Genomic DNA, 144179 nt, shown 5'->3' with positions numbered 1-144179 from the left:
GAAAGAAGGGTATCATTTTCTTGCGGGGTAGGTTGCCTTGATCCATGCTAGGATTGACGAAGAAATTCCCTGTACCAACGAGAAACAAGGGGGTTGGACGAAGAAGCAAGGACATACGGCGAAATGAAACAAGTTCGTTTAGAACTTACCCAATGAAGGGCTGCACCTCGACAAGATTGGTCAACACATATAGCATGATACTGCACCACTCTTCATTTTTCAATTGCTTAGTGGTCGATGCACTTGCGCTTCCGAGTTGCCCTTGGAAAAGGCTGAGGTTCAATTCATTTTCGCCAGCATTGTAACGAGGGGGTGGATTATAAATGCTAGGAAGGTTCTCAGTGTAGTATTTCTCTGTGAAGTTCGACACCTCCTCCAGAATGTATGCCTCTACAATGGAAGCCTCAATTTTGGCTTTATTTCTACATTTTTTGCGAAGAGTCTTCAGACATCTCTCGATTGGATAGCACCAATGGTCCTGCACGGGCCCCCCATCCATGCCTCATACGGGAGGTGCACAATCAAATGCTGCATCGGCAAGAAGAAGCCAGGTGGAAAGATCTTCTCCAACTTACAGAGCAACATGAGTGCCGCTTTTTCCAAGTCATCAATGACGGTCCGAGAGAGCTCCTTGGCACAAAGCTAGCGGAATAAGTAGCTCAACTCTACCAGCACTTGCCAGACATGCCCCAGGACATAGCCTCGAACCATCGCCGGAAGAAGCTGCTCAATCCATATGTGGTAGTCATGACTCTTCATCCCGTTGACTCGTAGAGTGCCTAAGTTCACTCCCCTCTTTAGATTCGCTGCATACACATCAGGGAACATTAGTGTTTGGATCCATTCAAGTCCTTCCCTCCTTTGGTCCTTTTTCAAGACAAAATCGGCCTTAGGCCTTCTCCAGGTCTTGCCACGACTAGGAGGCTGCATCTCTTGATTTGGTCTATCGCACAACGTTGCTAGGTCCACTCTAGCCTTAGGGTTGTCCTTAGACTTTTCAGTGTCCATGAGTGTTGCCCAAAGTGCCTCGGCAACATTCTTTTTAGTGTGCATTACATCAATGTTATGTGGCAGAAGAAGGTCATCGAAATATGGGAGCCTCGTCATGCTCGAGATATGAGTCCACATATGTTGCTCACCATATCCCACAAAAACCACCTTCTTCATTGGGCATGAGAGCATCTATCTGAGCATGAACCTCGGCATCAGTCATCATCTACGGTGCAGGGTTTGTCACTTTGACACCTTTCGTAAAGTTCTTGATGTCTTGTCTGAATGGATGGTCAAGAGGTAGGAATTGATGATGTCTGTCGAACGATGAATACTTGCCACCCTTCTGCAACCAAATGAACCTCACACCTTCCTTGCATATTGGGCATGGGAACTTCCTGTGAACACACCAGGCGTAGAATATCCCATACGCTAGGAAGTCATGCAGGGATTAGTGGTACCAAACGTGCATTTTGAAGGTTGTCTTTGTAGCTCGATCGTATGTCCATACCCCTTCATCCCAAGCACGGACCAATTCATCAAACACAGGCTCCATGAACACACCCATATTACTCCATGGGTGTCCAGGAATTATCAATGACAAGAATACGTTATGTCGTTGAAAGGAGACACCGAGGGGGAGATTAAGGGGGATAACGAAGACGGGCCAACATGTGTATGGGGCAGCCATCATTCCATAAGGATTGAACCCATCTGTTGCCAACGTGACACGTACATTACGAGCCTCATCTGCTTTGTCACGATATTTGTCATTAAAGCGGATCCAAGCTTCACCATCGGATGGATGTACCATCTTGTCAGGATTGTACCATTTGCCATTTTTGTGCCATGTCATCTGTTTCGCGGATTCCTCGGTCGTGTATAGCCATTGGATCCTCGGTAGGAACGAAAGGTACTGTAGGATTTTCACGGGGATCGTAAGTTGCCTCTTCTGGCCATCATCAGAGTCTACCTCTAGGTACCTAGAGGATTTACGCTTTGGACAGAACTTTGCATGCTCGTGTTCTTTCCTAAATAGGACGCACCCCTTCGGACAAGCTTGTATCTGCTCATACGGCATCTTAAGTGCACGAAGGAGTTTCTATGACTCGTACATGCTCTTTGGCAGAATGTGGCCCTCCGGAAGCAGGGTGCCAATCACGGCCAACATCTTATCGAAGCCTTCTCGACTCAAGTTTAACTCGGACTTGAACCCCATTAAGCGTCCAATGGCATCTAGTTGAGACACCGTTGACCGATCGTGAAGGGGTTTCTATGCCGAGCCCATCATATCATAGAACGCCTGTGCGGCTGCCTCCATCTCCTCCTTCTCACATCCCTCATCAAACTGTCCTTGGTGAAAGTCATCTAACATGTCTGCTACCCCAGCATCAGCATCAAAAGCCTCCACCCGTGGTCTCACCACCTCCTCTCTCATACAATGGGCTTCACCATGGTGGACCCATCGGGTGTAGTCCGGTGTAAATCCATTCTTCACAAGATGTTTACCCATTTCCACCTTGTTTACCCTTCTCCTATTTCCACATTTGCTGCTGGGACACAAAACTAGGCAATGTCCTTTAGCAGCCTTGGCAAATGCACTATTCAAGAAAGCATTGGTCTTGTTCATCCATTCATTGGTGTAATCACTCTGACTTCTCTGGCCCGTGTACATCCACTGATGGTCATCCATCCGCTAACATATATATCACTGAGCAAAGTAACCATCAATTATGTCTACATGGTGTTCCTGCTATCTAATAGGTGAGGATAGGTCCTAATCCGACCCGCGGATGCGTAGATGAGGTTAGTCTCCATGCTCTACTCCTATCCGAGACAGAATTTCGGCAGCACCTCCCCGCTATTCTCCAGATACACGTCCTGCCAAAGAAGAGTGCGTATCCGGAGAACAACAGGGAGGTGATGCCGAAACTCTATCTCGGATAGGAACAGACCATGAAAACTAACCCATCTACGCATTCACGGGCTGTCCAAAAATTGTGGACAATCCAAAACAGATACGGTCATAGATATGCAAAGATCTTCATACCTCCAACCGTATCTCTTTCGAACGGGAGACGCCTAACTGGGTTACGCGATCTACGACCATGATACGGAAAGAGGGGTTATACCTAGGGTGGCGGTGGAGTCAGGCTAGCAGGGCCATGGCGGGTCGGTGCAGTGGTGAGGCGATGCAGTGCAGGCAGACCCACAGCGGTGAGGAAGATGATCGGGGTCACTGAGATTCTCCGGCTCGGCTATGACGGCTCTTCTCTGCAAAAAAAAGAACAAAATACTATCTCAGTTCAAAATTTCGGCAGAACCTCCCCTGCACGGTGAGGTATCCAAAATCTGCAAAAAACATACGGCACGATGGCCGACAACCACATATACATATGCATTCAATTCAACATATCATTGCCAAGTCACATTCATCCACCACCACCGCCGCCGCCGCCGCCACTCTACTCTTCTACTACTACAACCACCACCACCGCCACTCTACTCTTCTACTACTACAACCACCACCACCGCCACTCTACTCTTCTACTACTACAACCACAACCACCACCACCACCACCTATTACTACTACTACCACCACAACCACCTACTGTACTACTACTACCACCACCTACTACTACTCTACCGAACTCTACTTCTACTAAAACATACTACCACTGCTACTCTACTACTCACCTATGGTGTCGGGGGCTGGGAGGGCGTCGGGGCATCGAGGTCGACCGAGGCATGCGGGGGATGAGGAGAGGATGGCCGCGGTGGTCGGGGCCGCGCTGAGGACGGCCGGTGTCGCGCCGAGAGGGCCAGGGCGGTGCTGCCATGGGCCAGAGCGTGGGCCGCAGGGTTGGAGCGGTGGGCGTGGGGCAGCGGGCACCGATGGGCCGCGGTGTCTGGGGTGGCCGGCGTAGTCGCGCCAGTGTGGGCGGGCCAGCGGGAGAAGGCGGTGGGGGCACGCCGGCGGGGGTGTGCCGCCGTGAGCGGGCGGCGGAGTGGCGGGGGCGCGTCGGCGGGGTGGGGCGGACGGGGCGGGCGAAGGCGGTGGGGGCACGCCGACAGGGGCGTGCCGCCGTGCGCGGGCGGGGCGTGCGCGTGGCGGGGCGGGACGGCGCGGGGCACATGTGGAGATGTCCTGGTTTGTAAGCATCGTACGTGATAACATGCACCAAACCTTCTCAAATTTTTATCACATCCTCCACATATGATATCATGACATCTCAACAAGTTTCATGATTTTCGTTCTTCGTTTGCATTTTATAGAATTAAAAAACAATTCGTCCGCAAGTTTATGGTCATGTTTCGCGAACAAGATGTTCGAAATTTTGGGTCCGTTCCTGGATACGGCCTCACACTACACTGAATACCATGAATGTCATTTTTTGAATCATTAAATTCCATTATTCGATACACGTGCAGTTCAAATTTGCATTTTCCGAAAAAATCAATTAATTGAAATAAATTAAAATAAATATAACAAAAAGGCATAAAAATGTACCAAATTTTAACATGGAGTCTCATGTACTGTAGGAGGACTCGAGAAAAATTTTGGAATTCAAAAGTGGGAAAAAATAGTTTGTCGTTATTCTTTGCCGAGTGTCAGGGTCTGGCACTCAGCAAAGAAGTGGTTTGCCGAGTGCCTACCCACTGGCACTCGGCAAACCTAGACGGCAGGCGGCGGCCGTTACCTGACGCCGCTTTTTGCCGAGCGTCAGGGTTTGCCGAGTGCCTGACACTCGGCAAAAAGGGCCTTTGCCGAGTGTCTGGCTTTGCCGAGTGCCTGACACTCGGCAAAGCCTTCTTTGCCGAGTGTATATCGTTGCCGAGTGCGCACTCGGCAAAATAGCTCTTTGCCGAGTGCCCGACTTTTAGCCCTCGGCAAAGAAAGTTACACTTGGCAAAGGATCTGTTTCTCGTAGTGAACCATGATGAGTATGATGCTACAACAAAGTCCGTTGATAAAGGCTTTGTGTAATGTCCTGAAAAATTTTTAAAACAAAATTAATAAGTTGACCGAACGGACTAATGAGACGAGCAAATTTTGACTATTTGAACCTGGAGTCATATGGGCGATCGGACACCGTGGTTGTGCAGATCTCGTCGAAACGAATTCATTTGAGTACTAACATGTTTCGTTTGGAGGTTGGATGAATTTAGGAGGAACCATTAAATTTAGACCATTGGATCTGATTTAGGGTTTGGTTTCCTGACCGGTTAATAGGAAAAGGCCCCATTATGCCACCGGCTCTTCCTGACGCTGCTTTGTTCATAGCCGCATTCTCCTGTTCGCGCCGCCGCCTCTCGCCTGAGCTCTTCCTTTGTTCGGACAGCTCCTGTCCCTCTGTCTCGTTCAAGCTGCCAACGTTTGAGGAGGTCCCCTTGTCATGTCGTCTTCCCTCGCTGGAATTAAGGTTTCTGTTGTGGCAGCTGTCTTAAGAAGGACGTAGAGGCAGCAGTTACGTACGTGTACAAGTCAATTTGTAACTGGTAGATCAATTTGGAGTACGCTCTAATTAGGCAGATTGAATCGGCGAATTTCTGGGAATAATCTGTAAATTATCTCAACAGGTGAGTTAAACAAAAGTCACAGCTCTCATTTTTATCTTCCCAACGGTGCTGATTTCATTCAAATCCGATAAGTTATGCCCAAAATAGTGCTTCTTTCTAGCTAGACATATTCTCTGTGCATAAATCTTTTATCTATTTTAGAGGTATTTAGAGTCAGAATTGGTGCTGGATTTCTAAACCAAATTATAGGAAATTTTCTGTAGATATCCGAGATGTATTTATTTGCTGCATTTGGATAATAGAATTGAGAGTTATGGTCTAAACAGCAAGGAACTCAAATTTTACTGTATCTTCTAAAAATATGAGAATTGACATATTAGGGTTCGACTGAGAGGTTTAATTGAGCTTTTTATAAAATAGCTTCGTGATCGATGTGGATTAGTTCCTATGGTAGTTTGCTCCTCGGGTTTGGGAAGCGCCGTTGCCGAGGGTGGCACGCATGCCGGATTCTCGCCAAACTTAAGGCAAGTGCGTGACGAACCTATGTATGGGCTTATGCCTCTTGTTTGAGTTTTCAATTGATTCAATTGTTTCGTGTGCTATATGATTCAAGTTCCAAGTGTTCTTTTAAATTCAATTCCTGTTTCGGTGGATCCGGATGTGCAATTTGGTTTTTATATTTAAGTTCAAGTTTCATGATTTCTTTTACATTCAATTCTAGTGCTGGTTTATCCGGAGGTGCAATTTGGTTCTTGTGTTCAGGTTCCTGTGAGTAAGTGCTGGCCCCACTTGCTTGGCGTTACCGGTAAATGCTAAGGATTCAAGTTCGTCCGTTTCAGATGGAAACTACTATTTCGAGGATTCAAGTGTTGTCTGTTTCAGATGGAAACTACTGTTCATGGATGTTATGATTTTTCATTCACGGACAACGTTGACTTTCTTCTTTCGGTTCTAATTGTACTTGCCGAGTGTTTTTACTCACCCTTGTGTTTATTTGGTTTTTAGGTACCAAATGACAGCATCATGCACCTTCATGATACAAGCACCTAGTTTACATATGCTTTGCTTAACTAGAGGTTACTTAATGGTTGGTTTGGATGAGACCATGTTTGCTATTGGGATGGAACCTTTGATACTATTGTTGGTGATTATATCGCCTTTGTAATGTGATTTACGTGTTTTTTATGACCAGAATACTTGGGAAACTCTGCCAAAATTTTAAATGATTTGCAGACATAATAAAATTTAGATGTTGTTTGGTAGCCTCCGGTGGTGTTCCTATCCGGGGCGTTACACTTTGATTCACATGAGCAAGTCATAACTTCACATACTCATCATGTTTATAAAGTGGAACAAATATGATGTGCCTAAGGCTTTGTCATGTGTAAAGATGAAGTTGTCACGTATGTCATTCCTCATGTATCTAGAGAACTCCTATAGAAAAGGACACTTTTTTATAGTACGTAGTGGACACTATCTTGCCAACACATACCATATAATCCAACAAAACTTATAACTAAGCGTCGAAGTTGACTAGGTGCCATGTCATCTCTAGCTCATCCGTTTTTTGGCGAAATCCGAGATCTGAACAGATATACATGAGCTCTCACTTGTATAAATAGGACCCAAATCAATAGCTAATCCACCAACCATATCATTGATAGCAATAAAAAACTTGCCAAGTGAAACACACTACCAACATCTTAGCAACAATGGCTGCCAAGATATTTGCCCTCCTTGCACTCCTTGCACTTTCGGTCAGCACTACAACTGCGTTCATCATTCCACAGTCCTCACCAGTTACTGCTGTGGGCTATGAACACCCAGTTCTGCGGGCATATAGGCTACAACAGGTGCTCGCGGCGAGCATCTTACAACAACCAATTGCCCAATTGATACAACAATCCTCGGCTCACCTACTAGTACAGACCATGAACTTGACAAGGCCAAGGGCATTAAATCAACTGGACCCTATCAGTAACAATTTTGAAGTACATAACAACAAAGTATGAAACTCGTCGCCAAAAAAAATTATGATGAACGTGAAGTTTAATTACCCACGAATATGTTAGAGCAAATTTTAAAGAGGGACACCAAACTTGCGTCAAATTGGCTGCTCAAAACGGTAGCTCACTTTTCTGCTAGGTAGCATTACCAAAGATGGGATCTTTGTTGATGGGCACCGCACCGACTATAATATGATTTAGAGTGCGGCTATCAAAACCCAAAAGTAACGTCCCCGGATTGAAGTACTAAACGTCCACCGCTACTGTTCTGTAGGGAGAGAACCCACCTGGCACCTAGCCTAGTCCAATGGATTGTAGTTTGCATCTACGTGTAGAATGTGAAAAAGTTCATGTTCTAAAATCTTAAAACTAAACAAATCCAGAAGTTTATTACTGACACGACGGTTTACTAGGGGTAGCTCATAACACTAGAACCAATGTAACCTTAACTCACATGTTATATAAAACTAGAACAGATATATTATCATATCTATTTGAGCACCCATAAAGCAAATTATTATAGAATCATGAAATACATTCCTTTGTAAATGAACAAGGAATAGTAAATGAAGCCATGAAGATTTTGTTGGTCTCGCTCTGATTATGTGTCAACAGAAGTTATTATTTTTAAATGTTTTTAGCCATATTGGATTTCCTTAGCCTAAAATTAATGTCCACTCCTAGAGATTAAGGTTATTATCCGAATGTTCCCGATATTCTTTTGGACAAGGTTCAGGTCGTGTGTAAGGAAATCTGAAATATCTTTGATTTGAATCCACGAAATTAATATATGTCTACCTATGTGCTCACTATTCTAGTGAAAATGAATATGATGGAGCGTGTTGTCATGGAACTTCAAGCCTGGATGTTGTAGTTTTTCGCCTAAAAAATCAACGCAAGCCCCATCTTAGTCTTCTTTATCTTGAGTTTTTGCAGCACAGCTGAGCAAGGTTTATGTTAATGATCATGTTTTTTTCTTGAATGGATCTATGCCTTTGAGCCCAAACGACTTTTGTTTCGAACAGCTAGGAGGTTGGCCATGATCCTCTTCATCTGTATATTGAAGGGCAGATTCATATCATAGATGGTGGAAGGAACAAAAGTGGCATCAAACTTATCATTCTCCTTACTATATGGAAATAATTTAAGCATGAGTTTAGTGAAAATTAGATGTACTTCTATTTGAATCAAGAGGTAGAGTTCAACATATAGCCCCTCCGCTCCAGTTTATTACTTGCTCTAGCTTTTCCCTAAGGTAATCTTACCTAACTTTGACATATTTCTTAGAAAAATTACCAAAAATCTTGAACATCAAGTTTGTTTCATTGAATTCTTCATTGCGTATGCCTTGATAGTGCATTTTTGTTGTCAAAATTTATTTAAAACTTTTTCAAAGTTAGACAAGCTTGCCTTTACACAAAATAATGTGAATTGTAATCTAGAACAAAGGGAGTGTGTGGCAGTGGCCAAGATGGTAATAAGCATGCCAATTTTTTATATTCTACTAGATATATGCCCGTGCATTGCATGGAGGCCATGAATTTTTGCCTACACAGCTATTAAATATTATTATTAGGAACCCTAAATTATTTCTAAATCTGAGGCTTTTTTCACTTCTCTAATTAATCCTTATCCCCAACACATGAATCCTCTATAAGACGTTAGACAACAGCATCGCCAGGCAGAGTAGTGGTCGTAGCATATAGACACACTGCAAAATCATAGTGCACGCAAAAAATATTCTCTAATTATAATTCCCTGGGAAACCAAGCGTGCTTGTTTAGCTGACATATTCATCTTCATGCATGTATAACTTTGTTCTAAAATCAACTTTTGGTAATGAAAGAGCTGAGCAGAGCACGGCACCACTGGGCTGGTCTTCACCGCTGCGCGCACGCGTGTGTGAATGTGGTCTGTAAGGACATGCGCAATGCGCCTGGCCGGACTCTCGACGTCTTGGTCGCAGGAGCTCCCATCGGAATGGCACCCTGCTGGAGGTCACCAGAGCTACCAGTGGCATGTCACCTGGCGGCAGTGCAAAGGATGGCCCGTCTCGACCGGCGTTCGGCGCGGTGCTTGTGGCCCTGTTCAGCGCTGCTGCGAGCGACACCATGAGCCTCGCCAAGCACAACAAACCGCCCATAGCCACTGCTGTAGGAAATGGAGTCATGTAGGAACGGAGAGAAGAGTCGAGCGGGGCGAGTATTTGCGCTGATGATACACCTAGGTATCTTTTAGGTGTAGAGATGCATGTGCATGCATTTCAGACATACGGGGACTTCAATTAGCCACGATCTGCAGCATTTGTTCACTCGCTGCTTGATAACTTCTCACATAACTATTGTGTATATTTCAACCATGAGTACAATGCTACAACAAATTCCGTTGATAAAGGCTTTGAGTCACATGAGCAAGTCATAACTTCACATACTCATCATGTCTATAAAGTGGAACAAATATGATGTGGCTAAGGCTTTGTCATGTGTAAAGATGAAGTTATCACGTATGTCATTCCTCATGTATCTAGAGAACTCCTATAGAAAAAACACTTTTTTATAGCACGTAGTGGACACTATCTTGCCAACACATACCATATAATCCAACAAAACTGATAACTAAGCGTCGAAGTTGACTAGGTGCTATGTCATCTCTAGCTCATCCGTTTTTGGCGAAATCCGAGATTTGAACAGATATACATGAGCTCTCACTTGTATAAATAGGCCCCAAATCAATAGCTAATCCACCACCCATATCATTGATAGCAATAAAAAACTTGCAATGTGAAACGCACTAGCACCATCTTAGAAACAATGGCTGCCAAGATATTTGCCCTCCTTGCACTCCTTGCTCTTTCGGTCAGCGCTACAACTGCGTTCATCATTCCACAGTGCTCACCAGTTACTGCTGTGGGCTATGAACACCCAGTTCTGCGGGCCTATAGGCTACAATAGGTGCTCGTGGCGAGCATCTTACAACAACCAATTGCCCAATTGCAACAGCAATCCTTGGCTCACCTACTAGTACAGACAATCGTAGCGCAACTGCAACAGCAGCAGTTCCTGCCAGCGCTTAGTCAACTAGCTGTGGCAAACCCTGCCGCCTACTTGCAGCTGCAACAGCTGCTTCCTACAAACTCACTGGCTGTGGCGAATGCCATTGAATACCTGCAACAACAACAATTACAACAGTTCCTGCCAGCGCTCAGGCAACTTGCCGTGGCGAACCCTGCCGTCTACTTGCAACAGCAACAGCTGCTTCCGTTCAACCAACTAGCTGTGTCGAACCCCGCTGCATACCTACAACAGCAGCAGCCGTTTCTGAATACCCAGTCGGCTGTTGCAACCGCCGCTGCCTACCACCAGCAACAACAGCAGCTCCCAGTTAACCCATTGGCACTGGCTAACCCGTTGGCTGCCGCCTTCCTGCAGCACCAACAATTGCTGCCATTCAACCAGATGTCTTTTATTAACCCTGCCTTGTCGTGGCAGCAACGCAACGTTGGAGGTGCCATCTTCTAGAATACAAATGAGTTGTACTTGATAACAATGTTCTTGTGTCGGCGTGTGCAACTTCCCAGAAATAATCAATACATTGATTGACATTTATCCGAGTCTATTCCATAATTTTTTTCTCTGTATAATCAATTGAAAAATATCAAATCATAACTACAGCCACGTGCTTGATTAATACGTAGAGAATACCACATTACATCATCAATATCAAGATGTGCCAGCCTGACCTCCTGAATGTTCTCATTTGGCTGTGTGCTTGGGTGTTTGTGAAATAGATGCGACTATACGTGCGTGTAGTTGAGTACTTGCATCTATGGTATGTTGTTTTAATAAAGTCATGGGCACATATGCTTTGACCATTGTCTTTCAAGTCTGGTGCACGTATACAAAGGAAAACATAATAGAAGTTCATGAGTAAACGTATATGTGCATGAAAAGTTGGTATGCAAACACTACTACAGGAATCAATTTGCGCAGCGTGGCCAAAATGGGCTCTGTGGCTGGCACCTCTTTTGCCCACCATGGTTAACCGGTGGCCGGCCAGCGAGGCCAGCCACCGAGGCCACCGAGCCACCTTACTTGCCCGCCGTAGGAAATCATTATTTACCGCGGCGGACGGTATGAATCGCCCGCCGCGGTTAATACGATTTACCATGGCAGGCTCTTTAAACTGCCCGCCGTAGTAAAAGAGTTGATTTACTGAGGCGGGCGCTTTATCTTGCCCGCTGCGGTAAAGCCTGTACAAATACATAGCACCACCCCTTCATCTTCTCCATGGGTCTTCCTCTCTCAAACTCATGGGGGGAGGCTTTGCCCTAAAATTTGAGGAAACTTTTGATTTGAGTTGAAGGGCTTGGATTTGAGGGAGGAGGACATCATAAGAGGTTCATAAAGGCTCTCCTTCTCTCCTTCCATCCTCTCTCTCTATTTCCATCACCTAGAGTTCTCTCTAGATCTAGATCAAGATCTAGATCAATTTTAATGGAAAAAATGATGTCATGTATTTCTTTAACTTTAGATTCATCATAGATGCTTGCTTCATCTTTCACATCGTCATTTCCTCTCTTTTTATGATTTTGGACGTAAAAATCATCAATTCTCCTAATTCTTCTTTATTTAATGTTGATTGTGACGGATAATGTTCGCAGGTATGATGGATAGGTCAGAATGGATGTACCGGATCGATAGAGTGAATGATCCGCGGTACCTCTTTGAATTAAGGAAGTTTATTGCTGCTGGTACAGCTCACCGTGAGAGACTAAAGCGGATGACAACCATATGTCCATGTTCTCGTTGCAAGAACCTGAAAGCCCACTGAGACAGCGAGGTGCAAACTCATTTGATCATGTATGGTTTCGTCGAGGGCTACACAGTCTGGACATTTCACGGCGAAAGAGTTGGTGCGAGTGGTGGTGCATCTGGAGTGAGCTCTTCGACGCCAACGACGACAGCACCATCGGTGAATAAAGATCCTTTAGGAGCACCCGGCTCCTCATCATCTTTAGTAGTAGCTGTGCCAGCCGACAGTGACAACAGTTGTCATGATTACATCACGGTGGATGATCTAATGCAAGACATGGCCGACGAAGCCGACGACGGTGGGGATGGTCAGGATACTGTGAGCCAACCCGAGGATGTGTAGCTTGTAGAATATCTAGTCAAACACTTCGATGAAGACGACGTTGTGTTGGGTTGCCCAAAGTGGTTGGAGAATTTCAGAGAGTTGAAGCAGGCGGCAGTTGATCCTCTCTATAAGGACGGCGGCGATTGTCCGAAGGAGTGCACGGTGCTCCGTTTTAACCTCCATATGTGGATGTTGAAGGCTCGTCGTGGTTGGTATGACACTAGCTTCAATGAGTTGTTAAGCTACCTTGCCACCACGTACCCAACGGCTAACAAGGTGCCCGCCAATACTTATCGGGCCAAGAAGCTGATCCGGCCAGTGGCGATGAAGCTTAGAAAGTTTGATGCATGCCCTAACCACTTCATCCTGTATCAGGGCAATGAGTATGAGAATTTGATGAGTTTTTCACACTATGGCTTTAGTCGGTACAAGAAAAATGCTGGTTGTCGCGTGGATGCAGAAGACGAGGGAGGCTTGCGGGGTGGTCGGAAGAAGAACAAGAAGGGGGCAAAGAAGAGCAGTGCGGCCAAACAGATCTCAGTCAGTAGGACGATGAAGAAGAGGGTTACACACACAGGAAAAATCCAACACTGTCGGTGTGGTACGTACCCGTGACCGATCGCCTGTGTGCAATATTCGGGAACCCGGACGATGCCAAGCTCATGTCCTGGCATGCATCAGCTGACCACCTAAAAGACGATGGCAAGCTATGGAACCCATCCGATGGCAAGCAGTGGAAGGATTTCGACGAGGCCTACCCGGAGTTTGCCAAGGAGCCCAGGCATGTTAGGTTCACGCTGAGTACCGACGGGATGAACCCGTTCGGTGAGCTTAGCAGCTCGCACAACACTTGGCCTGTCGTGCTCACCATGTACAACCTACCTCCCCATCTATGTCAGAAGCGTAGGTACCTTATGTTGACCATGCTTATCTCTGGACCGAAGCAGCCCGACAATGATATAGATGTGTTCCTGGAGCCGTTCATGGAGGAAATGAAGATACTATTTGATGTTGGGGTCCAGATGGTGGATGCATCCCGTAAGGAGAAGTTCACACTAAAAGCAATCATCTTTGTCACCATCACCGATTACCCCGGTCTCTTCTCACTGTTGGGGCAGATCAAAGGGAAGACCGCCTGCATAATTTGCATCAACGGGACCTGCTACACTTACCTTAAGGGATCCAATAAGATGGTGTACACGAGGCACAGATGGTTCCTCGCCAAAAATCACAGGTATAGAAGAAGTATTATGAACAAATACTTTGACAATCAGGACGAGCTGCAGCGTGATCAACCGACGTAGACTAGTTGGGGGACAAAGGTGTATGAGATGGTCAAGGACATGGATCAGGTGGAGTTTGGAAAGAAGAAGAAGCCGCCTGAAGAGGGGACCAAGCAGACAATGAAGTGAAAGTGGGACCAGACGGAGGAAGTCCCCGCCGCCATTCCTTTCAAGAAGAAGTCAATTTTCTTCAAGTACTTGTCGTATTGGAAAACACTGAATACACCCCATGCCATCGACTGCATGCACCTGGAGAAAAATGTCTTCGAAAGCACGATCGGTGTCCTGCTGGACATCAAGGGCAAGACAAAGGATGGTATCAAGTCACGGATGGATCTTGTCAATCTGGGCATCAGGCCAGACCTTCACCCGGGACCGCCTCAGCAGAACGGTAAAGTCGATATCCCAGGTGCGGCCTGCAACCTAACGCAAGATGAGAGGACGGCTTTTCTTAAGTTGCTTAGGGGTATCAAGGTGCCGACTGGTTTCTCTTCCAACATCAAGAGCCTGGTCTCCATGAAAGACCTCATAATGACCGGCTACAACTCACACGACTGCCACGTCATGATGACGGTGTTCCTACCAATTGCGATTAGGGCTATCTATCTAGAGTACATGAAGATGGTCATCACACGGATGCCATACTTCTTTAACCGCATCACCCAGAAGGTCATTGATAAGGATGAGCTGCCTGCCCTGAAGGAGTTCATCGCGGAGACCCTTTTCCAGCTCGAGATGTGTTTTCCACCATCTTACTTTGATATTATGCCACACCTAATGATGCATATGGTCGATCAGATCCATCAACTGGGCCCTATGTACCTACACCAGATGTGGACGTACGAGCGGTTCATGTCCACCCTCAACAGATACGTCCATAACCGCGCTTACCCAGAGGGCTCTATGATCGAGGCATACACAACGAAGGAGGCCGTGAACTGGTGTATGAGGTACATAAGAGATGGGAGGGTGATTGGGCTGCTTGTCCATCACCATGAAGGCAAAACCTCAGGGATGGGGTGCACAGGCCGAAAAGTACGCACCGATGTGGCAAACCAAACGGTGCAAGAAGCTCATTATAGCATCCTTCATCAGTTAGTGAGCATGGAGAAATACATTGAAAAGCACCTAGAAGAGATCCGCGCCGCTAATGACGGACAGCGCACGAAGGCATGGGTCTAGAACCATCACAAGAGCAATTTCATAGAGTGGCTCAAAGAGCTACACATACCCCTTGAAGGATGCCCTGATGAAGATACAGAGACCGTTAAGACGCTTGTGTTAGGCCCATCCAGCCAAATCACCACGTGGCAAGGGTATGACATCTAGGGCTACAGGTTCCACACGAAAGACAAGGACAAGAAGAGCTCAGCACAGAACTGCGGTGTTCGATACGAGGGCGAAGAAGAGTCCACGGGCTAGAGGAGGCAATACTATGGGCAAGTCGAAGAAATATGGGAACTTGACTACGGCCAAAACCTACGCATAACCGTCTTTCGTTGCCAGTGGGTCAAACCGAATGCGGTTGCAGTGGACAGTTATGGGCTAACCACCGTGGACCTCAAAAGTATCGGCTACAAAGATGACCCATGGGTACTAGCAACCAATGTCGCGCAAGTGGCCTACTATATATATGCAGAGGACCCAAAAAGGCATGTGGTTGTGTCCGGAAAGCAGCGGATTGTGGGAGCTGATGGGGTGTAGAGTCCCGAACAATACAACAACTACGCAGAGCTGGAGCTTTTTACCGATCATCCAAAGAAGATCAAGGCCGTTGAGAACCGATTCAACAAGTCCAGGATGATGTCGTGGGCCCACCCCGACGGTGAGAAGAGGACGATGAAAGCACCTGCACCAAAATGATATATGTATCCCAGAGACATATATGTAATAATATAGCTCGATCTATTGAAGACAAGTTTTGTAACTTATTATTAATATCATGGAACCATACTACTCTACTAGTACTACTGAATCTACTACTACTACTATACAATACTACTCTACTAGTACTACTCAACCTACTACTACTATCTATTGTACTAATACTACTCTCTACTACTCACATGTACTCTACTACTACACAGCACTACTCTACTACTACTACTACACAGCAAATGCAAAATGCAAAAATAAGTTTTAGATTGATAATAAATATCAGTGTTAGATTGCAAATGCAAAAATATTAACCGTGGCGGGCACGTAACAGCCCCCGCCGTGGTTAATAGATTAATCGCGGCGGGCAGTCTAAGGTGCCCGCTGTAGTAAACATTTACTGCGGTGGGCGTCTTATATTGCCCGTCGCGGTTAATCCGTGGCTATATATGTGCCCGTGCCCATGCCTAAAGTTTCTAAGTCTTTCGCGCCTATCCTCCTCCCCCCGTGCCCGTGCCCGCCGCCGAGCTCCTCCGCGGTGACCCCTGCCGCCATCCTCCTCCCCCGTGCCGGTGCCCCACCCCTGTCCTCCTCTCCCCAGAACCCTTGCTCCAGCCGCCGAGCTCCTCCGCGCTGGGCCCCATCCCCGAAACCCTAGCGCCAGCCATCGAGCTCCTCCGTGGCCACCGCACGCGCCCCCCGCCCCCGTCCTCCTCCCCGGTCACCGTCCACACGCCGGGCCCCGTCCTCGGATCCCGGAGCCATAGCTCCAGCCGCCGACACCGAGGGCCGCCGCCCTCGCCCCCACTAACCTTGGTCGACCACACCGACGCCAAGGGCCACCGCCTCCGTCCGCGCGCCGGAACCCTAGCACCGTGCTCGCTCCTTTCTTCCCCGGCTAAGCATAAGAACCGCATCAAAATCAGACGCAACTTTCTGGTAAGTATTTGAAAGGTTTAATTGTGCTTTCCGTTCATATGTGTTCTAATGCCTGTGTTGTAATGCTTGCGTATCGATCATGCAGTGTGCCAAACAACCGGTAGGATCACAAACCTGTGGCTTCTACGCCTGTGAGTTCCTGAGGGTGTGCAAGCAGTACAGCAGCAGTTGGAAGGTGCTCAAGAATGGATTGAACTGGTCGAGAGATGTGCAGAGCACCCAACACAGCTTCAAGCAGATAAAGGCGGACATATGTAAGTTTGTCTTAGACAAATGCGTGCTTGAAGGGGGCACGTTCTTCAATGAGAACAACCCGCTAGCGATTTTACCGGAGTACGAGAGGCTGAGGAAATGGCCCACGATGATGCGTCCGTAGGATTACACCTTAGCGCATGTATAACGACTTTAATATGTAAATGTAATGAATTAACGATGACAAGAACGACTAAGTGAATGTATATATATGTATATTATCTCATGTGTAATGCCTGCATACTTTTTAAGTTTAATCTGTGAAATCTGGATGTGATTTGAATTTGAATTTATATGCCTGCTGTATTTTTTTTAATTCAGGAAATAATTTACCGAGGCGGGCAAATAATAAAGCCCGCCACGGCTAATGAACATAACCGCGGCGGGCCACAAAAGTTGTCCACCGTGGTAAAATAATTTACCGTAGCGGGCGATGTAACGTGCCCGCCGTGATAAAAGTATATTTACTGCAGCGGGCACGTTACACCGCTCGCCGCGGTAAATCGGTTAACCGCAGCGGGCAAAGCTGCCCGCCACGGTTAAGCCACGATTTACCGTGGCCTCTAGGCCACGGCGGACGGCTTTGCCCGCCGCGGGAAACCAAAAACGCCCGCCTCCAGTAAAGTTTGTGTAGTAGTGAAAGTCACACCTCTTAATTATTTTTTCTAGTAAATATTTGGTGCGTGTGTTTTTATCTTGGAGAAAAATTGTGCAAGGCACCATAATATTGTAGAAAAATAAGGAAATAATTGGAGCCCATGAACTTGACAAGGCCAAGGGCATTAAATCAACTGGACCCTATCAGTAACAATTTTGAAGTACATAACAACAAAGTACAAAACTCGTTGCCAAAAAAAATTATGATGAATGTGAAGTTTAATTACCCACGAATATGTTAGAGCAAATTTTAAAGAGGGGCACCAAACTTGTGTCAAATTGGCTGCTCAAAACGGTAGCTCACTTTTCTGCTAGGTAGCATTACCAAAGATGGGATCTTTGTTGATGGGCACCGCACCAACTATAATATGATTTTGAGTGGGGCTATCAAAACCCAAAAGTAACGTCCCCAGATTAAAGTACTAAACGTCCACGGCCTTCCTACTGTTCTGTAGAGAGAGAACCCACCTGGAGTGCCATTCTGACACCCAGCCTAGTCCAATGGATTGTAGTTTTCATCTATGTCTAGAATGTGAAAAAGTTCATGTTCTAAAATCTTAAAACTAAACAAATCCAGAAGTTTATTACTGACACGACGGTTTACTAGGGGTAGCTCATAGCACTAGAACCAATGTAACCTTAACTCACATGTTATACAAAACTAGAGCAGATATATTATCATATCTATTTGAGCACCCATAAAGAAAATTATTATAGAATCATGAAATACATTCCTTTGTAAATGAATAAGGAATAGTAAATGAAGCCATGAAGATTTTGTTGGTCTCGCTCTGATTATGTGTCAACATAAGTTATTATTTTTAAATGTTTTTAGCCATATTGGATTTCCTTAGCCTAAAATTAGTGTCAGTCCTAGAGATTAAGGTTATTATCCGAATGTTCCTGAGATTCTTTTGGACAAGATTCAGGTCGTGTTTCAGAAAATCCAAACTATCTTTGATTCGAATCCACGAAATTAATATATGTGTACCTATGTGCTCACTATTCTAGTGAAAACGAATATGATGGAGTGTGTTGTCATGGAACTTCAAGCCTGGATGTTGTAGTTTTTCGCCAAAAAAATCAACGCAAGCCCCATCTTAGTCTTCTTTATCTTGAGTTTTTGCAGCACAGCTGAGCAAGGTTTATGTTAATGATCATGTTGTTTTTTTTCTTGAATGGATCTATGCCTTTGAGCCCAAACGACTTTTGTTTCGAACAGCTAGGAGGTTGGCCATGATCCTCTTCATCTGTGTATTGAAGGGCAGATTCATATCATAGATGGTGGAAGGAACAAAAGTGGCATCAAACTTATCATTCTCCTTTATATGCCTGTGTATTGCATGGAGGCCATGAATTTTTGCCTACACAGATATTAAATATATTTATTCGGAACCCTAAATTATTTCTAAATCTGAGGCTTTTTTCACTTCTCTAATTAACCCTCATCCCCAACACATGAATCCTCTATAAGACGTTAGACAACAGCATCGCTAGGCAGAGTAGTGGTCATAGCATATAGACACACTGCAAAATCATAGTGCACGCAAAAAATATTCTCTAATTATAATTCCTGGGAAACCAAGCGTGCTTGTTTAGCTGACATATTCATCTTCATGCATGTATACCTTTGATGTAAAATCAACTTTTGGTAATGAAAGAGCAGAGCAGAGCACGGGCACCACTGGGCCGGTCTTCACCGCTGCGCGCACGCGTGTGCGAATGTGGTCTGTAAGGACCTGCGCAATGCGCCTGGCTGGACTCTCGACGTCTTGGTCACAGGAGCTCCCATCGGAATGGCACCCTGCGGGAGGTCACCAGAGCTACCAGTGGCATTTCACCTGGCGGCGGTGCAAAGGATGGCCCGTCTCGACCGGTGTTCGGCGCGGTGCTTGTGGCCCTGTTCAGTGCTGCTGCGAGCGACACCGTGAGCCTCGCCAAGCACAACAAACTGCCCATGGCCACTGCTGTAATAAATGGAGTCATGTAGGAATGGAGAGAAGAGTCGAGCGGGACGAGTATTTGCGCTGACGATACACCTAGGTATCTTTTAGGTGTAGAGATGCATGTGCATGCATTTTAGACATACGGGGACTTCAATTAGCCACGATCTGCAGCATTTGTTCACTCGCTGCTTGATAACTTCTCACATAACTATTGTGTATATTTCAACCATGAGAACAATGCTACAACAAATTCCGTTGATAAAGGCTTTGAGTCACATGAGCAAGTCATAACTTCACATACTCATCATGTCTATAAAGTGGAACAAATATGATGTGGCGAAGGCTTTGTCATGTGTAAAGATGAAGTTATCACGTATGTCATTCCTCAAGTATCTAGAGAACTCCTATAGAAAAAAACACTTTTTTATAGCACGTAGTGGAAACTATCTTGCCAACACATACCATATAATCCAACAAAACTGATAACTAAGCGTCGAAGTTGACTAGGTGCCATGTCATCTCTAGCTCATCCGTTTTTTTGGCGAAATCCGAGATCTGAACAGATATACATGAGCTCTCACTTCTATAAATAGGCCCCAAATCAAAAGCTAATCCACCACCCATATCATTGATAGCAATCAAAAACTTGCCAAGTGAAACGCACTAGCAACATCTTAGAAACAATGGCTGCCAAGATATTTGCCCTCTTTGCACTCCTTGCTCTTTCGGTCAGCGCTACAACTGCGTTCATCATTCCACAGTGCTCACCAGTTACTGCTGCGGGCTATGAACACCCAGTTCTGCGGGGCCTATAGGCTACAACAGGTGCTCACAGCGAGAATCTTACAACAACCAATTGCCCAATTGCAACAGCAATCCTCGGCTCACCTACTAGTACAGACCATCGTAGCGCAACTGCAACAGCAGCAGTTCCTGCCAGCGCTTAGTCAAGTAGATGTGGCAAACCCTGCCGCCTACTTGCAGCTGCAACAGCTGCTTCCTACAAACCCACTGGCTGCGGCGAATGCCATTGAATACCTGCAACAACAACAGTTACAAAAGTTCCTACCAGCGCTCAGGCAACTAGCCATGGCGAACCCTGCCGCCTACTTGCAGCAGCAACAACTGCTTGCATTCAACCAACTAGCCGTGGCGGACACCGCTGCATACCTGCAACAGCAGCAGCCGCTTCCGATTACCCAGTCGGCTGTTGCAACAGCCGCTTCCTACCACCAGCAACAGCAGCAGCTCCCTGTTAACCCATTGGCACTGGCTAACCCATTGGCTGCCGCCTTCCTGCAGCAGCAACAATTGCTGCCATGCAACCAGATGTCTTTGATTAACCCTGCCTTGTCGTGGCAGCAACCCAACGTTGGAGGTGCCATCTTCTAGAATACAAATGAGTTGTACTTGATAACAATGTTCTTGTGTCGGCGTGTGCAACTTCCCAGAAATAATCAATACATTGATTGAGATTTATCTGAGTCTATTCCTTAATTTTTTCTCTGTATAATTAATTGAAAAATATCAAATCATAACTACAGCCACGTGCTTGATTAATACGTAGAGAATACAACATTACATCGTCAATATCAAGATTTGCCAGCCTGACCTCCTGAATGTTCTCATTTGGCTGTGTGCGTGGGTGTTTGTGAAATAGATGCGACTGTACGTGCGTGTAGTTGAGTACTTGCATCTATGGTATGTTGTTTTAAGAAAGTCATGGGCACATATGCTTTGACCATTGTCTTTCAAATCAGGTGCACGTATACAAAGGAAAACATAATAGAAGTTCATGAGTAAACGTATATGTGCATGAAAAGTTGGTATGCAAAGTCACACCTCTTAATTATTTTTTCTAGTAAATATTTGGTGCGTGTGTTTTTATCTTGGAGCAAAATTGTGCAAGACACCATAATATTGTAGAAAAATAAGGAAATAATTGGAGCCCATGAACTTGACAAGGCCAAGGGCATTAAATCAACTGGACCCTATCAGTAACAATTTTGAAGTACATAACAACAAAGTATAAAACTCGTCGCCAAAAAAAATTATGATGAACGTGAAGTTTAATTACCCACGAATATGTTAGAGCAAATTTTAAAGAGGGACACCAAACTTGCGTCAAATTGGCTGCTCAAAACGGTAGCTCACTTTTCTCCTAGGTAGCATTACCAAAGATGGGATCTTTGTTGATGGGCACCGCACCAACTATAATATGATTTAGAGTGGGGCTATCAAAACCCAAAAGTAACATCCCCAGATTAAAGTACTAAACGTCCACCGCCATCCTACTGTTCTGTAGAGAGAGAACCCACCTGGAGTGCCATTCTGACACCCAGCCTAGTCCGATGGATTGTAGTTTTCATCTATGTGTAGAATGTGAAAAAGTTCATGTTCTAAAATCTTAAAACTAAACAAATCCAGCAGTTTATTACTGACACGGCGGTTTTACTGGGGTAGCTCATAGCACTAGAGCCAATGTAACCTAACTCACATGTTATATAAAACTAGAACATATATATTATCTATCTATTTGAGCACCCATAAAGAAAATTATTATAGAATCATGAAATACATTCCTTTGTAAATGAACAAGGAATAGTAAATGAAGCCATTAAGATTTTGTTGGTCTCGCTCTGATTATGTGTCAACATAAGTTATTATTTTTAAATGTTTTTAGCCATATTGGATTTGCTTAGCCTAAAATTAATGTCAGTCCTAGAGATTAAGGTTATTATCCAAATGTTCCCGACATTCTTTTGGACAAGATTCAGGTCGTGTGTAAGGAAATCCGAAATATATTTGATTCGAATCCACGAAATTAATATATGTGTACCTATGTGCTCACTATTCTAGTGAAAACGAATATGATGGAGTGTGTTGTCATGGAACTTCAAGCCTGGATGTTGTAGTTTTTTTGCCTAAAAATCAACGCAAGCCCCATCTTAGTCTTCTTTATCTTGAGTTTTTGCAGCACAGCTGAGCAAGGTTTATGTTAATGATTATGTTGTTTTTTTCTTGAATGGATCTATGCCTTTGAGCCCAAACGACTTTTGTTTTGAACAGCTAGGCGGTTGGCCATGATCCTCTTCATCTGTATATTGAAGGGCAGATTCATATCATAGATGGTGGAAGGAACAAAAGTGGCATCAAACTTATCATTCTCCTTACTATATGGAAAAAATTTAAGCATGAGTTTAGTGAAAATTAGATGTACTTCTATTTGAATCAAGAGGTAGAGTTCAACATATAGCCCCTCCGCTCCAGTTTATTAGCTCCTACAGTCATACGGTGACATCTTTGAGGAGCCCCGTGGTTTACCACCACCACGCCGCCACGACCACAGGATCCATCACCTGCCGAACTCTCCACCGGTGGCGGTGCACCTGTATCGGTACCCATAGCTCCTCAAAGACGAAATCGAATGGCAGTGCGAGGACATGCTCGACAAAGGGATCATTCGGGAGTCGACTTCACCATTTTCCTCCCCGGTGCTCCTGGTCCGCAAGCAGGATGATAGTTTGTGCTTCTGCGTCAACTACCGCGCTCTCAACGACGCCACCGAGGACAAGTTCCCGATCCCAGTGGTGGATGAACTCCTGGAGGAGCTAAGGGGTGCCCGCTTCTTCACCAAGATTGATTTGCGCAGCGGGTACCATCAGGTGCGCATGCACCCGGATGACATCGCCAAGACCGCCTTCCGGACGCACCAGGGGCACTTTGAGTTCCTCGTCTTGCCCTTCGGCCTCACCAACGCGCCAATGACTTTTCAGGCGCTCATGAATGATGTGCTGAAGCCATTCATCCGCCGCTTTGTTTTGGTTTTTTTTATGATATCTTAGTCTACAGCCCCTCATGGGCTGAACATTTACAGCATGTCAAAGCGGTGTTGCAGCTCATGCGCGATCATCGTCTCTTCGCCAAACGATCCAAGTGCTACTTCAATGAACTGTCCGTGGCCTACCTCGGCCACATCATCTCCGCCGAGGGAGTCACCATGGATGCTGAGAAGGTCGCAGCAGTGGAAGCTTGGCCACGCCCGCGTACTACACGTGCCCTGCGAGGGTTCCTCGGCCTCACTGGGTATTACTGGAAATTCATCGCTGGGTACGATGGCGTGGCAGCACCTCTCACTGCCCTCCTCAAGCGGGAGGCATTCACTTGGTCGGCCGATGCGGAAGCTACCTTCGTCGCTCTCAAGGCGGCGCTAGTCACCGTGCCTTTGCTTCAGCTGCCGGACTTCACCAAGCATTTTGTCGTCGACTGCTATGCGTCCGGCGCTGGGTTTGGCACTGTGCTGCACCAAGGCGACGGCGCCATCGCCTTCTTCAGCCGACCGGTCGCTCCTCACCATGCCAAGCTCCCAGCATATGAACGTGAGCTGATTGGGCTGGTCAAGGCTGTCTGTCATTGGCGACCTTATCTCTAGGGTCGTGCGTTCACCATCCGAATCGACCACTGGAGTCTCAAGTTCCTCCTCGACCAGCGCCTGACGAACATCCCGCAGCACACGTGGGTCTCCAAGCTGTTCGGCTACTACCTCACAGTTGAGTACCGCGCTGGCAAGTTCAACACCGTCGCCGACGCGCTGTCTCGCCGTGATGCGGAGGCTGCAGTCTTGGCCCTGTCCTGAGCCCCTCTTCACCGACTATGACACCCTACGTGCTGAGCTACACGAGGATGCAATGGCTCAGGAGCTGTACCGTTAGCTTGCTTGCGGGCACGGCTCCTGCAGGGTGGCAGCTTGTTGACGGCCTGCTGCTCTACAACAGCCGTGTCTTCATCCTGGAGGGCTCCAGCTTGTGGCCACAGTTGCTCCGTGATGCTCATGAGGGTGCCCAGAAGACTCTTCACCGACTATGAGCTTCGTTCTACAACACCCGCCTCCACCGCCTTGTCAGGGAACTTTGTACGTGGCTAGCGCTGTCTGCCAGCGGAACAAGACGGAACATCTCCACCTGGTCAGGCCTTCTTCAGCCCTTGCCTGTGCCGACCCATGTCTGGAGTGACATCGCCATGGATTTTGTGGAGGGATTTCCAGCGAGTCGGCGGGAAGTTAGTCATCTTGACCGTCATCGACCACTTCTCCAATATGGCTCATTTTGTGGCCTTGAGCCACCCCTACTCCGCACAGTCCATGGCCTAGGCGTTCTTCGATAACATCGTCCGGCTCCATGGCTTTCCGTGTTCGATTATCAGTGATCGTGACACGGTCTTCACCAGCCACTTCTAGGAAGAATTGTTCAAGCTGGCTGGGGTGAAGCTCCTGCGCAGCTTGGCCTTCCATCCTCAGACGGACGGTCAATCTGAGGTAACTAACCGCATCATTGTCATGTATCTGCGGTGCCTCGCTGGTGATCGGCCCTGTTGTGGCTGCAGTGGCTTCCTTGGGTAGAATTTTGCTTCAACACTTCATACCAATCTGCCCTTCGGACTACACCGTTTGAGGTCGTCTATGGCAGACCACCTCCGGCGCTGATGTCTTACACGCCGGGTGTGGTCCGTGTGGCTGCTGTTGATCGCCAGCTCCACGACCGTGATATCTTCCTGGCGAGCGTCTCATCTTGGCTCAGGACACCATGAGGGAGCACCAGAACCAGAAAACGTCACCATGTGGAGTTTGCTATTGGTGAATGGGTGCTGCTACGCTTGCAGCAGCGCACAACGGTGGGCATCACGGCTGCCTCCCCCTCCAAGCTTGGGCCACGCTACTTTGGCCCTTATCAAGTCATCGAGCGGCTTGGCATGGTCGCTTATCGTCTGTAGCTCCCTCCAAAGGTGCGCATACATGATGTCTTTCACGTCGCCTTGCTGAAGAAGTATGAAGGTGATCCGCCTGCTTCAATCATGATGTTACCGGCCATTCTTCGTGGTTGTGTGGTGCCTACTCCTTCTCAGGTGGTTCGAGCTCGTCTGAACCGAGGTCGCTGGGAGCTGTTGGTGCAGTGGGCAGGATGTTCCCCTGCTGATGCCACTTGGGAGCCGATCCCTGATTTCAAGGAGCGCTACCCGGCGTTTCAGCTCGCGGACGAGCTGTTTGTTGGGGAGGAGGGAAATGTTGTGGACTCCTTCATAGGTCGCCACTATAGGCGCAGGATGAGGAGGGCCACGGCCAGCAGTGGCTAAGGCACCATATTTAGGAAATAAGAAATAATTAGGGAATAACTAGGGAGGATTTTTAGGATCTCAACTAGAGTTTGTTAGACAGTGCACCTGGACTATAAATGTTGCACTTAGGAATGTAATCAAAGGGGTATCGAAGGAAATAGAACCTCCCTGGAGCGGGTGGGTTCTTCCTTCGACGGTGTCCACAGGCGTTTCAGCCGTGGCCGCCGCCGACGAACCCTCCGCTCAATTGCCCTGGTATCCCTTGCGTTCCAACTCTCAATCCCACACTACTAGAGAACAGACTTTAGAACGATGTCCCAATTTGGCATTAGCCTCGGCATTTTTTGCCCCCGGGACTAGAGAGGCTTTAGTCCCGGTTAGGTGTCTCCAACCGAGACAAAAGGTCCCTGCCCAACGGCTAAACCGGGACTAAAAGTCCTCCAACCTTTAGTCCCGGTTGGTAATACCAACCCAGACTAAAGGTAGACTCTTTAGTCCCGGTTGGTAACACCAACCCGGACTAAAGGACCCTTTAGTCCCGGTTGGTAACAACGAAAGGTCCCTGGATGGGTTAGTTCAAAAGGAAAGCATTCCATCTATTGTTAGGATGTGTTGTATAGGTGGGGTGGTAAGCTACACGCGAGGCAGTGCATGAGGTCTTGGGTTCGAATCTCACGAGGGCGTAGCAGGTGAGAGACATTATTTTTTTTAAAGCTAGGAGGATCTTTAGTCTCGGTTGTGGCTAACTGGAACTAAAGAACAACACCTTTAGCCCCGAATTGCTAGTCCCGGTTGGGAAAACCGGGAGTAAAGCTAGTTCCCAACCGGGACTACATCTCATTTCTGTAGTAGTGCCAGCTGCTCCTCCATTCTCCCCTACGCACTCCTCGACGGCAACGCCGTAACAGATGGGCGCTGCATAGTGATACAAGAGTGAAAGGTACGTCAGATACTACAGTTGTACCTAGATGAGAAGCGAAAAAAAAAGAGTGAAAGGTACGTAGACAACATGTACAGGTGCGGGCCGAGTGGTTTCGTCAGGTCCATCTCCAGCTCCTGCCGCGCCTCTACCCACTCCTCGTCGACGCTTTCCTGCCATTCTTTGGGATCCGAGAAGAGCATGTCCTCGTGGATCATGACGCAGCCATTGTTGTCGATCACGTCGCGGACCCAGGCCCGGAACTCGTCGAACTCGTCGTACGCGATCTGCAGGGAGTGGATGACGCTGCAGAAGGTGTCCTTGGCCTCGGCGAGCTCCTCCTTCGTGTAGTCCTCCAGCGTAGGCACGCGGTAGTCCTCCTTGTCCTGCGACAGCACCCACCGGAGGAACTCCACCGGCATCTCCGCCATCTTTACCATCGTCACGGCGCCTCCGTTGTCTGTAGTCGCACCGGCCATCGTGTCAGCAGCCTCGCACTACTGGCTGCCTCTCCGGCCGCGAGATGCCCAATTGCCGATGCTTCTTGCTTTTGCCACGGGAGAACGTGTACTCAATCTAGCTATGTGGCTGCTGAAACCTAGCTTCCTCTCTTGCGGTTGTAAATCCCGCGGCGTGCATCGTCTGATTATATACTACTGCTACAAGGGAAGGATTTGCATACTCCGAGTCGATCCTCTGATCCGGTTAGAATCCACGGACTCTGCTCTTCCTTTTCGGAATCGGTCGCTAGGCTGGAGCAGCGAGGCGGACACCTCGTTGCTCAAGGATTGGACACGGGACGGGACGGTAGGTAACGTGCTACGTTTTATACTCTCTGTTACATCAGAAACCACTACCAATTTGTAACGGCAATGCTCCTGTCAGGACGAACCGACGTCCGTCTAGACGGACGGACATGCTTTCCGTGCGCCCCCGCGCCATGCTGCCTCGCACTCCCCCCCCCCCCCCAAAAAAAAACTCACGCCTCGCACGGTCACAGGGACCCGCCTTGCACCGCGTGTGATCCCGGGCCTTGCGCCGCGCGCCCCTGCACCTCCCCGACTCGTGCGCGTGCGCCCCTGCACCTCACTCCTCACACGGTCGCTTCAGACCCGCCTCGCGCCGTGTGCGCCACGCGCCTCGTGCCGCACACGCCGCCCGTGCCTCACGCCGTCCGCGCCCACGCCTCACGCCCCCACTCATGCCTCGCACCACTCGCTGCCCGCGCCTCATGCTGCGCTCCCATGTGCTGTGTCAACTAGCCTCCATTGGACGGCAGCAAGTAGATGAGCACACATTGCAGCCGTATGTTTTATGCGTTTCAGATGTATGTTACATTGGTTTCATCTAGATGTTGCAAAAGTAGATCTGGTGTTGCATATGTTGCAATGGATATACACGTATTTTGCAAGTATTTGTTTCAAATGTTTCAGCTATTTCAAACATATGTTGCAAGTGTTTTATCTGGATATTGCATATATTGTAGTGGCTATACATGTATGTTGCAAGTGTATGTTCCAAATGTGTCACCTATCTCACACCTATGTTGCAAGTGTTTCATCTGAATATTGTATATGTTGCATATGTTTTAGACATCTATTGCAAGTGTCTATTCAAAATGTTTCATCTGTTTCAGATGTATGTTGCAAATATGTTTATATGGATGTTATAGTTGCAGACGTATGTTGCAGAAATGCTTTTATGTTGCAACATTAGCAGGCGTAGCAACACGGATTACAAAACATGATAACTTTTAATAACTCATTAAGTATTTATAAATATAATTATTTGCTAAAGTACATCAAAACGGAAAACAATGCCTTTCGTTGTTTTTGAGATGGTACACCTTTTGAAATCATTAAAGGTTGTTTTTGAGACTGGTACACCTCTAGAAATCATTAATTTTTGGTGTTTTCAGCTACCACTAAAGATTCTTTCAGTTATCAAAGGAGGTTGCAAACACCCTTCTAAAAATTAAATTTATAAAGGCGGCCCACAATGTGCTCCCCCACTAAAATTAGGTGCAACATAAAAACATCATAACTTTTCCAAATCAAGCTAGATGAAGAAAAAGCTTCTATCAAAGTTGTAGAGCTTGAAGAGATCTATAACTTTTTAATTGATAACTTTTTGTCCTAAAATTATGTTTAAATTTCTCAAAATTTGAAATTTATGTTTTTTTTTTACTTTTCAAATGACCTCAAATGGGAGAGTCGCCCTAAACTAATAATGTATTTCAAGACGATATCTAAAACTTTTAGTTTATTTTTTTTATATAAAAAGATTGCCTACTAGACTTTATCACAGGTTAGTTTGAGGTGTAGTGGGAGTGTAACTTATCATTTAGGACCCGCGGGTTACTTGTTGGGCACTCTCGAGGCTAAAGAAAGATTTTAGCTTTTTTACCTAATTTGTGAATTCAAGGAAATGGTTTCTACAGACAGATTAGCTTGTTTACTACCTCTTAAAATCCAGGTATAGTACTGGTAAGTTTTGATCCGCATCTAGAAATTAATTTCTATGTGCAACTGGATACCCACCTCTAGATTTTTTAGAGACACTTGATTTGACGCCGCTAGAACTGGTCTACAAAATGATTTTGACTGCCTTAGTAGTGTATTGGTGACCTGTGTAGCTCTCTATCCATGAAGCATATGTGCGAAGAGCCCGATGATGACTTGTGGTGACGCCTCACTTTCTGCATGCGGCGACGACGACCTGATTGTGGTGCTTGAGCGGCGTGCCGGTCACTGCTACAAAAAGGACTTGTAGGAACGTCTCCTTTTTTCAAGGGCAAATGGTTCCTAAACGAGCCACCGCTGCAAATAGATTTGTAGGGGTGGCTGGTGTTATCAGCTGCCCCTACAAATGACCATATTTGTAGGGGTGGCTCTACATTCCAGCCACTCCTACAAATCTGGTTTGTAGGGGCGGCCATACAAATAGATGTAGAATATTAAAAATTAAGTACTAAAATTTGAATTTTTTCAAACGGTCTCGGATGGAGAAATGACCAAAATAAAAGCTGTAGATCTCGAAAAGTTATTGAACTTTGCTGTTTATAACTTTTCCATTGGAAATCATTTACTGTTTGAAAATACTTTTAGAAATTTAATTTTTTAAATTGTCGAAGAACTCTGATTTCTCTTTTTAATCTCTGGCTAAAACTTATAACTAGTTTTTCTCCCTCATACTAACTTCAAATTTGATTATTTTTTCCTATTTTTTTTAAATCATGCTCTATCAATTTGTTGTGTTCTTCCATCTATTATTTTGGTCATCTTTTTATGTGACTGTATTTTATCAATTTGAAATTTGAATTTCAAAAATGACAACTTCAAACGTCTTTTTAAAATATTAAATGATTTTAGCTGAAAAAATTATGAACATAAAAGTTGTAGAACTGATCAAGATCTATCACTTTTATTTTGATCATTTGTTCATCCCACAAAGTTTTAGTAACATTGTTCACAAATCTTATATCTCTCTCCTATAGTTTCATAAACTACAAGAGGGGCATGTAAGATTTGTAATAATGTTAATAACACTATGTCCGATGAACAAATGACCAAAATTAAAGTTGTAGATCTCGAGAAGTTATAGAACTTTATAGTTGACAACTTTTTTATTTGAATTCATTTTCTCAACGAAAACTACGTTTCGATTTCTCAAATTTGAAATCGACCATCTGTAGCAATGGTTTGGTAGGGGCGGCTGGCTAAACCGTTGCTACAAATGGTCTTGAGCAGCCCCTAAAAATCCTGGGTGGCACAGTGGGTGGGCATGTGGTGCCTATACACGAGCATGGTGAGCACGAAGGCGGCGAAGGAGAGTGAGATGAAGGCGGTGGCGATGCCGAAGCCGAGGCCCTAGCTAACGTTGTCCTGGATCCACACGATGAGAAGGCCTGAGACGATGGGGCCGAAGTCGACGCAGAGGTAGAGCCAACTGAAGAAAGATGCCTTGCTCTCCCGGTCCGCCGAGTTGTCATGGTCGAACTGCTCCGCTGCCGAATGGCAGCAGAGAATGTCCGCCGAGAATGACAGCAGAGAATGGCAGCTGAAGAATGACCACAGAGGTAGTGCCGAATGGCCATGTCTAATCCATGATGATGGATGAGTAATACGTACAAGGAGGTAGACGGCGAGAGAGATGAAGATGGGGTTTTAGTTGCCCAAGAAGGAGTCGGCGATGATGGCACCGAAGATGGCCGTGAGGTAGCTGGCGCCGTACCACGTGGTGAGGAGGCACTGGCCAGGTTGCTGCCATGGAGGACGGTCTCCACTGTACACCACCATGTTCGTCGATATGCCATTGAACGCTGTGCTCTTGATAGTGCAATTTTGTTGTCAAGATTTATTTAAAACTTTTTCAAAGTTAGACAAGCCTGATTTTAGACAAAAATAAAGTGAATTGTAATTGTAATCCAGAACAAAGGGAGTGTGTGGCAGTGGCCAAAATAGTAATAAGCATTCCAGTTTTGTATATTCTATACGTGTGCATGCATTTTATACATACTGCGACTTCAATTAGTCACGGTCTAGCAGCATTTGTTCATTCGCTGCGTGATAGCTTCTCACATAACTACTATATATACTTCAGCCACTACTAGATTCAGGTTCTTTGCCGAGTGCCTGAGGCACTCGACAAAGAACACACGGTAAAAAAATTGATTGGCAAAGATCTCTTTGTCGAGTGTCTTTTATCGGGAACTCGGCAAAGGCTTTGCCGAGAGCCCCGGGGGCACTCGGCAAAGAAAAGCGACCGTCATGGCGCCGGCACCGTTGACGGTCGCTTTGCCGAGTGCCAACCCTACAGGCACTCGGCAAAGATTTTTTACTTTTTTTAAAAAAAAAATTATTTGCCGAGTGCCCTTTATCCGGCCCTTGGCAAAGATGTTTTATTTTTTTTCTAAAAATTCTTTGTTGAATGCCCCCTGGCCGACGCTTGGCAATGTTTGAATTTTTTTTAAAAAAAATTATTTGCCGAGTGCCCTCTAGCCGGCACTCGGTAAAGTTTGAATTTTTTTTTGAAAAAAAATTCTTTGCCAAGTACCATGGTCATGACACTCGGCAAAGCTGAAAAAATAATTTTCCGAGCGCCCATTTTTCTAGCTTTGCTGAGTGCTGTGACCATAGCACTCGGCAACGGGGCCCTTTGCCGAGTGCAACACTCTGCAAAGTGACCCAAAATGGTAATTTTTAATTTTTTTTACATTCCATCATGACAAATAAATTCATACAAACATATATCACATATATATCTCATCCATCACATATATATGTCATTCATCACATATATCTCATCCATCACATATATATCTCATCCATCCACACATCCATCCGCACATATCACATCCATCACAATATATATCACATATATAATAATAAGTGCTCAAGTCCATCCAAATAAATCCACAAGTCCATCACAAGTCCATCAAAGTCCACAAGTGCATCACAAGTATATCACAAGTCCATCACCAAGTGAACAACAAATGGAAAAAATACAACGTGCACTCATCTCGGCCACTGCAACTGTGGTGAAGGCGAAGCTCCATCATTCGGAGGTGCATGAGGTGGATTATTCGAACCACCATCAGATGGAGACTGCACAAAGGAGAAAAGATTGCATATGAGACAAGATTATTTGGATAGCTAATCTAGGAAGGTAGAGGCCATACAAGCAAAGCACAAGCGAAAGTAAAAAAACTTTCATACTCACAGGAGTAGCTGCAGCTGCAGGACGCGGAGGCGGAGGTGGAAGCAATAGCCCAGCTGGCATAGAGAAGCCCACACATTGCCCAAGCCCTTGTAGGAACTCCGTAATGTCCGTCAGCCTCTACGCCTAGGCCTGCCACTCGGCCTCTAGCTAGGCCGCCATCCTCTGCTGCCCGGCCTCCAGCTCCTGACGTTGCCTCATTTCTTGTTCCAGCCGGGCCTACAATATTTCACTCCAATGTTTCAATAATGCAAAACTAATTAAGGTGTGTAAAGTTCAATGTATGACGAGTAAAACAGGAATAACCTCGAGTGTGTCGACCCGGTGGTGTGCAGCGGTCGGCCGTGTGCGAATGGCCAGGCTCTCGCTCATGCTCCGTGCTCGGATCTGGGAGAGAGAGGCAGTAGAGGCCGTGTCGATGACGCCATCGCCAAGCCAGAACGGCCCATGCTTCTTGCCTTGCCCTGCCCTCATGACGACATCTCCATCGAAGTCCTGGGTGTTCAGATCGTGGTCTGGCCCATGGAGTGACCTCGCCACCTCAGTGTACTCACTGATGCGGGAGTGGACGCTCGGGTTCGTGTATGCCTTGGGCGGGTCCTCCAGGTTGAAGGAGACGTCAGATGTCGCCTTGCCCTTGTGGGCCATACACCATGCCTGGAAGACCGAGCCAGCCTGGCCACTATGTGATGCCGACTGTGAGAAAGACAGCACGATGATTAGAAATCAGGCAGAACTGAGCGTCACAATAGATAAATGAATTTGCGTACCCATGCTTGTTTGTATCCAGCGAGGCTGCGGCTGCCTTGATGGTGTGCTAGACCATGCATCTGCAAACGACGGTCCCGGGCATCCCTGTGCATCTTGAGGTACTCCTCCGTGAACCACCTCTCCACCATCATCGTCCAACACTCGGGATACGCTTGGCACCACTAGGGAATCATCTACATGTCATCAAGTATTGGACATATAAGAAGATCAAATTAAACCAACTTAATCTCAAAACAAATCAATATTGATGTTCTTCATTTACCTCAAGGTACTGCTCGCGGGTAAGCAGCATCTCTCTTGCGTCTTTCTTGGTTTTCCTCTCTCCAAGCTTCGACCCATAGTAGGTTACGATGGCCTAGATACGCACCTCGTGATGCATGTTGGTGATGAGTTTTTTACAGGCTTTGGTAGTCACCTGCTCTGCCCTGGCCTCAAATCCCTCCTCGCATCTGTAATAAGTCTACATACAAAAGTGATGTATCCATTCATTATTTCAAGAAAAGTCCAATGAATGCGACGTATTGAGCAATGTTGTGCGAGGGAGACTTACCCAAAACTCTGCCTTCACCCGTGCCGCCTTGTTGGGGTACTCCGCATCGGGGGCGATGGCCTAGTGGTCAAACGAGTAGGCCGGCTCCGTCTTCGATGCATACGTGACAATGCCAGGGAAGTGTTGCCTGCACAGAAGACCCAGGATGCCGTTGACTAGTCGTGCGCTACCACCCGACACAACTACCCAGTTCCTGCACAAGTGATTAAGAAAAATTATTAGTTTTTTTCATCACATCATATGAAGTAGTGGTTATAACATATAAAGTTACTTACATTTGCCCTTCAGGTGAATCACAGGGCGTTGGTGAGGAAGCAGAACCTTTGGGAGGCTCGCAGGACCTCGCAAGTAGACGCTTGAAGAGGAGTCGGAGGAAGCGAAACCCATGCTAGCCGCCTCCCACGGTGTGGGAGGAGACTCATCCTCGTGCTGCCCCTCCTTATCCGTCTACCCAACCAGCTCCTCGTCCAACTCATCCACGGGCGCCTCCTCCTCCTCCTACTCCTCCTCACGCGGCGTGGGAGGAGACGGCCCCCTCCTGTGGCTGGCGGTCCTCCTCCTCCTTCTGTCTGATCCCTCCGCCGCCCCCTCCACCTCCTCCTACAGCTGACGTGGTCATTGGTAAATCGAGTTCACAGACCTATGACGGTCGCCCGCCATCTTTATTCAATCACCTGCAATAAAAAAGAAAAACAAGACGTAATTAGAAATAGGTGCAAAAATGAACAAAACGTAATTACAAAAAACATAGTAATACATGTATTAGAAATATATGCAAAAATGAACAAAACATAATTACAAAAAACATAGTATTACATGTATTAGAAATAATATTCATGATTGAGATTAGCTGGATCATAGGTCTCGTCATCACTATCAACATTGTCCAACTCATCAACACTATCCGAAGGAGGAATGTTGTCTCCATTGTCATTGCCTAAATGTAATCGCTCAAGCATTTGTATGTCCTTCAGATTTTGCACCTTGTCTCCAGCGTCCTCGTCATCATCCCTTTCATTGTCTACTTCTATTCCTATCTCTTCGGTTAAGTCTATGTCAAACCTCCCTTGTAGCCCTCTTCTTGATAGAACTCTTCATCATATGTGTTTGGGTTGAAGTTGTAATCTTCATCGTTTGGGATAGGTAGTTTGCCGTGTGGCGATACCTTGTGCACAATAGACCAACCCTTAAGACGCTCGGCGTCTTTGCACGTGTATGACGTATAATAAACATAGACGGCCTGTTGAGCCACAATGTAGACATCTTTTCCAAGATACACGGAATCCTGTCGAATCTCAACTAGCCCAAGCTTAGGGGTCCATCTTATTACTCCTGGAAGAAACCAGTTGCATTTGAATATGACAGGAGTAAGAGGTTTGGAACCATAGAATGATAGTTCGTAGATTTCTTGAATTCTTCCATAATAGTCGAGTCCATCAGTGCCGGGCGTAACAACACCGCTGTTTGTGGTTTTTCGATTGGGCCGACTCTGCTCGTAGCTTGCTGTGTGAAAACAATATCCATTCACGTCATAACCGGTAAATGACTTGACCCTAACGGTACAGCCATTTGCAACCTGTCTCAGCTCATCACTTATAGGCGCATCAGTTTGGGCTTTCTGTTTGAACCAACAAATGAAATCAAGGCTCTCTGGTCCCGCACCCTGTGAAAGAAGGGTATCATTTTCTTGCGGGGTAGGTTGCCTTGATCCATGCCAGGATTGACGAAGAAAATCCCTGTACCAATGAGAAACAAAGGGGTTGGACGAAGAAGCAAGGACATACGGCGAAATGAAACAAGTTTGTTTAGAACTTACCTAATGAATGGCTGCACCTCGACAAGGTTGGTCAACACATATAGCATGATACTGCGCCACTCTTCATTTTTCAATTGCTTAGTGGTCGATGCACTTGTGCTTCCGAGTTGCCCTTGGAAAAGGCTGAGGTTCGATTCATTTACGCCAGCATTGTAACAAGGGGGTGGATTATAAATGCTAGAAAGGTTCTCAGTGTAGTATTTCTCTATGAAGTTCGACACTCCTCCAGAATGTATGCCTCTGCAATGGAAGCCTCGATTTTGGCTTTATTTCTACATTTTTTGCAAAGAGTCTTCAGACATCTCTCAATTAGATAGCACCAACGGTCCTGCATGGGCCCCCCATCCGTGCCTCATACAGGAGGTGCACAATAAAATGCTGCATCGGCAAGAAGAAGCCAGGTGGAAAGATCTTCTCCAACTTACAGAGCAACATGGGTGCCGCTTTTTCCAAGTCATCAATGACGGTCCGAGAGAGCTCCTTGGCACAAAGCTGGCGGAATAAGTAGCTCAACTCTACTAGCACTTGCCAAACATGCTCCAGGACATAGTCTTGAACCATCGCCAGAAGAAGCTGCTCAATCCATATGTGGTAGTCATGACTCTTCATCCCGTTGACTCGTAGAGTGCCTAAGTTCACTCCCCCCCTTTAGATTCGCTACAGACACATCAGGGAACATTAGCATCTGGATCCATTCAAGTACTTCCCTCCTTTGGTCCTTTTTCAAGACAAAATTAGCCTTAGGCCTTCTCCAGGTCTTGCCACGACTAGGAGGCCACATCTCTTGATTTGGTCTATCGCACAATGTTGCCAGGTCCACTCTAGCCTTAGGGTTGTCCTTAGACTTTTCAGTGTCCATGAGTGTTGCCCAAAGTGCCTCGGCGACATTCTTTTCAGTGTGCATTACATCAATGTTATGTGGCAGAAGAAGGTCATTGAAATATGGGAGCCTCGTCATGCCCGAGATATGAGTCCACATATGTTGCTCACCATATCCCACAAAAACCACATTCTTCATTGGGCATGAGAGCATCTATCTGAGCATGAACCTCGACACCAGTCATCATCTGCAGTGCAGGGTTTGTCACTTTGACACCTTTCATAAAGTACTTGATGTCTTGTCTGAATGGATGGTCAATAGGTAGGAATTGACGATGTCTGTCGAACGACGAATACTTGCCACCCTTCTCCAACCAAATGAACCTCACATCTTCCTTGCATAAGGCGTAGAATATCCCATATGCTAGGAAGTCATGCAGGGAGTAGTGGTACCAAACGTGCATTTTGAAGGTTGTCTTTGTAGCTCGATCGTATGTCCATACCCCTTCATTCCAAGCATAGACCAATTCATCAAACATGGGCTCCATGAATACACCCATATTACTCCCTGGGTGTCCAGGAATTATCAACGACAAGAATACGTTATGTCGTTGAAAGGAGACACCCGGGGGGAAGATTAAGGGGGATAACGAAGACGGGCCAACATGTGTATGGGGCAGCCATCATTCCATAAGGATTGAACCCATCTGTTGCCAACGTGACATGTACATTACGAGCCTCATCTGCTTTGTCACGATGTTTGTCATTAAAGCGGATCCAAGATTCACCATCGGATGGATGTACCATCTTGTCAGGATTGTACCGTTTGCCATTTTTGTGCCATGTCATCTGTTTCGCGGATTCCTCGGTCGTGTATAGCCATTGGATCCTCGGTAGGAATGAAAGGTACCATAGGATTTTCACGGGGATCGTAAGTTGCCTCTTCTGGCCATCATCAGAGTCTACCTCTAGGTACCTAGAGGATTTATGCTTTGGACAGAACTTTGCATGCTCGTGTTCTTTCCTTAATAGGACGCACCCCTTCGGATAGGCTTGTATCTGCTCATACGGCATCTTAAGTGCACGAAGGAGTTTCTGTGACTTGTACATCCTCTTTGGCAGAATGTGGCCCTCCGAAAGCAGGGTGCCAATCACGGCCAACATCTTATCGAAGCCTTCTCAACTCAAGTTTAACTCGGACTTCAACCCCATTAAGCGTCCAATGGCATCCAGTTGAGACACCGTTGACCGATCATGAAGGGGTTTCTAGTGCCAAGTGCCATCATGTCGTAGAACGCCTGTACGGCTGCCTCCATCTCCTCCTTCTCACAGTCCCTCATCGAACTGCCCTTGGTGAAAGTCATCTAACATGTCTGCTACCCCGGCATCAGCATCAAAAGCCTCCACCCGTGGTCTCACCACCTCCTCTCTCATACAATGGGCTTCACTATGGTGGACCCATTGGGTGTAGTCCGGCGTAAATCCATTCTTCACAAGATGTTTACCCATTTCCACCTTGTTTACCCTTCTCCTGTTTCCACATTTGCTGCTGGAACACAAAACTAGGCAATGTCCTTTAGCAGCCTTGCCAAATGCACTATTCAAGAAAGCATTGGTCTTGTTCATCCATTCATTGGTGTAATCACTCTGACTTGTCCGGCCCGTGTACATCCACTGACGGTCATCCATCCGCTAACATATGTATCATCGAGCAAAGAAACCATCAATTGCGTCTACATGGTGTTCCTACTGTCTAATAGGTGAGGATAGGTCCTAATCCCACCCGCAGATGCGTAGATGAGGTTAGTCTCGATGCTCTACTCCTATCCGAGACAGAATTTCGACAGCACCTCCCCACTATTCTCCAGATACACGTCTTGCCAAAGAAGAGTGCGTATCCGGAGAACAACAGGGAGGTGATGTCGAAACTCTATCTCGGATAGGAACAGACCATGAAAACTAACCCATCTATGCATTCGTGGGCTATCCAAAAAATGTGGACAATCCAAAACAAATACGGTCATAGATATGCAAAGATCTTCATACCTCCAACTGTATCTCTTTCGAACAGGAGATGCCTAACTGGGTTACGCGATCTACGACCATGATACGGAAAGAGGGGTTATACCTAGGGTGGTGGTGGAGTCAGGCTAGCAGGGCCGTGGCAGGTCGGTGCAGTGGTGAGGCGACGCAGTGCAGGCAGACCCATAGCGGCGAGGAAGACGATCGGGGTCATCGAGATTCTCCGGCTCGGCTACGATGGCTCTTCTCTGCAAAAAAAAGAACAAAATACTATCTCAGTTCAAAATTTTGGCAGAACCTCCCCTGCATGGTGAGGTATCCAAAACCTGCAAAAAAACATACGGCACGATGGCCGACAACCACATATACATATGCATTCAATTCAACATATCATTGCCAAGTCACATTCATCCACCACCACCACCGCCGCCGTCGCCACTCTACTCTTCTACTACTACAACCACCACCACTGCCACTCTACTCTTCTACTACTACAACCACCACCACCACCACTCTACTCTTCTACTACTACAACCACCACCACCACCACCACCACCTATTACTACTACTACCACCACAACCACCTACTGTACTACTACTACCACCACCACAACCACCACCTACTACTACTCTACCGAACTCTACTTCTACTAAAACATACTACCACTGCTACTCTACTACTCACCTATGGTGTCGGGGGCTGGGAGGGCGTCGGGGCGTCGAGGTCGGCCGAGGTGTGCCGGGGACGAGGAGAGGATGGCTGCGGCGGTCGGGGCCGCGCCGAGGACGACTGGTGTCGCGCCGAGAGGGCCGGGGCGGTGCTGCCATGGGCTAGGGCGCGGGCCGCAGTGTTGGAGCGGCGGGTGTGGGGCGGCGGGCGCCGATGGGCCACGGTGTTCGGGGCAGCCGGCGTAGGCGCGCCGGTGTGGGCGGGCCGGCGGGCAAAGGCAGTGGGGGCATGCCAGCAGGGGCGTGCCGCCGTGTGCGGGTGGCGGAGCGGCGGGGGTGCGTCGGCGGGGTGGGGCGGACGGGGCGGGCGAAGGCGGTGGGGGCATGCCGACAGGGGCGTGCCGCCGTGCACGGGCGGGGCGTGCAGTTGGCGGGGCGGGACGATGCGGGGCACATGTGGAGATGTCCTGGTTTGTAAGCATCGTACGTGATAACGTGCACCAAACCTTCTCAAAATTTTATCACATCCTCCACATACGATATCACGATATCTCAACAAGTTTCATGATTTTCGGACTTCGTTTGCATTTTATAGAATTAAAAAACAATTCGTCCGCAAGTTCATGGCCATGTTTCATGAACAAGATGTTCAAAATTTCAGGTCCGTTCCTGGATACGGCCTCACACTACACTCAATACCATGAATATCATTTTTTGAATCATTAAATTCCATTATTCGATGCATGTGCAGTTCAAATTTGCATTTTCTGAAAAAATCAATTAATTGGAATAAATTAACTAAATATAGCAAAAAGGCATAAAAATGTACCAAATTTTAACATGGAGTCTCATGTACTGTAGGAGGACTCGAGAAAAATTTTGGACTTCAAAAGTGGGAAAAAATAGTTTGCCGTTATTCTTTGCCGAGTGTCAGGGTTTGGCACTCGGCAAAGAAGTGGTTTGCCGAGTGCCTACCCACTGGCACTCGGCAAACCTGGATGGCATGCGGCGGCCGTTACCTGACGCCGCTTTTTGCCGAGCGTCAGGGTTTGCCGAGTGCCTGACACTCGGCAAAAAGGGCCTTTGCCGAGTGTCTGGCTTTGCCGAGTGTATATCGTTGCCGAGTGCGCACTCGGCAAAATAGCTCTTTGCCGAGTGCCCGACTTTTAGCCCTCGGCAAAGAAAGTTACACTTGGCAAAGGATCTGTTTCTCGTAGTGAACCATGATGAGTATGATGCTACAACAAAGTCCGTTGATAAAGGCTTTGTGTAATGTCCTGAAAATTTTTTAAAACAAAATTAATAAGTTGACCGAACGGACTAATGAGACAAGCAAATTTTGACTATTTGAACCTGGAGTCATATGGGCGATCGGACACCGCGGTTGTGCAGATCTCGTCGAAACGAATTCATTTGAGTACTAACATGTTTCGTTTGGAGGTTGGATGAATTTAGGAGGAACCGATAAATTTAGACCATTGGATCTAATTTAGGGTTTGGTTTCCTGACCGGTTAATAGGAAAAGGCCCCATTATGCCACCGGCTCTTCCTGACGCTGCTTTGTTCACAGCCGCATTATCCTGTTCCCGCCGCGGCCTCTCGCCTGAGCTCTTCCTTTGTTCGCACAGCTCCTGTCCCTCTGTCTCGTTCAAGCTGCCAACGTTTGAGGAGGTCCCCTTGTCAGGTCGTCTTCCCTCGCTGGAATTAAGGTTTCTGTTGTGGCAGCTGTCTTAAGAAGGACGTAGAGGACAGCAGTTACGTACGTGTACAAGTCAATTTGTAACTGGTAGATCAATTTGGAGTACGCTCTAATTAGGCAGATTGAATCGGCGAATTTCTGGGAATAATCTGTAAATTATCTCAACAGGTGAGTTAAACAAAAGTCACAGCTCTCATTTTTATCTTCCCAACGGTGCTGATTTCATTCAAATCCGATAAGTTATGCCCAAAATAGTGCTGCTTTCTAGCTAGACATATTCTCTGTGCATAAATCTTTTATCTATGTTAGAGGTATTTAGAGTCAGAATTGGTCCTGGATTTCTAAACCAAATTATAGGAAATTTTCTGTAGATATCCGAGATGTATTTATTTGCTGCATTTGGATAATAGAATTGAGAGTTATGGTCTAAACAGCAAGGAACTCAAATTTTACTGGATCTTCTAAAAATATGAGAATTGACATATTAGGGTTCGACTGAGAGGTTTAATTGAGCTTTTTATAAAATAGCTTCGTGATCGATGCGGATTAGTTCCTATGGTAGTTTGCTCCTCGGGTTTGGGAAGCGCTGTTGCCGAGGGTGGCACGCATGCCGGATTCTCGCCAAACTTAAGGCAAGTGCATGACGAACCTATGTATGGGCTTATGCCTCTTGTTTGAGTTTTCAATTGATTCAATTGTTTCATGTGCTATATGATTCAAGTTCCAAGTGTTCTTTTAAATTCAATTCCTGTTTCGGTGGATCCGGATGTGCAATTTGGTTTTTATATTTAAGTTCAAGTTTCATGATTTCTTTTACATTCAATTCTAGTGCTGGTTTATCTGGAGGTGCAATTTGGTTCTTGTGTTCAGGTTCCTGTGAGTAAGTGCTGGCCCCACTTGCTTTGCGTTACCGGTAAATGCTAAGGATTCAAGTTCGTCCGTTTCAGATGGAAACTACTATTTCGAGGATTCAAGTGTTGTCTGTTTCAGATGGAAACTACTGTTCATGGATGTTATGATTTTTCATTCACGGACAACGTTGACTTTCTTCTTTCGGTTCTAATTGTACTTGCCGAGTGTTTTTACTCACCCTTGTGTTTATTTGGTTTTTAGGTACCAAATGACAGCAGCATGCACCTTCATGATACAAGCACCTAGTTTACATATGCTTTGCTTAACTAGAGGTTACTTAATGGTTGGTTTGGATGAGACGATGTTTGCTATTGGGATGGATCCTTTGATACTATTGTTGGTGATTATATCGCCTTTGTAATGTGATTTACGTGTTTTTTATGACCAGAATACTTGGGAAACTCTGCCAAAATTTTAAATGATTTGCAGACATAATAAAATTTAGATGTTGTTTGGTAGCCTCCGGTGGTGTTCCTATCTGGGGCGTTACACTTTGATTCACATGAGCAAGTCATAACTTCACATACTCATCATGTTTATAAAGTGGAACAAATATGATGTGCCTAAGGCTTTGTCATGTGTAAAGATGAAGTTGTCACGTATGTCATTCCTCATGTATCTAGAGAACTCCTATAGAAAAGGACACTTTTTTATAGCACGTAGTGGACACTATCTTGCCAACACATACCATATAATCCAACAAAACTGATAACTAAGCGTCGAAGTTGACTAGGTGCCATGTCATCTCTAGCTCATCCTTTTTTTGGCGAAATCCGAGATCTGAACAGATATACATGAGCTCTCAATTGTATAAATAGGACCCAAATCAATAGCTAATCCACCAACCATATCATTGATAGCAATAAAAAACTTGCCAAGTGAAACGCACTACCAACATCTTAGCAACAATGGCTGCCAAGATATTTGCCCTCCTTGCACTCCTTGCACTTTCGGTCAGCACTACAACTGCGTTCATCATTCCACAGGTACTCACCAGTTACTGCTGCGGGCTATGAACACCCAGTTCTGCGGGCATATAGGCTACAACAGGTGCTCGCGGCGAGCATCTTACAACAACCAATTGCCCAATTGCATACAACAATCCTCGGCTCACCTACTAGTACAGACCATGAACTTGACAAGGACAAGGGCATTAAATCAACTGGACCCTATCAGGTAACAATTTTGAAGTACATAACAACAAAGTATGAAACTCGTCGCCAAAAAAAATTATGATGAACAAGAAGTTTAATTACCCACGAATATGTTAGAGCAAATTTTAAAGAGGGACACCAAACTTGCGTCAAATTGGCTGCTCAAAACGGTAGCTCACTTTTCTGCTAGGTAGCAATACCAAAGATGGGATCTTTGTTGATGGGCACCGCACCGACTATAATATGATTTAGAGTGCGGCTATCAAAACCCAAAAGTAATGTCCCCGGATTGAAGTACTAAACGTCCACCGCCATCCTACTGTTCTGTAGGGAGAGAACCCACCTGGCACCTAGCCTAGTCCAATGGATTGTAGTTTTCATCTACGTGTAGAATGTGAAAAAGTTCATGTTCTAAAATCTTAAAACTAAACAATTCCAGAAGTTTATTACTGACATGACGGTTTACTAGGGGTAGCTCATAACACTAGAACCAATGTAACCTTAACTCACATGTTATATAAAACTAGAACAGATATATTATCATATCTATTTGAGCACCCATAAAGCAAATTATTATAGAATCATGAAATACATTCCTTTGTAAATGAACATGGAATAGTAAATGAAGCCATGAAGATTTTGTTGGTCTCGCTCTGATTATGTGTCAACAGAAGTTATTATTTTTAAATGTTTTTAGCCATATTTTTAAAATTAATGTCCACTCCTAGAGATTAAGGTTATTATCCGAATGTTCCCGAGATTCTTTTGGACAAGGTTCAGGTCGTGTGTAAGGAAATCCGAAATATCTTTGAATCGAATCCACGAAATTAATATATGTCTACCTATGTGCTCACTATTCTAGTGAAAATGAATATGATGGAGCGTGTTGTCATGGAACTTCAAGCCTGGATGTTGTAGTTTTTCGCCTAAAAAATCAACGCAAGCCCCATCTTAGTCTTCTTTATCTTGAGTTTTTGCAGCACAGCTGAGCAAGGTTTATGTTAATGATCATGTTTTTTTCTTGAATGGATCTATGCCTTTGAGCCCAAACGACTTTTGTTTCGAACAGCTAGGAGGTTGGCCATGATCCTCTTCATCTGTATATTGAAGGGCAGATTCATATCATAGATGGTGGAAGGAACAAAAGTGGCATCAAACTTATCATTCTCCTTACTATATGGAAATAATTTAGGCATGAGTTTAGTGAAAATTAGATGTACTTCTATTTGAATCAAGAGGTAGAGTTCAACATATAGCCCCTCCGCTCCAGTTTATTACTTGCTCTAGCTTTTCCTTAAGGTAATCTTACCTAACTTTGACATATTTCTTAGAAAATTTACCAAAAATCTTGAACATCAAGTTTGTTTCATTGAATTCTTCATTGCGTATGCATTGATAGTGCATTTTTGTTGTCAAAATTTATTTAAAACTTTTCAAAGTTAGACAAGCTTGCTTTTACACAAAATAAAGTGAATTGTAATCCAGAACAAAGGGAGTGTGTGGCAGTGGCCAAGATGGTAATAAGCATGCCAATTTTTTTATATTCTGCTAGATATATTCCCGTGCATTGCATGGAGGCCATGAATTTTTGCCTACACAGCTATTAAATATTATTATTAGGAACCCTAAATTATTTCTAAATCTGAGGCTTTTTTCACTTCTCTAATTAACCCTTATCCCCAACACATGAATCCTCTATAAGACGTTAGACAACAGCATCGCCAGGCAGAGTAGTGGTCGTAGCATATAGACACACTGCAAAATCATAGTGCACGCAAAAAATATTCTCTAATTATAATTCCCTGGGAAACCAAGCGTGCTTGTTTAGCTGACATATTCATCTTCATGCATGTATAACTTTGATGCTAAAATCAACTTTTGGTAATGAAAGAGCAGAGCAGAGCACGGCACCACTGGGCTGGTCTTCACCGCTGCGCGCACGCGTGTGCGAATGTGGTCTGTAAGGACATGCGCAATGCGCCTGGCCGGACTCTCGACATCTTAGTCGCAGGAGCTCCCATTGGAATGGCACCCTGCTGGAGGTCACCAGAGCTACCAGTGGCGTGTCACCTGGCGGCGGTGCAAAGGATGGCCCGTCTCGACCGGTGTTCGGCGCGGTGCTTGTGGCCCTGTTCAGCGCTGCTGCGAGCGACACCATGAGCCTCGCCAAGCACAACAAACCGCCCATAGCCACTGCTGTAGGAAATGGAGTCATGTAGGAACGGAGAGAAGAGTCGAGCGGGGTGAGTATTTGCGCTGACGATACACCTAGGTATCTTTTAGGTGTAGAGATGCATGTGCATGCATTTTAGACATACGGGGACTTCAATTAGCCACGATCTGCAGCATTTGTTCACTCGCTGCTTGATAACTTCTCACATAACTATTGTGTATATTTCAACCATGAGTACAATGCTACAACAAATAACGTTGATAAAGGCTTTGATTCACATGAGCAAGTCATAACTTCACATACTCATCATGTCTATAAATTGGAACAAATATGATGTTGCTAAGGCTTTGTCATGTGTAAAGATGAAGTTATCACGTATGTCATTCCTCATGTATCTAGAGAACTCCTATAGAAAAAAAACACTTTTTTATAGCACGTAGTGGACACTATCTTGCCAACACATACCATATAATCCAACAAAACTGATAACTAAGCGTCAAAGTTGACTAGGTGCCATGTCATCTCTAGCTCATCCGTTTTTTGGTGAAATCCGAGATCTGAACAGATATACATGAGCTCTCACTTGTATAAATAGACCCCAAATCAATAGCTAATCCACCACCCATATCATTGATAGCAATCAAAAACTTGCCAAGTGAAACGCACTAGCAGCATCTTAGAAACAATGGCTGCCAAGATATTTGCCCTCCTTGCACTCCTTGCTCTGTCGGTCAGCGCTACAACTGCGTTCATCATTCCACAGTGCTCACCAGTTACTGCTGCGGGCTATGAACACCCAGTTTTGTGGGCCTATAGGCTACCACAGGCGCTCGCGGCGAGCATCTTACAACAACCAATTGCCCAATTGCAACAGCAATCCTCGGCTCACCTACTAGTACAGACAATCGTAGCGCAACTGCAACAGCAGCAGTTCCTGCCAGCGTTAGTCAACTAGCTGTGGCAAACCCTGCCGCCTACTTGCAGCTGCAACAGCTGCTTCCTACAAACTCACTGGCTGCGGCGAATGCCATTGAATACCTGCAACAACAACAGTTCCTGCCAGCGCTCAGGCAACTAGCCGTGGCGAACCCTGCCGTCTACTTGCAACAGCAACATCTGCTTCCTTGCAACCAACTAGCTGTGTCGAACCCCGCTGAATACCTGCAACATTGATTGAGATTTATCTGAGTCTATTCCTTAATTTTTTTCTCTGTATAATCAATTGAAAAATATCAAATCATAACTACAGCCACGTGCTTGATTAATACGTAGAGAATACCACATTACATCAGCAATATCAAGATGTGCCAGGCTGACCTCCTGAATGTTCTCATTTGGCTGTGTGCTTGGGTGTTTGTGAAATAGATGCGACTGTATGTGCGTGTAGTTGAGTACTTGCATCTATGGTATGTTGTTTTAATAAAGTCATGGGCACATATGCTTTGACCATTGTCTTTCAAGTCAGGTGCACGTATACAAAGGAAAACATAATAGAAGTTCATGAGTAAACGTATATGTGCATGAAAAGTTGGTATGCAAACACTACTACAGGAATCAATTTGCGCAGCGTGGCCAAAATGGGCTCTATGGCGGGCACCTCTTTTGCCCGCCACGGTTAACCGGTGGCCGACCAGCGAGGCCAGCCAACGAGGCCACCGAGCCACCTTACTTGCCCGCCGCAGGAAATTGTTATTTACCACGGCGGGCGGTATGAATCGCCCGCCGCGGTTAATACGATTTACCATGGCGGGCTCTTTAAACTGCCCACCGTGGTAAAGAGTTGATTTACCGAGGCGGGCGCTTTATCTTGCCCGCCGCGGTAAAGCCTGTACAAATACACAGCACCACCCCTTCATCTTCTCCACGGGTCTTCCTCTCTCAAACTCATGGGGGAGGCTTTGCCCTAAAATTTGAGGAAACTTTTGATTTGAGTTGAAGGGCTTGGATTTGAGGGAGGAGGACATCATAAGAGGTTCATAAAGGCTCTCCCTCTCTCCTTCCATCCTCTCTCTCTATTTCCATCACCTAGAGTTCTCTCTAGATCTAGATCTAGATCTAGATCAATTTTAATGGAAAAAATGATGTCATGTATTTCTTTAACTTTAGATTCATCATAGATGCTAGCTTCATCTTTCACATCGTCATTTCCTCTCTTTTTCATGATTTTGGACGTAAAAATCATCAATTTCTCCTAATTCTTCTTTATTTAATGTTGATTGTGATGGATAATGTTCGCAGTTGTGATGGATAGGTCAGAATGGATGTACCGAATCGATAGAGTGAATGATCCGCGGTACCTCTTTGAATTAAGGAAGTTTATTGCTGCTGGTACAGCTCACCGTGAGAGACTGAAGTGGATGACAACCATATGTCCATGTTCTCATTGCAAGAACCTGAAAGCCCACCGAGACAGCGAGGAGCAAACTCATTTGATCATGTATGGTTTCATCGAGGGCTACATAGTCTGGACATTTCACGGCGAAAGAGTTGGTGCGAGTGGCGGTGCATCTGGAGTGAGCTCTTCGACGCCGATGATGACAGCACCATCAGTCAATAAAGATCCTTTAGGAGCACCTGGCTCCTCATCATCTTCAGTAGCAGCTGCGCCAGCCGACAGTGACAACAGTTGTCGTGATTACATCACGGTGGATGATCTAATGCAAGACATGGCCGACGAAGCCGACGACGGTGGGGATGGTTAGGATACTGTGAGCCAACCCGAGGATGTGCAACTTGTTGAAGATCTAGTCAAACACTTCGATGAAGATGACGTTGTGTTGGGTTGCCCAAAGTGGTTGGATAATTTCAGAGAGTTGAAGCAGGCGGCAGTTGATCCTCTCTATAAGGACGGCGGCGATTGTCCGACGGAGTGCACGGCGCTCCGTTTTAACCTCCATATGTTGATGTTCAAGGCTCGTCATGGTTGGTTTGGCACTAGCTTCAATGAGTTGTTAAGCTACCTTGCCACCACGTACCCAACGGCTAACAAGGTGCCCGCCAATACTTATCGGGCCAAGAAGCTGATCCGGCCAGTGGTGATGAAGCTTAGAAAGTTTGATGCATGCCCTAACCACTACATCCTGTATCGGGGCAATGAGTATGAGAATTTGATGAGTTTTCCGCACTGTGGCTTTAGTCGGTACAAGAAAAATGCTGGTTGTCGCATGGATGCAGAAGACGAGGGAGGCTTGTGGGGTGGTCGAAAGAAGAACAAGAAGGGGGCAAAGAAGAGCAGTGTGGCCAAACAGATCTTGGTCAGCAAGACAATGAAGAAGAGGGTTACACGCATAGGAAAAGTCCAGCACTGTCGGTGTGGTACCTGCCCGTGACCGATCGCCTGCGTGCAGTATTCGGGAACCCGGATGATGCCAAGCTCATGTCCTGGCATGCATCAGCTGACCGCCTGAAAGACGATGGCAAGCTACGGCACCCATCCGATGGCAAGCAGTGGAAGGATTTCGACGAGGCCTACCCGAAGTTTGGCAAGGAGCCCAGGCATGTTAGGTTCGTGCTGAGTACCGACGGGATGAACCCGTTCAGTGAGCTTAGCAGCTTGCACAGCACTTGGCCCGTCGTGCTCACCATGTACAACCTACCTCCCCATCTATGTCAGAAGCGTAGGTACCTTATGCTGACCATGCTTATCTCCAGAACGAAGCAGCCCGTCAACGATATATATGTGTTCCTGGAGCCGTTCATGGAGGAAATGAAGATACTATTTGATGTTGGGGTCCAGATGGCGGATGCATCCCGCAAGGAGAAGTTCACACTAAAAGCAATCATCTTTGTCACCATCATCGATTACCCTGGTCTCTTCTCATTGTTGGGGCAGATCAAAGGGAAGACCGGCTACGTAATTTGCATCGACGGGACCTGCTACACTTACCTTAAGGGATCCAATAAAATGGTGTACATGAGGCACAGATGGTTCCTTGCCAAAAATCATAGGTATAGAAGAAGTATTATGAACAAATACTTTGACAATCAGGATGAGCCGCAGCGTGATCAACCGACGCAGGCTAGTTGGGGGACAAAGGTGTATGAGATGGTCAAGGACATGGATCAGGTGGAGTTTGGAAAGAAGAAGAAGCCACCTGAAGAGGGGACCAAGCAGACAAGGAAGCGAAAGCAGGACCAGACGGAGGAAGTCCCCGCCGTCGTTCCTTTCAAGAAGAAGTCAATTTTCTTCAAGTACCTGTCGTATTGGAAAACACTGAATACACCCCATGCCATCGACTGCATGCACCTAGAGAAAAATGTCTTCGAAAGCACGATCGGTGTCCTGCTGGACATCAAGGGCAAGACAAAGGATGGTATCAAGTCACGGACAGATCTTGTCAATCTGGGCATCCGGCCGAACCTTCACCTAGGACCGCCTTAGAACAGTAAAGTCAATATCCCGAGTGCGGCCTGCAACCTAATGCAAGATGAGAGGACGGCTTTTCTTAAGTTGCTTAGGGGTGTCAAGGTGCCGACTGGTTTCTCTTCCAACATCAAGAGCCTGGTCTCCATGAAAGACCTCATAATGACCGGCTACAACTCACACGACTGCCACGTCATGCTGATGGTGTTCCTACCAATTGTGATTAGGGCTATCCATCCAGAGTACGTGAAGATGGTCATCACACGGATGTCATACTTCTTTAACCGCATCACCCAGAAGGTCATTGATAAGGCTGAGCTGCCTGCCCTAAAGGAGTTCATCGTGGAGACCCTTTGCCAGCTCGAGATGTGCTTTCCACCATCTTACTTTGATATTATGCCACACCTAATGATGCATATGGTCGATCAAATCCATCAATTAGGCCCTGTGTACCTACACCAGATGTGAACATATGAGCGGTTCATGTCCACCCTCAACAGATACGTCCATAACCACGCTTACCCGGAGGGCTCTATGATCGAGGCATACACAACGGAGGAGGCCGTGAACTGGTGTATGAGGTACATAAGAGATGGGAGGGTGATTGGGCTGCCTGTCCATCACCACGAAGGCAAAACCTCAGGGATGGGGTGCATAGGCCAAAAAGTATGCACCAATGTGGCAAACCGAACGGTGCAAGAAGCTCATTATAGCATCCTTCATTAGTTAGTGAGCATGGAGAAATACATTGAAAAGCACCTGGAAGAGATCCGTGCCACTAATGACGGACAGCGCACGGAGGCATGGGTCCAGAACCATCACAAGAGCAATTTCATAGAGTGGCTCAAAGAGCAACACATACCCCTTGAAGGATGCCCTGATGAAGATACGAAGACCGTTAAGAGGCTTGTGTTAGGCCCATCTAGCCAAATCACCACGTGGCAAGGGTATGACGTCCAGGGCTACAGGTTCCACACGAAAGACAAGGACAAGAAGAGCTCGGCACAGAATTACGGTGTTCGATACGAGGGCGAAGAAGAGTCCATGGGCTAGAGGAGGCAATACTATGGGCAAGTCGAAGAAATATGGGAACTTGACTATGGCCAAAACCTACGCATAACCGTCTTCTGTTGCTAGTGGGTCAAACTGAATGCGGTTGCAGTGGACAGTTATGGGCTAACCACCATGGACCTCAAAAGTATCGGCTACAAAGATGATCCGTGGGTACTAGCAACCAATGTCGCGCAAGTGGCCTACTATATATATGCAGAGGACCCAAAAAGGAATGTGGTTGTGTCCAGAAAGTAGCGGATTGTGGGAGCTGATGGGGTGCAGAGTCCCGAACAATACAACAACTACGCAGAGCTCGAGCTTTTTACCGAACATCCAAAGAAGATCAAGGCCGTCGAGGACCGATTCAACAAGTCCAGGATGATGCCGTGGGCCCGCCCCGACGGTGAGAAGAGGACGGTGAAAGCACCTGCACCAAAATGATATATGTATCCCAGAGACATATATGTAATAATATAGCTCGATCTATTGAAGACAAGTTTTGTAACTTATTATTAATATCATGGAACCATACTACTCTACTAGTACTACTGAATCTACTACTACTACTATACAATACTACTCTACTAGTACTACTCAACCTACTACTACTATCTATTGTACTAATACTACTCTCTACTACTCACATGTACTCTACTACTACACAGCACTACTCTACTACTACTACTACTACACAGCAAATGCAAAATGCAAAAATAAGTTTTAGATTGATAATAAATATCAGTGTTAGATTGCAAATGCAAAAATATTAACCATGGCAGGCAATTAACAGCGCCCGCCGCGGTTAATAGATTAATCGTGGCGGGCAGTCTAAGGTGCCCGCTGCAGTAAACATTTACCGCGGCGGGCGGCTTATATTGCCCGCCGCGGTTAATCCGTGGCTATATATGTGCCCGTGCCCGTGCCCAAAGTTTCTAAGTCTTTCGCACCCATCCTCCTCCCCAGTGCCCATGCCTGCCGCCGAGCTCCTCCGCGGTGACCCCCGCCGCTGTCCTCCTCCCCCATGCCCATGCCCCGCCCCCGTCCTCCTCTCCCCGAAACCCTTGCTCCAGCCGCTGAGCTCCTCCGCACTGGGCCTCGTCCCCAGAACCCTAGCGCCGGCCACCGAGCTCCTCCGCGGCCACCACATGCGCCCCCGCCCCTGTCCTCCTCCCCAGTCACCATCCACATGCCGGGCTCCGTCCTCGGAGCCCAGAGCCATAGCTCTGGCCGTCGACACCGAGGGCCGCCGCCGTCGCCCCCGCTGACCTTGGTCGACCACATCGATGCCAAGGGCCACCGCCTCTGTCCGCGCGCTGGAACCCTAGCACCGTGCTCGCTCCTTTCTTCCCCGGCTCCATCTCTGAGGTTTGAAACTGTATGTGATTTCTCCCTTCTGTATCCATTTCTGAGCAATGCCCGTGATGAATTTGAACTGCTGCCTATGATGAATGGCATATGTGATGCCCTTACTACCTGTGATGCCTGTAAGAATTTTGTCTTTTTATTGCCCTTTTTGGATTTCTTAAACTTGAGACTAACATTTCATCAGCTAAGTTTTGGCTCTCCCTCTCCCCCCTTTTTTTTGTGTGTGTTCACATGTTGGCCTTTAGTTTCTCCCGGTGTGCTCGATGGTAGGACAGTCCTTGAGTGGCAACTGGCAACAAATTTCCTTGCCTTGTTGGCTTTAAGCTAACGTTTAGATGCACTGGCTTGTTAAACAGCATCGTCATTTGTCCAAAAATTTCCTGAAGTTTTCTGGAGTACTCGCTGCACGCTACTTAATTTGGTGTGGCCATTGTTCATGGTTGTCTCGGTACTCAGCTTAGGATCAAGCTGAAAAAGATTAGTGCTGACTGCAACTGAATCACCGGACAAGCACTATCCGTGCCATGGTGACCGCAGACATAGCATTGCAAACAATAAAGTGTGCAGCGTGCTTTTGTTGATGCTACTACTGAACTCTACTACTACTGTCTTGCTGGCTGCTGTCTTGCTGACTAAATTGAGCAGTTCCTCTACTACTCTTACTCTTACTGACTAAATTTGATTGAGCTGTGATGGGGGTTTATTGCTGCCTATGATGCCAAACAAACTTTTGAGCTGTACAGCTCTTACTCTACTCCTCTTACTCTACTCTACTCTACTCTCACCTCCTCTAGTCTTCTACTCTATCTTGATGGCCGAAGGACTTAGCCCTTTGGGGCCGAATTTTGAAACTATCTTGATGGCTTTTGTTTGGTATTTGCAATGATGATTCTTTCCACACCTCTCAGCTGAGGCAGTGGCATATGCAATGATGTGAACCCTTTTATGCTAAGGCAGCGGCGATGATGATCGAGTGCCCCGCTAAACTAGGATGGCTTGTATACTAGATACAAGCAACCAGTTTAAAAGCGATGTGATGACAATAGGGCAAATCTGAGCCAACTACTACTACTTTACTACTCTAGTACTACTCTACTTTACTACTCTAGTACTACTCTACTCTACTACTCTATAACTGTGTCTATACAACTGAAATATGTATTCGTTGTAGCTTTCCAATGGCAGAGGAACCGATAAGCAAATGGCGCGACCCTACCCCTAGTGCATCATCATCAACTAGCCTCGAGAGCCAAGTGTCCATGACCCCGAGGCCAACAAAGAAACATCGTACAGAGGACGAAGATGATCCAACCTACCAACCGAGGGACGACGAAGTTGAAAGTGCGCGGTCTCCAAACCCTGAACAGATGCCGGTGGTGCCTCAAGAATTGAATTTCGAGGAGGAACAAGTCAGGGACAAAGAACACCCCGCTCCATCTCCAACCACTTTAGGCAAGTCTAGGGGTTAGAGGACAAAGCTGAGAAGGGGGGAACATGGGAGGCACCGGAGGGAAACCCACAGCGAAGTCCATGTGATCCATGAGGTGGGACTAGAGGGAAACCTATTGTCGCCACCCACGGTCCTTGCCAAGTTTAGCAACCAGGTGGCATGTATAGTCAAGGACAAGGTGGAGATCACTTGGGAGGAGTGGAACAATGTCCCGGTCGACTACAAGACACATATCTGGGGTGAGGTGACGAGGAGCTTCCATTGTCCCGAGGACGCCGATCTCAACAAGTGCAGGGAGTGGGTCTTGCACATGGTAGGAAGAGCCTTTAGAAACTTCAAGTCCATGCTGATCAGGTTCTACCTGAAGCTAGGCAAGTCACCCTGTGTCAAATACACTATGGTGAAGGAACATCACTGGGAAGAGTTCTGCAAACAAAGAACAACAGAAGAAGCAAAGGCAAAGAGCGCCAAGTTCAGCGCACTCGCAAAGAAGAACCTGCACCCCCACCACTTGGGCATGACTGGGTTTGCTGGTAAGAGGCCCCAGTGGTGGGAGGAAGAAAGGGCTAGAGCTACCGCCGGGCTTCCCGATCCGTACGACGGTGTAGACTTGAGGGCTAAGGACTTCATCTATGCCCGCAAGCCGAAGAAGCTCAAGGAGGGCGCGAGCAAGTTCAATGAGCCCAAGTTCGAGGAGGTGGAGAGGGCTCTCATTGAGGCCGCTCAATCCAAGGATAGCTTTGAGGTTCGCAGGGGCTAGGACTTGCTGACCCTGGCACTAGGAACCCCCGAGCACCGTGGTCGCATCCATGGCATGTCATCGAAGATGAGCTAGAACTCAGTCGAGTCATGGCAATTCGATGCTGCCACATACCGGTCAAGGCAGAGGTACAAGGAGGGCATCTTTCAGAAGGGCTATGATCAAGGCGTGGCCAAAATGATCAGCCGGTCCATAAAAGAAGCCTTCATGAGCAATGACCCAGATATGGTGTCGATGAGGTCATAGATGCTTCGCCAGGCTGGCGTGGCCGTGCCTCAAGTTCCACAAGGGCAGACATAAGGGCAGCCACTGTCGATGATCAAGGATCGCCCAAGGCACCCCGTTGACGACATCTGGGAACCCATGCACGTCCACCTCACAATCCCGTTCGGCAAGGCAAAAAAGTTGACCGTGGGTGAGGGTTACATGCACCCCAAAGAAGATATCAAAGATTTCAACCAAGACCAGATCCCTGCCAACTATGCTGTCGTGATACTTACATGGTATGCGACCGAATACAAAGAATTTGAAATGGAATATCCAACTGCAGAAGGGGTAATGATCCTTGGAGCTGCCATGGGTTCCGAAGTCCTGTGGAACAAGGACGACATAGAGATCATTCTCTCGACGCCGACTTCTATGCTGACGGCGACACTAGCATCACAACCATCCATTGCCGGATCTTGTCCCCCCGATGATCCGGATCATGGTGACGGCGATGATGAAGGCAATGGCGGGGATGACAAGGGAAGGAGCTCACCCCGAGGCACAAGCTCTCACCCTCGTTCTCCTCCTCCAACAACAAGTCCACCTCCACCTCCCGGCAGTCCGTCTAAGGGCATGAGCAAAGGACCAGGAGGCACAAGCCCTCACCCTCATTCTTCTCCTCCAACGACAAGTCCACCTCCACCTCCCAGCAGTCCGTCTAAGGGCATGAGCAAAGGACCGAGAGGCACAAGCCCTCACCCTCGTTCTCCTCCTCCAACAACAAGTCCACCTCCACCTCCTGGCAGTCCATCTAAGGGCACGAGCAAAGGACCGGGAGGCACAAGCCCTCACCCTCGTTCTCCTCCTCCAACAACAAGTCCACCTCCACCTCCTGGCAGTCCATCTAAGGGCACAAGCAAAGGACCGGGAGGCACGGAGGAACTGGGGGCAAAGACACCACCTGCTGCCATTGCGAGCACAAGCCACTGTCCTCCACCGCCGGCGAAGACTAAAGGCGACCAAGGGCAGCTCACATACTCACTTGAGTTCGAAAGGTATGGTAGCGGCGAGCATAATTTGCTAATAACTTTTCTTTGCCATAATATGTACTAACATTTCTATCCCAGGCCGAGATCACCTTTCCATCTATTTCCTGAATCGGATGACTGCCCCGGCCATTACGAGCATAGGAAGTTCATGATAACCAAGGCCCAACTCGTTGACGAGGAAAGGTGGGAGACAAGGAAGTTTCATCTCTGGTACATGGAAGCGGCAAAAGCTGGCCTGCATGGTTTTCTAGTCAAGGTTGTGGCGGAGTACTTCCACTTGCCCGGCAACGATGTAGAACTCCCCGTGGATTTCCACGACATCGCCCAAGTCACCTTGTTCTCTATGTAAGTGATGAATTGCGAGTTTCACATATCACCTACCTTTGAATCGGTCAAGACTACTTATATATGCCACGATGGCTTGTCCTTGCAGGTTGATGGACTATATATCCAAGGAACTAAAACTTGATGTTATCTATCTATCTCCAATGCATATTGCTCAAAGAATTATCATTGGTTACCACCTAGATGACAATCATCCAACCATGAAAGACTTGACCAAGCGACAGAGAGAGGCGCACAGGAAGAAACTGATGGACAATGAGAAGTTGAACATTTCAAGATACATACTAGGAGCAATGAAGAAGATCAGGGGAAATGGGTGTATCCTAGCTGCCTACCACTTTGGGTAAGTCGAAGACATGCCTGTAGAGATAAGTGGGTAGCTAGCTAGTATTATTATTTCTCGTCGTAACCTATATTTTCTTTCAATGGCGCAGCCAAGGCCTCGAGGGTCACTGGGTTGCATTTATCATCTACCCTCAGGATGGTAGGGCCTGCGTATTTGATTCGTTGACAGTGCCAAACTTAAAAGGGTACAAGGCCTTTGAAGATTGCCTCAGAGTGTAAGTGACTGAACTGTCTTCTCATATGCGTTCTAATGCCCTGCCTAATACTAGTACATTTTGTATAGCGCTTATAAGGAGTACGTGAAGGATCCTGAATGCTATGATCGAAGAACAGAGAAATTTAAGGCTAAGCATAAGAACCGCATCAAAATCAGACGTAACTTTCCGGTAAGTATTTGAAAGGTTTAATTGTGCTTTCCGTTCATATGCGTTCTAATGCCTGTGTTGTAATGCTTGCATATCGATCATGCAGTGTGCCAAACAACCGGTAGGATCACAAACCTGTGGCTTCTACACCTATGAGTTCCTGAGGGTGTGCAAGCAGTACAGCAGTAGTTGGAAGGTGTTCAAGAATGGATTGAACTGGTCGAGAGACGTGCAGAGCACCCAACACAGCTTCAAGCAGACAAAGGCTGACATATGTAAGTTTGTCTTAGACAAATGCGTGCTTGAAGGGGGCACGTTCTTCAATGAGAACAGCCCGCTAGCGATTTTACCAGAGTACGAGAGGCTGAGGAAATGGCCCACGATGATGCGTCCGCAGGATTACACCTTAGCGCATGTATAACGACTTTAATATGTAAATGTAATGAATTAACGATGACAAGAACGACTAAGTGAATGTATATATATGTATATTATCTCCTGTGTAATGCCTGCATACTTTTTAAGTTTAATATGTGAAATCTGGATGTGATTTGAATTTGAATTTATATGCCTGCTGTATTTTTTTTAATTCAGGAAATAATTTACAGAGGCGGGCAAATAATAAAGCCCGCCATGGCTAATGAACATAACCGCGGCGGGCCACAAAAGGTGTCCGCCGCGGTAAAATAATTTACCGCAGCGGGCAGTGTAACGTGCCCGCCGTGGTAAAAGTATATTTACCGCAGCGGGCACGTTACACCGCCCGCCGCGGTAAATCGGTTAACCGCGGTGGGCAAAGCCGCCCGCCGCGGTTAAGCCACGATTTACCGTGGCCTCTAGGCCACGGCGGACGGCTTTGCCCGCTGCGGGAAACCGAAAACACCCGCCTCCAGTAAAGTTTGTGTAGTAGTGAAAGTCACACCTCTTAATTATTTTTTTTAGTAAATATTTGGTGCGTGTGTTTTTATCTTGGAGAAAAATTGTGCAAGACACCATAATATTGTAGAAAAATAAGGAAATAATTGGAGCCCATGAACTTGACAAGGCCAAGGGCATTAAATCAACTGGACCCTATGTGTAACAATTTTGAAGTACACAACAACAAAGTATAAAACTCGTCGCCAAAAAAAATTATGATGAACGTGAAGTTTAATTACCCATGAATATGTTAGAGCAAATTTTAAAGAGGGACACCAAACTTGTGTCAAATTGGCTGCTCAAAACGGTAGCTCACTTTTCTGCTAGGTAGCATTACCAAAGATGGGATCTTTGTTGATGGGCACCGCACCAACTATAATATGACTTAGAGTGGGGCTATCAAAACCCAAAAGTAACGTCCCCAGATTAAAGTACTAAACGTCCACAGCCATCCTACTGTTCTGTAGAGAGTGAACCCACCTGGAGTGCCATTCTGACACCCAGCCAAGTCCAATGGATTGTAGTTTTCATCTATGTGTAGAATGTGAACAAGTTCATGTTCTAAAATCTTAAAACTAAACAAATCCAGAAGTTTATTACTGACACGACAGTTTACTAGGGGTAGCTCATAGCACTAGAACCAATGTAACCTTAACTCACAAGTTATATAAAACTAGAGCAGATATATTATCATATCTATTTGAGCACCCATAAAGAAAATTATTATAGAATCATGAAATACATTCCTTTGTAAATGAATAAGGAATAGTAAATGAAGCCATGAAGATTTTGTTGTTCTCGCTCTGATTATGTGTCAACCATATTGGATTTCCTTAGCATAAAATTAATGTCAGTCCTAGAGATTAAGGTTATTATCCGAATGTTCCCGACATTCTTTTGGACAAGATTCAGGTCGTGTGTAAGGAAATCCGAAATATCTTTGATTCGAATCCACGAAATTAATATATGTGTACCTATGTGCTCACTATTCTAGTGAAAACGAATATGATGGAGTGTGTTGTCATGGAACTTCAAGCCTGGATGTTGTAGTTTTTCGCCTAAAAATCAACGCAAGCCCCATCTTAGTCTTCTTTATCTTGAGATTTTGCAGCACAGCTGAGCAAGGTTTATGTTAATGATCATGTTGTTTTTTTCTTGAATGGATCTATGCCTTTGAGCCCAAACGACTTTTGTTTCGAACCGCTAGGAGGTTGGCCATGATCCTCTTCATCTGTATATTGAAGGGCAGATTCATATCATAGATGGTGGAAGGAACAAAAGTGGCATCAAACTTATCATTCTCCTTACTATATGGAAATAATTTAAGCATGAGTTTAGTGAAAACTAGATGTACTTCTATTTGAATCAAGAGGTAGAGTTCAACATATAGCCCCTCCGCTCCAGTTTATTACTTGCTCTAGCTTTTCCCTAAGGTAATCTTACCTAACTTTGACATATTTCTTAGAAAATTTAACAAAAATCTTGAACATCAAGTTTGTTTCATTGAATTCTTCATTGCGTATGTCTTGATAGTGCATTTTTGTTGTCAAAATTTATTTAAAACTTTTTCAAAGTTAGACAAGCTTGCTTTTACACAAAATAAAGTGAATTGTAATCCTGAACAAAGGGTGTGTGTGGCAGTGGCCAAGATGGTAATAAGCATGCCAATTTTTTATATTCTACTAGATATATGCCCGTGCATTGCATGGAGGCCATGAAATTTTGCCTACACATATATTAAATATTTTTATTAGCAACCCTAAATTATTTCTAAATCTGAGGCTTTTTTCACTTCTCTAATTAACCCTTATCCCCAACACACGAATCCTCTACAAGATGTTAGACAACAGCATCGCTAGGCAGAGTAGTGGTCGTAGCATATAGACACACTGCAAAATCATATTGCACGCAAAAAATATTCTCTAATTATAATTCCCTGGGAAACCAAGCGTGCATGTTTAGCTGACATATTCATCTTCATGCATGTATAACTTTGATGTAAAATCAACTTTTGGTAATGAAAGAGCAGAGCAGAGCACGGGCACCACTGGGCCGGTCTTCACCACTGCGCGCACGCGTGCGCGAATGTGGTCTGTAAGGACCTGCGCAATGCGCCTGGCTGGACTCTCGACGTCTTGGTCGCAGGAGCTCCCATCGGAATGGCACCCTGCGGGAGGTCACCAGAGCTACCAGTGGCATGTCACCTGGCGGCGGTGCAAAGGATGGCCCGTCTCGACCGGTGTTCGGCGCGGTGCTTGTGGCCCTGTTCAGTGCTGCTGCGAGCGACACCGTGAGCCTCGCCAAGCACAACAAACTGCCCATGGCCACTGCTGTAATAAATGGAGTCATGTAGGAATGGAGAGAAGAGTCGAGCGGGACGAGTATTTGCGCTGACGATACACCTAGGTATCTTTTAGGTGTAGAGATGCATGTGCATGCATTTCAGACATACGGGGACTTCAATTAGCCACGATCTGCAGCATTTGTTCACTCGCTGCTTGATAACTTCTCACATAACTATTGTGTATATTTCAACCATGAGTACAATGCTACAACAAATTCCGTTGATAAAGGCTTTGAGTCACATGAGCAAGTCATAACTTCACATACTCATCATGTCTATAAAGTGGAACAAATATGATGTGGCGAAGGCTTTGTCATGTCTAAAGATGATGTTATCACGTTTGTCATTCCTCAAGTATCTAGAGAACTCCTATAGAAAAAAAACACTTTTTTATAGCACGTAGTGGACACTATCTTGCCAACACATACCATATAATCCAACAAAACTGATAACTAAGCGTCGAAGTTGACTAGGTGCCATGTCATCTCTAGCTCATCCGTTTTTTGGCGAAATCCGAGATCTGAACAGATATACATGAGCTCTCACTTCTATAAATAGGCCCCAAATCAATAGCTAATCCACCACCCATATCATTGATAGCAATCAAAAACTTGCCAAGTGAAACGCACTAGCAACATCTTAGAAACAATGGCTGCCAAGATATTTGCCCTCCTTGCACTCCTTGCTCTTTCGGTCAGCGCTACAACTGCGTTCATCATTCCACAGTGCTCACCAGTTACAGCTGCGGGCTATGAACACCCAGTTCTGCGGGCCTATAGGCTACAACAGGTGCTCACAGCGAGCATCTTACAACAACCAATTGCCCAATTGCAACAGCAATCCTCGACTCACCTACTAGTACAGACCATCGTAGCGCAACTGCAACAGCAGCAGTTCCTGCATGCGCATAGTCAATTAGCTGTGGCAAACCCTGCCGCCTACTTGCAGCTGCAACAAATGCTTCCTACAAACCCACTGGCTGCGGCGAATGCCATTGAATACCTGCAACGACAGCAGTTACAACAGTTCCTGCCAGCGCTCAGGCAACTAGCCATGGCGAACCCTACCGCCTACTTGCAACAGCAACAGCTGCTTCCATTCAACCAACTAGCTGTGGCGAACGCCGCTGCATACCTGCAACAGCAGCAGCCGCTTCCGATTACCCAGTCGGCTGTTGCAACCGCCGCTGCCTACCACCAGCAACAGCAGCTGCTCCCAGTTAACCCATTGGCACTGGCTAACCCGTTGGCTGCCGCCTTCCTGCAGCACCAACAATTGCTGCCATTCAACCAGATGTCTTTGATTAACCCTGCCTTGTCGTGGCAGCAACCCAACGTTGGAGGTGCCATCTTCTAGAATACAAATTAGTTGTACTTGATAACAATGTTCTTGTGTCCGCATGTGCAACTTCCCAGAAATAATCAATACATTGATTGAGATTTATCTGAGTCTATTCCTTAATTTTTTTCTCTGTATAATCAATTGAAAAATATCAAATCATAACTACAGCCATGTGCTTGATTAATACGTTGAGAACACCACATTACATCATCAATATCAAGATGTGCCAGCCTGACCTCCTGAATGTTCTCATTTGGCTGTGTGCGTGGGTGTTTGTGAAATAGATGCAAACGTACGTGCGTGTAGTTGAGTACTTGCATCTATGGTATGTTGTTTTAAGAAAGTCATGGGCACATATGCTTTGACCATTGTCTTTCAAGTCAGGTGTACGTATACAAAGGAAAACATAATAGAAGTTCATGAGTAAACGTATATGTGCATGAAAAGTCACACCTCTTAATTATTTTTGCTAGTAAATATTTGGTGCGTGTGTTTTTATCTTGGAGCAAAATTGTGCAAGACACCATAATATTGTAGAAAAATAAGGAAATAATTGGAGCCCATCAACTTGACAAGGCCAAGGGCATTAAATCGACTGGACCCTATTAGTAACAATTTTGAAGTACATAACAACAAAGTATAAAACTCGTCGCCAAAAAAAATTATGATGAACGTGAAGTTTAATTACCCACGACTATGTTAGAACAAATTTTAAGGAGGGACACCAAACTTGCGTCAAATTGGCTGCTCAAAACGGTAGCTCACTTTTCGGCTAGGTAGCATTACCAAAGATGGGATCTTTGTTGATGGGCACTGCACCAACTATAATATGATTTAGAGTGGGGCTATCAAAACCCAAAAGTAACGTCCCCGGATTAAAGTACTAAACGTCCACCGCCATCCTACTGTTCTGTAGAGAGAGAACCCACCTGGAGTGCCATTCTGACACCCAGCCTAGTCCGATGGATTGTAGTTTTCATCTATGTGTAGAATGTGAAAAAGTTCATGTTCTAAAATCTTAAAACTAAACAAATCCAGAAGTTTATTACTGACACAACGGTTTACTTGGGGTAGCTCATAGCACTAGAACCAATGTAACCTTAACTCACATGTTATATAAAACTAGAACAGATATATTATCATATCTATTTGAGCACCCATAAAGAAAATTATTGTAGAATCATGAAATACATTCCTTTGTAAATGAACAAGGAATAGTAAATGAAGCCATGAAGATTTTGTTGGTCTCGCTCTGATTATGTGTCAACAGAAGTTATTATTTTTAAATGTTTTTAGCCATATTGGATTTCCTTAGCCTAAAATTAATGTCAGTCCTAGAGATTAAGGTTATTATCCGAATGTTCCCGACATTCTTTTGGACAAGATTCAGGTCGTGTGTAAGGAAATCCGAAATATCTTTGATTCGAATCCACGAAATTAATATGTGTGTACCTATGTGCTCACTATTCAAGTGAAAACGAATATGATGGAGTGTGTTGTCATGGAACTTCAAGCCTGGATGTTGTAGTTTTTCGGCCTAAAAATCAACGCAAGCCCCATCTTAGTCTTCTTTATCTTGAGTTTTTGCAGCACAGTTGAGCAAGGTTTATGTTAATGATCATGTTGTTTTTTTCTTGAATGGATCTATGCCTTTGAGCTCAAACGACTTTTGTTTCGAACAGCTAGGAGGTTGGCCATGATCCTCTTCATCTGTATATTGAAGGGCAGATTCATATCATAGATGGTGGAAGGAACAAAAGTGGCATCAAACTTATCATTCTCCTTACTATATGGAAATAATTTAAGCATGAGTTTAGTGAAAACTAGATGTACTTCTATTTGAATCAAGAGGTAGAGTTCAACATATAGCCCCTCCGCTCCAGTTTATTACTTGCTCTAGCTTTTCCCTAAGGTAATCTTACCTAATTTTGACATATTTCTTAGAAATATTACCAAAAATCTTGAACATCAAGTTTGTTTCATTGAATTCTTCATTGCGTATGTCTTGATGGTGCATTTTTGTTGTCAAAACTTATTTAAAACTTTTTCATAGTTACACAAGCTTGCCTTTACATAAAATAAAGTGAATTGTAATCCAGAACAAAGGGAGTGTGTGGCAGTGGCCAAGATGGTAATAAGCATGCCAATTTTTTATATTCTACTAGATATATGCCCGTGCATTGCATGGAGGCCATGAATTTTTGCCTACACAGCTATTAAATATTTTTATTAGGAACCCTAAATTATTTCTAAATCTGAGGCTTTTTTCACTTCTCTAATTAACCCTTATCCCCAACACATGAATCCTCTATAAGACGTTAGACAACAGCATCGCCAGGCAGAGTAGTGGTCGTAGCACATAGACACACTGCAAAATCATAGTGCACGCAAAAAATCTTCTCTAATTACAATTCCCTAGGAAACCAAGCATGCTTGTTTAGCTGACTTATTCATCTTCATGCATGTATAACATTGATGTAAAATCAACTTTTGGTAATGAAAGAGCAGAGCAGAGCACGGGAACCACTGGCCCGGTCTTCACCGCTGCGCGCACGCGTGTGCGAATGTGGTCTGTAAGGACCTGCGCAATGCGCCTGGCTGGACTCTCGACGTCTTGGTCGCAGGAGCTCCCATCCGAATGGCTCCCTGCGGGAGGTCACCAGAGCTACCAGTGGCATGTCACCTGGCGGCGGTGCAAAGGATGGCCCGTCTCGACCGGCGTTCAGCGCGGTGCTTGTGGCCCTGTTCAGCTCTGCTGCGAGCGACACCGTGAGCCTCGCCAAGCACAACAAACCGCCCATGGCCACTGCTGTAGGAAATGGAGTAATGTAGGAACGGAGAGAAGAGTCGAGCGGGGCGAATATTTGCACTGACGGTACACCTAGGTATCTTTTAGGTGTAGAGATGCATGTGCATGCATTTTAGACATACGGGGACTTCAGTTAGCCACGATCTGCAGCATTTGTTCACTTGCTGCTTGATAACTTCTCACATAACTATTGTGTATATTTCAACCATGAGTACAATGCTACAACAAATTCCGTTGATAAAGGCTTTGAGTCACATGAGCAAGTCATAACTTCAAATACTCATCATGTCTGTAAAGTGGAACAAATATGATGTGGCGAAGGCTTTGTCATGTGTAAAGATGAAGTTATCACGTATGTCATTCCTCATGTATCTAGAGAACTCCTATAGAAAAAAACACTTTTTTATAGCACGTAGTGGACACAATCTTGCCAACACATACCATATAATCCAACAAAACTGATAACTAAGCGTCGAAGTTGACTATGTGCCATGTCATCTCTAGCTCATCCGTTTTTTGGCGAAATCGGAGATCTGAACAGATATACATGAGCTCTCACTTCTATAAATAGGCCCCAAATCAATAGCTAATCCACCACCCATATCATTGATAGCAATCAAAAACTTGCCAAGTGAAACGCACTAGCAACATCTTAGAAACAATGGCTGCCAAGATATTTGCCCTCCTTGCACTCCTTGCTCTTTCGGTCAGCGCTACAACTGCGTTCATCATTCCACAGTGCTCACCAGTTACTGCTGCAAGCTATGAACACCCAGTTCTACGGTCCTATAGGCTACAACAGGTGCTCACAGCGAGCATCTTACAACAACCAATTGCCCAATTGCAACAGCAATCCTCGGCTCACCTACTAGTACAGACCATCGTAGCGCAACTGCAACAGCAGCAGTTCCTACATGTGCGTAGTCAACCAGCTGTGGCAAACCCTGCCGCCTACTTGCAGCTGCAACAGCTGCTTCCTACAAACCCACTGGCTGCAGCGAATGCCATTGAATACCTGCAACAACAACAGTTACAACAGTTCCTGCCAGCGCTCAGGCAACTAGCCGTGGCGAACCCTGCCGCCTACTTGCAACAGCAACAACTGCTTCCATTCAACCAAATAGCTATGGCGAACGTCGCTGCATACCTGCATCAGCAGCAGCCGCTTCCGATTACCCAGTCGGCTGTTGCAACCACCGCTGCCTACCACCAGGAACAGCAACTGCTCCCTGTTAACCCATTGGCACTGGCTAACCCGTTGGCTGCCTCCTTCCTGCAGCAGCAACAATTGCTGCCATTCAACCGGATGTCTTTGATTAACCCTGCTTTGTCATGGCAGCAACCCAACGTTGGAGGTGCCATCTTCTAGAATACAAATGAGTTGTACTTGATAACAATGTTCTTGTGTGAGCGTGTGCAACTTCCCAGAAATAATCAATATATTGATTGAGATTTATCTGAGTCTATTCCTTAATTTTTTTCTCTGTATAATCAATTGAAAAATATCAAATCATAACTACAGCCACGTGCTTGATTAATACGTAGAGAATACCACATTACATCATCAATATCAAGATGGTTGAATGTCCCCAAATCATAACTACAGGCCTGTGCTCCTGCCGCACCCTCTTCCCAAGGGGGGTGGGCGACAACGCGGTGGAGGTGAACGCACGGCTCCGTGCCGTGCCGGAGCGATTCCGCGAAGCCGTGGAGGACGGTGTCCAGTAGGGAGCCGCCTCGGCGTTGGCCGCGGGCCACTTCTGGTTCCCCGGCTCAGTGGATGTCCAGGACGTGGCAGGAGGCTTCCACATAGGCGTTGACCCCAACGACTTGGCGTTCCTGATGCCCCGCCCGGAGGACGCTACCGATGCCATCCTAGCGATCGCGCCCCTAGATGGCATCCTCCGCGGTCCCTCGCCGCATCATTGAAGAGCGGTGGCTGCGCCCGGCGCCTCCCCTGTCCCCTGTGAGAGAAGAGAGATCAGCCAGTACGTGTCCTAAGTCAGATTGCGGGGTGTTGTCCCTAGAACAATTTAATGTTTCTTGTTGTAAATATTTAGTTCGTGTGTTTGCCATTTCTTTACCGCCCCTGTTTTTCTGCTTCTTGGGTGCGCCCGATCTTCCTTTCGATCGATATTTGGGGTCCGTCTTCCCTCGCGATCCTTGGCTTTGCCATAGGTGTCCTAGGGTCGTGCCCTCTTGGTGGCGCACAGGCGTTAGCGCTAGGTCAGGGAGTCTGGAAGCGCAAATATAACGGGATGGGAAGATCTGGCAGGTAGCGGCTAGCGAGGCTGGCCTTGCAGTGCTTCACACTTACCGGAAGGAGGAGGGATTTGTGGCAATCAGAAAGCGAACCCAATATTCAACTTAGAAATGTAAGGTATAGGAACGGAAAGCCAATAGGGAGAGTCACATAGCTTTGCGTTTCCATCCCAGGGGCTTTGTCAAGGCGAAGGACAGGCGTGACATAGCTTGGCTTGCACTCTGGGCCTTCGGACGGCGGGGTTGGCTATGGTTTCCCTTCATAGGGAAGGGCTGAAGCCTCCCTCAATCGGGCCGGTACCTTCTAAGGGTCCGAGCGCCTCGACGGAGGGGCCCATCATGCTGCCGTGGCCGCCGGCGACACCGGGCGCATCTGTGGGGCTTGATCGATCGAACACCACCATGTCCTTGACCTCCTTTTACACCATCACGAGGCACCCCAGTCTCCCAGGTAGGCATCATCGTTGTTGACAAGGGCCGCGTGGCTCGCTGCCGCACAAGCCCCCGCCTTTGGGAGTGGAGGTCTGCCTCGGCGGCCTCTAGGTCCATCTGCTGAGCCTGTAGGTGGGCCACCTTCTTCTCGTAGGCAGCTTGTGGGCTGTGGGGACTCTGGTCCAGCGGCGTGATGTCCAGCGCCTTCGCGATGGAAACCTCGCCGTCGATGCGGTAGCACATGCAAAGCGGGACGTAGCAGTCGATGTCGTCGGAGTCGTACTCTGGACTGTTCCCCGAGAGGATCTCGAGCAAGCTACGCAGCAACGGGACGTCAGCTCCCATGGTGCTAGAAAGGAAAAAATATCTTGACTGGAATTATGTGTTTACATGAGATTATTCATGAAACCGAAAAGAGAAATGAGGTGGGGGTCATTTTGAAACGTGATTTTGAGAAGGCTTATGACAAAGTGAAATGGAAATTTTTATTTGATTATATGCAAGTGAGAGGGTTCAATGACAAATGGAGAAACTGGATAGCTCAAGTGGTTACTGGGGGTACTGTCAGCATCAAAGTAAATGAAAAAATTGGAACATATATTAAAAGTTATAAGGGGGTCATACAGGGGGACCCATTGTCTCCCATCTTGTTCAACTTTGCTGCTGGCAGTCTAACCCAGATGATACAAAATGCTCAGGGGTGTAATCTATTTACTGGCCTGGTGGATCACATTATTCCTAGAGGTGTGGCTGTTCTGCAATATGCAGACGACACCATCATCTTTCTTAAACATGATATAGAAGGTGCCAGAAATATGAAGCTACTTCTGTATTGTATGAAATGATGGCAGGATTGAAAATTAACTTCAAAAAGAGTGAGGTTATTATGATCAATGATGACAGTAATTGGGGCTCTGTATATGCAGATATTTTCAATTGTCAAATTGGCATATTTCCTATTAAATACCTAGGTGTCCCTGTAAGTCCTAGCAGACTTCACTTGGGTGATTGGTCACCTCTGATTGACAAGAGTTACAAGAGATTAGATGTCTGGAAGGGGAGCTCTATGTCTATTGCTGCTAGATCCACCTTGATAAGTTCATGCTTGAATAATTACCCAATATAATATCAAATGTCTGTGTACCTGATGCCAAAGACAGTCTCTGAAAAAATTGATAAGATCAGGAGAACATTCTTTTGGCAAGGTGGTGGGACCAAGAAGAAGCACCACCTGGTAAAATGGACAAAAATCTGTAAAAGTAAAAAGAAAGGTGGCCTGGCATCAAAGATTTAAAAGTGATGAACATGAGTTTACTTGCTAAATGGTGGTGGAAATTAGAACAAGAACAGGGTTTGTGGCAAGAGCTAATTCAGAAAAAATACTTGGCAAATAAGTCAATCTTTTCTCTGACTCACAAAGCTTCAGATTCCCCCATTTGGTCTGACCTGTTTAAGATTAAAGAGATGTATCTACAGGGCAGGGGGATTGAGATTAGAAATGGTTTGAAAACCTTATTTTGGCTTGATCCTTGGTTATATGATAGACCAATATGTTGTATTGCTCCTATTCTGTATACTTTATGTGACCAAAAGGATGTCTGTGTGGCTGATGTCAAAACTGGCTGAATCCAAATCACTTTTAGAAGGTGGCTCACTAATGAATTACAATCCTGTTGGGATCTAATTTGGGCTGATACATCTAGATTTCAGCTTTAGGAAACTGAGGATGTTGTTGTTTGGAAGAATGGTAAATCTAAAAAGTTTTCTGTGAAATCCATGTACAATTCCTTAACAAAAACTGATGCTGGACCAGCCCATAAGAAAATCTGGAAGGGCAGAGTTCCCCCAAAGATAAAGATCTTCATTTGGCTTATGTCTAATAATGCTCTGTTAACAAAGGCAATATGATTCGAAGGAAGTGGTCTGGGAATCCTAAATGTTATTTCTGTGACCATGATGAAACTATTAATCACCTTTTCTTCACCTGCTCGATTGCTAAAGTTGTGTGGGGGGTGATTGCTAAGTTGATTGGTGCTATTAATATCCCCACTTCCCTGGAACAGTGCTGGGAGTGGTGTGAACTTTGGCTTCCAGCTGGTGGGAAATTTCACCTATGGGGGATGTCTGCTTTGTGTTGGGCAATATGGAAGGCTTGTAATAGAGCGTGCTTTGAAAGGAAGATTATAAAGAACCCAATTGAGATTGTATGTCATGCAGGAGCTCTAATGCAATACTGGACAGGTTTGTATGCTGAGGTGGAAAGGAAGATGCGCATCAATGGCGTCAACACTATGCTGAAGGTGGCAACTGACCTCCTTCTACAGAAGAAGTCAACTAGCGACAAGAACAAATGCTTGAAGTATGAAGATCATCGTGAAGACGGAACACAAAAGTGAAAGGGCACGTGGTATGGCGGAAGTGTTCTGAGAAAGCAATCTGGCGCACTTGGGTGTTTCGGAGGCCTTTCGGGTTAGATGCATGTGATTCTGTTATCTGAACTGTCTGTAATAACTGAACTTTGCCTTTGGGCCTTTGGGGGGAAGTATAGCTCCATAAACTCAGGTGGTTTCTGTGGCAGTCTTCTAACTCTGAGATAGAGTGTAGAGCTGTTTAGAACTGTTATCTCCTTTATCTCCTGTCCCCCCCCCTCTAAACTCTACCATGTATTTCCGTTTCATCTTGAATGGAAATGGGATTCGACCTCGCGTTGAGAGTGTATAAAATATTACCTACCAGACCCCGTCGTGTGTGTAATCCCTAATATTATTTATATATTATGAGTTTGCCTAAGATATACTGCTCAACCTAAGTCGCTGAAAAATGCACCCTATCAACTTAGGTGCATTTTCACGCGTCTTCTCCATCATTCAGCAAAAGGAACTTCACCGACACCTTCGGCATCTACACCAACATCGCCTTCGCCAAAGACCTTTGCAGGACGGCCTTCGCCAACATCTTCGGCAAACCGAAGCAACTCACCTCTGTCAATACATCGGCATGAGGGGCTTCTTCAACACCTGCGGTGTCTACACCAACATCACCTCTGCCAAACACCTTTGCAGGAGGGTCTTCGCAAACATCTTCTGCGAACCACAATGAAATGCCTCCACCAACACTTCGGCGGGAGGGGCTTTGCCAACATCTTCGGCGAACCTCTACGACTCACCTCCGCCAACACTTTGGCAAGAGGGGCTTCACCATCATTTTCACCCACTACAACGGCTCGAGAGCCTTCATCGACACTTTTGATATCAACGCCTACGATGACTTGACTCCATCACCGAGCTCTAGGACTATGTCAACTCCTTCGGCACCAAGGTCTACTATACCTCCACTTCGACTCGAGGGGCTCACCGATGTCCAGACATCTACTTCCACTACATTGACTACAATAAGAACGACAGAGGATTTGGTCATGACCATTGGCCAAGATAGGCTAGAGGAGCATACCAAAGGACCAGCTGCTCTATAGGGTGAAGTCTTTGGCTCGGTGCTCATGTCAGAAGGCCTCACAACAACCTTTAGTTACGCCTACTTCGACTACAATGACTACTTCAACCACGACAACTACATCCATTTCTAAAGAGAAGATGTGTCATCAAGCAAAGCTTCCAGTGAGAAGATCCCAGAGATAGAATTTACAGGCCAAGAATGTCCTAGGAGTGAAGACCTATGCTCCGAGCAAAGCCGATGAAACCATGTCATAAAAGCAGCAGAAGGAGCCAAAGCCCAAAGATGGAGACATCAGGAGGATCAACATCAAGGCATATGGAGCTAGATGCCTCGGGAATTAGAACACATATAGGCTCGAGTCATGTGCATGTTCTTTTCCTCGTGCCCTTTTTGCCCACTGGGTTTTGGGATGGAGTTTTTAGTAAGGCGTGCACGCATAGGTTGCGATGGAGATCCTTAGAACCAAGGTTCAAGTTGTATTTTTGCCACTTCTTGTATGAGCCTTAGGTCATGTAGTACCAGCCATAACCTAGTAGTTGATGGGCTACTGATGGGTCAGGGAGCCCATAAGATATACGGCCCTAGACTCCCCCTGGAAGAGGACCACTAGAGCTAGTGTAGCGGCATGTGAAGCCGACCCCCACCATGGGGCCACTTGTAAGCATCCACTACCTATATATAGTTCCCAAGGGCATGAGGGCAAGGGACTCTGCCCACTCATTTGGTTGTCTCAAAACCCAAATGTGTCCCCTCTCCCACTACTATAGAACAGGTATTCACCGCCAGCTCCATACCCCCCATCACCGCCGGTTTTGGCCCTCGGCAGTGTAAGTCGGCGGTGATGCCCATTGTCATTACTGCCGGTTAGGAAACCAGTGGTGATGAAAACTTATCACCACCGGTTCGTGTTACCAACCGGTGGTGATAAGGATTTTCAGAAATTACAAAAATCGAGTAAAAAAATAGCATTTTTTAAATCCCGGGAAGGCCCCACCAACCAGCGGCACAGTCGCGCATCACAAGTCACAAGTCATGTCATTTTTCGAGCGAAAATCCACGCGTTGTGTGGTGCTAGGATTCGAACCTGAGACCTGTGCCCTCACGGGTAGCTGCTCCAACCACTCCGCCCCTAAGTCACTTGTGTCCATATAACATGTATATTCCTTTAGTACTAACTTTTCAGGATTTTAAAATGAATATTTAGAACCCTAGATGACTTTAGATAAAAAAGTCATCAACTACAAAGTTGTTGTTCTGATCGAGATCTACAACTTTGATGTTGGTGGTTTCACCATCCGAGACCGTTTGACAAATTTGAATTTCAAATCGTCAAAACTTCAGTCATACTGTTGGGGCATCAAATGATTTCAAATGAAAAAAGTCATCAACTACAAAGTTGTAGTTCTCATCGAGATCTACAACTTTGGTTTCGGTCGATTCTACATCCGAGGTCATTTGCAAAATTTGAATTTCAAAATTTTTGAACTTCAGATACAAATTTAAGACCCTAAATGATTTCTAATGAAAAAGTAGTCAACTACAAAATTGTAGATCATAGCGAGATCTGTAACTTTGGTTTTGATCATTTTATCGTCTGTCGTTGTTTGTATAATTCAAAAAAAATTTAATTTTAAAATATAATATCTTCAAACAGAATTCTAGGACTGTAAACAATTTCAAATAAAAAGTCATCATCTACAAAGGATATAAAGTTTGTTTTCATCCGACTTTGTTTGTAAAAGTTATGAATTTTAATGTGATGCGGCATAAATCATCATCGCCGGTTCGTATTATGAACCATTAGTAAAAAGATTTTCACCACCGGTTGGTACCACAAACCGGTAACACAAACCAGCTGTAATGATAGGATATTTACTGCCGGTTCGTGTTACTAGCCGGCGGTGATAATCGTCCAAATTTTCACCAACGGTTCGTAACACGAACCGGCAGGTGATGAATATCACCACCGGTTTTCCACTGGTTTTTAGCAAACCGGCGGTGAAAGCGACAGCTGTGATTACCTGTTGTGTTGTAGTGTCCACCACTGCACTCCCTTCTCTCTACTCCCCCTTAGTTTGTTCAGAACCTCTAGTTCCAACACAGCATACAATTTCATCTATGACAACATCAGTAACCCTCGTCTTAGGCTTTGAATCCAGATTGTGCAGAATGTGGTTAACGTTTCCTGGAAGAGAGACCTAGTAGTACCGGTGTTGCACTTCTGATAACATTCTTTGTGGAGCACTGCATCCAACACCACGTCCAACTAGTTACATAGGATAGTCAGCAAAGAGTATGTATCTAAACACCAGGAAAAACCAGAAAGAGTGCAATACTACAAACATTATTCACAAGAGAATATTGTACATTAAAGATGTCTAAGTATGTTAGGATATCATTTCTCTTTACACACCAAAAGTAAACAATGCCTTAACATTTCATATCTAATACAAAAGAACAGCTTCAAAAACTCACTCAATAGTTAGCAGTCTGATCAAAGTAATAAATCACAACTCATAGGATCCTCTAACATTATAGATACTACCAGTTCTAACAAAAGGAAAAACAATATCAAAGGTTCGATAGGAGTAGCGGGTTAAAATTGTACGTAGATACCCAGCTAGCCAAATCTCATAGGGTTTTAGAACCCGTGGCCATCGCCTCCCATGCCCACCGCAGGTGTTGCTGTAGCAGGGGCCCGTCACGCCGCATGACTGCGACCAAGCCACCGTGTTGTCCTCCGTGTCACCACCGCCACCGCGGCCATTCATTGTCGGTGCATGCTACGACCATCGCAACCGTCATCCTGGCGCCGGCGGTTGCGCTTGTTTAGGGTTCCCCTCCGCCTCTGGTGTTGGGTCTCTAGGATTAGGTTGCATGATTTTGGCAGAGAGGCGGTTACGATTTGTGATTGACGAAAAGAACTAGTCACGGAGGTGTATTCAAGAAGCCAGGGGACGCTAGGAGGGGTTATGCCTGCTGGGCAAATGGAACACACTATTTTCTGAATCTAATTTGTCATTTGTACCCGCTGACCCCGACGCGAATCGGGTGCCAGCCTGCCAGATGCCTAGGGGACCGGCTGCCTCAAGTGGGTACGAGCACGAGCATGGAAGCCAGAATTGCCATGCAGGCCATTTTTAAAAAAAATTGACACGGGCGTGGCATGTTGCGATGCACGGATTTGATGTAGACATTCTGAGTGTTCGGAATAAGGAGGTCCTAAGGAATTTAGGCTCGAGAAAATGAATGGAAATAGACGGAAAACATCTCTTTTCGTTTTTGTTTCTTTATTGTTTGACAAAAATGAAATCAAACCATGATCCGAAATGAAATTACATTATATGGGCATAGGAAAACCATCTAATACGGACATAAATTCAACAAAAACATTTGGAAGCCACACACTTAAACTGAAAGGATACTTTCAATACATTGATAGTCACTACTATACACGTTTACACATGTGGCATTTAAACGTGTGTATGGCGTTTACACCTGTCTAATTGGCGTTTACCCCTCGATCTATATAAACAAAGAATGTCTTCTCTATTTATATTGTCTAAGTGTCATTCTAATTAGTGTATTAAAGAACTTTTCTCAGCTGTTGTTATGTACTTGTTCTGTCAAAGAGAGAGATGCATCATTGTCTAGATCCATGATTTCGTCATGTTCAGTTCATTGGAGATGTAGTCTTTTGCAACTTATCATTGTTAACAGACCATGTGCTTATTGTTCTTGTTTTTTTTTGAAGCTGAAGACTGTGGGGGAGATCCCCACAGTGGTTTTAGATTATATTAAGAAGTAAACAGAGTTACAAACCAGAATTAACTTAAAGCATCAAGGCAGAAGCAAAAGGATGACCTAAGATCATCCCTAAATCTAACAGATTGAGACAAACATTGGTTTTTAAAATTCGCCAAATGCTATGCGTGGGGTCTCGTCCTTGGAAGATCTTGTTGTTGCGCAATTTCCAATGCTCCCATCCGCTATAATAGACACCACCGTGAAGAATTCCAAGCCATGCACATCACGCGCTCTTGTAAATCTGTCTGGTAGCGGCAGAGATGTGTCCCAGCTGAAGTTTATCGAAGTCCAGCACTGTGCCACAAAGGGGCACTCAAAGAACAGAAGATCGATCCCAGCAGCACACATGACACTGAAAGTATCATCTTGGGCATTTAGGTTCCTTCTTCTTAACATGGTATTGGTGTTGAGGCGATCCATGAGTATTAGCCTTGCAAATAATTTAACCCAGAGGGGTGCAATGAGATTTCCAAAGCACTTTGTAGTATGGATGTGTTTCGACCCCGCTGAAAGCATATGTATAGAACTGACGAGAAGAATATTTGTCACCCCAGATCATGGTCCATACATCTGCCGAGTTCTCATCATACTATAACTGATCTAAACGGGCCTGTTGGTGTAGCAGCTCATAATAGGCCTGTGTTGACAGATGGAGCACAAAGACCTCACTCAGATCCTCTTCTAGCATCATTCCATGAACCGAGATGGTTTTGTTTCTGGCAAAGGAGTCTAACCATAGATCCTCCCAGAAAGTAACCATGGAGCCATCTCCTATAGTGCACCTAGCAATCCCTCTATTGATGCCATTGAGTCTCATCACATCATGCCACCAGAAGGAGCCCAGTTCTCTGCAAGTGTGTGGGGCTTGGTCGGTATTGTATGTGTCCCAAACCAATGTAACCCAAGGCACATCCTCTTTGTTGTAGAATTTGTGGAGCTGTTTGAGGAGTAGTGCATCGTTTTGAATCTCAGGCTAATCACTCCAAGCCCCCCTTTGTCTTTGGGCTTCATAATGGTAGGCCAAGCTACCAGATTTCCTCCTTTTGCTGCCTCATCACTTCCTCGCCAGAGGCATTGTTTCCTTGCCCGGTCAATGTTATCAATGAAACCCTTCGGGACTTTGATTGTGCAAAGAGTGTTGGTGACAATTGGGGTCATAGCAGAGTTGATCATCTGTAGTCCACCCGAATAAGACAACCATGTGGGGCACACGGACAACCTTCTTTCAACCCTATCCATGATAGGCGTGAGTTCCTCTATCCTCGGTTTGGTGGTACCCATCGGCAATCCCAGGTACGTAAAAGGGAACGTACCAATCGGCATGTCTTCATGGGCTTATTGTTCTTGTTGTTTAAAAGGCATTGATATTCAGCCGCATTTTTAAATTAAGATAGGTCATTGAGTACAATCAATATTAGTATCAAACACATTGTAGATAAGGCTGCCTTCATTGTAATAAGAATGCCTTCATTGTAATATAAGAATTGCATCTCTCCCTAGATTAACCGAACAACCTTTTGGAGCCAGGGATTACAGCCCGAAGGGATTATAGCCCCAAGGAGTTCAGGTGACAGGAGGGGATTAACTCAATCCCTCCGTGGAATGCACCCCTATGAACCAAACAAGTCCTAAAGAGTAGCTGACACCGTCGGTGGTCAGATCAGGCGGGCGCGCGGCAGTTGTGTTCGATACTTCGATGGCCGGATGGAGTGCGGCGCGTTGACGCAGCGTGCTCCAAGTCCAAGAGGAAGGTGGCGGAGGCTGTTGGTTTGATCTCCCAACCACAGTGGCCCAATGGCAACTTGGGCCTTGACCTCGCACCCTGATCGGGGGCGCCCAGACCATCTATGGCTGGCTGGCCCCTGTCACACTGCGCATTAAATAGAGGTGGGGGCCGGTGGCTCTTAGTACGAGGTTCGCCTGAGCCGTACGCCCCACCTACTAACCCTAAACCCGATTGACAGAGGGGCGCAGCCAGTGATGGGAAGCACCGCCGCCGCCACTGCACTGCACCAACACTCCGACCATTGCTGCCCGTGCGTAGACCTCACCACTGAACCTGTTGTGGCCACCAGCTCCTTTTCCAATCCCTCAGATGATCGGTAAATCGTCTCTCTCTCTCTCTCTCTCTCGGATCTACTTGTTCATCCCAAAAAACAAAGGGTCCCCAATAGTGGTCTTAACAATGGTACCAGAGCCAGGTTTTACCGTATCGGTCTAGATTGGGGAAGAAAAGAACAACAAAAGGGGTCTCGGTTTCGAGAACAATAGGAACCCTAACCCTAAATGAACACAGAGAGATGGACGGAGGGGAGGGACCAACCTGGTTCTCTCGTCGCCGTCGCAACCGCCATCACACGGGGAGAAAGAGGCTCGACAGCGCTGCTGATCTCCTATGCGAGCTCGCCACCGATCCAGATCAGGGAGCTACGCCGCTGCTGTCTTGTGCTCGCGCGCGCGCGAACTCGAACCAAAGGGCGCCGGTCGCAAGGCCATTCGATGGGGCCATGCGTAGCCACACGCATGCACCGGCGAAGGGCTTCATGGCGGCGCCATCCTCTCCCACCGAACGCTTCTTTCCTGGCACCGGTACGTCGAGCTCCCTTGCGGCGGCTTGCCGGTGGCATGAGAAGAGCGGAGGGAGAGAAAAGAAGAGAAAGGATAGAGAAGGGGATGCCGACTGGTTCTAGCTCCGGTGGCGCCCTACTTCATCGGCGATGATGGCCACAGTGGCCGCCGCCACTGCTCTGCTGATGAGCTCAGAGAAAATGAGGAAGAACGAAATGAGCTAGGGTTTGGGGAGGGGCGACCGGCGGGCGGGGTTTTGATCCCGCGGAAGTCAGGCATGGCCATCCGATCAAACTGAATGGCCAAGATTCGTCGGGCTGAATGAGGCCCAGGCGAGGCGGTGAATTCCTGGCCCAGGCCCAGGTTGCGGCCTAGGCGTGGGGGAGCGAGCGTTGCGCACCGCGTGCTGAGCCACAGGCCGCGTCTGCACTGCTGCTGTGCTGCTAGCCCACGGGCCGAGCACAGCGCGCACAAAGCTGGGCCACGGCAAAGCCTCGCGCAAATGGGCCGCAGGCCACTTTTCTGAGGTGGGCCAAAAGAATGGAATTAAAGGGTAGGTCATGGTTTTTTGTTTTATCATTTTCAGAAGCAGATTTAAATGATTTTTTTATCAATTTTGAAGGTTTAAATTTCTGGTAAAATCGCACCAACGTGTTAGATTTTCTAGAGAGTAGAAAAATATAGTAAAATGCTTCTGAAAAGTAGATAAAGAAATTTTGTCAAGTTTCCGCTGCAAAGTTAAAGTTTGTTGTCTTCTTATTAAATTCGTACCAATGGGAGAATTTAATTTGAAGAGCAGTTATAGTTATTCAGTAAATGATGAAAAGTTTATCCTCCTGTTAAAATTAGAACCAAGGGGATTTTTTTTAATTGGAGGAATAGTCAGTTTATAGATAAGATGAATTATAATATTGTTATTTTCTGACCAACGTTGATGATAACAATATTATAAGTTCATTTATGAGTTTAAGCTTAAAGTTAAATTATGGTATTATTATTTTCTGACCAACGTTGATGATAACAATATTATAATTCTATGAGTTTTATGTTTAAAGTTTAAATATCTGATGAATTTTGCATCAAAGTGACCAATTTTTCAGAGAAAAGATAAAGATCAAGGAATGCTCTTAAACTAGAGAAATGTATTTTCATGTTTCCACTGCAATGAAGTTGATTGTCTTCTAATTAAATTCGAACCAACGGGAGAATTTAATTCTGAGGAGCAGTTCTATGTTTTCAAGATTATTAAGGTTCTATACATTAATTCCATTTCTGCCCAATGGTGATGTGGAATTAATGTAGAAGAATGATGTTTATTCTATTTCTGCCCAACGATGATATAGAATAGAACATAAAGTTTTCAAAGTATAATGAGCATCATTGTTGAATATTTTTTTTTCAAACAAAGACCTCCATGCTTTTATTCTTAAAGGCAATAAGAGAAATAAGCTGGGTACTTGTGACTCAGATGATGAAATGCCTAAGGGAAAGTTATGTATGAAAGAATGCCATTGCTTAAGGGACTGTGTTCTCTTTAAAGAATGGCTTGAAAAGAAAAGAATTCTAGGATATTGATCCAAGAAAAGAGATAGATCAATGAGAGACTTCATTGATAAATGTCTTTTATGTACTCTCTGTGAAGAAGAATTAATTTTCAATTTCACTTATGAGAGTTGTAAAAGTCATATACATGATTAAACATGTGTGTTAAAAGAATATTCGGATTTATTTCTGAATTTGATGATTGAACATGAGCCAATCCTGGTATTTATGTCCGTTTAAGGGAATTATCTCGCATGGCGGGAAAAGTTTGTGATAGTACCCGCATGGAGGAAAAAGTTTGAGAAAATACCCGCATGGCGGGGTAAAGTTGGCATAGTACTTATCCCACATGGAGGGAGAAGGATGTGATGACTCATGTGCTCTAAGTGTATCCCGCACATGGAGAAAAGTTTGGGGTAGCTCTTATGCTATCCTAGTATTGACGCTACACTCTGATTGTGTCATGGTCATTAAGTACTCAATGAGTTTAAGAACAAAAGAAAGTTGCATGTGAACCAAAAGATAAGAATGATATGCAAGCATGACTTGCAGAAGTATTGATAATAATAGACTATGTTGAGTTTTGAAGTGTAATGAGGAAAATGTACTCCCATACGAATTTTGTTTGCATGATGTAATCATGTGGATGAAGTAAGTAATCAAAGTTTCCTCATTCACAAGAGTTCTGAATGTTTCGAAATTGTAATAGAAAAGTTCATACCACATTTCGAGGGGGAGAAATGTAAGATTAATTAAGAAAGACAAATAAGAAAGATACTTCCCCATACTTCAGATAATGCAATGCATACTATTCATTGAAGGTAAAAGTGATCTATAAAAGATGAATATGATCGTTGAGGGAGTAAGACGGTCATAATAACGATACCCCTAAAGTAAAGAAATAGCTAAATTCCTGGACCTTTTACAGTTCCAATAGGACGATAGCATAGTCGGCTAGTATTCGTACCGGACGAGTTCAGAGTTATCAAGGCAGTGCTAAACACGTCATATGAGTTTTTAGCAGATTAAACCCAAAATAAGAAATTTGAAGATACACCATCTTTATAGAAGATAGAGTAATCTAGGGGAGCATGGTATGTAGATACCTAAGGCTTGAATAGAAGTGGGATTACATATCCACTACAGTGTTTTAGAGCAACAAATTGCTTAATACATGTTGATGTTGTATGACATATACAACACCTGATGTTAGCTCTTAAAGAAGATGAATAAGTAAATAAGGATCTTGTGATACAGGAGGCTATAGAACAATTGCCTTTTGGCAATGAAGAGTAACAATAGCCTCATATGAAAGAAGTGCCACGAGGCCCTAGAAGGTCTCAAAGAATAAGAAAATCAGATATTTCTGGTGACTAAGGAGTCAATGTTAAGAAAGAAATTCAAATGGAGGGTAATTCCGCCTCATTTGAAAAAGACATGAGTGGCGTTCACTCATCTAAATGGCAAGAAGCAAAGGAAGATGAAATGAAATCGATAAATACCAATGATGTTTGGGACTTAGAAGAAATTCCTAATGGAGCCAAAATAGTAGGCTGTAATGGGTCTACAAGACAAAGGTGACTCCAAAGGGAATATAGAAAGATATCCAAAGGGAATACTGAAAGCTATAAAGGACCACTTGTGGCGAAATGATTTACACAAAGAGAAGGAATAGATTATAATGAGCATGCAAGGATTCTTTTAGAATCATAATGGTGTTAGTGGCACATTATGATTTATAGTAACATCAGAAGGATGCAAAGACATATTCCTCAACGGGGATTTGTATGGAAAAGTTTATATGGCATAACTCAAAAGGTTTTGTCGTGGAAGGAAAAGAACGTAAGGGATGTTGCCTAAAGAAATCCATTTATTGATTAAAGCAAGCTTCAAGACATTGGTATTTGAAGTTTGACAGTACAATAAGAAAATTTGGATTTAAAGGGAATGTAGAGGACAATTATATTTATGCAAAGTTTAAACATGGGAAATTTATTTTCCTAATCCTGCATGTGGGTAACACCTTACTCGCTAGTAGTGGTGTTAATCTACTGTTGGAGAAGAAACAGTTCTTGTCCTCAAGTTTCAATGAGAATGATCTTGGTAAAGCGTCATTCATTCCAGAAATTGAAACTTACTGAGACAAAAGGAAAAGGGTTATTAGAACTATCTCAAGTGTATACTTAGAGAAGATTCTAAAGAAATAAAGTATATATGTGAGTAAACCTGTGCCTGTTCATATAGTAAAGGGTAATAGTTTTGGGAACTTCCAGTGTTCCAAGAACCAATGTAAGATCGATAAAAAGGACGTCCTATATGCTTCAGCTGTTGGAAGCTTAATGAATGCTTATCAGTAAGAGCTTACCCTGACATAGTTCATGTATCCAGGATGTTTTGGCAGAAGTCCAGTTCAGATATAGATAACTGGAATGGAGTTGAGAATGCTTTGCAATTGTGCAAAGATTTATAGGCCTCATGGTGAGTAAAAAGAATAAGTACTCTCAAATAGTTGTGGGTACAAATGTTAAATTTTGGCGAGATTTTTAGTGAAACCCACATAGTAGCTAACACTTGCAGTTGGAGTTTTATTGTGGAAAAGCTCCAAAGAAACAGTTGTGGTGTCATCGAAGATAAATACCCACAGTATAGCTTGTTATGAGGCTTAAGGACAGGCGAAATGGTTAAAAGAACTTACACCCGGAATTGATAATGGTATTCAACAGCAATAATCATTTAAGTAGTTCGCTCCTATAACAATGGGTCAAGTGTGCTGCCAAACACATTGACGTTAAAGATATACGTTGTGAAGGAGAAAGTCCGGAATCATACTAAAAGTATTGAACATATAAGTAACAAGCAAGTGCTTGCGGATCTGCATACAAAAGGCTTACCACCCAGTGTGTTTAGAGAACACACAGTCGACATGGGTTTAAGGGAAAGCCTATGATTTTCGGACAATAAAGGGCCCAAAGTTAAAGAATCTGTTTCAGAACAGGGACGTGTATTGTAGATGTTAAATCTATCGGCGATTGACCGTGACGATGAAGCATGCTCTATGCACTAATCTGTGATGGAACAAATAAAAGTGAAAGGGATTAAAGTCAAAGTTTAAAGTTAAAGTATGAGTTGAGATCAAGGGGAGAATGTTGGTTTGATCTCCCAACCACAGTGGCCCAACGGCCACTTGGGCCTTGACCTCGCGCCCTGATCGGGGGCGCCCAGTCCATCTATGGCTGGTGGGCCCCCGTCACACTGTGCATTAAATAGAGGTGGGGACCGGCGGCTCTTAGTACGAGGTTCGCCTGAGCCGTACGCCCCACCTACTAACCCTAAACCCCAGTGACAGGAAGCGTCGCCGCCGTCACTGCACTGCGCCAACACTCCGACCATCGCTGCCCGTGCATAGACTTCACGGCCAAACCTGTGATGGCTGCCAGCTCCTTTTCCAATCCCTCGGATGATCGGTAAATCGTCTCTCTCTCTCGGATCTACTTGTTCATCCCGAAAAACGAAGTGTCCCCACTAGATCCTAGACCTAGAGATAATAGTGGTCTTAACAGAGGCGACTCGGTGGATGATGGAGAGAACGATGTTGCGGTTGACGCTGACGCCAGCGCCGACGCCAGCAGACACTGAGGGGGCGCAGGGAGCTGCACATGAAGCGATTATGTCGTAGGAGTGGATCAAGCCGGGTCAGATGTCGCCGAGTACTAGAATTGGATTCACCGAGAGCCGAGAGCCCAGAGCCCGGTCAAAGTTCGCCGAGTATCCTGGCCGACGAGATCAAGCCCCTGCCTCCCAACGAGCAGCTTATTCGTAATCCCGAGCTCGCCGCGACATTCCACTATCACGAGCAGTCCCGGGCAAAGTTCGCCGAATACCAGAGTTGGATTCGCCGAGAGCTGGAGACCAAGGGATATGTTGAGGTGGATGACCACTATGAGGAGAGGTGTCAACTGCTGCAGGTTGTGGCTGTGCACGAGGCCGTCTTCTGTGGCAGGGAGGTGGGGGGAGGATGAGAAGCAGGCCCAGGCCATGGCCAGGCCCTGCGTCGCTAGTGCTTTGCTTAGCCACCTGTCATATTACTACTCAGTTCGTCAATTGTTTAGATGTAATCTACAGTATATTCCAATGATTTAATAATTCTATACTGCTGTGCTCTTTCCTGTTTCAATCAATAATCGAACGCCTACTGCTGCTATAGCCTATACCAGGATTCTGCTTGGATGTTGGGGAAAAAAATCGAAACTTGGTCAAATTTGTTTGGCAGGGCCAGGTGATAAGGAAGTGAATAGGGTGGCTAAATTGACAAGCTGAATCTGTTAAGTATCATGCAAATTTGTTTGGCAAGGCCAGGCCCAATCATCGTTTTCCTACTTTGCACCTGAGATGGGCTTGCACTTATCTTTATGATTTTCTATTCTTAAATTGGATTCTTGCTCTGTTGTTTTTCGCCACTGTTACCACCAGTTCTCTAATGAAGTATCAACTGTGAAGTGCAAATACGAGTCCTCCATTGAGTTTCAGAATACCGATTTTTCTTGTAATCTTGCTTCAATGCTCATTTACTAAGCACATGCCTATTTAGAAAATAATTTGGAACCTGGAACCGGCATACCCCATCTGGCCTTCATAGCCAGAAACAAGAACAGGAGTCCAAGTATATCAGAGCTCCTCACTGATGAGGGAACTTTTTTAGCAAAAATAAAACTAAATTTCTAATAATAGTATGTTTGAAAACCCTTTACGCGACTCAAAACTAAGTTGCGCCATAGGTGCGACCGAGGGCGCCACGCCGACCACGTTCGGCCTCCATGGCCACACTGGAGCTGACGTGGAGGCTGAGTCACGCCATACGGTCTGGTGCAACTCAGTCATAGTGTAGCCTTTGGCGTGACTGAGTCGTGCCAGACCCTTTGGCGCGACTCAGCCTCATATAGCCCAACCAAGCAGCACCCATGTGGCTAAGGTTACACATGTGTAAAGGTGAATCGATCGTGCCATTGTCACCAATGTATTTGGAAAATACAAAGAGGAGAAAACCAATTATTTATTGTATTTTGTGGAGATAGTCTTGCCGACGTATAAAGTATAACCCAACAAAGTGGTCACTAAATGTCAAAACCAACTAGATACCACGTCATCTCAAGCTTATCTTACTAATATATATTTCTTTGGCAAAATCCAAAATAAATCTTGTACAACCACAAGGCCTAACATGTGTATAAATATCCCCCAGATTAGTAGGTAATCCATCACCCATATTATTGAGACCAACTAGCAACATCGTAGCAACAATGGCGGCCAAGATATTTTCCCTCCTTATGCTCCTTGCTCTTTCTGCAAGTGCTGCTACCGCAACCTTTATCCCGCATTGCTCACAACCTCCAATAGCTGCCCCTCTTCCCCCATACCTCCCACCAGTGTGCGCAAACCCAATTCTACAACCCTACAGGCTCCAACAGGCAATCGCAGCAAATATCTTACAGTCATCACCCTTGTTCATCCAACAACCATCGGCCCTACTGCAGCAGCTGCCCTTGGTGAATTTGTTGGTACAAAGCATCAGGGCACAGCAACTGCAGCAACTGGTGCCACCTGCGATCAGCCAAGTAACTGTGGCAAACCTTGCTGCATACTCCCAGCAACAGCAGTTTCTCCCATTCAACCAACTGGCTGCAGTGAACCCCGCTGCTTATTGGCAGCTGCAACAACTACTACAATTCAACCAACTGGCTGAAGTGAACCCCGCTGCCTATTTGCAGCTGCAACAACTACTACAATTCAACCAGCTAGCTGCTGCGAGCCCTTCCGCCTTCTGGCCACAACAACAGCTGCTGCCGTTCTACCCACAGGCTGTGGCTAACGCCGCCACCCTCTTACAACTACAACAGTTGCTGCCATTCATCCAACTTGCTCTGACGAACCCAGCAGCCTCCTCCTACCAACAGCCCATCCTTGGTGGTGCCCTCTTTTAGATTGCTTATGAGTTGTAATTCAATAATGAAGTTTTTAGGCTGATGTCTGAGGCTTCTCAGAAATAAGAAATTGTATTTCCAGATTCTAATGCGCTACTGGTCTCCAAGTGTGTTTGATAATTATTTTTCCATAAATCATCCTTACAGTGTGATACTCGATTAATTGAGCATTACCACACACAATCATCATGATGTTGGTATAATCTCCAAAAATGCGTACTGTGTTAAGTGGGACCAGCAAAGCCGAATGTGCATAGTGGGATCGATGGTAATCTTAGTTATAATCTTCACTTTGAATTTATAGATAAAAGTATCAAAAACACTATTTCTAACATGGAAATAAAAAAAATTTAAATTCATCTCCATTAGATATATTAGCCTGACTTGTATGACAACAGTTCATGTAGATAGAATGATGGGAATTGTGCACACACAAAGGCCAATGCGTTCACTGATCTTTGGCCACAATGTGCAATTCTATTATTGTACATGTGAGAACAACATTCACGCAAGTAGATGAATTTTTTTTGGCAACAATAAGGTGCACTTATTGCTCTCCAGTGCAGCATATCGTTAAATGTGTGTTCAAAAACCTTTGATGCAAACTAACTGACCATTTTTAGATCGACATAAATGCTTACTTGGGGAAACCGACAGAGCATGAACCATCGTGTCCCTGCAACCACATGTCACACCCAAAAACAGCATCGAGATTTTGTTAGATCTAATTGAGCAACAAATACACTTGTTGTGTTGTTGTTGTTCCGTTAAGAGAATTACACCTTACGAAATAATGAAAACTGAATTAGAATGAATGTGATAAGGGTTCTGTACTTAATTCTTAAACTGCTAGATAAATGAAAATTACATGTGCCCATAAACTACTGTGGAACTTTTGATACATATAACATGCAAAAGAACTTGTAATAGGTGTACATAGACGTCACCAACAAATATATTAGCAGACTAATCAAATATATCCAACAGAAATATATACCAAGCACCATTCCAACTCGCTTTGTTGTATTGTCCTTTGACCATTCTTCATTCACTTGGTTCTTTACTACATGGGGTTTGGGTTAAAGGAATCTTATTGCAAAAAAATGTGGGTGTTCATCACGAATGCTTTGTTCATTGTTCCAAGAACTTGAACATGCTATTTTTTTTACTATTTTATGGCATCCTCTATGTTTTAGCGCATATATCAGTTCCTAAAAATATCATTGATATTCTCTAGCACATAATGGAACATACCCTTGTGGTCTTGGATCCTATGAGGAATAGCTCAAAAAATGTGCACAAGATGTAGTCTCTTGAGTTTGAGCCAAAAACTTACAATAACAACACCTAATATAATTTGTGACACCTCCATGACTCAACTGGTTGGCATCAAGTACAACCTCTAAGCCCTCCATATGCAATGCTTTCACTGCAACATCATCTACAACATTCTTGGTGATCCCTGTTGATCAGTCACCAGTTCACCAGTACTACATTTGAGGGGGGGGAGACCCAAAATAAAAAACTCTACCGATAGGGAAGCACCACGCTAGATGGACCATACATGAGTGCTTTTTATATGCCACAATTCATAACTAGGTGTAGCATTGTAGCAATACAATATATCATTCATGTACTTCACATTCCCTAATGGATGTTGTTAAATTTATGGACCTTGGCCTCATCGATCTTGCAAATTCTTCTCCGTATCCTTGTTTCATCATATTATCCTCTCATTATGCCATATATTCTTACTTGGAGCTTACATTCTCAATGTCCACGTGGCTCCCTTGTCCGATGTGTTAGGAAACTTGGCCCTTGTTTATGGTCTTCTGTTTCTAACTATTTGCTCCCACCTTCCCTTAGCTTTCATGACTTACCTCTAAAAGTTACTATTTTCATGTGCCATTGTGTGTGGTATCATCACATAATTCCAAAGAACTCTTAAAAACTTGTTCTATCCAAATTGAGAACATCTTTTTGTACTGTTGGAACAATTGATCTTTTCTTGTTAAGTCTCACTATGGCTCGTTTGGTGACAGTTCTACTTGAAAATGATTTAGATCCACATCTATCGATCATAACTTTAGGAATTTGCTATGATCAAGTGGAACAGATATTACGGTGTTGTTGGTAAGTGAAGTGTCAACCAATTTGATTGTTTGGCTCTTGTGAGGTAATACTGTCAGTGACATGATCCATTTGCAGTAGGTTATGGGTGCTAAGCGCATTGTATGGCGAGGGAACGGGTGACTCTATGAATTTATTATAAGCACAGCTTAACCAATAGAAATTAACATTGGTGAATGCCACTGTGAATTGTTTCTGGTGCAAAATAGCCCAACTAAGTAGCACCTATGTGGCTAAGGTTACACATGTGTAAAGGTAAACGGATCGTGCCACTGTCACCCATGTATTTGGAAAATGCCAAGAGGAGAAAACCACTTATTTATTGTACTAGCAAAAATGCCCGTGCGTTGCAATGGGAGAAAAATTATGAAATGTTCACGGGAAACAACCATGAGAATCATACATGACATCCATGGTATCCATAATATAAGTTAATGTTGGTAATAATCCTATTAAGCCTATATCTGATTAAAATACAACCACCTAGCATATCCACGTTTCATCCATTACCAACAAATTAAAACAGCACTGAGTTTTGGCTCTCACAAAGTACAAGTCCATCTATAACTAACTACCACACATTCTACTCCTAAGTTATACATGTACAGCAATGCCACCTACTTACGAACACAAACGATACAAATTACCTTATCGTTCTACCATTTACGGGAGTGCCCTTCTCTGGATCTGTACCAGTCCACAAGAGATTATGTATCATCTCCTCCCTATGTGTTTGTGCCGAGGCCAGAGCTTTATATGTCGTGACTTGTGGCCAGTCCATGGATGCAACCACCTGCAAAAGGTTGCACCATCTATTCCATTACTGTGTGTCATGACATTTCAAATGTGGAGTGAAATTTACTTTTAAATTCATACAGCATTTGAATGGAACAATTGTTATTGTTAGCAGAGAACAAGAAACTAACAGCTACAATGAAAGCCGAGGAATCTTCTCCTGCTGTAGGATGGATAACATCGGCACCAAAAATGATTGCTGGCACATCTAAGACAAAGGTATTCCATTAGGCACAAAGGCTCGCTTAAGCACTGTATTTTGACCTCAAACCTGATAAAGCATAGAATAAATTTCAATTTCCATATAACAACCGAAGCACAGATTTTTCAAGGATGCACAAGCCATATTGACCAGTAAGTCAGTAACATCCGGAAGAACCACAATAAGTAGCTGCAAATTCGGAGCCCTCATGTGAACATCCCCTTAAAGCAGCTTCTATGTGATTGGGTGAGGCTGACTGAACACACCGGCCTAGGATTGAAATCCTGAAATATCACTGACATCAAATATGTGTTGACTATGTAGAAATCACAAAGATGTAAATATGGTTCGAGTCAAATATGCACAGAGCACAAAAAAAAACTACCTTCCAATCAGACATTAAGAGATAAACATAATATATTTCTTGCATACATAAGGAACATAAACCATGGATTTTAGCAAATAAAACACTGGACAAAATCGACCAAGATGACAAGCAAATTACATATATGTATCAATTACAAGCGCTAGAAGTGCAATGCTAATGATCAGGTATGCAAGTTGTCTGGTAAATAAATTCATCCGTATGTTTATTCTTCTTTTTGTTTGATAAACATGATAAAATTCATCCATGGTTGCTGGTTAATTGGGCTAATTAGTATTCGTGCAGATCTGCATACTAAAATTTTCAGTCATATGCACCAAGAGTCATATCCACATAGAGTCGCATACTAAAATTTTCAACTTGCAAGCCTTAGAGTTTAGTAATAACAAGAATATTTACTCCAACAAATACAATACAATCTGCATATATATAACTTGGTTCTAACATATCACAATTCGAAAACCCAGCTAAGATCACTACCGGAAACTGGCTATTTGCCGATTGTTTTTATGTATGCCGAGTGCATTTCCTCGGCCACTCGGCAAACAAGCCTTTTGCCGAGTGTTACGAAAAAACACTCGGCAAAATAAATGCACTCGGCAAACGATGTAAAAAACACTCGGCAAACTAGAAAAAAAAAACACTCGGCAAAACTAGGCACTCAGCAAAGAAATATGTTTGCCGAGTGTAACTATTTGACACTCGCCAAATAATTTTATTTTTTTCTCTTTGGACCTTGAAACTTTTTCAACTCTCAACATACAACATGTGGTGTTCCATGTTAAAATTTGGTATATTTGTGGATCTGTTTGCTATATTTAATTAATTTATTGTATTTCTAGAAATTTTTTTGTATAAGTCCAATTTGAACAGTAAGTGATTCAAATAATATAATAAAATGAGTAGAAAAATAATATTCATGCTATCGAGTCCAGTGTGAGGGAAATGAAAAGAAATTTCGAACATCTTGTTCAGGAAACACAACCACGAACGTGTGGCCGAATGGTTTTTAAATTCTAAAAAAACAAACGAAGTCTGAAAATTATGAGATTTGTCATGATGTGATGATATCATACGTGGAGGCTATGGTAAAAAATTGAGAAGGTTTTAATAAAAGATGAAAGGCACAGAACAAAATTACTTGTTATTCTTTGAAATTTTTTTCCCCATGGGCGGTTGCTTGTCGTCGGCATCGCCTTTCTGAGAGATTCCATGTTGTCAATTCCAATCTGGCGAGACCAAGATTAAAACTTGGCAAGATCGGGTTCGGGATACAGAGACTTCGCTGTGAACAAAGATTTTTTTTTAACAAGATCCGTGGGCTATTATATCTAATACCAACTAAAAAATAGTTAAGTCTTTCGTCCAACCGTGTGTTGGTGTGCGTGCCCGACACTCTTCGTAATAACGAGACCAAAAGGAAGAGGAAGACGTGGAGAATTCCACGTACGCACGTCTCTTTTTATTTCCCGGTGCTTGTGGATCAACGTGCAGTGGCCTGCTAGCGGCTGGCGGTGGAAGCGGCACGGATCGAAGGTTCTCGCACGTGAAGACGCCGACGCCCGCGAGCTATGGAGGAACAGCACGCGCCGCCCCTACGGCGGATGTGCATGGCGACGCCTGGCCCTGTTTGTTTCACTGAAATCTAGCTTATGCTGATTTGTTGTGAAAGAAAAACACTGTTTGTTCGCTGAAAAGTACGGCTGAAGTAGTTAATGGCAACTGGTCAGCCATTAATCATTAGCACTCTTCCATTATTTCTACCAGTTTAAATTTAGACACGTCATGCATGCAAACAGCACCCGTACGCCCTCATTCTATTTCTGAACGCGACAACGGACGGCTAGCGAATTGGTGGAGCACTGTTCTCAGACTGTAATCTACCTTCTTTGCAGGGACGGATCCTTGATAAATGTCTAGGTGGCTTCTTCAGCGTCCCAACAGCCCTGCCCGTCCCACCGCTGTATCCGTCCCTACTTCTTTGACTGTGGATAAATCAATCGTTAGTGTTGTTCTACGTTAAACTCTTTTAAACGTAACCAAAATTTTATATAAAAATATTAATATTTGTGACATCAAATTAGATTTAACATGAAATATATTTTTGGAAAAAGTCCAAATTACTCCCCTCAAGTTTGAGAGAACATCATAAGTTATGTTAGAAAAATATATCTTAACTTTTTGCCACTATTTTGATAGCTTAGGAAATTTAATAATAAATTAACACTAGAGATACAATATCGTATAAAACATAATGATGAAAAATTCATAGTGCATTTTTCTAACACAAAATACAATGTCCTCTATCACCTCTCAAAATTTGAAACTAAAATATAATTTGTACGTAGAGAAACAAAAAAAAAATCTCTTTAGGGTGTTAGTTGAACCAACTTAAATAGTTGGAGGGAGTAAATTGAACCAAATGTTAGTTTGGGTGTTTATTTGGACATTAGCCGAACTTGGAGGGAGTAATATGGACTTTTCCTATATTTTTATATTATATACTTTTTGTGTTATAGATGCAATTATCTTTTTATATTATTATTCAATCTTAAATAAATTGACTTTGTACAAAACACATATTGTGGACATTACCTTCAATTACTATATAATATTGTGGACGTTAGCTCGTTAACGTCTAATATTGTGGACGTTAGCTCATGTACGTCATAGCAGATCGTGTAACTATACATTGATTTGGAGACTGAAAGGGGATGTAACAAGCTTGGTTTAATTGATAATCTAGAGTTCAGACCTGATACATATGAAGACAACAGCGGTCCGTAGATGCTGCTGTACAAACCAAAAGACGCATCTTCAAGTTGCGCCTAAAAAATTGCAGATCACTGTGAAACACTACCAGGAACGGGAGCTTTGCCGTGTGCCATATATAGGCACACACGGCAAAGCCACGAATACACTCGGTAAAGGGCACTCGGCAAAAAATTCATCGGCAAACTAACTTTGCCGAGTGTTTTTCGTCGGGCACTCGGCAAAGACGTTGCCAAGTGCCCACAACACACTCGGCAAACATTTTTCGCAAAAAATAAAAAAAAACAAATTGCCACCGGCCGCCGCCCACCACGGCCACCACGCTGCCAGCGGCCGCTGCCCACCACGGCCACCACGCCGCCACCGGCCGCCGCCCACCACGGCCACCACGCCGCCACGCACACTACCGCCCCACGCCGGACGCCGCCCGCCTCCACGCCACCCGCCTGCCATGCCGCACGCCACCCGCCACGCTGCACGCCACCCGCCGGATCTTGGAGAGGGGAGGGGCGGCCGCCGGGACGCCATTAGATCCAGGAGGGGAGGGGCCGCCGCCGGATCTGGGGAAGGAGTGGAGGGGGCGGCGCCGGGGAGAAGGGGAGGGGGCGGCGGCCGGGGAAAGGAGGGTTCTCCTTCTTTGCCGAGTGTTTTTGTTCTCCTTCTTTCCCAGAAAAAAGATTTTATTTCTTTGTCGAGTGCAAAAAAGAAAACACTCGGCAAACCCCCTCTTTGCCGAGTGTTTTTTTTACACTCGGCAAACCTCCTCTTTGCCGAGTGTTTTTAGCGCAGCACTCGGCAAAGAACTTGTTTACTGAGTGCCCGAGATAATACACTCGGCAAACAAAAAACACTCGACGAATTTGACGTTTCCGGTAGCGAAACTATCTGGAACCTATATTCAAAATCAGATCAAAATTGTTGCACACCATTTAGAGACTTAACAAGCCTGATCTATGAAGATAAATAATAACGATAGTATGTATAGGGTCCCGGTGCAACGCACGGACCTATATCTAGTGAGAGAAAAAAAGGCAAAAAAGACAAACCTTTATCGAACACATTATGAAAAAAAAAAAACTGGAGAAGTTTGGGTCGAACGTGGAGTTCATGGATATTTCCTCGATCTGTGCTGGTGTCCCAATCCGAGCTGGTGGCTGGCTGGCTCCTCTGTGGCAGCACCTCCACCACCGTAGAAGACCAGCGCCCGCGGCCACCGCGGCGGTGCAAGCTTCTCTGAAGAATGCGGCGATGGTGCCGCCGGGAGTTAGACGCGACCCTGCATGTGGACGGTATTTGCGCCGGTGCGGGAGACCAGCGAGCACGGTCCGGCAAGCGGCGGCGGCGCCACTGAGGCGGGAGAGACGGCTGGGAGGGGGACGTCGAGCGCCGGAAAACGGCTGCCGGGAGGCCGAGACGGCCCTGCGTGCGGGCCGGAGTTGCGCCGGTGCCTCGACGGCGTGGGGAGGTTGGGCTGCGGACGGTGAGCTCCGGCTACCGGGAGTCACGCGTGGCGGCGGCGACGCGCAGGAGGAGAGCGGATCCAGGGCAGCGGCGGCGGGTGGATCAGCGGCGCTGTGGCGGACGGGAGGAGCGGCTGAAACGATGCGGCGTCGATGTTTTTCCCCTTTTTTTATCGGAGCGATGTGAGTCACGTGAGTTGGCCGGACGCGAGAGAGTGAACTGGACTGCTGGACCGAATTGAATGGGCTGGACGAAAAAAAAATCTGAAACTTTGCCTTTTTATTATTGCCCGCGGCGAACAGATCCGGCACGGATAGGCTGGACGAAGATTTATAGAAGACAGAAATTTTGTGGAGACTGTATTAAAGTATAACCCAACAAAGTAGTCACTAAATGTCAAAACCAACTAGATACCACGTCATCTCTAGCTTATCTTACTAATATTTTTTTTGGCAAATACGAAAAAATTTAGTGAAAAAATGAAAACTAAATATTAATTCTAAACGAAAATATGAAAAAAAAACTAAATGGAAAGTGAATAAAAAACAAACTAAACGAAAATATGAAAAGAAAAACATGTCGGTAGCTGCTACAGTTCTACGACATTGGCTGTTGGCCTTAATATTAATTCTTTTGTCACCGATGTATAGCTAAGGCCCTCAAAACGTCAGGATCGGATGGGCGCTGCATAGTGATACAAGAGTGAAAGATACGTAGACAACATATACAGGTGCGGGCCGAGTGGTTTCGTCATGTCCATCTCTAGCTCCTGCCGCGCCTCTGCCCACTCCTCGTCGACGCTTTCCTGCCATTCTTTGGGATCCAAGAAGAGCATGTCCTCGTGGATCATGATGCAGCCATTGTTGTCGATCACGTCGCAGACCCAGGCCCGGAACTCGTCGAACTCGTCGTACGCGATCTGCAGGGAGCGGATGACGCTGCAGATGGTGTCCTTGGCCTCGGCGAGCTCCTCCTTCGTGTAGTCCTCCAGCCTAGGCACGCGGTAGTCCTCCTTGTCCTGCGACAGCACCCACCGGAGGAACTCCACCGGCATCTCCGCCATCTTTACCATCGTCACGGCGCCTCCGTTGTCTGTAGTCGCACCGGCCATCGCGTCAGCAGCTGCCCTCCGCCTTGCCCTGCCTCCTAGCTGGCTGCCTCTCCAGCCGCGAGATGCCGAATTGCCGATGCTTCTCGCTTTTGGCACGGGAGAACGTGTACTCAATCTAGCTATGTGGCTGCTGAAACCTAGCTTCGTCCTCTCTTGCGGTTGTAAATCCCGCGGCGTGCATCGTCTGATTATATACTACTGCTACAAGGGAAGGATTTGCATACTCCGAGTCGATCCTCTTATCCACGGACTCTGCTCTTCCTTTTCGGAATCGGTCGCTAGGCTGGAGCAGCGAGGCGGACACCTCGTTGCTCAAGGATTGGACACGGGACGGGGACGTTTTATACTCTGTTACATCAGAAACCACTACAAATTTGTAACGGCAATGCTCCTGTCAGGACGAACGGACGTCCGTCTGGACGGGACCGACATGCTTCGCGCGCGCCCCTAGGCCTTGCACCTCGCACTTTCCTAAAAAAAAAAACTCGCACCTTGCACGGTCACAGGGACCCGCCTTGCACCGCATGTGATTCCGTGCCTTGCGCCGCACGCCCCTGCACCTCGCTCCTCACACGGTCGCTTCAGACCCACCTCGTGCCTCACGCCGTCCGTGCCCACGCCTCACGCCCCCACTCATGCCTCGCGCCACGTGCTGCCCGCGCCTCATGCTGCGCTCCCACGTGCTGTGTCAATTAGCCTCCATTGGACGGCAGCAAGTAGATGAGCACATATTGCAACCGTATGTTTTATGCGTTTCAGATGTATGTTACATAGATTTCATCTAGATGTTGTAAAAGTAGATCTGGTGTTGCATATGTTGCAATGGATATACACGTATTTTGCAAGTATATGTTTCAGCTGTTTCAAACGTATGTTGCAAGTGTTTTATATGGATATTGCATATGTTGCAGTGGCTATACATGTAAGTTGCAAGTGTATGTCCAAATGTGTCACCTATTTCAATTGTTTCATCTGGATATTGTATATGTTGCAATATTGCATATGTTTTACACATCTATTGCAAGAGTCTATTCAAAATATTTCATCTATTTCAGATTTATGTTGCAAATGTGTTTATATGGATGTTATAGTTGCTATACACATGTTGCAAATGTATGTTTGTAAATGTTTCACCTGTTTCAGACGTATGTTGCACAAGTGCTTTCATGTTGCAACATTAGCGGGCGTAGCAACATGGATTACAAAACACGATTACTTTAATAACTCATTAAGTATTTATAAATATAATTATTTGCTAAAGTACATCAAAACGGAAAACAATGCCTTTGGTTGTTTTTGAGATGGTACACCTTCTGAAATCATTAAAGGTTGTTTTTGAGACGGTACACCTCTAGAAATCATTAATTTTTGGTGTTTTCAGCTACCTCTAAAGATTCTTTCAATTATCAAAGGAGGTTGGAAACACCCCTCTAAAAATTAAATTTATAAAGGCGGCCCACAATGTGCTCCCCCACTAAAATTAGGTGCAACATAAAAACATCATAACTTTTCCAGATCAAGCTAGATGAAGAAAAAGCTTATATCAAAGTTGTAGAGCTTGAAAAGACCTATAACTAAGCTAGATGAAGAAAAAGCTTATATCAAAGTTGTAGAGCTTGAAAAGACCTATAACTTTTTGTCCTAAAATTATGTTTAAATTTCTCAAAATTTGAAATTTATGTTTTTTTAAACTTTTCAAATGACCTCGAATGGGGAGTCGCCCTAAACTAATAATGTATTTCTAGACGATATCTAAAACTTTTAGTTTAACTTTTTTATATAAAAAGATTGCCTACTACACTTGATCACAAGTTAGTTTGAGGTGTAGTGGGAGTGTACCCTCATGCGGGGCCTGTCGAGTTTGATCCCCATAAAGTGTGCACACACACTAAAACCGTGTAACTTACCATTTACGACCCGTGGGTCACTTGTTGGGCACTCTCTAGGCTAAAGAAAGATTTTAGCTTTTTTACCTAATTTGTGAATTCACGGGAAATGATTTCTACAGACAGATTAGCTTGTTTACTACCTCTTAAAATCCATGTATAGTACTGGTAAGTTTTGACCTGCATCTAGAAATTAATTTCTATGTGCAACTGGATACCCACCTCTAGATTTTTTAGAGACACTTGATTTGACGCCGCTAGAACTGGTCTATAAAATGATTTTGACTGCCTTGGTAGTGTATTGGTGACCTGTGTAGCTCTCTACCCATGAAGCATATGTGCGAAGAGCCCAATGTTGACTGGTGGTGACGCCTCACTTTCTGCATGCGGCGGCGACGACCTGGTTGTGGCTTTGAGCGGCGTGCCGGTCACTACTACAAAAAGGATTTGTATCAACGCTTCCTTTTTTTAGGGGCAAATGGTTCCCAAACGAGCCACCCCTGCAAATGGATTTGTAGGGGCGACTGGTGTTATCAACCGCCCTACAAATGACCATATTTGTAGGGGTGGCTCTACATCCAGCCACTCCTACAAATCCGATTTGTAGGGGCGGCCCTACAAATAGACGCAGAATATTAAAAATTAAGTACTAAAATTTGAATTTTTTCAAACGGCCTCGGATGGAGAAATGACCAAAATAAAAGCTGTAGATCTCGAAAAGTTATTGAACTTTGTTGTTTACAACTTTTCCATTTGAAACCATTTACTGTTCGAAAATACTTTTAGAAATTTAATTTTTAAATTGTTGAAGAACTCTGATTTCTCTTTTTAATCTCTGGCTAAAACTTGTAACTAGTCTTTCTCCCTCATACTAACTTCAAATTTGATTATTTTTTTCCTAAAATTTTCTAAAATCATGCTCTATCAATATATTGTCTTCTTACATCTATTATTTTGGTCATCTTTTCATGTGACTGTGTTTTATCAATTTGAAATTTGAATTTCAAAAATGACAACTTCAAACGTCATTTTAAAATATTAAATGATTTTAGCTGAAAAAATCATGAACATAAAAGTTGTAGAACTGATCAAGATCTATCACTTTTATTTTGGTCATTTGTTCATCCGACAAGTTGTAGTAACATTGTTCACAAATCTTATATCTCTCTCCTATAGTTTCATAAACTACAAGAGGGGTATGTAAGATTTATGAACAATGTTAATAACACTATGTCCGATGAACAAATGATCAAAATAAAAGTTGTCGATCTCGAAAAGTTATAGAACTTTATAGTTGACAACTTTTTCATTTGAATTCATTTTGTCAAGGAAAACTACGTTTCAATTTCTCAAATTTGAAATCGGCCATCTATAGCAATGGTTTGGTAGGGGCGGCTGGCCAAACCGTTGCTACAAATGGTCTTGAGCCGCCCCTAAAAATCCTTGGTGGCGTAGTGGGTGTGCATGCGGCGCCTATACATGAGCGTGGCGAGCACGAAGGCGGCAAAGGAGAGCGAGATGCAGGCGGTGGCGATGCCGAAGCCGAGGCCCCAGCTAACGTTGTCCTGGATCCACGCGATGAGAAGGCCCGAGACGATGGGGCCGAAGTGGACGCAGAGGTAGAGCCAGCTGAAGAAAGACGCCTTGCTCTCCCGGTCCGCCGAGTTGTCATGGTCGAACTGCTCCGCGCCGAATGGCAGCAGAGAATGACTGCACGCCGCTGCTTCCGATGGCCACGAGGTAGGAGGTACAACCCGATGAAGGTGACGCTCCGCGCACCGAACACCGAAGAGCCGCCAAGCGCCGCCACCATGGGCAGGGACGCAGAGAAGGTGACAAACATCATTCCCTGCACATGGAACGCGCGGGAGGCAGACCTGTCTCTTAGCATCCATCGTGCTATGTGTGATACTCTGATCAATGTCAATGGCCATGTCCAAACCAGGATGATGGATGAGTAATGCGTACAAGGAGGTAGATGCCGAGGGAGATGAAGATGGTGTTTTAATTGCCCAAGAAGGTGTCGGCGATGATGGCGCCCAAGATGGGCGTGAGGTAGCTGGTGCCGTACAACGTGGTGAGGAGGCACAGGCCAGGTTGCTGCCATGGAGGACGGTCTCCATGTACACCACCAGGTTCGTCGATATGCCATTGAACGCTGTGCTCTTGATAGTGCAATTTTGTTGTCAAGATTTATTTAAAACTTTTTCAAAGTTAGACAAGCTTGATTTTAGACAAAAATAAAGTGAATTGTAATCCAGAACAAAGGGAGTGTGTGGCAGTGGCCAAGATAGTAACAAGCATTCCAGTTTTGTATATTCTATGCGTGTGCATGTATTTTATACATACTGGGCCTTCAATTAGTCACGGTCTAGCAGCATTTGTTCATTCGCTGCTTGATAGCTTCCCACATAACTACTGTATATACTTCAACCATGATGAGTACGATGCTACAACAAAGTCCGTTGATAAAGGCATTGTGTAATATCCCTAAAATTTTTTAAAACAAAATTTAAAAGTTGACCGAACGGACTAATGAGACGAGCAAATTTTGACTATTTGAACCGGGAGTCATAGGGGCGATCGGACACCGTGGTTGTGCAGATCTCGTCGAAACGAATTCATTTGAGTACTAACATGTTTCGGTTCAAGGTTGGATGAATTTAGGAGGAACCGTTAAATTTAGACCATTGGATCTGATTTAGGGTCTGGTTTCCTGACCGGTTAATAAGAAGAAAAAAAGGCCCCATATGATTTAGGGTCTGATTTAGTTCATGTTCTAAAATCTTAAATCTAAACAAATCCAGAAGTTTATTACTGACATGACGGTTTACTAGGGGTAGCTCATAGCACTAGAACCAATGTAACCTTAACTCACATGTTATATAAAACTAGAACAGATATATTATCATATCTATTTGAGCACCCATAAAGCAAATTATTATAGAATCATGAAATGCATTCCTTTGTAAATGAACAAGGAATAGTAAATGAAGTCATGAAGATTTTGTTTGTCTCGCTCTGATTATGTGTCAACAGAAGTTATTATTTTTAAATGTTTTTAGCCATATTGGATTTGCTTAGCCTAAAATTAATGTCCAGTCCTAGAGATTAAGGTTATTATCCGAATGTTCCAGAGATTCTTTTGGACAAGATTCAGGTCGTGTGTAGTGAAATCCGAAATATCTTTGATTCGAATCCACGGAATTAATATATGTGTACCTATGTGCTCACTATTCTAGTGAAAACGAATATGATGGAGTGTGTTATCATGGAACTTCAAGTCCGGATGTTGTAGTTTTTCTCCTAAAAAATCAACGCAAGCCCCATCCTAGTCTTCTTTATCTTGAGTTTTTGCAGCACAGCTGAGCAAGGTTTATGTTAATGATCATGTTGTTTTTTTCTTGAATGGATCTATGCCTTTGAGCCCAAACGACTTTTGTTTCGAACAGCTAGGAGGTTGGCCATGATCCTCTTCATCTGTATATTGAAGGGCAGATTCATATCATAGATGGTGGAAGGAACAAAAGTGGCATCAAACTTTCATTCTCCTTACTATATGGAAATAATTTAAGCACGAGTTTAGTGAAAATTAGATGTACTTCTATTTGAATCAAGAGGTAGAGTTCAACATATAGCCCCTCCGCTCCAGTTTATTACTTGCCCTAGCTTTTCCCTAAGGTAATCTTACCTAACTTTGACATATTTCTTAGAAAAATTACCAAAAATCTTGAGCATCAAGTTTGTTTCAATGAATTCTTCATTGCGTATGTCTTGATAGTGCATTTTTGTTGTCAAGATTTATTTAAAACTTTTTCAAAGTTAGACAAGCTTGATTTTAGACAAAAATAAAGTGAATTGTAATCCAGAACAAAGGGAGTGTGTGGCAGTGGGCAAGATAGTAGTAAGCATTCCAGTTTTGTATATTCTATGCGTGTGCATGCATTTTATACATACTGGGACTTCAATTTGTCACGGTCTTGCAGCATTTGTTCATTCGCTGCTTGATAGCTTCTCACATAACTACTGTATATACTTCAACCATGATGAGTACGATGCAACAACAAAGTCCGTTGATAAAGGCTTTGTGTAATATCCCGAATTTTTTTAAAACAAAATTAATAAGTTGACCGAACGGACTAATGAGACAGAGCAAATTATGACTATTTGAACCGGGAGTCATATGGGCGATCGGACACCGTGGTTGTGCAGATCTCGTCGAAACAAATTCATTTGAGTACTAACATGTTTCGTTTGGAGGTTGGGTGAATTTAGGAGGAACCGTTAAATTTAGACCATTGGATCTGATTTAGGGTTTGGTTTCCTGACCGGTTAATAAGAAGAAAAAAAAGGCCCCATTATGCCACCGGCTCTTCCTCACGCTGCTTTGTTCAGAGCCGCATCCTCCTGTTCCCGCCGCCGCCTCTCGCCTGAGCTCTTCCTTTGGTCGCACCGCTCCTGTCTCTCTGTCTCCTTCAAGCTGCCAACGTTTGAGGAGGTCCCCTTGCCAGGTCGTCTTCCCTCGCTGGAAGTAGCACGCATCTTGCATGCATCCTCGCTTCTGTACCTCAGTTACTACTCTAGTTATTGTTTTCCCGTGAGTTGCTTTCATCTAATCTTGGTGCTCCTACGTGAAGCTGCTGGAAGTAGCAAGGCTAGCTACTGCTGGCGCATAGATCCTGGGAGGCCACTGTCGTCAAGGCAAAGGGAAATAGCCGAAAGAGAATTGGGGCAAGAAAGAGGAGGAAAGAAAAGGTTAGACTTATGGGGATCTATTTAGTTCTTTGCGAAATTAAGGTTTCTGTTGTGGCAGCTGTCTTAACAAGGACGTAGAGGCAGCAGTTACGTACGTATACAAGTCAATTTGTAACTGTTAGATCAATTTGGAGTATGCTCTAATTATGCAGATTGAATCGCGGAATTTCTGGGAATAATCTGTAAATTATCTCAACAGGTGAGTTAAACAAAAGTCACAGCTCTCATTTTTATCTTCCCAACGGTGCTGACTTCATTCAAATCCGATAAGTTATGCCCAAAACAGTGCTGCTTTCTAGCTAGACATATTCTCTGTGCATAAATCTTTTATCCATTTTCGAGGTATTTAGAGTCAGAATTGGTCCTGGATTTCTAAACCAAATTATAGGAAATTTTCTGTAGATATCCGAGATGTATTTATTAGCTGCATTTGGATAATAGAATTGAGAGTTATGGTCAAAACAGCAAGGAACTCAAATTTTACTGGATCTTTTAAAAATATGAGAATTGACATATTAGGGTTCGACTGAGAAGTTTAATTGACCTTTTATAAAATAGCTTCGTGATCGATGTGGATTAGTTCCTATAGTAGTTTGCTCCTCGGGTGTGGGAAGCGCCATTGCCGAGGGTGGCACGCATGCCGGATTCTCGCCAAACTTAAGGCAAGTGCATGACGAACCTATGTATGGGCTTATGCCTCTTGTTTGAGTTTTCAATTGATTCAATTGTTTCATGTGCTATATGATTGAAGCTCCGAGTGTTCTTTTAAATTCAATTCCTTCTTCGGTGGATCCGGATGTGCAATTTGGTTTTTATATTCAAGTTCAAGTTTCATGATTTCTTTTACATTCAATTCTAGTGCTGGTTTATCCGGAGGTGCTATAAAGATCAAGGAATGCTCTTAAACTAGAGAAATGTATTTTCATGTTTCCACTGCAATGAAGTTGATTGTCTTCTAATTAAATTCGAACCAACGGGAGAATTTAATTCTGAGGAGCAGTTCTATGTTTTCAAGATTATTAAGGTTCTATACATTAATTCTATTTCTGCCCAACGGTGATGTGGAATTAATGTAGAAGAATGATGTTTATTCTATTTCTGCCCAACGGTGATATAGAATAGAACATAAAGTTTTCAAAGTATAATGAGCATCATTGTTGAATATTTTTTTTTCAAACAAAGACCTCCATGCTTTTATTCTTAAAGGCAGTAAGAGAAATAAGCTGGGTACTTGTGACTCAGATGATGAAATGCCTAAGGGCAAGTTATGTATGAAAGAATGCCATTGCTTAAGGGACTGTGTTCTCTTTAAAGAATGGCTTGAAAAGAAAAGAATTCTAGGATATTGATCCAAGAAAAGAGATAGATCAATGAGAGTCTTCATTGATAAATGTCTTTTATGTACTCTCTGTGAAGAAGAATTAATTTTCAATTTCACTTATGAGAGTTGTAAAAGTCATATACATGATTAAACATGTGTGTTAAAAGAATATTCGGATTTATTTCTGAATTTGATGATTGAACATGAGCCAATCCTGGTATTTATGTCCGTTTAAGGGAATTATCTCGCATGGCGGGAAAAGTTTGTGATAGTACCCGCATGGAGGAAAAAGTTTGAGAAAATACCCGCATGGCGGGGTAAAGTTGGCATAGTACTTATCCCGCATGGCGGGAGAAGGATGTGATGACTCATGTGCTCTAAGTGTATCCCGCACATGGAGAAAAGTTTGGGGTAGCTCTTATGCTATCCTAGTATTGACGCTACACTCTGATTGTGTCATGGTCATTAAGTACTCAATGAGTTTAAGAACAAAAGAAAGTTGCATGTGAACCAAAAGATAAGAATGATATGCAAGCATGACTTGCAGAAGTATTGATAATAATAGACTATGTTGAGTTTTGAAGTGTAATGAGGAAAATGTACTCCCATACAAATTTTGTTTGCATGATGTAATCATGTGGATGAAGTAAGTAATCAAAGTTTCCTCATTCACAAGAGTTCTGAATGTTTCGAAATTGTAATAGAAAAGTTCATACCACATTTCGAGGGGGAGAAATGTAAGATTAATTAAGAAAGACAAATAAGAAAGATACTTCCCCATACTTCAGATAATGCAATGCATACTATGCATTGAAGGTAAAAGTGATCTATAAAAGATGAATATGATCGTTGAGGGAGTAAGACGGTCATAATAACGATACCCCTAAAGTAAAGAAATAGCTAAATTCCTGGACCTTTTATAGTTCCAATAGGAAGATAGCATAGTCGGCTAGTATTTGTACCGGACGAGTTCAGAGTTATCAAGGCAGTGCTAAACGCGTCATATGAGTTTTTAGCAGATTAAACCCAAAATAAGAAATTTGAAGATACACCATCTTTATAGAAGATAGAGTAATCTAGGGGAGCATGGTATGTAGATACCTAAGGCTTGAATAGAAGTGGGATTACATATCCACTATAGTGTTTTAGAGCAACAAATTGCTTAATACATGTTGATGTTGTATGACATATACAACACCTGATGTTAGCTCTTAAAGAAGATGAATAAGTAAATAAGGATCTTGTGATACAGGAGGCTATAGAACAATTGCCTTTTGGCAATGAAGAGTAACAATAGCCTCATATGAAAGAAGTGCCACGAGGCCCCAGGAGGTCTCAAAGAATAAGAAAATCAGATATTTCTGGTGACTAAGGAGTCAATGTTAAGAAAGAAATTCAAATGGAGGGTAATTCCACCTCATTTGAAAAAGACATGAGTGGCGTTCACTCGTCTAAATGGCAAGAAGCAAAGGAAGATGAAATGAAATCGATAAATACCAATGATGTTTGGGACTTAGAAGAAATTCCTAATGGAGCCAAAACAGTAGGCTGTAATGGGTCTACAAGACAAAGGTGACTCCAAAGGGAATATAGAAAGATATCCAAAGGGAATATTGAAAGCTATAAAGGACCACTTGTGGTGAAATGATTTACACAAAGAGAAGGAATAGATTATAATGAGCATGCAAGGATTCTTTTAGAATCATAATGGTGTTAGTGGCACATTACGATTTATAGTAACATCAGAAGGATGTAAAGACACATTCCTCAACGGGGATTTGTATGGAAAAGTTTACATGGCATAACTCAAAAGGTTTTGTCGTGGAAGGAAAAGAACGTAAGGGATGTTGCCTAAAGAAATCCATTTATGGATTAAAGCAAGCTTCAAGACATTGGTATTTGAAGTTTGACAGTACAATAAGAAAGTTTGGGTTTAAAGGGAATGTAGAGGACAATTATATTTATGCAAAGTTTAAACATGGGAAATTTATTTTCCTAATCCTGCATGTGGGTAACACCTTACTCGCTAGTAGTGGTGTTAATCTACTGTTGGAGAAGAAATAGTTCTTGTCCTCAAGTTTCAATGAGAATGATCTTGGTAAAGCGTCATTCATTCCAGAAATTGAAACTTACCGAGACAAAAGGAAAAGGGGTATTAGAACTATCTCAAGTGTATACTTAGAGAAGATTCTAAAGAAATAAAGTATATATGTGAGTAAACTTGCGCCTGTTCCTATAGTAAAGGGTAATAGTTTTGGGAACTTCCAGTGTTCCAAGAACCAATGTAAGATCGATAAAAAGGACGTCCTATATGCTTCAGTTGTTGGAAGCTTAATGAATGCTTATCAGTAAGAGCTTACCCTGACATAGTTCATGTATCCAGGATGTTTTGGCAGAAGTCCAGTCCAGATATAGATCACTGGAATGGAGTTGAGAATGCTTTGCAATTGTGCAAAGATTTATAGGCCTCATGGTGAGTAAGAAAGAATAAGTACTCTCAAATAGTTGTGGGTACAAATGTTAAATTTTGGCGAGATGTTTAGTGAAACCCACATAGTAGCTAACACTCGCAGTTGGAGTTTTATTGTGGAAAAGCTCCAAAGAAACAGTTGTGGTGTCATCGAAGATAAATACCCACAGTATAGCTTGTTATGAGGCTTAAGGACAGGCGAAATGGTTAAAAGAACTTACACCCGGAATTGATAATGGTATTCAACAGCAATAACCATTTAAGTAGTTCGCTCCTATAACAATGGGCCAAGTGTGCTGCCAAACACATTGACGTTAAAGTTATACGTTGTGAAGGAGAAAGTCCGGAATCATACTAAAAGTATTGAACATATAAGAAACAAGCAAGTGCTTGCGGATCTGCATACAAAAGGCTTACCACCCAGTGTGTTTAGAGAACACACAGTCGACATGGGTTTAAGGGAAAGCCTATGATTTTCGGACAATAAAGGGCCCAAAGTTAAAGAATCTGTTTCAGAACAGGGACGTGTATTGTAGCTGTTAAATCTATCGGCGATTGACCGTGACGATGAAGCATGCTCTATGCACTAATCTGTGATGGAACAAATAAAAGTGAAAGGGATTAAAGTCAAAGCTTAAAGTTAAAGTATGAGTTGAGATCAAGGGGAGAATGTTGGTTTGATCTCCCAACCACAGTGGCCCAACAGCCACTTGGGCCTTGACCTCGCGTCCTGATCGGGGGCGCCCAGTCCATCTATGGCTGGTGGGCCCCCGTCACACTGTGCATTAAATAGAGGTGGGGGCCGGCGGCTCTCAGTACAAGGTTCGCCTGAGCCGTACGCCCCACCTACTAACCCTAAACCCCAGTGACAGGAAGCGCCGCCGCCGCCACTGCACTGCGCCAACACTCCGGCCATCGCTGCCCGTGCACAGACTTCACCGCCGAACCTGTGATGGCTGCCAGCTCCTTTTCCAATCCCTCAGATGATCAGTAAATCGTCTCTCTCTCTCTCGGATCTACTTGTTCATCCCGAAAAACGAAGTGTCCCCACTAGATCCTAGACCTAGAGATAATAGTGGTCTTAACAGAGGCGACTCGGTGGATGATGGAGAGAACGATGTTGCGGTTGACGCTGATGCCAGCGCCGACGCCAGCAGAGACTGAGGGGGCGCAGGGAGCTGCGCATGAAGCGATTATGTCGCAGGAGTGGATCAAGCCGGGTCAGATGTCGCCGAGTACTAGAATTGGATTCACCGAGAGCCGAGAGCCCAGAGCCCGGTCAAAGTTCGCCGAGTATCCTGGCCGACGAGATCAAGCCCCTGCCTCCCAACGAGCAGCTTATTCGTAATCCCGAGCTCGCCGCGACATTCCACTATCACGAGCAGTCCCGGGCAAAGTTCGCCGAGTACCAGAGTTGGATTCGCCGAGAGCTGGAGACCAAGGGATATGTTGAGGTGGATGACCACTATGAGGAGAGGTGTCAACTGCTGCAGGTTGTGGCTGTGCACGAGGCCGTCTTCTGTGGCAGGGAGGTGGGGGGAGGATGAGAAGCAGGCCCAGGCCATGGCCAGGCCCTGCGTCGCTAGTGCTTTGCTTAGCCACCTGTCATATTACTACTCAGTTCGTCAATTGTTTAGATGTAATCTACAGTATATTCCAATGATTTAATAATTCTATACTGCTGTGCTCTTTCCTGTTTCAATCAATAATCGAACGCCTACTGCTGCTATAGCCTATACCAGGATTCTGCTTCGATGTTGGGGAAAAAAAATCGAAACTTGGTCAAATTTGTTTGGCAGGGCCAGGTGATAAGGAAGTGAATAGGGTGGCTAAATTGACAAGCTGAATCTGTTAAGTATCATGCAAATTTGTTTGGCAAGGCCAGGCCCAATCATCGTTTTCCTACTTTGCACCTGAGATGGGCTTTCACTTATCTTTATGATTTTCTATTCTTAAATTGGATTCTTGCTCTGTTGTTTTTCGCCACTGTTACCACCAGTTCTCCAATGAAGTATCAACTGTGAAGTGCAAATACGAGTCCTCCATTGAGTTTCAGAATACCGATTTTTCTTGTAATCTTGCTTCAATGCTCATTTACTAAGCACATGCCTATTTAGAAAATAATTTGGAACCTGGAACCGGCATACCCCATCTGGCCTTCATAGCCAGAAACAAGAACAGGAGTCCAAGTATATCAGAGCTCCTCACTGATGAGGGAACTTGTTTAGCAAAAATAAAACTAAATTTCTAATAATAGTATGTTTGAAAACCCTTTACGCGACTCAAAACTAAGTTGCGCCATAGGTGCGACCGAGGGCGCCACGCCGACCACGTTCGACCTCCATGGCCACACTGGAGCTGACGTGGAGGCTGAGTCACGCCATACGGTCTGGTGCAACTCAGTCATAGTGTAGCCTTTGGCGTGACTGAGTCGTGCCAGACCCTTTGGCGCGACTCAGCCTCATATAACCCAACCAAGCAGCACCCATGTGGCTAAGGTTACACATGTGTAAAGGTGAATCGATCGTGCCATTGTCACCAATGTATTTGGAAAATACAAAGAGGAGAAAACCAATTATTTATTGTATTTTGTGGAGATAGTCTTGCCGACGTATAAAGTATAACCCAACAAAGTGGTCACTAAATGTCAAAACCAACTAGATACCACGTCATCTCAAGCTTATCTTACTAATATATATTTCTTTGGCAAAATCCAAAATAAATCTTGTACAACCACAAGGCCTAACATGTGTATAAATATCCCCCAGATTAGTAGGTAATCCATCACCCATATTATTGAGACCAACTAGCAACATCGTAGCAACAATGGCGGCCAAGATATTTTCCCTCCTTATGCTCCTTGCTCTTTCTGCAAGTGCTGCTACCGCAACCTTTATCCCGCATTGCTCACAACCTCCAATAGCTGCCCCTCTTCCCCCATACCTCCCACCAGTGTGCGCAAACCCAATTCTACAACCCTACAGGCTCCAACAGGCAATCGCAGCAAATATCTTACAGTCATCACCCTTGTTCATCCAACAACCATCGGCCCTACTGCAGCAGCTGCCCTTGGTGAATTTGTTGGTACAAAGCATCAGGGCACAACAACTGCAGCAACTGGTGCCACCTGCGATCAGCCAAGTAACTGTGGCAAACCTTGCTGCATACTCCCAGCAACAGCAGTTTCTCCCATTCAACCAACTGGCTGCAGTGAACCCCGCTGCTTATTGGCAGCTGCAACAACTACTACAATTCAACCAACTGGCTGAAGTGAACCCCGCTGCCTATTTGCAGCTGCAACAACTACTACAATTCAACCAGCTAGCTGCTGCGAGCCCTTCCGCCTTCTGGCCACAACAACAGCTGCTGCCGTTCTACCCACAGGCTGTGGCTAACGCCGCCACCCTCTTACAACTACAACAGTTGCTGCCATTCATCCAACTTGCTCTGACGAACCCAGCAGCCTCCTCCTACCAACAGCCCATCCTTGGTGGTGCCCTCTTTTAGATTGCTTATGAGTTGTAATTCAATAATGAAGTTTTTAGGCTGATGTCTGAGGCTTCTCAGAAATAAGAAATTGTATTTCCAGATTCTAATGCGCTACTGGTCTCCAAGTGTGTTTGATAATTATTTTTCCATAAATCATCCTTACAGTGTGATACTCGATTAATTGAGCATTACCACACACAATCATCATGATGTTGGTATAATCTCCAAAAATGCGTACTGTGTTAAGTGGGACCAGCAAAGCCGAATGTGCATAGTGGGATCGATGGTAATCTTAGTTATAATCTTCACTTTGAATTTATAGATAAAAGTATCAAAAACACTATTTCTAACATGGAAATAAAATTTTTTTAAATTCATCTCCATTAGATATATTAGCCCGACTTGTATGACAACAGTTCATGTAGATAGAATGATGGGAATTGTGCACACACAAAGGCCAATGCGTTCACTGATCTTTGGCCACTTAATGTGCAATTCTATTATTGTACTTGTGAGAACAACATTCACGCAAGTAGATGAATTTTTTTTGGCAACAATAAGGTGCACTTATTGCTCTCCAGTGCAGCATATAGTTAAATGTGTGTTCAAAAACCTTTGATGCAAACTAACTCACCATTTTTAGATCGACATAAATGTTTACTTGGGGAAACCGACAGAGCATGAACCATCGTGTCCCTGCAACCACATGTCACACCCAAAAACATCATCGAGATTTTGTTAGATCTAATTGAGCAACAAATACACTTGTTGTGTTGTTGTTGTTCCCTTAAGAGAATTACACCTTACGAAATAATGAAAACTGAATTAGAATGAATGTGATAAGGGTTCTGTACTTAATTCTTAAACTGCTAGATAAATGAAAATTACATGTGCCTGTAAACTACTGTGGAACTTTTGATACATATAACATGCAAAAGAACTTGTAATAGGTGTACATAGACATCACCAACAAATATATTAGCAGACTAGATCAAATATATCCAACAGAAATATATACCAAGCACCATTCCAACTCGCTCTTTGTCGTATTGTCCTTTGACCATTCTTCATTCACTTGGTTCTTTACTACATGGGGTTTGGGTTAAAGGAATCTTATTGCAAAAAAATGTGGGTGTTCATCACGAATGCTTTGTTCATTGTTCCAAGAACTTGAACATGCTATTTTTTTTACTATTTTATGGCATCCTCTATGTTTTAGCGCATATATCAGTTCCTAAAAATATCATTGATATCCTCTAGCGCATAATGGAACATACCCTTGTGGTCTTGGATCCTATGAGGAATAGCTCAAAAAATGTGCACAAGATGTAGTCTCTTGAGTTTGAGCCAAAAACTTACAATAACAACACCTAATATAATTTGTGACACCTCCATGACTCAACTGGTTGGCATCAAGTACAACCTCTAAGCCCTCCATATGCAATGCTTTCACTGCAACATCATCTACAACATTCTTGGTGATCCCTGTTGATCAGTCACCAGTTCACCAGTACTACATTTGAGGGGGGGAGACCCAAAATAAAAACTCTACCGATAGGGAAGCACCACGCTAGATGGACCATACATGAGTGCTTTTTATATGCCACAATTCATAACTAGGTGTAGCATTGTAGCAATACAATATATCATTCATGTACTTCACATTCCCTAATGGATGTTGTTAAATTTATGGACCTTGGCCTCATCGATCTTGCAAATTCTTCTCCATATCCTTGTTTCATCATATTATCCTCTCATTATGCCATATATTCTTACTTGGAGCTTACATTCTCAATGTCCACGTGGCTCCCTTGTCCGATGTGTTAGGAAACTTGGCCCTTGTTTATGGTCTTCTGTTTCTAACTATTTGCTCCCACCTTCCCTTAGCTTTCATGACTTACCTCTAAAAGTTACTATTTTCATGTGCCATTGTGTGTGGTATCATCACATAATTCCAAAGAACTCTTAAAAACTTGTTCTATCCAAATTGAGAACATCTTTTTGTACTGTTGGAACAATTGATCTTTTCTTGTTAAGTCTCACTATGGCTCGTTTGGTGACAGTTCTACTTGAAAATGATTTAGATCCACATCTATCGATCATAACTTTAGGAATTTGCTATGATCAAGTGGAACAGATATTACGGTGTTGTTGGTAAGTGAAGTGTCAACCAATTTGATTGTTTGGCTCTTGTGAGGTAATACTGTCAGTGACATGATCCATTTGCAGTAGGTTATGGGTGCTAAGCGCATTGTATGGCGAGGGAACGGGTGACTCTATGAATTTATTATAAGCACAGCTTAACCAATAGAAATTAACATTGGTGAATGCCACTGTGAATTGTTTCTGGTGCAAAATAGCCCAACTAAGTAGCACCTATGTGGCTAAGGTTACACATGTGTAAAGGTAAACGGATCGTGCCACTGTCACCCATGTATTTGGAAAATGCCAAGAGGAGAAAACCACTTATTTATTGTACTAGCAAAAATGCCCGTGCGTTGCAATGGGAGAAAAATTATGAAATGTTCACGGGAAACAACCATGAGAATCATACATGACATCCATGGTATCCATAATATAAGTTAATGTTGGTAATAATCCTATTAAGCCTATATCTGATTAAAATACAACCACCTAGCATATCCACGTTTCATCCATTACCAACAAATTAAAACAGCACTGAGTTTTGGCTCTCACAAAGTACAAGTCCATCTATAACTAACTACCACACATTCTACTCCTAAGTTATACATGTACAGCAATGCCACCTACTTACGAACACAAACGATACAAATTACCTTATCGTTCTACCATTTACGGGAGTGCCCTTCTCTGGATCTGTACCAGTCCACAAGAGATTATGTATCATCTCCTCCCTATGTGTTTGTGCCGAGGCCAGAGCTTTATATGTCGTGACTTGTGGCCAGTCCATGGATGCAACCACCTGCAAAAGGTTGCACCATCTATTCCATTACTGTGTGTCATGACATTTCAAATGTGGAGTGAAATTTACTTTTAAATTCATACAGCATTTGAATGGAACAATTGTTATTGTTAGCAGAGAACAAGAAACTAACAGCTACAATGAAAGCCGAGGAATCTTCTCCTGCTGTAGGATGGATAACATCGGCACCAAAAATGATTGCTGGCACATCTAAGACAAAGGTATTCCATTAGGCACAAAGGCTCGCTTAAGCACTGTATTTTGACCTCAAACCTGATAAAGCATAGAATAAATTTCAATTTCCATATAACAACCGAAGCACAGATTTTTCAAGGATGCACAAGCCATATTGACCAGTAAGTCAGTAACATCCGGAAGAACCACAATAAGTAGCTGCAAATTCGGAGCCCTCATGTGAACATCCCCTTAAAGCAGCTTCTATGTGATTGGGTGAGGCTGACTGAACACACCGGCCTAGGATTGAAATCCTGAAATATCACTGACATCAAATATGTGTTGACTATGTAGAAATCACAAAGATGTAAATATGGTTCGAGTCAAATATGCACAGAGCACAAAAAAAAACTACCTTCCAATCAGACATTAAGAGATAAACATAATATATTTCTTGCATACATAAGGAACATAAACCATGGATTTTAGCAAATAAAACACTGGACAAAATCGACCAAGATGACAAGCAAATTACATATATGTATCAATTACAAGCGCTAGAAGTGCAATGCTAATGATCAGGTATGCAAGTTGTCTGGTAAATAAATTCATCCGTATGTTTATTCTTCTTTTTGTTTGATAAACATGATAAAATTCATCCATGGTTGCTGGTTAATTGGGCTAATTAGTATTCGTGCAGATCTGCATACTAAAATTTTCAGTCATATGCACCAAGAGTCATATCCACATAGAGTCGCATACTAAAATTTTCAACTTGCAAGCCTTAGAGTTTAGTAATAACAAGAATATTTACTCCAACAAATACAATACAATCTGCATATATATAACTTGGTTCTAACATATCACAATTTGAAAACCCAGCTAAGATCACTACCGGAAACTGGCTATTTGCCGATTGTTTTTATGTATGCCGAGTGCATTTCCTCGGCCACTCGGCAAACAAGCCTTTTGCCGAGTGTTACGAAAAAACACTCGGCAAAATAAATGCACTCGGCAAACGATGTAAAAAACACTCGGCAAACTAGAAAAAAAAACACTCGGCAAAACTAGGCACTCAGCAAAGAAATATGTTTGCCGAGTGTAACTATTTGACACTCGCCAAATAATTTTATTTTTTTCTCTTTTGACCTTGAAACTTTTTCAACTCTCAACATACAACATGTGGTGTTCCATGTTACAATTTGGTATATTTGTGGATCTGTTTGCTATATTTAATTAATTTATTGTATTTCTAGAAATTTTTTTGTATAAGTCAAATTTGAACAGTAAGTGATTCAAATAATATAATAAAATGAGTAGAAAAATAATATTCATGCTATCAAGTCCAGTGTGAGGGAAATGAAAAGAAATTTCGAACATCTTGTTCAGGAAACACAACCACGAACGTGTGGCCGAATGGTTTTTAAATTCTAAAAAAACAAACGAAGTCTGAAAATTATGAGATTTGTCATGATGTGATGATATCATACGTGGAGGCTGTGGTAAAAAATTGAGAAGGTTTTAATAAAAGATGAAAGGCACAGAACAAAATTACTTGTTATTCTTTGAAATTTTTTTCCCCATGGGCGGTTGCTTGTCGTCGGCATCGCCTTTCTGAGAGATTCCATGTTGTCAATTCCAATCTGGCGAGACCAAGATTAAAACTTGGCAAGATCGGGTTCGGGATACAGAGACTTCGCTGTGAACAAAGATTTTTTTTTAACAAGATCCGTGGGCTATTATATCTAATACCAACTAAAAAATAGTTAAGTCTTTCGTCCAACCGTGTGTTGGTGTGCGTGCCCGACACTCTTCGTAATAACGAGACCAAAAGGAAGAGGAAGACGTGGAGAATTCCACGTACGCACGTCTCTTTTTATTTCCCGGTGCTTGTGGATCAACGTGCAGTGGCCTGCTAGCGGCTGGCGGTGGAAGCGGCACGGATCGAAGGTTCTCGCACGTGAAGACGCCGACGCCCGCGAGCTATGGAGGAACAGCACGCGCCGCCCCTACGGCGGATGTGCATGGCGACGCCTGGCCCTGTTTGTTTCACTGAAATCTAGCTTATGCTGATTTGTTGTGAAAGAAAAACACTGTTTGTTCGCTGAAAAGTACGGCTGAAGTAGTTAATGGCAACTGGTCAGCCATTAATCATTAGCACTCTTCCATTATTTCTACCAGTTTAAATTTAGACACGTCATGCATGCAAACAGCACCCGTACGCCCTCATTCTATTTCTGAACGTGACAACGGACGGCTAGCGAATTGGTGGAGCACTGTTCTCAGACTGTAATCTACCTTCTTTGCAGGGACGGATCCTTGATAAATGTCTAGGTGGCTTCTTCAGCGTCCCAACAGCCCTGCCCGTCCCACCGCTGTATCCGTCCCTACTTCTTTGACTGTGGATAAATCAATCGTTAGTGTTGTTCTACGTTAAACTCTTTTAAACGTAACCAAAATTTTATATAAAAATATTAATATTTGTGACATCAAATTAGATTTAACATGAAATATATTTTTGGAAAAAGTCCAAATTACTCCCCTCAAGTTTGAGAGAACATCATAAGTTATGTTAGAAAAATATATCTTAACTTTTTGCCACTATTTTGATAGCTTAGGAAATTTAATAATAAATTAACACTAGAGATACAATATCGTATAAAACATAATGATGAAAAATTCATAGTGCATTTTTCTAACACAAAATACAATGTCCTCTATCACCTCTCAAAATTTGAAACTAAAATATAATTTGTACGTAGAGAAACAAAAAAGAAAAATCTCTTTAGGGTGTTAGTTGGACCAACTTAAATAGTTGGAGGGAGTAAATTGAACCAAATGTTAGTTTGGGTGTTTATTTGGACATTAGCCGAACTTGGAGGGAGTAATATGGACTTTTCCTATATTTTTATATTATATACTTTTTGTGTTATAGATGCAATTATCTTTTTATATTATTATTCAATCTTAAATAAATTGACTTTGTACAAAACACATATTGTGGACATTACCTTCAATTACTATATACTATTGTGGACGTTAGCTCGTTAACGTCTAATATTGTGGACGTTACCTCATGTACGTCATAGCAGATCGTGTAACTATACATTGATTTGGAGACTGAAAGGGGATGTAACAAGCTTGGTTTAATTGATAATCTAGAGTTCAGACCTGATACATATGAAGACAACAGCGGTCCGTAGATGCTGCTGTACAAACCAAAAGACAGCATCTTCAAGTTGCGCCTAAAAAATTGCAGATCACTGTGAAACACTACCAGGAACGGGAGCTTTGCCGTGTGCCATAGGCACACACGGCAAAGCCACGAATACACTCGGCAAAGGGTTTGCCGAGTGTAACACTCGGTAAAGGGCACTCGGCAAAAAATTCATCGGCAAACTAACTTTGCCGAGTGTTTTTCGTCGGGCACTCGGCAAAGACGTTGCCAAGTGCCAAAACACACTCTGCAAACATTTTTCGCAAAAAATAAAAAAAAAACAAATTGCCACCGGCCGCCACCCACCACGGCCACCACGCTGCCAGCGGCCGCTGCCCACCACGGCCACCACGCCGCCACCGGCCGCCGCCCACCACGGCCACCACGCCGCCACGCACACTACCGCCCCACGCCGGACGCCGCCCGCCTCCACGCCACCCGCCACGCTGCACGCCACCCACCGCCACGCCACCCGCCGGATCTTGGAGAGGGGAGGGGCGGCCGCCGGGACGCCATTGGATCCAGGAGGGGAGGGGCCGCCGCCGGATCTGGGGAAGGAGTGGAGGGGGCGGCGCCAGGGAGAAGGGGAGGGGGCGGCGGCCGAGGGAAGGAGGGGTGGCCAAGATCCAGCCGGAAGGGGAGGGGCCACCGTCGGATCTGGGGAAGGAGTGGAGGCGGCAGCGCCATGGAGAAGGGGAGAGGGCGGCTACCGGGGGAAGGAGGGGTGGCCGGGTTGCCGTCAGATCCGGCCGGGAGGGGAGGGGCCGCCGACGGGGAGAAGGGGAGGGGGCGGCGCGGCGCGTGTGCGGAGAAGGGGAGGAAGCGTGCGGGCGTGGCGCAGGGAGAAGGGGAGGGGGCGTGTGGGGAGAAGGGCCGGCAGTGGGGCGGGGGGCTACGCGTGGGTGCGGCCGGGTTATAGGAGTTTTGCTTTGCCGAGTGTGGGATGGGAGGCACTCGGCAAAGCTTGTTTTTTATTTTTTTTCTTGCCTTTTTTTTTACATGGTAAGTAGTTTTTTTCCCTTTGCCGAGTGTCCTAGATTTGGGCACTCGGCAAAGTTTTTTTTCATTTTTTTCTTCTTCTTTCCTAGAATTTTTTTTTATTTCTTTGCCGAGTGTCCTAGATCTAGGCACTCGGCAAAGTTTTTTTTTCATTTTTTTGTTCTCCTTCTTTCACAGAAAAAAGATTTTATTTCTTTGTCGAGTGCAAAAAAGAAAACACTCGGCAAACCCCCTCTTTGCCGAGTGTTTTTTTTACACTCGGCAAACCTCCTCTTTGCCGAGTGTTTTTAGCACAGCACTCGGCAAAGAACTGGTTTACTGAGTGCCCGAGATAATACACTCGGCAAACAAAAAACACTCGACAAATTTGACGTTTCCGGTAGCAAAACTGATCTGGAACCTATATTCAAAATCAGATCAAAATTGTTGCACACCGTTTAGAGACTTAACAAGCCTGATCTATGAAGATAAATAATAACGATAGTATGTATAGGGTCCCGGTGTAACGCACGGACATATATCTCGTGAGACGAAAAAAAAGGCAAAAAAGAGAAACCTTTATCGAACACATTATGAAAAAAAAACTGGTGAAGTTTGGGTCGAACGTGAGTTCATGGATATTTCATCGATCTGTGCTGGTGTCCCAATCCGAGCTGGTGGCTGGCTGGCTCCTCTGTGGCAGCACCTCCACCACCGTAGAAGACCAGCGCCCGCGGCCACCGCGGCGGCGCAAGCTTCTCTGAAGAATGCGGCGATGGTGCCGCCGGGAGTTAGACGCGACCCTGCATGTGGACGGTATTTGCGCCGGTGCGGGAGACCAGCGAGCACGGTCCAGCAAGCGGCGGCGGCGCCACTGAGGCGGGAGAGACGGCTGGGAGAGGGGACGTCGAGCGCCGGAAAACGGCTGCCGGGAGGCCGAGACGGCCCTGCGTGCGGGCCGGAGTTGCGCCGGTGCCTCGACGGCGTGGGGAGGTTGGGCTGCGGACGGTGAGCTCCGGCTACCGGGAGTCACGCGTGGCGGCGGCGACGCGCAGGAGGAGAGCGGCTCCAGGGCAGCGGCGGCGGGTGGATCAGCGGCGCTGTGGCGGACGGGAGGAGCGGCTGAAACGATGCGGCGTCGATGTTTTTCCCTTTTTTTTATCGGAGGGATGTGAGTCACGTGAGTGGGCCGGACGCGAGAGAGTGAACTGGACTGCTGGACCGAATTGAATGGGCTGGACGAAAAAAAAATCTGAAACTTTACCTTTTTATTATTGCCCGCGGCGAACAGATCCGACACGTATAGGCTGGACGAAGATTTATAGAGACAGAAATTTGTGGAGACTGTTTTAAAGTATAACCCAACAAAGTAGTCACTAAATGTCAAAACCAACTAGATACCACGTCATCTCTAGCTTATCTTACTAATATTTTTTTTGGCAAATACGAAAAAATTAGTGAAAAAATGAAAACTAAATATTAAATCTAAACCAAAATATGAAAAAAAACTAAATGGAAAGTGAAAAAAAACAAACTAAACGAAAATATGAAAAGAAAAACATGTCGGTAGCTGCTACAGTTCTACGACATTGGCTGTTGGCCTTAATATTAATTCTTTTGTCACCGATGTATAGCTAAGGCCCTCAAAACGTCAGGATCGGATGGGCGCTGCATAGTGATACAAGAGTGAAAGATACGTAGACAACATATACAGGTGCGGGCCGAGTGGTTTCGTCATGTCCATCTCTAGCTCCTGCCGCGCCTCTGCCCACTCCTCGTCGACGCTTTCCTGCCATTCTTTGGGATCCAAGAAGAGCATGTCCTCGTGGATCATGATGCAGCCATTGTTGTCGATCACGTCGCAGACCCAGGCCCGGAACTCGTCGAACTCGTCGTACGCGATCTGCAGGGAGCGGATGACGCTGCAGATGGTGTCCTTGGCCTCGGCGAGCTCCTCCTTCGTGTAGTCCTCCAGCCTAGGCACGCGGTAGTCCTCCTTGTCCTGCGACAGCACCCACCGGAGGAACTCCACCGGCATCTCCGCCATCTTTACCATCGTCACGGCGCCTCCGTTGTCTGTAGTCGCACCGGCCATCGCGTCAGCAGCTGCCCTCCGCCTTGCCCTGCCTCCTAGCTGGCTGCCTCTCCAGCCGCGAGATGCCGAATTGCCGATGCTTCTCGCTTTTGGCACGGGAGAACGTGTACTCAATCTAGCTATGTGGCTGCTGAAACCTAGCTTCGTCCTCTCTTGCGGTTGTAAATCCCGCGGCGTGCATCGTCTGATTATATACTACTGCTACAAGGGAAGTCGATCCTCTGATCCGGTTAGAATCCACGGACTCTGCTCTTCCTTTTCGGAATCGGTCGCTAGGCTGGAGCAGCGAGGCGGACACCTCGTTGCTCAAGGATTGGACACGGGACGGGGAGTACGGTAGGTAACGTGCTACGTTTTATACTCTGTTACATCGGAAACCACTACCAATTTGTAACGGCAATGCTCCTGTCAGGACGAACGGACGTCCGTCTGGACGGGACCGACATGCTTCACGCGCGCCCCTGTGCCTTGCGCCTCGCACTTTCCTAAAAAAAAAAAAAAAACTCGCGCCTCGCACGGTCACAGGGACCCGCCTTGCACCGCGTGTGATTCCGTGCCTTGCGCCACACGCCCTGCCCCTTGCTCCTCACACAGTCGCTTCAGACCTGCCTCGCGCCATGTGTGCCACGTGCCTCGTGCCTCACACCATCCGCGCCCACGCCTCACGCCCCCGCTCATGACTCGCGCCACGCGCTGCCCGCGCCTCATGCTGCGCTCCCACGTGCTGCGTCAACTAGCCTCCATTGGACGGCAGCAAGTAGATGAGCACACATTGCAACCGTATGTTTTATGTGTTTCAGATGTATGTTACATAAGTTTCATCTAGATGTTGCAAAAGTAGATATGGTGTTGCATATGTTGCAATGGATATACACGTATTTTGCAAGTATATGTTTCAAATGTTTCAGCTGTTTCAAACGTATGTTGCAAGTGTTTTATCTGGATATTGCATATGTTGCAGTGGCTATACATGTAAGTTGCAAGTGTATGTTCCAAATGTGTCACCTATTTCACACATATTTCAAGTGTTTCATCTGGATATTGTATATGTTGCAATGTTGCATATGTTTTAGACATCTATTGCAAGCGTCTATTCAAAATATTTCATCTGTTTCAGATGTATGTTGCAAATGTGTTTATATGGATGTTATAGTTGCTATACACATGTTGCAAATGTATGTTTGTAAATGTTTCACCTGTTTCAGACGTATGTTGCAGAAGTGCTTTCATGTTGCAACATTAGCAGGCGTAGCAACACGGATTACAAAACATGATTACTTTAATAACTCATTAAGTATTTATAAATATAATTATTTGCTAAAGTACATCAAAACAGAAAACAATGCCTTTGGTTGTTTTTGAGATGGTACACCTTCTGAAATCATTAAAGGTTGTTTTTGAGACGGTACACCTCTAGAAATCATTAATTTTTGGTGTTTTCAGCTACCTCTAAAGATTCTTTCAATTATCAAAGGAGGTTGGAAACACCCCTCTAAAAATTAAATTTATAAAGGCGGCCCACAATGTGCTCCCCCACTAAAATTAGGTGCAACATAAAAACATCATAACTTTTCCAGATCAAGCTAGATGAAGAAAAAGCTTATATCAAAGTTGTAGAGCTTGAAAAGACCTATAACTTTTTAATTGATAACTTTTTGTCCTAAAATTATGTTTAAATTTCTCAAATTTTGAAATTTATGTTTTTTTAAACTTTTCAAATGACCTCGAATGGGGAGTCGCCCTAAACTAATAATGTATTTCTAGACGATATCTAAAACTTTTAGTTTAATTTTTTTATATAAAAAGATTGCCTACTACACTTGATCACAAGTTAGTTTGAGGTGTAGTGGGAGTGTACCCTCGTGCGGGGCCTGTCGAGTTTGATCCCCATAAAGTGTGCACACACACTAAAACCGTGTAACTTACCATTTACGACCCGTGGGTTACTTGTTGGGCACTCTCTAGGCTAAAGAAAGATTTTAGCTTTTTTACCTAATTTGTGAATTCACGGGAAATGATTTCTACAGACAGATTAGCTTGTTTACTACCTCTTAAAATCCATGTATAGTACTGGTAAGTTTTGACCTGCATCTAGAAATTAATTTCTATGTGCAACTGGATACCCACCTCTAGATTTTTTAGAGCCCGATGTTGACTGGTGGTGACGCCTCACTTTTTGCATGCGGCGGCGATGACCTGGTTGTGGCTTTGAGCGGCGTGCCGGTCACTACTACAAAAAGGATTTGTATCAACGCTTCCTTTTTTTAGGGGCAAATGGTTCCCAAACGAGCCACCCCTGCAAATGGATTTGTAGGGGCGACTGGTGTTATCAACCGCCCTACAAATGACCATATTTGTAGGGGTGGCTCTACATCCAGCCACTCCTACAAATCTGATTTGTAGGGGCGGCCCTACAAATAGACGCAGAATATTAAAAATTAAGTACTAAAATTTGAATTTTTTCAAACGGCCTCGGATGGAGAAATGACCAAAATAAAAGCTGTAGATCTCGAAAAGTTATTGAACTTTGTTGTTTACAACTTTTCCATTTGAAATCATTTACTGTTCGAAAATACTTTTAGAAATTTAATTTTTAAATTGTTGAAGAACTCTGATTTCTCTTTTTAATCTCTGGCTAAAACTTGTAACTAGTCTTTCTCCCTCATACTAACTTCAAATTTGATTATTTTTTTCCTAAAATTTTCTAAAATCATGCTCTATCAATATATTGTCTTCTTACATCTATTATTTTGGTCATCTTTTCATGTGACTGTGTTTTATCAATTTGAAATTTGAATTTCAAAAATGACAACTTCAAACGTCATTTTAAAATATTAAATGATTTTAGCTGAAAAAATCATGAACATAAAAGTTGTAGAACTGATCAAGATCTATCACTTTTATTTTGGTCATTTGTTCATCCGACAAGTTGTAGTAACATTGTTCACAAATCTTATATCTCTCTCCTATAGTTTCATAAACTACAAGAGGGGTATGTAAGATTTGTGAACAATGTTAATAACACTATGTCCGATGAACAAATGATCAAAATAAAAGTTGTCGATCTCGAAAAGTTATAGAACTTTATAGTTGACAACTTTTTCATTTGAATTCATTTTGTCAAGGAAAACTACGTTTCAATTTCTCAAATTTGAAATCGGCCATCTGTAGCAATGGTTTGGTAGGGGCGGCTGGCCAAACCGTTGCTACAAATGGTCTTGAGCCGCCCCTAAAAATCCTGGGTGGCGTAGTGGGTGGGCATGAGGCGCCTATACATGAGCGTGGCGAGCACGAAGGCGGCAAAGGAGAGCGAGATGCAGGCGGTGGCGATGCCGAAGCCGAGGCCCCAGCTAACGTTGTCCTGGATCCATGCGATGAGAAGGCCTGAGACGATGGGGCCGAAGTGGACGCAGAGGTAGAGCCAGCTGAAGAAAGACGCCTTGCTCTCCCGGTCCGCCGAGTTGTCATGGTCGAACTGCTCCGCGCCGAATGGCAGCAGAGAATGACTGCACGCCGCCGCTTCCGATGGCCACGAGGTAGGAGGTACAGCCCGATGAAGGTGACGCTCCGCGCACCGAACACCGAAGAGCCGCCAAGCGCCACCACCGTGGGCAGGGACGCAGAGAAGGTGACAAACATCATTCCCTGCACATGGAACGCGTGGGAGGCAGACCTGTCTCTTAGCATCCATCGTGCTATGTGTGATACTCTGATCAATGTCAATGGCCATGTCCAAACCATGATGATGGATGAGTAATGCGTACAAGGAGGTAGATGCCGAGGGAGATGAAGATGGTGTTTTAATTGCCCAAGAAGGTGTCGGCGATGATGGAGCCCAAGATGGGCGTGAGGTAGCTGGTGCCGTACAACGTGGTGAGGAGGCACAGGCCAGGTTGCTGCCATGGAGGACGGTCTCCATGTACACCACCAGGTTCGTCGATATGCCATTGAACGCTGTGCTCTTGATAGTGCAATTTTGTTGTCAAGATTTATTTAAAACTTTTTCAAAGTTAGACAAGCTTGATTTTAGACAAAAATAAAGTGAATTGTAATCCAGAACAAAGGGAGTGTGTGGCAGTGGCCAAGATAGTAACAAGCATTCCAGTTTTGTATATTCTATGCGTGTGCATGTATTTTATACATACTGGGACATCAATTAGTCACGGTCTAGCAGCATTTGTTCATTCGCTGCTTGATAGCTTCCCACATAACTACTGTATATACTTCAACCATGATGAGTACGATGCTACAACAAAGTCCGTTGATAAAGGCATTGTGTAATATCCCTAAATTTTTTTAAAACAAAATTTAAAAGTTGACCGAACGGACTAATGAGACGAGCAAATTTTGACTATTTGAACCGGGAGTCATAAGGGCGATCGGACACCGTGGTTGTGCAGATCTCGTCGAAACGAATTCATTTGAGTACTAACATGTTTCGGTTAGAGGTTGGATGAATTTAGGAGGAACCGTTAAATTTAGACCATTGGATCTGATTTAGGGTCTGGTTTCCTGACCGGTTAATAAGAAGAAAAAAAAGGCCCCATATGATTTAGGGTCTGATTTAGTTCATGTTCTAAAATCTTAAATCTAAACAAATCCAGAAGTTTATTACTAACATGACGGTTTACTAGGGGTAGCTCATAGCACTAGAACCAATGTAACCTTAACTCACATGTTATATAAAACTAGAACAGATATATTATCATATCTATTTGAGCACCCATAAAGCAAATTATTATAGAATCATGAAATGCATTCCTTTGTAAATGAACAAGGAATAGTAAATGAAGCCATGAAGATTTTGTTGGTCTCGCTCTGATTATGTGTCAACAGAAGTTATTATTTTTAAATGTTTTTAGCCATATTGGATTTGCTTAGCCTAAAATTAATGTCCAGTCCTAGAGATTAATGTTATTATCCGAATGTTCCAGAGGTTCTTTTGGACAAGATTCAGGTCGTGTGTAGGGAAATCCGAAATATCTTTGATTCGAATCCACGGAATTAATATATGTGTACCTATGTGCTCACTATTCTAGTGAAAACGAATATGATGGAGTGTGTTGTCATGGAACTTCAAGTACGGATGTTGTAGTTTTTCTCCTAAAAAATCAACGCAAGCCCCATCCTAGTCTTCTTTATCTTGAGTTTTTGCAGCACAGCTGAGCAAGGTTTATGTTAATGATCATGTTGTTTTTTTCTTGAATGGATCTATGCCTTTGAGCCCAAACGACTTTTGTTTCGAACAGCTAGGAGGTTGGCCATGATCCTCTTCATCTGTATATTGAAGGGCAGATTCATATCATAGATGGTGGAAGGAACAAAAGTGGCATCAAATTTTCATTCTCCTTACTATATGGAAATAATTTAAGCATGAGTTTAGTGAAAATTAGATGTACTTCTATTTGAATCAAGAGGTAGAGTTCAACATATAGCCCCTCCGCTCCAGTTTATTACTTGCCCTAGCTTTTCTCTAAGGTAATCTTACCTAACTTTGACATAATTCTTAGAAAAATTACCAAAAATCTTGAGCATCAAGTTTGTTTCAAAGAATTCTTCATTGCGTATGTCTCGATAGTGCATTTTTGTTGTCAAGATTTATTTAAAACTTTTTCAAAGTTAGACAAGCTTGATTTTAGACAAAAATAAAGTGAATTGTAATCCAGAACAAAGGGAGTGTGTGGCAGTGGGCAAGATAGTAGTAAGCATTCCAGTTTTGTATATTCTATGCGTGTGCATGCATTTTATACATACTGGGACTTCAATTAGTCACGGTCTTGCAGCATTTGTTCATTCGCTGCTTGATAGCTTCTCACATAACTACTGTATATACTTCAACCATGATGAGTACGATGCGACAACAAAGTCCGTTGATAAAGGCTTTGTGTAATATCCCAAATTTTTTTAAAACAAAATTAATAAGTTGAACGAACGGACTAATGAGACGAGCAAATTATGACTATTTGAACCGGGAGTCATATGGGCGATCGGACACCGTGGTTGTGCAGATCTCGTCGAAACGAATTCATTTGAGTACTAACATGTTTCGTTTGGAGGTTGGATGAATTTAGGAGGAACCGTTAAATTTAGACCATTGGATCTGATTTAGGGTTTGGTTTCCTGACCGGTTAATAAGAAGAAAAAAAGGCCCCATTATGCCACCGGCTCTTCCTCACGCTGCTTTGTTCAGAGCCGCATCCTCCTGTTCCCGCCGCCTCCTCTCGCCTGAGCTCTTCCTTTGTTCGCACCGCTCCTGTCTCTCTGTCTCCTTCAAGCTGCCAACGTTTGAGGAGGTCCCCTTGCCAGGTCGTCTTCCCTTGCTGGAAGTAGCACGCATCTTGCATGCATCCTCGCTTCTGTACCTCAGTTACTACTCTAGTTATTGTTTTCCCGTGAGTTGCTTTCATCTAATCTTGGTGCTCCTACGTGAAGCTGCTGGAAGTAGCAGGGCTAGCTACTGCTGGCGCATAGATCCTGGGAGGCCACTGTCGTGAAGGCAAAGGGAAATAGCAGAAAGAGAATTGGGGCAAGAAAGAGGAGGAAAGAAAAGGTTAGACTTATGGGGATCTATTTAGTTCTTTGCGAAATTAAGGTTTCTGTTGTGGCAGCTGTCTTAACAAGGACGTAGAGGCAGCAGTTACGTACGTGTACAAGTCAATTTGTAACTGGTAGATCAATTTGGAGTATGCTCTAATTATGCAGATTGAATCGCCGAATTTCTGGGAATAATCTGTAAATTATCTCAACAGGTGAGTTAAACAAAAGTCACAGCTCTCATTTTTATCTTCCCAACGGTGCTGACTTCATTCAAATCCGATAAGTTATGCCCAAAACAGTGCTGCTTTCTAGCTAGACATATTCTCTGTGCATAAATCTTTTATCTATTTTCGAGGTATTTAGAGTCAGAATTGGTCCTGGATTTCTAAACCAAATTATAGGAAATTTTCTGTAGATATCCGAGATGTATTTATTAGCTGCATTTGGATAATAGAATTGAGAGTTATGGTCAAAACAGCAAGGAACTCAAATTTTACTGGATCTTCTAAAAATATGAGAATTGACATATTAGGGTTCGACTGAGAGGTTTAATTGAGCTTTTATAAAATAGCTTCGTGACCGATGTGGATTAGTTCCTATAGTAGTTTGCTCCTCGGGTGTGGGAAGCGCCGTTGCCGAGGGTGGCATGCATGCCGGATTCTCGCCAAACTTAAGGCAAGTGCATGACGAACCTATGTATGGGCTTATGCCTCTTGTTTGAGTTTTCAATTGATTCAATTGTTTCATGTGCTATATGATTGAAGCTCCGAGTGTTCTTTTAAATTCAATTCCTGCTTCGGTGGATCCGGATGTGCAATTTGGTTTTTATATTCAAGTTCAAGTTTCATGATTTCTTTTACATTCAATTCTAGTGCTGGTTTATCCGGAGGTGCAATTTGGTTCTTGTGTTCAGGTTCCTGCGAGTAAGTGCTGGCCCCACTTGCTTGGCTTTACCGATAAATGCTAAGGATTCAAGTTCGTCCGTTTCAGATGGAAACTACTATTTCGAGGATTCAAGTGTTGTCCGTTTCAGACGAAACTACTGTTCATGGATGTTCTGATTTTTCGTTCGCGGACAACGTTGACTTTCTTCTTTCGGTTCTAATTGTACTTGCCGAGTGTTTTTACTCACCCTTGTGTTTATTTGGTTTTTACGTACTAAATGACAGCAGCATGCATGGGAACCGTGGGTAGCACCTTCATGATACGAACACCTAATTTACATATGCTTTGCTTAACTAGAGGTTGCTTAATGGTTGATTTGGATGGGACGATGTTTGCTATTGGGATGGTTCCTTTGATACTATTGTTGGTGATTACCTGTTTAGATGCCCAGAATACTAGGGAAACTCTGCCAAAATTTTTAATGATTTGCTGACAATAAAATTTAGATGTTGTTTGGTAGCCTCCAGTGGTGTTCCTATCCGGGGCGTTACACTTTGATTCACACGAGCAAGTCATAACATTACATACCCATCATGTTTATATTGTGGAACAAATATGATGTGGCGAAGGCTTTGTCATGTGTAAAGGTGAAGTTGTCACGTATGTCATTCCTCATGTATCTAGAGAACTCCTATAGAAAAGGACACTTTTTATAGCACGTAGTGGACACTATCTTGCCAGCACATACCATATAATCCAACAAAACTGATAACTAAGCGTCGAAGTTGACTAGGTGCCATATCATCTCTAGCTCATCCATTTTTTGGCGAAATCCGAGATCTGAACAGATATACATGAGCTATCACTTGTATAAATAGGCCCCAAATCAATAGCTAATCCACCACCCACATCATTGATAGCAATCAAAAACTTGCCAAGTGAAACACACTAGCAACATCTTAGCAACAATGGCTGCCAAGATATTTGCCCTCCTTGCACTCCTTGCTCTTTCGGTCAGCGCTACAACTGCGTTCATCATTCCGCAGTGCTCACCAGTTACTGCTGCGGGCTATGAACACCCAGTTCTGCGGGCCTATAGGCTACAACAGGTGCTCGCGGCGAGCATCTTACAACAACCAATTGCCCAATTGCAACAGCAATCCTCGGCTCACCTACTAGTACAGACCATCGTAGCGCAACTGCAACAGCAGCAGTTCCTGCCAGCGCTTAGTCAACTAGCTGTGGCAAACCCTGCTGCCTACTTGCAGCTGCAACAGCTGCTTCCTGCAAACCCACTGGCTGCGGCGAATGCCATTGAATACCTCCAACAACAACAGTTACAACAGTTCCTGCCAGCGCTCAGGCAACTAGCCGTGGCGAACCCTGCCGCCTACTTGCAACAGCAACAACTGCTTCCATTCAACCAACTACCTGTGGCGAACGCTGCTGCATACCTACAACAGCAGCAGCCGCTTCCGATTACCCAGTCGGCTGTTGCAACCGCCGCTGCCTACCACCAGCAACAACAGCTGCTCCCAGTTAACCCATTGGCACTGGCTAACCCGTTGGCTGCCGCCTTCCTGCAGCAGCAACAATTGCTGCCATTCAACCAGATGTCTTTAATTAACCCTGCCTTGTCATGGCAGCAACCCAACGTTGGAGGTGCCATCTTCTAGAATACAAATGAGTTGTACTTGATAACAATGTTCTTGAGTCGGCGTGTGCAACTTCCCAGAAATAATCAATACATTGATTGAGATTTATCTGAGTCTATTCCTTAATTTTTTTCTCTATATAATCAATTGAAAAATATCAAATCATAACTACAGCCACGTGCTTGATTAATACGTAGAGAATACCACATTACATCATCAATATCAAGATGTGCCAGCCTGACCTCTTGAACGTTCTCATTTGGCTGTGTGCGTGGGTGTTTGTGAAATAGATGCCACTGTACGTGCGTGTAGTTGAGTACTTGCATCTATGGTATGTTGTTTTAAGAAAGTCATGGGCACATATGCTTTGACCATTGTCTTTCAAGTCAGGTGCACGTGTACAAAGGAAAACATAATAGAAGTTCATGAGTAAACGTATATGTGCATGCAAAGTTGGTATGCAAAGTCACACCTCTTAATTATTTTCTCTAGTAAATATTTGGTGCGTGTGTTTTTATCTTGGAGCAAAATTGTGCAAGACACCATAATATTGTAGAAAAATAAGGAAATAATTGGAGCCCATGAACTTGACAAGGCCAAGGGCATTAAATCAACTAGACCCTATCAGTAACAATTTGGAAGTACATAACAACAAAGTATAAAACTCGTCGCCAAAAAAAATTATGATGAACGTGAAGTTTAATTACCCACGAATATGTTAGAGCAAATTTTAAAGAGGGACACCAAACTTGCGTCAAATTGCCTGCGCAACACGGTAGCTCACTTTTCTGCTAGGTAGCATTACCAAAGATGAGATCTTTGTTGATGGGCACCGCACCGACTATAATATAATTTAGTGGGGCTATCAAAACCCAAAAGTAACGTCCCCAGATTAAAGTACTAAACATCCACCGCCATCCTACTGGTCTGTAGAGAGAGAACCCACCTGGAGTGCCATTCTGACACCTAGCCTAGTCCAATGGATTGTAGTTTTCATCTATGTGTAGAATGTGAAAAACTTCATGTTCTAAAATCTTAAATCTAAACAAATCCAGAAGTTTATTACTGACACGACGGTTTACTAGGGGTACCTCATAGCACTAGAACCAATGTAACCTTAACTCACATGTTATATAAAACTAGAACAGATATATTATCATATCTATTTGAGCACCCATAAAGCAAATTATTATAGAATCATGAAATGCATTCCTTTGTAAATGAACAAGGAATAGTAAATGAAGCCATGAAGATTTTGTTGGTCTCGCTCTGATTATGTGTCAACAGAAGTTATTATTTTTAAATGTTTTTAGCCATATTGGATTTGCTTAGCCTAAAATTAATGTCCAGTCCTAGAGATTAAGGTTATTATCCGAATGTTCCAGACATTCTTTTGGACAAGATTCAGGTCGTGTGTAGGGAAATCCGAAATATCTTTGATTCGAATCCACGGAATTAATATATGTGTACCTATGTGCTCACTATTCTAGTGAAAACGAATATGATGGAGTGTGTTGTCATGGAACTTCAAGTCCGGATGTTGTAGTTTTTCTCCTAAAAAATCAACGCAAGCCCCATCCTAGTCTTCTTTATCTTGAGTTTTTGCAGCACAGCTGAGCAAGGTTTATGTTAATGATCATGTTGTTTTTTTCTTGAATGGATCTATGCCTTTGAGCCCAAACGACTTTTGTTTCGAACAGCTAGGAGGTTGGCCATGATCCTCTTCATCTGTATATTGAAGGGCAGATTCATATCATAGATGGTGGAAGGAACAAAAGTGGCATCGAACTTTCATTCTCCTTACTATATGGAAATAATTTAAGCATGAGTTTAATGAAAATTAGGTGTACTTCTATTTGAATCAAGAGGTAGAGTTCAACATATAGCCCCTCCGCTCCAGTTTATTACTTGCCCTAGCTTTTCCCTAAGGTAATCTTACCTAACTTTGACATATTTCTTAGAAAAATTACCAAAAATCTTGAGCATCAAGTTTGTTTCAAAGAATTCTTCATTGCGTATGTCTCGATAGTGCATTTTTGTTGTCAAGATTTATTTAAAACTTTTTCAAAGTTAGACAAGCTTGATTTTAGACAAAAATAAAGTGAATTGTAATCCAGAACAAAGGGAGTGTGTGGCAGTGGGCAAGATAGTAGTAAGCATTCCAGTTTTGTATATTCTATGCGTGTGCATGCATTTTATACATACTGGGACTTCAATTAGTCACGGTCTTGCAGCATTTGTTCATTCGCTGCTTGATAGCTTCTCACATAACTACTGTATATACTTCAACCATGATGAGTTCGATGCAACAACAAAGTCCATTGATAAAGGCTTTGTGTAATATCCAGAATTTTTTTAAAACAAAATTAATAAGTTGACCGAACGGACTAATGAGACGAGCAAATTATGACTATTTGAACCGGGAGTCATATGGGCGATCGGACACCGTGGTTGTGCAGATCTCGTCGAAACGAATTCATTTGAGTACTAACATGTTTCGTTTGGAGGTTGGATGAATTTAGGAGGAACCGTTAAATTTAGACCATTGGATCTGATTTAGGGTTTGGTTTCCTGACCGGTTAATAAGAAGAAAAAAAAGGCCCCATTATGCCACCGGCTCTTCCTCACGCTGCTTTGTTCAGAGCCGCATCCTCCTGTTCCCGCCGCCTCCTCTCGCCTGAGCTCTTCCTTTGTTCGCACCGCTCCTGTCTCTCTGTCTCCTTCAAGCTGCCAACGTTTGAGGAGGTCCCCTTGCCAGGTCGTCTTCCCTCGCTGGAAGTAGCACGCATCTTGCATGCATCCTCGCTTCTGTACCTCAGTTACTACTCTAGTTATTGTTTTCCCGTGAGTTGCTTTCATCTAATCTTGGTGCTCCTACGTGAAGCTGCTGGAAGTAGCAAGTCTAGCTACTGCTGGCGCATAGATCCTGGGAGGCCACTGTCGTGAAGGCAAAGGGAAATAGCAGAAAGAGAATTGGGGCAAGAAAGAGGAGGAAAGAAAAGGTTAGACTTATGGGGATCTATTTAGTTCTTTGCGAAATTAAGGTTTCTGTTGTGGCAGCTGTCTTAACAAGGACGTAGAGGCAGCAGTTACGTACGTGTACAAGTCAATTTGTAACTGGTAGATCAATTTGGAGTATGCTCTAATTATGCAGATTGAATCGCCGAATTTCTGGGAATAATCTGTAAATTATCTCAACAGGTGAGTTAAACAAAAGTCACAGCTCTCATTTTTATCCTCCCAACGGTGCTGACTTCATTCAAATCCGATAAGTTATGCCCAAAACAGTGCTGCTTTCTAGCTAGACATATTCTCTGTGCATAAATCTTTTATCTATTTTCGAGGTATTTAGAGTCAGAATTGGTCCTGGATTTCTAAACCAAATTATAGGAAATTTTCTGTAGATATCCGAGATGTATTTATTAGCTGCATTTGGATAATAGAATTGAGAGTTATGGTCAAAACAGCAAGGAACTCAAATTTTACTGGATCTTCTAAAAATATGAGAATTGACATATTAGGGTTCGACTGAGAGGTTTAAGTGAGCTTTTATAAAATAGCTTCGTGACCGATGTGGATTAGTTCCTATAGTAGTTTGCTCCTCGGGTGTGGGAAGCGCCGTTGCCGAGGGTGGCACGCATGCCGGATTCTCGCCAAACTTAAGGCAAGTGCATGACGAACCTATGTATGGGCTTATGCCTCTTGTTTGAGTTTTCAATTGATTCAATTGTTTCATGTGCTATATGATTGAAGCTCCGAGTGTTCTTTTAAATTCAATTCCTGCTTCGGTGGATCCGGATGTGCAATTTGGTTTTTATATTCAAGTTCAAGTTTCATGATTTCTTTTACATTCAATTCTAGTGCTGGTTTATCCGGAGGTGCAATTTGGTTCTTGTGTTCAGGTTCCTGCGAGTAAGTGCTGGCCCCACTTGCTTGGCTTTACCGATAAATGCTAAGGATTCAAGTTCGTCCGTTTCAGATGGAAACTACTATTTCGAGGATTCAAGTGTTGTCCGTTTCAGACGAAAACTACTGTTCATGGATGTTCTGATTTTTCGTTCGCGGACAACGTTGACTTTCTTCTTTCGGTTCTAATTGTACTTGCCGAGTGTTTTTACTCACCCTTGTGTTTATTTGGTTTTTACGTACTAAATGACAGCAGCATGCATGGGAACCGTGGGTAGCACCTTCATGATACGAACACCTAATTTACATATGCTTTGCTTAACTAGAGGTTGCTTAATGGTTGATTTGGATGGGACGATGTTTGCTATTGGGATGGTTCCTTTGATACTATTGTTGGTGATTACCTGTTTAGATGCCCAGAATACTAGGGAAACTCTGCCAAAATTTTTAATGATTTGCTGACAATAAAATTTAGATGTTGTTTGGTAGCCTCCAGTGGTGTTCCTATCCGGGGCGTTACACTTTGATTCACACGAGCAAGTCATAACATTACATACCCATCATGTTTATATTGTGGAACAAATATGATGTGGCGAAGGCTTTGTCATGTGTAAAGGTGAAGTTGTCACGTATGTCATTCCTCATGTATCTAGAGAACTCCTATAGAAAAGGACACTTTTTATAGCACGTAGTGGACACTATCTTGCCAGCACATACCATATAATCCAACAAAACTGATAACTAAGCGTCGAAGTTGACTAGGTGCCATATCATCTCTAGCTCATCCATTTTTTGGCGAAATCCGAGATCTGAACAGATATACATGAGCTATCACTTGTATAAATAGGCCCCAAATCAATAGCTAATCCACCACCCACATCATTGATAGCAATCAAAAACTTGCCAAGTGAAACACACTAGCAACATCTTAGCAACAATGGCTGCCAAGATATTTGCCCTCCTTGCACTCCTTGCTCTTTCGGTCAGCGCTACAACTGCGTTCATCATTCCGCAGTGCTCACCAGTTACTGCTGCGGGCTATGAACACCCAGTTCTGCGGGCCTATAGGCTACAACAGGTGCTCGCGGCGAGCATCTTACAACAACCAATTGCCCAATTGCAACAGCAATCCTCGGCTCACCTACTAGTACAGACCATCGTAGCGCAACTGCAACAGCAGCAGTTCCTGCCAGCGCTTAGTCAACTAGCTGTGGCAAACCCTGCTGCCTACTTGCAGCTGCAACAGCTGCTTCCTGCAAACCCACTGGCTGCGGCGAATGCCATTGAATACCTCCAACAACAACAGTTACAACAGTTCCTGCCAGCGCTCAGGCAACTAGCCGTGGCGAACCCTGCCGCCTACTTGCAACAGCAACAACTGCTTCCATTCAACCAACTACCTGTGGCGAACGCTGCTGCATACCTACAACAGCAGCAGCCGCTTCCGATTACCCAGTCGGCTGTTGCAACCGCCGCTGCCTACCACCAGCAACAACAGCTGCTCCCAGTTAACCCATTGGCACTGGCTAACCCGTTGGCTGCCGCCTTCCTGCAGCAGCAACAATTGCTGCCATTCAACCAGATGTCTTTAATTAACCCTGCCTTGTCATGGCAGCAACCCAACGTTGGAGGTGCCATCTTCTAGAATACAAATGAGTTGTACTTGATAACAATGTTCTTGTGTCGGCGTGTGCAACTTCCCAGAAATAATCAATACATTGATTGAGATTTATCTGAGTCTATTCCTTAATTTTTTTCTCTATATAATCAATTGAAAAATATCAAATCATAACTACAGCCACGTGCTTGATTAATACGTAGAGAATACCACATTACATCATCAATATCAAGATGTGCCAGCCTGACCTCTTGAACGTTCTCATTTGGCTGTGTGCGTGGGTGTTTGTGAAATAGATGCCACTGTACGTGCGTGTAGTTGAGTACTTGCATCTATGGTATGTTGTTTTAAGAAAGTCATGGGCACATATGCTTTGACCATTGTCTTTCAAGTCAGGTGCACGTGTACAAAGGAAAACATAATAGAAGTTCATGAGTAAACGTATATGTGCATGCAAAGTTGGTATGCAAAGTCACACCTCTTAATTATTTTCTCTAGTAAATATTTGGTGCGTGTGTTTTTATCTTGGAGCAAAATTGTGCAAGACACCATAATATTGTAGAAAAATAAGGAAATAATTGGAGCCCATGAACTTGACAAGGCCAAGGGCATTAAATCAACTAGACCCTGTCAGTAACAATTTGGAAGTACATAACAACAAAGTATAAAACTCGTCGCCAAAAAAAATTATGATGAACGTGAAGTTTAATTACCCACGAATATGTTAGAGCAAATTTTAAAGAGGGACACCAAACTTGCATCAAATTGCCTGCGCAACACGGTAGCTCACTTTTCTGCTAGGTAGCATTACCAAAGATGAGATCTTTGTTGATGGGCACCGCACCGACTATAATATAATTTAGTGGGGCTATCAAAACCCAAAAGTAACGTCCCCAGATTAAAGTACTAAACGTCCACCGCCATCCTACTGGTCTGTAGAGAGAGAACCCACCTGGAGTGCCATTCTGACACCTAGCCTAGTCCAATGGATTGTAGTTTTCATCTATGTGTAGAATGTGAAAAACTTCATGTTCTAAAATCTTAAATCTAAACAAATCCAGAAGTTTATTACTGACACGACGGTTTACTAGGGGTACCTCATAGCACTAGAACCAATGTAACCTTAACTCACATGTTATATAAAACTAGAACAGATATATTATCATATCTATTTGAGCACCCATAAAGCAAATTATTATAGAATCATGAAATGCATTCCTTTGTAAATGAACAAGGAATAGTAAATGAAGCCATGAAGATTTTGTTGGTCTCGCTCTGATTATGTGTCAACAGAAGTTATTATTTTTAAATGTTTTTAGCCATATTGGATTTGCTTAGCCTAAAATTAATGTCCAGTCCTAGAGATTAAGGTTATTATCCGAATGTTCCAGACATTCTTTTGGACAAGATTCAGGTCGTGTGTAGGGAAATCTGAAATATCTTTGATTCGAATCCACGGAATTAATATATGTGTACCTATGTGCTCACTATTCTAGTGAAAACGAATATGATGGAGTGTGTTGTCATGGAACTTCAAGTCCGGATGTTGTAGTTTTTCTCCTAAAAAATCAACGCAAGCCCCATCCTAGTCTTCTTTATCTTGAGTTTTTGCAGCACAGCTGAGCAAGGTTTATGTTAATGATCATGTTGTTTTTTTCTTGAATGGATCTATGCCTTTGAGCCCAAACGACTTTTGTTTCGAACAGCTAGGAGGTTGGCCATGATCCTCTTCATCTGTATATTGAAGGGCAGATTCATATCATAGATGGTGGAAGGAACAAAAGTGGCATCGAACTTTCATTCTCCTTACTATATGGAAATAATTTAAGCATGAGTTTAATGAAAATTAGGTGTACTTCTATTTGAATCAAGAGGTAGAGTTCAACATATAGCCCCTCCGCTCCAGTTTATTACTTGCCCTAGCTTTTCCCTAAGGTAATCTTACCTAACTTTGACATATTTCTTAGAAAAATTACCAAAAATCTTGAGCATCAAGTTTGTTTCAAAGAATTCTTCATTGCGTATGTCTCGATAGTGCATTTTTGTTGTCAAGATTTATTTAAAACTTTTTCAAAGTTAGACAAGCTTGATTTTAGACAAAAATAAAGTGAATTGTAATCCAGAACAAAGGGAGTGTGTGGCAGTGGGCAAGATAGTAGTAAGCATTCCAGTTTTGTATATTCTATGCGTGTGCATGCATTTTATACATACTGGGACTTCAATTAGTCACGGTCTTGCAGCATTTGTTCATTCGCTGCTTGATAGCTTCTCACATAACTACTGTATATACTTCAACCATGATGAGTTCGATGCAACAACAAAGTCCATTGATAAAGGCTTTGTGTAATATCCAGAATTTTTTTAAAACAAAATTAATAAGTTGACCGAACGGACTAATGAGACGAGCAAATTATGACTATTTGAACCGGGAGTCATATGGGCGATCGGACACCGTGGTTGTGCAGATCTCGTCGAAACGAATTCATTTGAGTACTAACATGTTTCGTTTGGAGGTTGGATGAATTTAGGAGGAACCGTTAAATTTAGACCATTGGATCTGATTTAGGGTTTGGTTTCCTGACCGGTTAATAAGAAGAAAAAAAAGGCCCCATTATGCCACCGGCTCTTCCTCACGCTGCTTTGTTCAGAGCCGCATCCTCCTGTTCACGCCGCTCTTCATCTGTATATTGAAGGGCAGATTCATATCATAGATGGTGGAAGGAACAAAAGTGGCATCGAACTTTCATTCTCCTTACTATATGGAAATAATTTAAGCATGAGTTTAATGAAAATTAGGTGTACTTCTATTTGAATCAAGAGGTAGAGTTCAACATATAGCCCCTCCGCTCCAGTTTATTACTTGCCCTAGCTTTTCCCTAAGGTAATCTTACCTAACTTTGACATATTTCTTAGAAAAATTACCAAAAATCTTGAGCATCAAGTTTGTTTCAAAGAATTCTTCATTGCGTATGTCTCGATAGTGCATTTTTGTTGTCAAGATTTATTTAAAACTTTTTGACAAGCTTGATTTTAGACAAAAATAAAGTGAATTGTAATCCAGAACAAAGGGAGTGTGTGGCAGTGGGCAAGATAGTAGTAAGCATTCCAGTTTTGTATATTCTATGCGTGTGCATGCATTTTATACATACTGGGACTTCAATTAGTCACGGTCTTGCAGCATTTGTTCATTCGCTGCTTGATAGCTTCTCACATAACTACTGTATATACTTCAACCATGATGAGTTCGATGCAACAACAAAGTCCATTGATAAAGGCTTTGTGTAATATCCAGAATTTTTTTAAAACAAAATTAATAAGTTGACCGAACGGACTAATGAGACGAGCAAATTATGACTATTTGAACCGGGAGTCATATGGGCGATCGGACACCGCGGTTGTGCAGATCTCGTCGAAACGAATTCATTTGAGTACTAACATGTTTCGTTTGGAGGTTGGATGAATATAGGAGGAACCGTTAAATTTAGACCATTGGATCTGATTTAGGGTTTGGTTTCCTGACCGGTTAATAAGAAGAAAAAAGGCCCCATTATGCCACCGGCTCTTCCTCACGCTGCTTTGTTCAGAGCCGCATCCTCCTGTTCCCGCCGCTGCCTCTCGCCTGAGCTCTTCCTTTGTTCGCACCGCTCCTGTCTCTCTGTCTCCTTCAAGCTGCCAACGTTTGAGGAGGTCCCCTTGCCAGGTCGTCTTCCCTCGCTGGAAGTAGCATGCATCTTGCATGCGTCCTTGCTTCTGTACCTCAGTTACTACTCTAGTTATTGTTTTCCCGTGAGTTGCTTTCATCTAATCTTGGTGCTCCTACGTGAAGCTGCTGGAAGTAGCAGGGCTAGCTACTGCTGGCGCATAGATCCTGGGAGGCCACTGTCGTGAAGGCAAAGGGAAATAGCAGAAAGAGAATTGGGGCAAGAAAGAGGAGGAAAGAAAAGGTTAGACTTATGGGGATCTATTTAGTTCTTTGCGAAATTAAGGTTTCTGTTGTGGCAGCTGTCTTAACAAGGACGTAGAGGCAGCAGTTACGTACGTGTACAAGTCAATTTGTAACTGGTAGATCAATTTGGAGTATGCTCTAATTATGCAGATTGAATCGCCGAATTTCTGGGAATAATCTGTAAATTATCTCAACAGGTGAGTTAAACAAAAGTCACAGCTCTCATTTTTATCTTCCCAACGGTGCTGACTTCATTCAAATCCGATAAGTTATGCCCAAAACAGTGCTGCTTTCTAGCTAGACATATTCTCTGTGCATAAATCTTTTATCTATTTTCGAGGTATTTAGAGTCAGAATTGGTCCTGGATTTCTAAACCAAATTATAGGAAATTTTCTGTAGATATCCGAGATGTATTTATTAGCTGCATTTGGATAATAGAATTGAGAGTTATGGTCAAAACAGCAAGGAACTCAAATTTTACTGGATCTTCTAAAAATATGAGAATTGACATATTAGGGTTCGACTGAGAGGTTTAATTGAGCTTTTATAAAATAGCTTCGTGACCGATGTGGATTAGTTCCTATAGTAGTTTGCTCCTCGGGTGTGGGAAGCGCCGTTGCCGAGGGTGGCACGCATGCCGGATTCTCGCCAAACTTAAGGCAAGTGCATGACGAACCTATGTATGGGCTTATGCCTCTTGTTTGAGTTTTCAATTGATTCAATTGTTTCATGTGCTATATGATTGAAGCTCCGAGTGTTCTTTTAAATTCAATTCCTGCTTCGGTGGATCCGGATGTGCAATTTGGTTTTTATATTCAAGTTCAAGTTTCATGATTTCTTTTACATTCAATTCTAGTGCTGGTTTATCCGGAGGTGCAATTTGGTTCTTGTGTTCAGGTTCCTGCGAGTAAGTGCTGGCCCCACTTGCTTGGCTTTACCGATAAATGCTAAGGATTCAAGTTCGTCCGTTTCAGATGGAAACTACTATTTCGAGGATTCAAGTGTTGTCCGTTTCAGACGAAAACTACTGTTCATGGATGTTCTGATTTTTCGTTCGCGGACAACATTGACTTTCTTCTTTCGGTTCTAATTGTACTTGCCGAGTGTTTTTACTCACCCTTGTGTTTATTTGGTTTTTACGTACTAAATGACAGCAGCATGCATGGGAACCGTGGGTAGCACCTTCATGATACGAACACCTAATTTACATATGCTTTGCTTAACTAGAGGTTGCTTAATGGTTGATTTGGATGGGACGATGTTTGCTATTGGGATGGTTCCTTTGATACTATTGTTGGTGATTACCTGTTTAGATGCCCAGAATACTAGGGAAACTCTGCCAAAATTTTTAATGATTTGCTGACAATAAAATTTAGATGTTGTTTGGTAGCCTCCAGTGGTGTTCCTATCCGGGGCGTTACACTTTGATTCACACGAGCAAGTCATAACATTACATACCCATCATGTTTATATTGTGGAACAAATATGATGTGGCGAAGGCTTTGTCATGTGTAAAGGTGAAGTTGTCACGTATGTCATTCCTCATGTATCTAGAGAACTCCTATAGAAAAGGACACTTTTTATAGCACGTAGTGGACACTATCTTGCCAGCACATACCATATAATCCAACAAAACTGATAACTAAGCGTCGAAGTTGACTAGGTGCCATATCATCTCTAGCTCATCCATTTTTTGGCGAAATCCGAGATCTGAACAGATATACATGAGCTCTCACTTGTATAAATAGGCCCCAAATCAATAGCTAATCCACCACCCACATCATTGATAGCAATCAAAAACTTGCCAAGTGAAACACACTAGCAACATCTTAGCAACAATGGCTGCCAAGATATTTGCCCTCCTTGCACTCCTTGCTCTTTCGGTCAGCGCTACAACTGCGTTCATCATTCCGCAGTGCTCACCAGTTACTGCTGCGGGCTATGAACACCCAGTTCTGCGGGCCTATAGGCTACAACAGGTGCTCGCGGCGAGCATCTTACAACAACCAATTGCCCAATTGCAACAGCAATCCTCGGCTCACCTACTAGTACAGACCATCGTAGCGCAACTGCAACAGCAGCAGTTCCTGCCAGCGCTTAGTCAACTAGCTGTGGCAAACCCTGCTGCCTACTTGCAGCTGCAACAGCTGCTTCCTGCAAACCCACTGGCTGCGGCGAATGCCATTGAATACCTCCAACAACAACAGTTACAACAGTTCCTGCCAGCGCTCAGGCAACTAGCCGTGGCGAACCCTGCCGCCTACTTGCAACAGCAACAACTGCTTCCATTCAACCAACTACCTGTGGCGAACGCTGCTGCATACCTACAACAGCAGCAGCCGCTTCCGATTACCCAGTCGGCTGTTGCAACCGCCGCTGCTTACCACCAGCAACAACAGCTGCTCCCAGTTAACCCATTGGCACTGGCTAACCCGTTGGCTGCCGCCTTCCTGCAGCAGCAACAATTGCTGCCATTCAACCAGATGTCTTTAATTAACCCTGCCTTGTCATGGCAGCAACCCAACGTTGGAGGTGCCATCTTCTAGAATACAAATGAGTTGTACTTGATAACAATGTTCTTGTGTCGGCGTGTGCAACTTCCCAGAAATAATCAATACATTGATTGAGATTTATCTGAGTCTATTCCTTAATTTTTTTCTCTGGATAATCAATTGAAAAATATCAAATCATAACTACAGCCACGTGCTTGATTAATACGTAGAGAATACCACATTACATCATCAATATCAAGATGTGCCAGCCTGACCTCTTGAACGTTCTCATTTGGCTGTGTGCGTGGGTGTTTGTGACATAGATGCGACTGTACGTGCGTGTAGTTGAGTACTTGCATCTATGGTATGTTGTTTTAAGAAAGTCATGGGCACATATGCTTTGACCATTGTCTTTCAAGTCAGGTGCACGTATACAAAGGAAAACATAATAGAAGTTCATGAGTAAACGTATATGTGCATGCAAAGTTGGTATGCAAAGTCACACCTCTTAATTATTTTTTCTAGTAAATATTTGGTGCGTGTGTTTTTATCTTGGAGCAAAATTGTGCAAGACACCATAATATTGTAGAAAAATAAGGAAACAATTGGAGCCCATGAACTTGACAAGGCCAAGGGCATTAAATCAACTAGACCCTATCAGTAACAATTTGGAAGTACATAACAACAAAGTATAAAACTCGTCGCCAAAAAAATTTATGATGAACGCGAAGTTTAATTACCCACGAATATGTTAGAGAAAATTTTAAAGAGCGACACCAAACTTGCATCAAATTGGCTGCTCAACACGGTAGCTCACTTTTCTGCTAGGTAGCATTACCAAAGATGGGATCTTTGTTGATGGGCACCGCACCGACTATAATATGATTTAGAGTGGGGCTATCAAAACCCAAAAGTAACGTCCCCAGATTAAAGTACTAAACGTCCACCGCCATCCTACTGTTCTGTAGAGAGAGAACCCACCTGGAGTGCCATTCTGACACCTAGCCTAGTCCAATGGATTGTAGTTTTCATCTATGTGTAGAATGTGAAAAGTTCATGTTCTAAAATCTTAAATCTAAACAAATCCAGAAGTTTATTAATGACACGATGGTTTACTAGGGGTAGCTCATAGCACTAGAACCAATGTAACCTTAACTCACATGTTATATAAAACTAGAACAGATATATTATCATATCTATTTGAGCACCCATAAAGCAAATTATTATAGAATCATGAAATGCATTGCTTTGTAAATGAACAAGGAATAGTAAATGAAGCCATGAAGATTTTGTTGGTCTCGCTCTGATTATGTGTCAACAGAAGTTACTATTTTTAAATGTTTTTAGCCTTATTGGATTTGCTTAGCCTAAAATTAATGTCCAGTCCTAGAGATTAAGGTTATTATCCGAATGTTCCAGAGATTCTTTTGGACAAGATTCAGGTCGTGTGTAGGGAAATCCGAAATATCTTTGATTCGAATCCACGGAATTAATATATGTGTACCTATGTGCTCACTATTCTAGTGAAGACGAATATGATGGAGTGGGTTGTCATGGAACTTCAAGTCTGGATGTTGTAGTTTTTCGCATAAAAAATCAACGCAAGCCCCATCTTAGTCTTCTTTATCTTGAGTTTTTGCAGCACAGCTGAGCATGGTTTATGTTAATGATCGTGTTGTTTTTTTTCTTGAATGGATCTATGCCTTTGAGCCCAAACGACTTTTGTTTCGAACAGCTAGGAGGTTGGCCATGATCCTCTTCATCTGTATATTGAAGGGCAGATTCATATCATAGATGGTGGAAGGAACAAAAGTGGCATCAAACTTATCATTCTCCTTACTATATGGAAATAATTTAAGCATGAGTTTAGTGAAAATTAGATGTACTTCTATTTGAATCAAGAGGTAGAGTTCAACATATAGCCCCTCCGCTCCTGTTTATTACTTGCTCTAGCTTTTCCCAAAGGTAATCTTACCTACCTTTGACATATTTCTTAGAAAAATTACCAAAAATCTTGAACATCAAGTTTGTTTCATTGAATTCTTCATTGCATATGTCTTGATAGTGCATTTTTGTTGTCAAGATTTATTTAAAACTTTTTCAAAGTTAGACAAGCTTGATTTTAGACAAAAATAAAGTGAATTGTAATCCAGAACAAACACTACCGGACTCCCTGAGTTTGCCGAGTGCCCGAAACACTCGGCAAACTGCATAAAACACTCGGCAAATTGTTCGCCGAGTGTAACACTCGGCGACTAGCACTCGCTATAAACAGTTCCGGCAAAGCCAACTTTGCCGAGTGCCATTTATCGGGCACTCGGCAAACATTTTGCCGTGTGCAGTTTGGCTCTCGGCGAAAATAAACGGTCGTAACGCCAGACCCGCCATTAACAGTGACTTCGCCGAGTGTCAAACGGCAAGGCACTCGGCAAATGATAAACATATGCCGAGTGTTGAACTGTCAGACACTCGGCAAACATTTTTCAAACAGTATTTGGTTTTTAAAAAAATATTTTTTCGCCGAGTGCTGCACTCGGCAAATGCTAAACATATGCCGAGTGTTGAACTGTCAGACACTCGGCAAACATTTTTCAAATAGTATTTGGTTTTTAAAAAATATTTTTTTCGCCGAGTGTCTTGGTGATAACACTCGGCAAATTGTGTTTGCTTTGCCGAGTGTCTTGGTCATAACACTCGGCAAAGCCTCAGAAATCTGATTTTTTTTTTGTTTTTGCATTACATTTCACAGCAGATATATATATCACAGCACAGATATGTTTCACAGCACAGATATATTACACAGCACATATATCACATATATATATCATCTCCACACACTACATATCACATACATCACAATAATCCACAATGGTACACAAATGTCATACCACAATACCAACATAAGGTTCGAGTTTAAAGTATCCACCACAAGTGTATTACAAGCATAAGTGCAACACAAGGAATAAGTTCAACACATGAAAATAAGCAAATCACCAATTAGACCACGGCGACTGCTGCGGTGGGTCATGAGGTACATCGTTTGATGCCGCCGATTGACCCTGCACAAAGAATAGATAAGATTACTTATGATTCGTAACAAACCCAGGGAAAAAAATCCATAAAAAGTATGCAATAGATCATCCAACTTTTATTCATATATATATATAAATGTCGCAGATATATATGATACAAAAAGAATGAGGAACAGCAACACTCGATCAAATTCCCGCTCAAATCAAATCTAGAAACAAAACCTCGGTTGGTGAATCATGTAGATGTATAGGAGGAGTACTGACGCCTGACGGGGAGGAGCCACGGCCACGGTGCATAAACAAGGCAGGCGCCCTAGCTCTCTGTTCAGTGTTCACTAGTCGTGGGTTGAGACAGGCCAGTGTCCTAAATGCTGTGGTACTCCTAGCTAGTAAGTAAAATGCATGCAGCAAGGTCAAGGGAATAATTAAGCTGACAATGTACTAGTAGTAATATTATATAGTATATATTCGCCGTCTTTCTAGATGGATTCTGCTTTTGGTCACTATAATCAGCACCGGTCCTGTTTGTGTTTGTTTTAGACGAGATCAATGTGAATTACCCTGCTTTGATTCGATGCCCATCCCAAGCATGAAGCATGCACTACTTTGAATCTACCACCGGTGTTAGTGTCATCATGGGTCAAAATGTATGCTAGTTTTTGGCTCTCGGTGAGAAAAGAAGATACCAGATATATACTCTATCTATCTATCTATGCATGGCCATTGGTGATTGGAGAATAAAAGGCGCATGATATGGGCTGGCGATCTGCCGGCACCCATGATGCGGCACGCACCGCAACCAAATCTGCCAAAGCCCAAAGGCGTTGTAGTACTCCTATGCATGCATGGAATACATACAGGCAGCAGCGTGAGTGGCAGTGCAGTGCATTGGTGTGCAGACGAGACGATGTGGCATGAGAGGCTAGCGAGAGGCAGATGTACGAAGCCCGAGAAAGTGGCAGCACTGTATGTGCTGGTAAATACTGCAGTAAGCCTTCTCTTGCCCCGATGGATTTATGGAAAGGAAAGGAATTGAAGGACGGAAGGAGCACGAGGACTCGAGGAGATGGTATCATGGTAAATTGGTAATGGTAGGCCATGTGGAGATGATGAACAGAAGAGAGGAGAGAAGTTGCCTGCAGCGCATGCGTTCCTATTCCAGGTCCAGCTGCTGCTGGTTTGGTTTCAGTGGGACGGCCGGGCGAGAAAGTGACTGTGTGTGAGAGAGAGAGAGGGTAAGTACTAGGCTTGATTCAGAGGGAACAGAGGAAGGAGGGGTGGATCAGTGGGTGGCAATGGCATGCACGCCTTGCAATTGGCAAGTGCTGAGACCGACTTGGTTTCAGTTATGGTGCTTTACCAGAGATAGGACCTTAAGAATCTGAACCATTTTTTTTTTGTCCCAAATAAACAATTAAATTTCTAGTCTGAAGTGTGAGTGTGTGTGTGAGTGTGTGTGTGAGTGAGTGGACATGGGGATAGATGTACTCACAGGAGTGTCTTCAGGAGGACAAGGAGGAAGGAATAGCGCTTGTGGCAGAGGTTCACCCATCTTCGCGCCGAGATTTTGCATCCACTGAAACATCTGCTCCTGCCTCTGCCGATCAGCGTCAATCTTCGCCTCCAACGCTATTCTCTGCCTCCTCTCTTCTTCTAGCTCGGCCTACAAAATTTCACCCCAATGTTACAATGGAAATCAAAGGTATGTAAGAAACAATGAACGACAAATAAAAGAGTAATAACCTGCAAAGTCTGCATGGCGTGCTGTGTACTGGTCGGCCGTGGGCGTATGGGCGGCCTCTGGCCCGTGTCGCTTGCTCGGATCTGGGAGAGAGTGGGAGTAGAGGCCGTGTCAACGACGCTGTCGCCAAGCCAGTACCTGCCATGCTTCTTGCCTCCTCCCACCCTCATGACAAGGTCTCCTTCGAAATCCTGGGTGCTCGGATCGTACTCCGGCCCATGGACCGCCTTGGCCGCCGTTGTGTACTCGGTGAGACGGCTGTGGATGGAGGGATTGCTGTACGCCGAGGGGGGGTCCTCCAGGTTGAAGTCGACGGCGGACGTCGCCTTGCCCTTGTGGGCCATAGCCCATGCCTTCACCTAGGAGCAAGGTGCGCCACCATGTGACGCCGACTGTGAAACAAATAGTAAGATCATTAGAAACTATGCAGAAGCAAGCGTTGGAATACATAAATGAAGTCACGTACCCATCTCTCCGCGTACTCGGCAAGGGTAAGGTTCCCCTGATGATGTGGTGCACCTGTCATCATCAAACGCCACTCTCGGCAAGCGGCATGTGTCTCCGACCACTCCGGGGAGCACCACTTGTCCACCATCTTCCTCCAGCACTCGCCTTTACCGGCCACCCAATTTGGAGGCACCTACACGTCAACAAGCATTTATCATATAAGAACACAGTAAGTGTACTTAATCTCAGGAAGAAACAGTATTTACCAGCATGTATTGCTCTTTAGTCAGCGTCAAGGTTCTTGCGAGGTCTTTGTCGATCTTCACTTCCTCGAAGACAGCTTTGTATTGCTGTACAGCCAGGATACGTGCCTCGTAGTGCATGTCCTTCACGAGCTTGTAGTAGGCTTTGTGAGCGTGCCTCTCGGCCCTCTCCTCGTATCCCTCATCACATCTGTAGAAATCCTGCATATAAACATTATGTATGTAGTCATTATTTCAAGGATGTGATAGGAATGCGATGTATTGAGCAAGATAGTGCGGGGAAGGCTTACCCACAGCTCTTTCACAACCCGCTGCGCCTTGTTGTCAAATTTCCTGCCTTCCCGATCTCGTGCATCGGGGGCAGACGTGTAGTGCTCGAACGTGTAGGCCGGCTCCACCCCTCCTGCCTAGTCCACCAGGCCGGGGAAGTGTTCCCTACACAGAAGACCCAGGATTCCACCGGGAAGGCGTTTGTGATCACCTGCAGCCACAACCTTCCATCCCCTATCCAAGTGATTAACGAAAAAAATATTAGTTTGTATTTTGCCATGTTAAACATATCAAAAGAAGTAGAGATAATATTTTAAGATACTTACCTTGGCCCATTGGGGTGAATCACCGGCCGTTTTGTGAAAGGTATAGGCTGTTCCGGGAGGCGTGAAGGGCCTCGCAACTAGATCTTCGAAGCAGAGGAAGAGGAACCCCCCGCCGAGGGCTCCTCTGCCTCGTGCTCGACCTCCCCCTCCTCGTGCTCACCCTCCTCTTGCTCGGCCTGCTCCTCGTGCTCATGCTGCTCCTCCTCCGCCTCCTCCTAAGGCGAGGGAGGTACAGGCGACGCCGGCCGAGTCGCTGTACGCGCCTGCTGACCCTGGCCTCTTGGCCGACCCCTGCGCCTCCGTGGTGGCTCCTCAGCTGCAGGAGCCTCCTCAGCTGGAGCGAACGCCGAGCTCCGGTAAAACGACCCGACGGACCTCATACCGCCCACCATCTTTTGTCAATCACCTACAATTAAAAAGAGTAAACCAATAAGCACATATAAACAGGACAACCTGAAAAAGAAATGCAAAATAAACGAAACATAATTAGAAAATGATAGTATTACTTGTATTAGAAATAGACATCATGATCAGGATCAGCCGGATCATAACTCTCATCATCACTATCACACATGTTGAAATAATCAACACTATCCGAAGGACCAATGTTGTCATCATCGGCATTGCCTATACGCACTCGCTCAAGTAATTCTAAGTCTTGCACATTTTCCACCTCATCTCCATCGTCCTCTTCATCAACCCTTTCATTATCTACTTCCATTTCGATCGCACCGGTTAAGTCTATCTCAAAACTCCCTTCTAGCCCCTCCTCTTGATAGAACCCCCCGTCATATGTGTTTGGGTCTAAGTTGTAATCTTGATCATTTGGGAGAGGTAGTCTACCATGTGGCGATGTCTTCTGCACAATATACCAACCCTTAAGACGATCATCGTTTGGGCACGCGTATGGCAGATAATAAACTTGGGTCGCCTGTTGAGCAACAACATAGACATCTTCCCCTGGATAGACGGAATCCTAACGAATTTTGACCAGCCCAAGATTAGGGGTTTGTCTCGTTACTGCCGGATCAAACCAATGACATTTGAATATGACAGGCTTAAGGGGTTTGGAACCATGAAATTTGACTTCATAGATTTCTTCGATTCTCCCATAATAATCGGCACCATCAGTGCCGGGCGTAAGAACTCCAGTATTTGTGGTTCTTCGATTGGGCCGACT

General features: G+C 44.1%; 5 protein-coding genes and 3 pseudogenes across 5 annotated transcripts; all 8 read left to right on the top strand.

The window, feature by feature from the left end:
- The first annotated feature begins 10328 nt into the window (after nt 1–10328).
- On the top strand, nt 10329–11036 carry LOC136485692 (zein-alpha B49-like; annotated as a pseudogene).
- Nucleotides 11037–20289: 9253 nt separating this feature from the next.
- Nucleotides 20290–20998, top strand: LOC136485420 (zein-alpha B49-like; annotated as a pseudogene).
- A 24626-nt stretch (nt 20999–45624) lies between these two features.
- On the top strand, nt 45625–60859 carry LOC136485419 (kafirin PSKR2-like; annotated as a pseudogene).
- A 3455-nt stretch (nt 60860–64314) lies between these two features.
- Nucleotides 64315–65022, top strand: LOC136485968 (kafirin PSKR2-like). The gene has a single exon (XM_066482753.1). The coding sequence runs from the start codon at nt 64315–64317 to the stop codon at nt 65020–65022; it is 708 nt and encodes a 235-aa protein (XP_066338850.1).
- Nucleotides 65023–83014: 17992 nt separating this feature from the next.
- Nucleotides 83015–106490, top strand: LOC136485418 (zein-alpha PMS1-like). The gene is made up of 2 exons (XM_066482305.1): nt 83015–83619; nt 106235–106490. Exons 1-2 carry the CDS (start codon nt 83015–83017, stop codon nt 106488–106490), a joined length of 861 nt encoding a protein of 286 aa, XP_066338402.1.
- Nucleotides 106491–124270: 17780 nt separating this feature from the next.
- Nucleotides 124271–124978, top strand: LOC136485417 (kafirin PSKR2-like). Its single transcript, XM_066482304.1, has one exon. It carries the CDS (start codon nt 124271–124273, stop codon nt 124976–124978), a length of 708 nt encoding a protein of 235 aa, XP_066338401.1.
- Nucleotides 124979–129800: 4822 nt separating this feature from the next.
- LOC136485415 (kafirin PSKR2-like) lies at nt 129801–130508 on the top strand. The gene has a single exon (XM_066482303.1). The coding sequence runs from the start codon at nt 129801–129803 to the stop codon at nt 130506–130508; it is 708 nt and encodes a 235-aa protein (XP_066338400.1).
- Nucleotides 130509–136266: 5758 nt separating this feature from the next.
- On the top strand, nt 136267–136974 carry LOC136485414 (kafirin PSKR2-like). Its single transcript, XM_066482302.1, has one exon. It carries the CDS (start codon nt 136267–136269, stop codon nt 136972–136974), a length of 708 nt encoding a protein of 235 aa, XP_066338399.1.
- Nucleotides 136975–144179: the final 7205 nt, after the last annotated feature.

The sequence above is a fragment of the Miscanthus floridulus genome, chromosome 10 (assembly GCF_019320115.1).
Source record: "Miscanthus floridulus cultivar M001 chromosome 10, ASM1932011v1, whole genome shotgun sequence".
In the NCBI taxonomy this organism is placed as follows: Eukaryota; Viridiplantae; Streptophyta; class Magnoliopsida; order Poales; family Poaceae; genus Miscanthus; species Miscanthus floridulus.
The sequence above is the reverse complement of the archived record's forward strand: the minus strand, read 5'-3'. Positions and strand labels throughout refer to the sequence as shown.

Excerpts from the sequence above, each read along its gene's own strand:
- LOC136485968 (XM_066482753.1), top strand. The coding sequence starts at position 64,315 with ATGGCTGCCAAGATATTTGCCCTCCTTGCACTCCTTGCTCTTTCGGTC.
- LOC136485418 (XM_066482305.1), top strand. The coding sequence starts at position 83,015 with ATGGCGGCCAAGATATTTTCCCTCCTTATGCTCCTTGCTCTTTCTGCA. Across the intron at positions 83,620-106,234 it reads CAACTACAACAGTTGCTGCC|ATTCAACCAACTGGCTGAAG; the intron begins ATTCATCCAACT and ends ACAACTACTACA.
- LOC136485417 (XM_066482304.1), top strand. The coding sequence starts at position 124,271 with ATGGCTGCCAAGATATTTGCCCTCCTTGCACTCCTTGCTCTTTCGGTC.
- LOC136485415 (XM_066482303.1), top strand. The coding sequence starts at position 129,801 with ATGGCTGCCAAGATATTTGCCCTCCTTGCACTCCTTGCTCTTTCGGTC.
- LOC136485414 (XM_066482302.1), top strand. The coding sequence starts at position 136,267 with ATGGCTGCCAAGATATTTGCCCTCCTTGCACTCCTTGCTCTTTCGGTC.